Consider the following 144,179-nt stretch of genomic DNA (forward strand, 5'->3'; position numbering starts at 1 on the left):
TATTAACAAAGTAGATAGCAGTCACAAGAATCAGTATTTTGTGGTATTTGTAGTTTGAACTCCTTTGAAAAAGGGATGGAAGGGCCCTGGCTGCAGATATCAGAATTCAAAAACTTGTCTATGAAACAACAGTACAATTCTAACACAATACAATTCTAACACGATAAAGAGAAAAAAATGGGCAGAACCCCTGAAGCCAAATTTACAAGAATAATGCCCAAGATTTTTGAATCAATGACTAAACTGAGCTGTATGGTGATGGAGAGTTTCTATTATTGCCTATCTCTCCACTAGATGTTAGTCTAAGGAGAACAGATTCTATATTTTATATTTAATTTTCTAGCCTTCGGATCTAGTACAGTGCCTGGCACACAGTAAAAAGTAAATATATATTTGCTTCACAAATCAATGGAAACTTTCATAATACAAGGCTTGAGTGTTTGCAGTTTCCCCGGTTTTGAGATCTTAAATAATAAATACCCAGAAATGTTTCTTAATGATAAACATGACTCCAGAATTCAGCACTACTCACTCCAACTCAATGTGCTTAACTGTACTTTCTAGTATCAAAATGCACATACTTTGAGTATATTTTTGTAGATAATCTTTATTCTTTCTTTTTTTTAAAATTTATTGTTGACAGTGTTTCAGATGTTCCCCATTCTCCCTTAATACTATTCATGCTTATTTTACATAGCTGAGACCACACTGTATAATAATCTTGCATTAAATGTTCTTAATGCATTTAATTAAAAAAATTAGAAGAAAACATTTTTATTTAAGTATAGTTTGTGTACAATATTATACTAGAGCATGTTTTTAGAGGTCAATTAACAACTTACTTGACTCTCTCATCACTGATGTTTCTATCCCTCTCTCTCGCTCTCCCTTCTTCTCTCTGAAATCAATAAAGATATATTTTAAAAATATAAATAAATAAATAAATAAATAAATAAATAAATAAAAGCCCAGCTGGGCGTGGCTCAGCAGTTGAGCATTGATCTAGGATCCAGGAGATCGGGGTTTGATTTCCGGTCAGGGTACATGCCCAGGTTGCGGGCTGCAGCTGATCAATGACTCTCTCATCATTGATGTTTCTCTCTCTCTCCCTCCCTCCCCCTTCCTCTCTCTGAAATCAATAAAGATATATTAAATAAATAAATAAATAATAAATAAATAAATAAACAACTTACTAAGATATTATCAGATGATATCTGTCTTTAAGAAGTTTATAATACATTTTTCTTCTAGAGCTAATACTGCAATCACCTACCATGAAGGGAAGGAATCCAGTTGGCCCTGAAGATTGCAGTGTTCTTATATGTAAAATGAAGGAGCTAGCCCTGATGCTTGCTTGCTAAACACACCTAGAGCTCTAGATTTCTATAACTATAAACTTATATGCCTTATTTTGATCAAAGGAGTTTAAAGCATACTATACAATCCATATAAAATAAATACATGTTGCTTGAGTATTATATCAGTTTTTCTTTTATAAATTAAACTAAAGAATATATATGCTTCCTTTGGTGACAAACTCTTCTGCTATAACATGATCAGTTACCTATATTAAATCATCATTCATCTCTCCATGCAATAAATGACACATCCCTTCAAAAATTTACCTTGATCTGGCAAGTTTTCATTTTCCACAGACTTATCTGTGTATGCTCTATTGGTAGATGTGAACATTTTCAGAAGATTTTTTCCAATGACTGGCATCTGATGAACAAATATGTGTCACAAACTGTTTGAAGTGGTGTTCTTTAACTAATAGTTTTTTAAAATATTAAGTATCAATATTAATCTAAAGATATCACACAATTTATTTTTATAGCTCAGGCCTTTAATTCCCAAATAGAAGTACTGCAGTCACTGAGGGAGAGAGGCAGTGTAAGATACTATATTTAACAAAGGGTGAATAGCTTAAATAAGTTTGAGTGATTCTGTCATGAAGAAAAATTTTGGACACCTCTGGAAATTTTTCATGAAATGGAAAAAAGAAAGTTCACAAAAGTTAATCTATTGAAAAATAAACTAAATCTAGAACAAATGAATTTTAATGACTATTTTTCAAGCAGTGATTAATTTAGTAATTATGAATTCTATAATTAAAAGTATAATATGAAGAATACTGGACAGAAATAAAGAGAGCTGAATTCAAGTTTCAGCTCTGTTACAAAATAATGGGGTCCTTCATTGTGCTGTATTTCAGTTTTACGTGAAAATTAAGGGATAGCCTAGATGATTGCTCAATGTCTTGAAGTTGTGCTACTCTATAATTCCTCTAAATTTTTATGTCACTCTTATAAAAGTACTTGATAGCCTCTAATCCAAAATATCACATGGTACTCAAGAGATAATAGTTGTAATTCTTTCTAACAAGAACATAAATCTTTGACCCTATGGCCCTCAGACTAGTAAATCATGCATCCTAATCAATCTATATACCAGAATCACTTGTGTAGCATCATTAACCTTGAAGCTCTTATTCAATTGATCTGGTAGTGCACCTGAGCCTGTGTAGTTTGAACATCTCTCAGTGATTTTGATATATATTTCCATTTAAGAATCTCTGTTCCAAGTTGTTTTTGACAAAATGCTTCTTGAGTTTAGGTTGCAAAGAATTATGTCAACAATGAAAACAAATGCAACATTATAATTAATCTCAAAAAAGATAATTTATTTCTTAGCTATCTGTTGATAAACTCAGTATATCTTATTTGTCACTTCCACAGGATCAGAGCTTACAGATTTTAGATATTTGAACTTTATTTTTTGCTTTTTTAAAAAAATATATTTTTATTGATTTCAGAGAGAGAAAAGGAGAGGGAGAGAGAGACACAGAAACATCAATGGTGAGAGAGTCATTGATCAAGCCCACAACCTGGGCATGTGCCCTGACGGGGAATGGAACCTCGATCGCCTGGATCCTAGGTTGACGCTCAACCACTGAGCCACACCCTGCTGGGCTACTTTTTGCTTTGATAATAAAATATCAGGTAATAGAAACTCGGCATTAAAATGGAATATATATAAAGAAACAGAAACACACATACCTATTTTAAATTATGTATGCTTAAGTATAGTGCATAAGCACTTAAAGATAAGTAAATAATAAACTTTTAATCTCTGATATCCTTTGTTTGCTTCTCAAAATCCACTCCCACTCTTTTGACCTTTCTCCACCCTCTTCTCTGCTCCAGGAGACTAACCTGAATGAGTTGAAACACTCCTCATAGCTTCCAACCAATGGGTAGCCCTAGTAGGACATCATAGAAAAGAAGAATGAATTCAGTGTATTTTTGCTCCTGGATCACTCCCGGCAAGGCCATCTTCAGCTGGCTATGGCCCTTGATCCTCTTTAACTGGTAAACAGTTCATAGCACTCTTTCCTTTCAAGTTGTAGTGATATCTCTCTTTTATTATACCTTGAAAAATGGTAACAGCATTTATGCACCTGGCCCTCAGTTTACTGCACTACCCCTTCGGGCTTTTCTGCATTTATACTTTATAAATAGACCCTTGTAAGTAAGCCCTACTGGAATTATCTTATTTTGAGCATTTATTTTCTATTTGCTGGGATCCTGATGAATGCAGTCTTTTGTGCTAAATGTACCTTTGGCAATCTTTCATTGATACAAAATAAAGTGGAATGTATGGAAACTTGAACTGTGGTTTGTAAAAAAGAAAAACAAAACCCTAAAACTGCTAAAACAATATACCTAAGCAGTTGAGGAAGAGTGTGGTAAAAGTCATGTTGAAGTGGAGACAGTAGTGAACATAGAAAATGAATGTTGATCTGACCTACAATAGGGAAAAGAAACGAGAAGATGTGAGTTTTAAATAATACAAACAACAAGTCACAAGGCTGAAACTGGTAGTGTTTCGTTACATGATCCAGAGACACTTGATCTGTGATATTATATTCATCTGGACACAACTCATTAACAGAATAATATACTCAAGCTGGAAGAAGTTCATAGAGAAAGTAACACAATGATAAAAGGCCCTATAGGATTGACATGTGAGAAGAGATTAAAAATAGGAATTTGTCTCTCAGCCACTGTGGGTCAGTGGTTGAGCATCAACCTATGATTCAGGAGATCAAGGTTTGACTCCTGGTCAGGGCACATGCCCTGATTTGGGGCTTGATCCTCAGCAGGGGAGTGCAGGAAGCAGCTGATCAATGACTTTCTTTCATCATTGATGTTTCTATCTCTCTCTCTCCCTTCCTCTCTCTGAAATCAATAAAAATAATTTTTTTTAAAAATCACAAAAAAACACACACACCCACAAAAATAGGAATTTGTGAATTTCATCCAGATTATCCAGCTTTTCTTACAATCCTTTGTATTTCTGTTGGATTGGTTGTGACTTCACCACTTTCCTTTCTTCTATGTAACTTATTGTTTCAGGTCTTATATTTAGGTCTTTGATCAATTTTGACCTAATTTTTTTGTGTGTGCTGATAAATAGCAGTCTAGTTTCATTCTTTTGCATGTGGCTTTGCAATTTTCCCAGCACCACCTATTGAAGAACCTTTCTTTATTGTATTGTTTTCTCCTTTGTCATAAGTTATTTTCCCATATACATGTGGGTTATTTCTGGGTCCTCAGTTCTGTTCTATTGGTATATCTGTCTGCTTTTCTGTCAATACTATTCTGTTTTGTTTATTGTAGATTTTTAATATAATTTAATTTAATTTTTATTTTTTAAATTTATATTTATTGTTGAAAGTATTACAGATGTCCCCTTTTTTCCCTATTGATCCCCTACAGCCTTGATCCACGCCAACCCCAGGCCTTCACCATACCAATGTCTATGTCCATAGGTTATGTATATAAGCATATAAGCTCTTTGATTAATCTCTCCCCACCCACTCTACCACCCTTGCCTTCCCACTGAGATCCTCAGTCTGTTCCATGCTTCTATGTCTCTGGATTCATTTTGTTCATCAGTTTATTTTATTATATCCCACTTATGAGTGAAATCATGTGATACTTGTCTTTCTCTGACTGGTTTATTTCATTCAGTATAATACTCTCCAGTTCCATCCATGCTCTCCCAAAGGGTAAGAGATCCTTCTTTTGACAGCTGCATAGTACTCCATGGTGTAAATGTCACACAACTTTTTTACCCACTCATCTACTGATGGGCACTAGGGATGTTTTCAGATCTTAGCTATTATAAATTGAGCTGCTTTGAACATAAGGTTGCATAAGTCCTTTCTGATTGGTGTTTCGGGTTTCTTAAAATATAATCCTAAAAGTGGGATCACTGGGTAAATGGCAGTTCAATTTTTAATTTTTTAAGGAACCTCCAAACTGTTTTCCACAGTGGCTATACAAGTCTGTATTCCCACCAGCAGTGTACTAGGGTTCCCCTTTCTCCACATCCCAGCCAGCACTTGTCATTTGTTGATTTGTTGATGGTAGCCATTCTGACAAGTGTGAAGTGATACCTCACTGTGCTTTGAATTTGCATCTCTCTGGTGATTAGTGACTGAACATTTTTTCATATGTCTCTTGCCCATCTGTATGTCCTCTTTGAAGAAGTGTCTATTCAGGCACTTTTCCCAGTTTTTAATTGGGTTGTTTGTCTTCCTTTTGTTAAGTTGTATGAGTTCCTTATATATTTTGGAGATTAACCCTGTATCAGATGTGTCATTGGCAAATAGGCTCTCCCATACAGTGGGCTCTCTTTTTGATTTGTTGATGGTACTTTTGCTGTGCAGAAGCTTTTTAGTTTGATGTAGTCCCACTTGTTTATTTTTTCCTTGGTTTCTCTTACCCAAGGAGATGTATCAGCAAATATATTGCTATGAGAGATGTCTGAGATTTTGCTGCCTACTTTTTATTATAAGATTTTTATGGTTTCACATCCTACATTTAAGTCTTTTATACATTTTGAGGTTATTTTTGTGTATGGTGTAAGTTGGTAGTCTAGATTCATTTTTTTTTTGCATGTACCTGTCCTGTTTTTCTAACAGCATTTATGGAAGAGACTGTCTTTACTCCATTGTATGTTCTTGCCTCCTTTGTCAAATATTAATTGAGCATAATGGCTATGGGTTCTTGGTTCTGTTCCACAAATCTATATGTGTGTTTTTGTGCCAGTACCAGGGTATTTTGATTACAGTGGCTTTGTAGTATAACTTGATATCTTATGATCCCTCCAACTTTGTTATTCTTTCTCAAGATTGCCATTGCTATTTGGGATCTTTTGGGTTCCATATAAATTTTCAAAGTGTTTTATCTAGATCTGTGAAATATGCTGTTGATATTTTAATAGGTATTAAATTGAATTTATAGATTGCTTTGGGTAGTATGGACATTTTAAATATGTTAATTCTTTCAAACCATGAACAAGGTATATTCTTCCACTTGTTTATATCTTCCTCTATCTCTTTTTGTAATGTCCTCTGTAATTTTCAGAATGCAGGTGCTTTACCTCCTTTCTTAAGTTTATTCCTAAGTACCTTAATTTTTTTATTTCAATGGTAAATGTTACTGGTTTTTTAGTTTCCATTTCTGAGAGTACATTATTGGTATATAAAAATGCCACCAATTTCTGGGTGTTAATTTTGAATTCAGCTACCTTGCCTAATTCATTTATTAAATCTAATAGATGTTTCATGCAGTCTTTAGGATTTTTTATGTGAAATATCAACTCATCTGCAAATAATGACAGTGCTACTTCCTTATCTCCAATTTGGATGCTTTTATGTTTTCTTCTTGTCTAATTGCTCTGGGTAGGATTTACAGTACTATGTTAAATAAGAGTGGTGCAAGTGGACATGCCTATCTTGTTCCTGTTCTTCGGGAAAATGCTTTTAGTATTTGCCCATTGAGTATGATATTGGCTGTACGTTTGTCATACATGGCCTCTATTATGTTGAGGTATGTTCCCTCTATTCTCACTTTGCTGAGAGTTTTTATAAAACATAGGTGTAGGATTTTGTTGAATGCTTTTTCTGGGTCTATTGATATAATCATGTGATTTTTGTCTTTCAGTTGGTTATGAGATGTATCACATTTATTGATTTGTGAATATTGTACTAGCCTTGCCTCCCTGAAATAAATCCCACTTGGTCATGGTGTATGATCTTTTTTAATATATTGTTGGATCCAATTTGCTAAATTTATTGTGAATTTTAGCATCTATGTTCATCATGGATATTGGCCTGATATTCTTTCTTTGTAGTGTTTTTATCTGGTTTTGGAATTAGGCTAATGTTGGCCTTGTGAAAAGAGCTTGGAGGTGTTTCTTCCTCTTGAATTATTTGGAATACTTTGAGGATTGGTGTTAGTTCTTCTTTGAATATTTGGTAAAACTCCCCAGTGAAGTGGTCCAGACTAAGGTTTTTGTGTGCTGGGAGTTTTTCTATTACTGCTTCAACTTATCAGCAGTTTTCTGCCTATTTAGGTTTTCTGATTCTTTCTGATTGAGTTTTGGAAGGTTGTATTTGTTTAGGAATATGTCCATTTTGTCCAGATTGTCCAACTTTCTGGCTTATAGTTGTTTATAGTATTTTCTTACAATCCTTTGTATTTCTGTTAAGTCCGTTGTCACTTGAGCTCTTTCATTTCTGATTTTGTTTATTTGGGTTCTCTCTTTGTTTCTTGATGAGTCTGGCTAAGGGTTCATCAACCTTGTTTATCTTTTCAAAGAACCAGCTCTTCATTTCATTGATCTTTTGTATTATTTTTAGTCTCTATCATTTATTTCTTCATTGATCTTTATTATTTCTTTCCTTCTACTTACTCTGGGCTGTTCTTTTTTTGTTCTCTTCCTAAGTCTCTAAATTGTAGTGTTAGATTTTTTTAAAGTTTTCCCTTTTTTTTTTTTTTTTTTTTGAGCTAATACTGTAGTGCTATGTACTTCCCTCTCAGGACACCTTTCATTGTGTCCCATAGATTTAGGGTTGTTGTGTGTTCATTTTCATTTTTTTCCAGGAAGCTTTTGGTTTCTTCCTTGATCTCTTTTGGTAACCCATTCTTTGTTTAAAAACATGCTATTTAGCTTCCATGTGTTTGAAAAATTTTCAGTGTTTTTATTGTAGTTGATTTCTAATTTCATGCCATTGTGATCCAAGAAGATGCTTGACATGATTTCAGTCTTCTTGAACTTGTAGAGATTTGTTTTGTGCCCTAACATGTGGTCTACCTTTGAGAAGGTCCCATATGCACTTGAGAAGAATGTATTTTCTACAGCTTTGTGGTGAAATGTTCTGTAGATGTCAATTAAATCCATCTAGTGCATCATTTTGGGGCACTGTTTCCTTGTTGACTTTTTGTCTGGAAGATCTATACAGTGAAGTCAGTGGAGTGTTAAAGTCCCCTAGTATGACTGTATTGCTGTTGACCATTCCCTTAATTAGTGTTCTCCAGAGGTTTTTTTTAAACAAATTTAGGTTCTCCTACATCAGATGCATATGTTTATCAGGGTTATATCTTATAGTTTCATAGTTTCCATATCTTTTCTCATGTTGTTGAGCTCCTTATAATCAGTATTCTGAACTCTATATTAGATAGATTGCTTATCTCTATTTCACTTAGCTCTTAATCTGGAGAATTCTCTTGTTCTTTCATTTAGGTTTTATTTTGTCCCCCCATTTTGGCTGCCTATTTGGGTTTGCTTCTATTTGCTTGGTAGATCTGCTAGGACTCTCAGTCTTTTTTGAGGGTCTCTGGTGAAGGCCAATGTCAAATACTGTTTGTAACTGGCTTTGAGTACCCTGTTAGGAGCTATCAACAATCCATGGCTTGTGGTCCCTTCTGCTGGGGCTGGGTGCATTTGGACAGGACCAAGATGCACACCAAAGTCTACTTTCCCAAATCTTGGGTACAGAAGCAGATCAAGCAAAGAATCAAAGCATCCAGAGGTTCGCTTCTGCCTGCAGGCAGATTAGTCTTATTCTCTTAATAAGCTTAAGGCTATAGAAACTGCACAGATTAGGGCATAAATTTTTCCAGCAGGGTGAGGTAATTGATTCCCCCCCAGGAAAAGGCTGCATGGAAGGTAAATGTGTGCCTGAGAAAGATGTCCTCTGCTATATGGGGGAATGACTCAGCACAGGAATTCAGATGGCTGCCCTCTGAGCTCTATCACCAGAGCCTACGACCCTAAATTCTCCCCACACAACTCTAGTCCACTCTGCCCTCTCTCTGCTGGAGATCAAGATGAGTAGCTGCACATGAAACCTTGTGCATTGGCTTTTTAAGATGGTGCCTGCATTCCCAGCCCTCTCTCCCAGGCAGACAGAAACCCAGTTGCTTTTCACAGCCAGATGTTATGTGGGCACCTTTCTCAGATCTGGTGCTGTTTGTTGGGAAGCCCAGCCTGCTGTTTAGACCCCAGAGTCCTCAGTGGGAAACCCCCACAGTTGAGATAGACCTTCAGACCATCAGCTGCTGCCTGTCGGAGCCCAGCCAGCCTTATGCCTCTGCACTTCCTACCAGTATTTATGCGGTCTCCACTTTAGGTCCTTGATTATGAGGGTGCTCTCTAGCTAGCCTTAATTGCAGTTGAATATTCAGGATGGCTTTTCTATATTTTAGTTGTCATTCCAGTTTGGTCCTTGGAGAGTGTCAGTGTAGCTTCCACTCAATCTGCCTCCATCTTCTCTAGTATAATTTTAAAATAGGGAGTGTTATACCTCCAGCTTTGTTTTTTTGTGTGTATTTTTTCTCAGGATTGCTTTATGTATTTGGGATCCTTTTTGGTTTCATACAAATCTGATGGGTATTTTTGGTTTTAGTGTGTGTTTTTTTTAAATGTTATTGTTATTTTGATAGGGATTGCATTAAATTTGTATATTCCTTTGTGTAATGTAAGCATTTTAACTGTGTTGATTTTTACCACCCGTGACCTTATTTTTTTATTTCTTTGTGTCTTCTTCAATTTCTTTAATAATGTTCTTGTAGTTTAAGTTCATAGGTTCTTCACTTTCTTTGTTAAGTTTTTTCCTAGGTAGATTATTTTTTTTGTTGCAGTTGCAAAAGGAATTGTATTTTTTATTTATTTTCTGAAATTTTATTGTTAATATATAGGAATTCAATAAATTTTTACACATAGGTTTTGTATCATGCAATTTTACTCTATTGTTTCTAATTTTTTCTTCTTTTTTGGTGGAGTCTTTAGGATTTTCTGTATAAAGAATAATGTAATCTGAAAAAGGACAATTTTACCTGTTCCTTCAAATTTAGTTGCCTTTTATGTCTTTCTCTTGCCTTATTGTTTTGGCTTGGATTTCCAGTATTATGTTGAATAATAGGGGTGAGAGTGGGCATCTTTGTCTTGTTCCTTATCTTAGAAACAAAGCTTTCAGTCTTTCACCATTGAATATGATATTACTGGAGGGTTTATTATATCTAGGTACTTTTCTTCTGTACATTTTATTGAGAGTTCTAATAATAAATGGATGTTACATCTTATCAGATGCTTTTTCAGCATCTGTTGATAAGATCATATGAATTTTATCATTTCTGTTGTTGATGTGGTGTATTACATTGAGTATATTGAACCATTCTTGTGTCCCTGGAATGAACCCTCCTTTATCATGATGTATTATTTCTTTGATGTATGGTTGTATATGATTTGCTAGTGTTTTGTTTAGAACTTTTACATCTGTATTCATCAGAGATATTAGTTTGTAGTTTTCTTTTTTTGTTTTATCCTTGACAGGCTTCATGGTTATGTTGTCCTTATAAGTTTTTTTGCAAGGGATTGAGAAGGATAGGTATCAAATCTTCTTTGAATAATTGGTAGAATCCATTAGTGAAGCCATATGATCCTTGACATTTACTTTTTGGGAGGTCTTTGGTGTTCTCTCAATTTCCTCACTGTTGATTAATTTATTTAGATTTTCCATACCTTCATGATTCAGTCTAGAAAGATTATATATTTTTAAGAACTTGTCCATTTTTTAGGTTACTGAATGTGGTGGCATATTGTAAGTATTTCATGGTATTTTTGTATAATACTTTGGATTTTTATGATGTCCATTATAATTTTTCCTCTTTTATTTCTGATTGTTTATATTTAAGTGTTTCTCTTTTTTCCTTAGTGAGTCTAGCCAGAGGTTCAATTTTATTAATCTTTTCAAATTACTGACTCTTTGTTGTATTGATTTTTGTATTGCCTTTTTGTTCTCTATTTCTTTTAATTCTGCTGTAATTTTTATTATCTCCTTTCTTCTGTGATTTTGAGTTGCATTTGTTCTTCTTCTAGTTTTTTTAAGATGTAATGTTAGGTTGTTTATTTGAGATTTTTCTTGTTTATTGAGATAAGTCTGTAATGATGTAAATGTCTTTTATTACCACTTTTGCTGCATCCAAAAAAATTTTTGATATGTTGTATTGTCATTCTCATTTTTCTATGTATATTTTGACCTCTTCTTTTACTTCTTCTTTGACCCATTTGTTTTTTGGTAGCATGTTGCTTAATCTCCACCTATTTGTGGTTTTTCCCATATTCTTTTTGCAGTTTATTTCCAATATCAAAGCATTGTGGTCAGAGAATATGCTTAGTATGATTTCAATCTTCTTAAATTTGTTGAGGCTAGTTTTGTGTCTCAACATATGGTCTACCTTTAAGAATGTTCTATGCACACTAGAGAAAATGTATAATCTTGTGTTCTGGCATTAAAGTCTCTGTAAATATCAATTATCTCCATTTGGTCTAATGGTGTCATTTAAGGCGATTATTTACTTATTGATTTTCTGTTTGGATGATCTATAGCTGTCAAAAGAGTATTTAGGTCCCCTACTATGACTGTGTTTTTGTCAGTTTCTACCTTTAGTTCTGTGAGTAGTTGCTTTATATATTTTGGTGCTCCCTGATTTGCATATACATTGAAGTGTTATATCTTCTTTATACATTGTCCACTTTATCATTATAAAATATCCATCTTTGTCCCCTGTTTCTTGTTTATCTTGAAATTTATTTTGTTAGATATAAGTACTACTATACTTCCTTTTCTCTGGATGCCATTTGTCTTGAGAATTATATTATACACTTTCACTTTGTGTCTATATTTGTCCTTGTAGCTGAGAAGTGTCCCCTAAAGACAACATAAATTCAGGTCTTTATTTTTTTTATTCCATTCTGCTCCTCTGAGCCTTGTTATGGGTGAATTCAGTCCATTTACATTTGGGGTGATTACTGATGTGTGAGAATTTTCTGAAGCTATTTTATCTTTGGTTTTCTGGTAGCTCTGTGTCTCCATTGTCTCAATTTTCTTGTGTTTCTATCTGTTGTTTTTGATTGGTGGTACTCTATGATTTTTTTCCTCTTTTTTCTCTTATTTTTTTTTGTGTTAAGTGTCTCAGTTTTGGAATTTGGTGTGTGTGTGGTTACAATTAGGCCTATGCAAAAGAAAGTTACATATAGTCTCGGGAACCAAACCCACAATGAGATATGTGCCCTGACTGGGTATTGAACTCAGAGCCTTTTGGTCTGTGGGAAAATGGTCCAACTAACTGAGACACCTGGCCACAGCTACCCCTTCCACTTTTATTTTTGTTATCACACTCAGGGTTTGCATAACCAGTTAGCATGTCAGAGTTTCATTTGTTATTGAATTATCCATACAAATTGACCCACCAATAATGAACTGTCATAGACCACCACCTATGGAGTTGAAAAATAGCTAACAATCTGTCCATCCTGATCGTGTCCATTAATTATGGATTTTATGCTAGAAATTTAACAAGAATCATATTTAATTGTTGAGATTGCATGTTAACAATTAAGGAATATGACTAATCATGGCTCATGATCATTAAATATCCAAGATAAAGCCATTTCTACACCCATCTACCATTCTTGAACAGTTGATGTGATCACTACTCATTCTAGCTACTTAGATGAGGTAAGGCCTAAATAATTTTATATCCTTATTCATTGTTAATTTTGAAAAATTATTTCTTGATCCACTATTACATGCAATTCAGATTATCCAGTAAGTTGTAATGTATTTTTACAAAACTGTAATTTTAAAGAAACTATAATCTTGTGTACTATTATTATTATTATTTTTAATTATCACATCTCAAACATATGGTTTCTTTAGAGAATTTATTGGGATGACATTGGTTCAAAAAACCATACAGGTTTCAGTGTACAACTCAACAAAACATCATCTACATGCTGAATCATATGCCCATTGCCCCAGTCTCTTTCTATTCCCAGTTGCCCCAACTTTGTTCACCTCCACCTAGCACCCACCTCCCTTTCTCTCTGGCTAATACCATATTGTTGTTTGTGTCCATGTTGTTATATACATACATAACATATGTGTGTGTGTTTGATAATCATGCACTTTATTTCAACTGGCACCCCATCATAGCTGTCAGTCTATTCCATGTATCCATAATTCAGCTTCTATTTTGTTCCTCAATTTATTTTGTTCATTGGATTCCACATATAAGTGAGATTATACGCTATTTGTCTTTCTCCAAGTTACTTATTTAACTTAGCATAATAATCTTCAGGTCCATCCATGCTGTCACAAAAGGTAAGATTTCTTTCTTTTTTAAGGCTAGATAGTATTCCATTGTGTAAATGAACCACAGCTTTTTTTATCCCCTTATCTACTGATGGGCACTTGGGCTGCTTCCAGATCTTGGATATTGTAAATAATGTTGCAATAAACATGGGGGGTACATATATTCTTTTGAATGAGTGTTTGAGTTTTCTTCAGATATAGTTCCTGAAATGGTATCACTGGGCCATGAGGCAGTTTTATTTTTAATATTTTGAGGTAATTACATACCGTTTTTACAATGGCTTCACCAGTCTGCATTCCAACCAACAGTGCACTACTGTTCCTTTTTCTCCACATCCTCTCCAGCACTTGTGGTTGATTTATTGATGATAGCCATTCTTACAGGTGTGAGGTGGTAACTCATTGTGGTTTTCATTTGCATTTTTCTGATGATTAGTGACAATGAGCACTTTTTCATAAGTCTATTGGTCATCTGTATGTCCTCTTTGGAGAAGTGTTTATTAAGATCTTTTGCCCATTTTTAAAATGGGTTTTTTGTCTTCTTGGTGTTGAATAGTGTAAGTTCTTTATGTATTTTAGAAATTAGTCCCTTCTCAGATGTATCATTGGCAAATATGTTCTTATATACAGTGGGTTTTCATCATTTTGTTGATGCGTTATCCTGCTGTGCAAAAGCTTTTTAGTTTGACGGTCTTGTTTGTTTATTTTTTTCTTTGATTTTCTTGCCTGAAGTGTTATATTGGCAAAAACTTTCTTATGAGAAATATCTGAAATTTTACTGCCATAGTAATCAAACAGCTTGGTATTCATACAAAAACTTTGTATTTCTTTCTCAAGATTGCTGAGGTTACTCTGGGTCTTTTGGGATTCTATAAAAATTTTTGGAATATTTGTTCTAGATATGTGAGACATGCCATTGGAATTTCTTTAAATCTATAGGTTGCTTTGAGTAGTATGCACAACTTAATGATGTTAATTTTTCTATTCATGAACATGGTATATGCTTCCACTTATTTGTATCTTCTTCAATTTCTCCAGTATCATACTTTTCTGAGTAAGTTTTCTACCACCTTGGTTAAATGTATTCCTTGGTTCTTTCTTTCTTTCTTTCTTTCTTTCTTTCTTTCTTTCTTTCTTTCTTTCTTTCTTTCTTTCTTTCTTTTCTTTCTTTCTTTCTTTCTTTCTTTCTTTCTTTCTTTCTTTCTTTCTTTCTTTCTTTCTTTCTCTTTCTGCTCTTTCTTTCTTTCATTATTTATTTATTTATTTATTTATTATTTATTTATTCTTGCTGCAATAATAATTTTTTAAAAAGGTATGTCTTGATTTCAGAGAGAAGGAAGAGGGAGAGAGAGAGAGATAGAAACATCAATGATGAGAGAGTCATTGATTGGCTGTCTCTTGCATACTCCCAACTGGGGATTGAGCCTACAACCTGGGCATGTGCCATGACCAGGTATTAAACCTTGATCTCCTGGGTCATAGTTTGATGCTCCCCCACTGAGCCACATTGACCTTCAATGGGCTTTTTCTTAATTTCTCTTTCTGACAGCTTATTAGTCTATAAGAATGCCATTCATTTCTGAATATGAATTTTGTATCCTGCAACTTTACCAAAATCATTTATTAGTTCTAATACTTATTTTGTGGAGTCTTTAGGATTTTTTATATACAATATAACATCTTCTGCAAATAATGACAATTTTAATTCCTCCTTTTTAATTTGGATGCTTTTTATTTATTTTTCTTGTCTGATTGCTGTGACTACGACTTCCAATACTATGTTGAGTAAGAGTGATGAAAGCAGACATCCCTGTCTTATTCCCAATTTTAAGAAAAACACTTTTATTTTCTGCCATTTTAGTATGGTATTGGCTGTAGGTTTGTCATATATGGCCTTCATTATGTTGAGAGAAGATTCTGCATTACAACTTTGATGAGTGTTTTTATCATAAATGACATGCTGGATTTTGTCAAATGCTTTTCCTGCATGTATTGATATGATCATGTGATTTTTATTTTTCATTTTGTTTATGTGATTTATTACAATTATTGATTTGCATATATTGTACTAACCTTGCATCCTCAGAATAAATCCCACTTGATCATGATGTAAATATTTTTAATGTATTGCTGGATTTGGTTTGCTAATAGTTTGTTGAGGATTTTTACATTCATGTTTCTCAGGGATAATTTTCTTTCTTTATAGTGTCTCTATCTAGTTTTGGAATTAGGGTAATGCTAGCCTCATACAAAGAACTTGGAAGTTTATACTCCTTTGAAGTCTTTGGAATAGTTTCAGAAGTATTGGTGTTACTTCTTCTTTGAATGTTTGGTAAAATTTGCCTGTGAAACCATCTGGTCTAGGATTTCTGTTTTCTGAAAGAATTTTGATTACTGATTTAATTTCATTAGTTGTAATTGGTAAATTCAGGTTTTCTGATTCTTTCTGATTCAGTTTTGGGACATTGTATGTTTCTAAGAATTTGTTCACTTCACCCAGCTGTCCAATATTATGGCATACAGTTGTTCACAGTATATTCATACAATCCTTTGTATTTCTGTGATGTCAGTTGTTATTTTTCCACTTTCATTCTAATTTTATTTACTTTGCTCCTCCATTTTTTGTTATGAGTTTTGTTAAATGTTCATCAATCTTGTTTATCTTTTAAAAAAAACCAGCTTTTGGTTTCACTGATCTTTTTTATTGTTCTTTTAGTCTCTTTGTCATTTATTTATGCTGTAATCTTTATTATTTTCTTTCTTTGGCTTACTCTGGGCTTTGTTTGTTGTCTTATTCTAGTTCTTTTATTTGTGTGTTTAGATTGTTTATTTGATATTTTTCTTGCTCCATGGGGTAGACCTATAAAACTATAAACTTCTTGCCTTGGCTCATTTTGCTCAGTGGGTTAGAGCATCGGCGCTCAGACCAAAAGATTGTGCATTTAATTCCTAGCCAAGGGTATGTACCTCAGTTGCAGGTTCCCCAGTCTCCCATCCCAGTTGGGGAGCATGTGGGAAACAACCAATCAATGTGTCTCTATCACATTGATGTTTCTCTCTCTCTCTTCCTATTCTCTCTCTTCCACTCTCTCTGAAAATCAATGGAGAAAATGTCTTCAGTTGAGGATCAAAAATAAAAAAGCTATAAACTTCTCTCTCAAGATTTCTTTCTCTGTGTTCCATAGATTTTTGGGTTTTGTGTGTTCATTTTCTTTTGTGTCCTGGTAACTTTTAATTTCTTCATTGTTCTCATTTTTTAACAAATGTTATTTAGCCTAAATGTATTTTAATGTTTTTCAGTTATTTTATTGTTATTGGTTTCTAGTTTTATACCATTGTGGTCAGAAAAGATGCTTGATGTGATTTCAATCTTCTTATAAATTTAAGACTTATTTTGTGTCCTAATATGTGGTCTATCTTTGAGAATGTTACATGTGCATTGAGAAAATATACATTCTGCTGCTTTGGGATGAAATATTCTGTAAATATAAATTAAACCCATCCTATACATTGCCTTGTTGATATTTTGTCTGGAAGATCTATCTATTGATTTCAGTGGGGTGTTAAAATCTCCCCTATGACTGTATTGCTTTTGATCTCTCCCCAAATATCCACCAAAATTTTCTTTATATGTTTAGGTGCTCCTTTGTAGGGTGCATGTATGTTTACAAGGGTTATATTATCTTTGTGGATTGATCCCTTTAGTATTATGCAATGCCCTTCTTTATGTCTTGTTAGTTTTTGTTTTGAAGTCTATTTTGTCTGATATAAGTATTGTTACCTCAGCTTTCTTTTTAATTTCATTTGCATGAAATATTTTTTCCCATTCCTTCATTTTATGTCTGTCTCTATCTTTTGTTCTGAGGTAGGTCTCTTGTAGAGAGTGTATATATGGGTCATATTTTCTTATCCATTCAGCTACCCTGTGTCTTTTGTTTAGAGCATATTATCCATTTATATTTAAGGTTACTGTTGCTAGGTTATCATTTATTGCCATTTTATTCTTTATTTCTTTTCTATTTTTTTTTTTTTAAATAGGAAGCCACTGATGTTTTGAGCTTCAGTATTTTTTTTTAAACATATCTTTATTGATTTCAGAGAGAGGAAAAGAGGGGGGGAGAGAGAGATAGAAACATCAATGATGAGAGAGTCATTGATCGGCTGCTTAGCCTGCAACCCGGGCAAGCGCCCTGACTGGGAAGCAAACTCCAATCTCCTGGATCCTAGGTTGATGCTCAACCACTGAGCCACGCCTGGCTGGGCTTTATTTCTTTTCTTAAAAAAAATATGTCTTTATTGCTTTCAGAGAGAGAAAGGGAGAGGAAGAGAGAGATAGAAACATCAATGATGAGAGAGTCATCAGTGATCAGCTGCCTCCTGCACATCCCTGACTGGGGATCAAGCCACAACCCGGGCATATGCCCTAACCAGGAATTGAACCGAGATCTCCTGGATCCTATATCGATGCTCAACCACTGAGCCATCCCCAGCTGGGCTGCCAATTATTCTTTATACCCGAGTCTCTCTCTCTTGCTCTCTTTCTTTCTTTTTTCTTCTTCTTAAAGCAGGGCCTTTGCATTTCTGGCAATAGTGGTTTGGTGATAATGAACTCCTTTAGTTTTTTGGGGTTTTTTTGGTCTAGAAACCTTTTTGTTTGCTTCCAATTTTAAATAATAGCCATGCTGGATAGAGCAGTTTTATTTGCAGGTCCTTGTTTTTCATAATTTTGAATATTTCATGCCAGTCCTTTCTGGCTTGAAGTGTTTTTGTTGAGAAATCAGCTGACAGCCTTATGTGATCTTCCTGGTAGATACATACTTGTCCTTCTATTGCTGCTCTTAAGATTCTCTTTATTTGTAACATTGCTTACTGTAATTATGAGGTGTCTCTGTGTGCACCTCTTTGGGTTCATCCTAATTGAGAATCTCTGTGCTTCCTGAATGTATGTGACTTTTTTCTTCACTGAGTAAGGGAAATTTTCAGCCATTATTTTTTCAAAAAGGTTCTCAATCTTTTGCTCACTCTCTTCTCTATACCTCTATGATGCAAATATTGTTACACTTGATGTTGTCCTTGAGACCTTTCTCATTTGTAAAGATCTCTTCTTTTTATTTTTATTATTTATTTATTTATTATTTATTTATTTATAAATATGTCTTTATTGATTTCAGAGAGAAGAAGGGAGAAGGAGAGATAGATGAGATGATAATGAGAGAGAGTCATTGGTCGGCTGCCTCCTGCATGCCCCTACTGGGGATTGAGCCTGCAACCCTGGCAAGTGCCCCGACTAGGAATTGAACTGTGACTTCCTTGTTCATAGGTCAATTCTCAACCACTGAGCCACACCGGTCAAACTATCTCTTTTTTTATTGCTCAGATTGGGTGCTTACTGCTATCTTGCCCTCTAAATCATGGATTTTATCCTCTGTTTCACCTAACCTGCTGTAGATTCCTTCTAGTCTATTCATTTCATATATTGTATTCTTCATTTGTGACTGTTTTTTATGGTTTCTATGTAATATTTAGTGTAATATCATTTTGTTTAAGTTCTCATTGAGACTATATATTTTTTTGACTAAGGTACTTGAGCATTCTTATAACCATTGTTTTAAACTCTACATCTGGTATCTTGGCTGTTTCCATTTAATTTAATTCTCCTTCTGGACATTTCTCTTGTTCTTTCATTTGGGGCATATGTTTTTGTCTGCCCATTTTGTCTCTGTGTATTAGTTAGATCAGCTATAACTTCCAAACTTTTTATGTTGGTTTTATTATGTAAGTGTCTTGTTGGGCTCAGTGGCACAATTTTCCAGATAACCTGAGCTCCATGCAACAGAAATGTTTCTTTTGGGTTATGTGCACCCTCCTGTTGTAGTTGAGTCTTCAATGCTGCTGGCCCCTTTGTGGGTAAAGTTAACACCCCAGGGTGACTGACTATAAGGTTATATCTTGATCACTGTGTATGAGTCACTCTGCAGGGACTCCTCTTGAAGTGGAATTTTTCTCAACAGGATCTAGTGCTTGCTGGAATCCCCCTTTTGTTGTGCCACTTGTGTGGCTACTTGTGTTGAGCTCTGGTGTGTTCTGAAGTTCACCACTAGTTATGTTGTTTCTGGATCCATTTGGACAAGTTTCAGGTACAGGTTAATTTCAGGCATTGTGTTTAACTGGACTTGGGATACCTGTTTGGAGCTACCTAGCTATTCTCCCCTTGTGGTTACATCTATTTGGCTTTGGTGTGTATAGGAGGGTCAGCTTCCTCTACCTTAAATGTGGGGGCACTTTTATAAGAGGTACTAGGCTACCTGAGGTCAGCCTTCTCCTGTCAGTTACTTGGCCTCCCTCTGAGGTTGCCTGGTCTTCCTTCAGAGCCTTCTGAAGAAGGGCTGTAGAGTGGGCCAAGGCTGGTCTCCATGCATAGAGGCTTCCACAGTTCTTGAGTTTGGAAGTGCAGGATGATCAAGGTCAAGAGAATGGGCTAGTGGTTCGTCTATTAAGGCATTGCACAGTCAGGCATTCATTGAAGGGAAAATGGCCCTTATTCTAGAGTCACATCACTCAGTTTCTGCCAGAGTCTCTAACTTCAGCTTCCCCAGGAGCATACAATAGGTTCAGGTTGGGTTCAGCCAGCCATTTTCTCTGTAGGAACAAGCTCAGCAGGGCAGAGCAACCTGGGATGGGGAGGACAGATTTTAAAAATTTCCAGTTGGGGGTGGTGCTGGCTGAGCCTGCAGGAGGGGGTCAAGCACTTTGTTCCAGCCCCAGACAATAGCCTTTGAGGGACACACACTCCAAATGTCCTAGCCCCAAGCAGAACACCTTTCTCCCACTTAACTGAGCTAAGCAGGGAGTAGCCAATGGGACTTGGGAGGACAGATCCAAAGAGTCTCTTGTTTCGGGTGGTGCTGGAAAACCTGTAGGAAGACAGCAGGCACTTCTTCCTCTTCCCAGGATAGCAAGATATGAGCTCACAGGAGACGTAGAAATTGCACCATCAACAATTGCACCAGATCCTGCCTGTCTGATTACCAAACAAATGTCTCTCCAGTTGATACTCTTGTAAAGTCCTAGCACTGTGCAGTACTCTGATCTCTTTGCATAACTGAACTCAACAGGGCAGGCCCACAGAGTGGAAGAGTAGGTCAAGTGATTCAACTAGTAGAGGAGGGAGCAGAAGTGCCCTTGAGATGGGTAAGAATGATCCCATTTCCAAAGCTACACAGTTTAATTACTGTCTGAGTCTTTGCCAAGAGCTTCTCTAGAAAAAAAGCACCCCAAAGGTCCCTGTTTACTGCAACTAACAGACACCTTCGCAGGACCCGAGCATAGCAGAGTGGTGTCTCCAGTAGTTGGAGGGCCAGGCAGTGCACTTCACAGGCTGGTGCTGTAACAGAAGTGCTCAATCTTGGGAAGGTGGCATCTGGGTCTCTATAAGACCCACTTCTCTCCCAAGTGGACTGAATATCCACCTATTTTCACCACCAGTTGCTATGTGGGCTTCTCTTCTCAGTTCTGTTGCTCTGGATTGAGACCCTATACTCCTAGGGGGAGTTATTTTTGCAGCTGAGATATCCTCAGCCACTGCACATGGATGCGGGGCCATCCTTTTCTGTGTTTCTGTCCTTCTACCAGTTTCTATGTGGCTTCTTCTGTAAATCCCAGGTTATAATATTTTAGTTCAGCTAGCCTTCAGTTGGTTATTTAGGTTGATGGTTTTATAATTTAGCTTTAAATCCTGTTTGGGGCCAGGAGCAGGTGAGTGTTGCTTCCACCTACCCTGCAGCCATCTTTGACTCTCAAACATATTTAAATTTATTTCAGTTGAAGATAAATTGAAAAAATATTTTGCTCATGGCTAACATTTCAAACAGTACAGAAGAATTTAAGCTGAAATAAATAATTTTTTCCCGGTACAACTGTTAACTGTTGTGGTTAAAAATAACCACTGACTATAGTATCTTTGGTCTTTCCAGGAATTTTCTATGCACATATATGTACACATTTTTTTCCACTTATCTTGGTTATCTTTTATTTCAACACATAAAGTGCTACTTTAACCTTTTTAATTACTGTAAAGTATTCTATCATATAGATGTAGTATTATTTATTCAGTTACCTATTGATGGGTATTTCTAGAGTTAAAAAAAAAAAGTCTGTTATAAGCATATATCTACAATTATCTCTGTATACTTGTCCCATACTGATAAGTCAGATTTTTAGCTGGAGCATTCTGAGTCAAAGCATCTAAAATTTTTATAGGTTTTTACTCCGTTGCTGTCCCCAAAGTGGGTTTTAAATTAACACACACAAAAATGAGAATCTAAACAAGCTTTTCCCACTTTAAAACTCACATTGAACTCCAAGATGTGAGTAAGTTCTCTTTTTTGGGCATGAAATGTAAATTTGCCAAAGATGAACATTTTATTCTACAAAAATATTTTACTCCTGGGCAAGGCTTACCATTGCTTACTTATATTTTCAAGTCAATAACACATTACATATGTGTATTTTTCCATGGATTAACTTTTTAAAAAATTTACAAATGTTTAAAATAATGTATTTGACGAATTATTTGTTCTAGGCATTGACTCATGCTATTTCTTCCACTTGGAAAATCTTTCTCACTTCAGTCCTGCATGTTGATGTCTTATCTGCCCCTCATGGTTTAATTTAAATGATACCATCTTCATTTAAATCATGTTTCCTTTCTCAGTGCTCCCAGCACTTCTATTCAACTGTTTTATAGTTCACATTTTACATTATAAGTCACTTATAAATGGTAGCTATTATTATTATTAGGTACTGGATATTTTCAGTTCTCTAAATGTTCTTGTTCTCTTCTATTGCGCTTGCCTGCTCCAATGGATTGGTTTAGCTCAAACTACATATTTAGTATTGTGATACTACATTTATTTTCTTTTAAAATAAATGGGCCAGGATTTTATTTTCAAGAACAACTATATAAAACAACATTTTTATTCTTAAGTTTTAGATTTTTTAGCACAGCAAAGTGTCTCTAGAATTCAGCTGATAAACACATGCAACTTTAAAAACTAAGAGTTAAATTTGTAACATGGATGTCATTATATTAAAGGCCTTTGGAGGCAAGCTGGCATAGTTTACATACCAACGAACCTATTTATAGAGCTGACTCCTTCTTGTAATGTCAACTGTAATGTTATACTTGTTCAAGCACCCATGTCTCGCATATCAGCCTTACTAGTTGTTCAGTTCTCTTATTTGATATCAGAGAGCCCAATGGAGCCTTCTGAAGAACCTAGTCAGATTAGCAAAAATACCTTTTTAGAAGTTCCTAATTTATCTGATTCTCTTTCTGAAGATGAAGAAGTTAAAGCTACTTTTAAACCTGGTTTCTCCCCTCAACCTAGGAGACGAGGTTCTGATTCTTCTGAAGATATGTATCTCGACACTCCATCTTCAAGTACTAGAAGAGTTTCATTTGCTGACACCTTTGGATTTAATCTTGTATCTGTCAAAGAATTTGATTGTTGGGATTTACCAAATATTTTAACAAATTTCAACTTAAGAAAGGAGATTTTCCACCCAGAAGAATATGTTTTATCTCCACTATTTGACTTGCCTTCTTCAAAAGATCTTATGCAACAACTTCAAGAACAGAAAGCAATATTGGAGTCAGCTGAGTATCTTCCTGGATCTACAAGTGTAAAGGGCATTATTCGAGTTTTAAATATTTCTTTTGAGAAGTTAGTATATGTGAGAATGTCCTTAGATGACTGGAAGACACATTTTGACATTTTAGCAGAATATGTCCCAAATTCATGTGATGGTAAAACTGACCAGTTCTCCTTTAAGATTTCATTGGTTCCTCCTTATCAAAAAGATGGCAGGAAAGTTGAGTTTTGTATACGTTATGAAACTTCTGTTGGTACATTTTGGTCAAATAATAATGGCACAAATTATGTATTAGTCTGTCAAAAGAAAGAACAAGAACTGAAGCCTGTGAAATCTTGGGAAGAATTTCCTAACAGACAAATAAAAGGCTGCTTAAAGGTGAAATCAAGGTGAGAATATATCTTACATTCTTTACTCTTTAAAATCTTAAAGCTTTTTATGTCATTATTTCATGTGCTGTTAAGAGATAGCATTCTGTTTTAAAATATACAGCTTGTTATGTATAAAACAATGCTGTTAGGCCTTAACAAGGTAAATGTTATTTAAATAATTGCACTGTGTTATTTCTCCTGCAAATATAAGGAAAAAAATATGGTATAATGCAATGGTTGGAGGGGTAATGCAATGTGTATATAGCTTGTCTAATGAGATGTAAATTGCTAAAATTGAAATTATAGAATCCAGATTCTTAACATGTAAGCTTATTTATTTTGTCATTTAAAGTATATTTATTTTCAGCAGTTTTGAAATGTTTTCATCATATTTCAAAACATTTCTGAGCAACATAAAACTGCATTTCAATGTACCTAGTGCTCAGAAATTTTTAGACTTCCCCTAAAAGCTGCAACACATTTTTGTTTGGAGAGATACATGTCAAGTGAAATCATAAAAGCTATGGCTTTAATGATGAACTAAGAGCAAGACATAAGCATGTGAGTGATGTATGAATTACACATACAACATAATAACATAATTATAACCAAATACAACATGGAACACAAAGTAGTATAAGTTAGTAAAAGTAAATGGAGCAGAATTTTAAAAAATATTCAACTAGAAATAAAAATATTCAGCTTTATAGTTTAGAGATTTGGTATACAACTCCTCATTATTAACCTTGCTCTTCTGTTAACATGAAAAACAAACAAAAAATATTGACATTCAGATCTCTTTGGCTAATCTCCATTGCACTAGGCTAGTAATTAAAACATCCAGAAGGAGATAGATCTCTTCTGCTTCACAGTGTCCCAATGGGAATGTCCACAGTGCTCCACCAGCCACAGGCAAATGTTTGATTAGCTTCTGGGTTGTCCAAACTGTCTTTAGACCCAAAGCTTCTAGTAACTTCACCAGCAATAGTATAATATGATGAAAAGGGAACTGCATTAAGGATCAAGACACCCAGATTCTAAACAAAATTAAATAAGAACCTAAGATACGATATGGGGAATTTTTAACTTCTTTACACTTTAATGCTTTGATCTAAATGTGTAATTCTAATGCATTGATGAACTAAATATAAAATAGATGGAAACAATTAACCATACAAAATGTTTCTATTTTCATTATCCTTTAAAGTCATTTGAAATATTGGTTTACTCAACTTTGTGAATTATGCCAACTTTCTTAGTCCAAAAAAAAACTTTCTCAGATTTTAACTAATGTTATTAAGAGAGAAAATATAATCATAATCTCTATATGTGCTAAATTAATAACTTGGGTATTTATGAAATTACAACATGTTAGTTATACAGACAAAATAAGTTCAACACTATTTAACAAACTAATGTTTATTCATAATCATATATGTATTAAATCCTTTCCAAATGAGATCATCATCATGATATCTATAAAACATGCTGCAACTTGCTCCATATGTTAGAGGAAAGCAGAATTTAGAAAAAGCACAGTCTTATTATCACAGAGCTCATAAAAGAAGCAATGTTTGACTCAGGGATTTCCTGTAAATTAAAGATGCAGGTTTAAAATTACAAGGACTATATCCTGAACTATGATAAAATAGGGGATTCCTTTCATAAACCAAACTTTCATTTGATATTAAGAACAAAATGGGCAACTGATAGGCCTAACCTATCCCAACCACTATAATATTGGAACTTTTAATCTAAGATATGTATAACTAAATACAAGGTGGGGCAAAAGTAAATTTACAGTTGTTCATATGGAAAATAATAAAATAATTAATAAATAATAATACAAGAATAAACTCTATGTTTGGTGTACTAACAACTGTAAACTTACTTTTTGCCCTACCTTCTATGTATATATCCATAAACACATTTGTATTCAGAACAGTAATCACTGATTTCATAGCAGACACCATTCAGGTTTTTTATTTATTTATCTTTATCATTGAAAGTATTACAGATGTCCCCTTTTGTTCCCCATTGACCCCCTCCACCTCTCACCCACCACCTCCCGAGGCCAATATTGCTTTGGGGAAAAACCAAAGAGGAACTAAACCACAAAATAGTCTAAAGACCTGTAAAGTTTCCTAATGAGTAATAAAAATGGAAAAAATCCCTCTCCTTCAAAACTACAAATACATTTTCTGCCCGTCTATAACTTAAAAATCACCAGCATCATTCAAGCCACATTTTTAAAAAAAGCATTTGCCTCTGGAGGAGGCCTTTTGTGCTGAGTTTCTGTCCAACATTAAATTTTACATTTGATTTATATATCACTCAAAATGAAGTGTATAAAGAAATCCTGACAAATCCTTAGAGGAGAATGTTACATTATAAAATATTTATATTGCTTTTCCATGATATAATTTATATGCAATGGAGTTTCAAATATTCCCAGAACTCACACAAGAGAGCATTATGAAATTTCTAAATGAATATTACAAATGGATTTCATTGTGAAGAATTTGGTTAGAGAAAAATGCCATATCATGTTAATGCTATTTTATAAAACGTGTACTTGACTAAAATAAAAATAAACCAATACTTATTTGATAAATATTTATAGCCTCTAAAATATCCTCTTCCCCCTAAAAAGTTACAGAATCTAAATGGGCCTTTTCTTTTTTAGCATTCCCACACTTCCTATGCAGGTAAATTTGGAGGTACTTATTTCTGAAGATAGACAAGGGAAATGCATGTGAGTTTTAACTTCATACTTTCAAGTAGATTAATAATAGTGTACAAAATAAGTCAGAGTTAAAATGAAAATAAAGTGTCCCTGACGTAGAGAGTAACTTCTAACTTGAATTCCTGTTAATACCAAACTTAATTTGTTATCAGGGTCTTGGAGATTGTTTCTTCTGAGAGTGTCAATAATCCCTTCTAATAAGTTCAGAATGAGTTGTGGGAACCTGTTTAGTAAGGTTTCAGTTAAGTCAATCACCCTGGGCAATAACTTCTTTTCTATGGAGATATTTTTCAGATCAGAGATTGCCTATTTTCTTTGATGTAGTCACCTATTTTCTTTGATGCTTGTTAATCTATCTACTTTTAACAACAACAACACAAAAAAATCTAGAGGGAGAGGAAAATGGAGTTTGTAACTCATAGGTGACTGAGAGCAACCCAAAAGTATTTAATTGCACCAATAAGTCATGCATCATGAAATACTGATATATCATCACATATATGGCACAAAACTAAGCAGATTTCTGATCTACATCCCATGGACTTTATTACAAAGAAATAAATGGCACTGGTATAATTTGCATTAAATTTACACATATAAATAGGCTAAAAGTAGCATACAGAAGCAGTATAATAACCTCAAAGTTAAAATTATGGGCTTCAGAGTCAAACATATCTAGATTTGAGTCCAAGTTTCATTACATGCTAGTTGTGTGACCTTGAGCAATTTTAACTGTGTTTCCTCATTTCTTAATTAGGAATAATAATAGTAGTATCTCCTAAGAGTTTTTGAGATACATGAAATAATATATATAAACTTTTGACACAGTGTCTGGCACATAGTAAGTTATCAGTAAATATTAACTGCTGTAAAAAGACAAGGCTAAATCTAGCATTAGGTAGATCTGAAAAACCCCTAGAAGGGCTCAACCTGCCCAAAAGTTCCTTTCCTCTTTCTTTTCAGGGTTCCTAAATTTTCACCTGTCGAGAGCCATTTCCTTGTCTTTCTCAGGATTTCAATAAATACATAAAACTGAGTGCAGATTTTTCTGAGGTGTGTGTCACTTTATTTCTGGAACATCTTAAAGTTGAAAGAGATCTTAATGAATATTATTTCCATATTTAATAAGTAAAATAATGGAAGACCAGATCTGAAAGGTTAAAAAGCCATTAATTTTGCCATTAAAAAGACATGTGCAGCCCTAGCTGGTTTGGCTCAGTGGTTAGAGCATTGGCCCGTGGACTGAAGGGTCCCGGGTGCGATTCCAACCAAGGGCATGTACCTCAGTTGCAAGCTTCATCCACTGCTCCAGTTGGGGCACGTGAAGGAAGCAACCAATCAATGTGTCCCTTTCATATTGATGTTTCTGTCTGTCTGTCTCTTCCTTCTGCTCTCTCTGAAAAAGCAACGGAAAAAATATCATCAGGTGAGGATTAAAAAAAAAAAAAGGGACATGTGCATTAAACCCAGTAAATGTATACTTATTAGCTATGTGACCATGGACATATTACTTAATTTCTCAAAGCTTCAGTTTGCTCATCTGTAAATGCTGTGTTCAAAACTCATTTCACAAGTGTTTTAAGGGCATGTGTGTCAGGTACTGTATTGTAAGGCATCAGCATCCAACAGAGAAGCCTGGCTGGAAACATGATCCTATGAAAACAAGGAGAGGTCCCTAGGGAAAAGGCCTCTCAAGGGATGAAAGCAGAGAGGTGGAGAGAGAACACCAAAACCAAGCTCAGATTCTTTGGATATACAATGGTACTTATGGATAAAAAAATGAAATAAGAACCATTAATATTACATTTAGAGTTTTCTAGAATGTGTGATCTGTAACTGATCTTGTGTATTGGGTAAGAGAGTTACTTTTTCAGCATCTTTTTTTTTCTTCCACCAGCTGCTAAATGTATGTTCCCAATTCCTGGGTACACAGACTAACTTCATCTGGTTTAGTATCTTAGTAAGTGAAACCAGTTTATTATTTTAAATAAAGAAATGGCATGATATAGGTGTTGGATGGTATTTATAACTTGACCAGGTGAATACAAATAAATTCATGAAAAATTTTAATGCCAAAGGAGAAAATTGATCAGTGGTCTTTTTTTTTTTTTTTTTTTTTAACCAAGGAATAGAACTGAGCACATTCAAGAATGGGAAAGAGAAAAATACTTCCTAAGGCATGATTTTAAGATTACAGAGAGTTTATCTTTCAGGGTGGTAAAATCATTAAAATGAGACCAAGAAAAGCATTGGAAAAGTGGGGCATAAGATATGGTCATGTTGCATGTTCCAGTCAGTGCCGTTGAATTGTGAGACTTCCTTAATTTACACTTACAGTATAATCTGGGATCATGGAAATGTCCAAAGAGGTGTAAATAGTCCCATGAGGTCTTTAGGAATTAATGTATTCCATAGCTAACTTGCTTTGAGTCCACACTAATTGTGGAGGGACCTTTGTTTAGGCCATATGGAAACATAAAACACAGCTGCAAAGACCCCATCAAGAGGACTGTTTGGAAGCTGCCAGCTGGTTGCAACAAGAAGCCAAATAGCTTAGCGTTTCCTTGGATATCTACCAAGGTTTTGTGGTTTTCTGGTTTTGTGAAAATTCATACCATTTGGCCTAGACTTTCCTTAGAGTATTTTTGAACCATTTCTGAGAGATGAAGAAGAGGGTCTGTTCATTCAAGGTTTTCCTCAAGCTCTAACTGAAGAGAATCACTATGGATACCATGCCTCACATGGATAAGTGGATCCTCTGCGAGATCTCTGAACCTAACTTCCCTCCCAAAGCCCATCCACAACCTGTAGAAAATGGAGCAGGGCTCAAGAACTCTGAGCCAATAAAGCTCCAGACCAAAAAAAAAAAAAAAAGATTGTGAAGTGGGACGCTGTTTTTTACCATATTCCCATTCTGCTGACTGTGACTTCTCTTTGTTTCAAGTTTTTATCCCAACACTTTAACAGGAATAACGTAAGGGAAGTAACCTAAGGGGCATACACTTGAGGTAGGCCTAATTGTCCAGTGCCCTGTCAGACTTAAAAATCCTCTCTACTATGATACCTCACTTTGAAACTATGCTTGAAAAATAATATATATATGGATATATACACAGGTATGTGTGTATATATGTGTATGTCTATCTGTTTATATGGGTTCATACACAGACATATATCAAACAAACACACACACATAAAATTTCTCCTCTTTAAATGCAGATACCTCTAGGATGTCAGGGAGGTCAGGGGCTATCCCTCTCTTACACCCAATTAAGGTCAGTTGCACAAACAGGATTTGACTTTGAATTGAGACCATGGATTTGGATAATTTAAGAACAGAGAGCACATGAGGTTTCAGGCAGATTTGAGCACACAGTTATGGTAAAGGCTTTGTAGAAACCTGAGAACTCCGAGGGTGTGAGTGTGTGTGTGTGTGTGTGTGTGTGTGTGTGTGTATTTGAAGGGAAGGAGGACTCGAACTGAGACATAATGAAAATAGAACAGGCTTTAAAGTGGGGCAGATTTGGGCTTTCATTCTAACTAATGACTGTGTTAACTTGGATAAATTATAGTTTGTGTCCATTTTATTCAGGAGTAAAATAGGGATCATAATTGCTACTTGACAGAATTAATATAAGAAATACTTTAGCTAATATATATACATGCATTTCTCCCAGTTGCTGACACTTTGTAGATACTCAGAATGTCATAAGTGATAAATTCTACATTTTAAAAATCTTGTGTTGGTGAGTCATATGCCCAAAATTAATGGAAAAATGCTTGTTTTTCTCAATATCATTCCTGCTGCCAGGATCCAGGTTAATACAAATAGTTTCAAAATTAGCTATGTTATGGGTTCAATAAGGTTTTAGTCACTAACCAGGAAAACTAATCAATAGTTATGGCATTGCTTCTATGTGGAAAAAATATTTCCAAATTCTAGCAACTTCTGAGTTACAAAAGATTTTGAAACATCACCTGTTCATAAATTAGATACTAGGTACTTTTTAAAAAATTTGTTTTCATTTTCATTTAAATTTTATTTCATGAAAATTTAATTTTCACTTCATGAATGTTTAAGAAATGTTTTATGTTTATTGGTGATTTAAATATCATTTTCTATGAACTAATTGTTCATTTCTTCCAGTTTTTAAAAAAATTTATCTTTATTGTTGAAAGTATTGCAGATGTCCCCTTCTTTCTCCCATTGACCCCTCTACCCTGCTGCCCCCCCCCCCCCAGGCCTTCACCACGCTATTGTCTAAGTCCATAGGTTATACCTATATGCATACAAATTCTTTGGTTAATCTCTTCATGCCCCTCCCCCTTCCCTCCAAAATTCCATCCCCCTCTCCCTTCTCATCTGTCAAACAATAAAAAGTTCTCTTTATTTATGAGTCTGTTTCTGTTCTGCTTGTTAATTTTGTTTGTAGATTCAATTGTTGATGTATTTATTACCATTTTATTGCTCATATTTATTATCTTCTTTTTCAAGAAGACCCTTCAACATTTCATAAAATACTAGTTTGGTGGTGATGAACTCCTTTAGCTTTTACTTGTCTGGGAAGCTCTTTATATGCCCATCAATTCTAAATGATAGCTTCGCAGGATAGAGTAATCTTGGTTGTAGATCCATGCTTTTCATCACTTTGAATATTTCTTGCCACTCCCTTCTGGCTTGCAAAGTTTCTTTTGAGAAATCAACTGACAGTCTTATGGGAGCTCCCTTGTAGGTAACGAACTGTTTTTCTCTTACTACTTTTAAGATTCTCTCTTTATCTTTAATGTTAGACACATATGATGTGCCTTAGTCTGGCCTCTTTGGGTTAGTCTTGTTTGGAACTCTCTGCACTTACTGGATTTCTATGTCTGTTTCCTTCACCAAGTTAAGGAAGTTTTCTGTCATATTTTAAATAGGTTTTCAATTTCTTGCTCTGTCTCTTCTCCTTCCGGTACCCCCATGATATGAATGTTGGTATGCTTGAAGTTGTTCCAAAGGCTCCTTACACTTCCCTCATTTTTTGGATTATTTTTTCTTTTTGCTGTTCTGATTGTGTGTGTTTTGCTTTCTTATATTCCAAATTGATGGTTTGATTCTAGGCCTCACCTACTCTACTGTTGTTTCCCTTTAAATTATTTTTTAAGTTAGTGCATTTTTCATTTCTGACTGGTCCTCTTTTATGTTGTTGAGGTCTTCACTAAGTTATTTGAGCATCCTTATAACCAGTGTTTTGAATTCTGCATCTAGTAGATTTCTTATCTCCATTTTGTTTAGTTCTTTATCTGGAATTTTGTTCTGTTCTTTCATTTGGGACATGTTATTTTTCTCCTCATTTTGGCCACATCCCGGTGTTTGTTTCTATGTAATAGGTTGACCTGCTATATCTCCTAGGCTTGGTAGCATCGCCTAATGTAGTAGGCATCCTGTAGGGTCCAGTGACACAGCCTCTCTGATCACCCTAGCTGAGCATTCAAGGTGCACTCCCCATGTAGGCTGTATACCCTTCTGTTGTAATTGACTCTAGATTACTATTGGTATGTCAATGGGAGGGATTTAGTCAGGCTGATCATCTGCAAAGACAGGCTGTGACCACTGACCTCCAACGTCCAACTACTTTGGAGGATCAGCTGTGCGGGGGCCCACCACACAGAGCAAAGCTTACTTTAGCAGGGCTCTGGTACCCCCTGAGTCCACCCCTTGAGTGTGTCACTTGTGGGCGTGGTTGGGTGGTGGTGCTTGGACATGGTCTAAGGCCATCCACTGGGTGCACTGGCTCTGGGGCCTCCAGTGAGGTGCAGGCCAAGGCCAGCCACCACCTGTGTTCTACTCAGGACTACCAGGCATAAGCTACAAAGCAATCTGCATATGGCTGCTTCTTGTGCTCGGCTTGGATGTTCCTAGGCAAGGCCAAGCTATGAGCCAAGGCTGGCACTGCTAGTGCCAGGCCTGGGGCCAATTATGAGAGGTATATGGCTCACTGAGGCCAGATGCTGCTTGTTTGAGAGATTTTAGGAAAATTTGAAACCTGAGCCAAGACAGGCTATTCCTATGGTACAGCCACTGAAATAACTTGATTGAGCCTGAAAGTTGGGTGGGGCAGAGTCTTGGGGAATCACCAGGGTAGGGCAAACAGTGTGAACTAGGTTGATGGAGTCTCAGATAGGATGCCTGACTACTGGCTTTGTGGGGGAAGAACTCATCAAAGGAACAATAGCTTCTGCCGGCTCTTCTTTCTGGGAGAAAGCTGCCCTTCCAGCTCTCTCTCTGATGCCAAACAATTCTGTTCCTCCCCATATGTCTGTTGTGGCTTTCAACCTGCTGAGCTTGTGCAGGAGCTCAGAGGAAGTGAGTCTGAGTAGGCCCATGTGGGGTCTTTAAGAGGAACTACCTGAGACTCCAACAGCCTCAACCTCCTTCCTCAATTCACCCTGGTTTTTACAGCCAGAAGTAATGGGGACTTCTCTTCCTGGCACTGGAACTCTGAGCTGGGGGGCCCCATGTGGGACTGGGACCCACACTTCTCAGTGGGTACCTCCACAGCTGAGATTACCCTACTAATTTTTTTTTAATCCTTACCCGAGGATATTTTTTCCATTGCTTTTCAGAGAGAGTGAAAGGAAGGGAGAGAGAGAAACATCAATGTGTGGTTTCCTCCTGCAAGCACCCCAACCAGGGCTGGGATCAAGCCTGAAACTGAGGTATGTGCCCTTGGCTGGAATCAAACCCGGGACCCTTCAGTTCATGGGCTCATGCTCTAACCACTGAACCAAACCAGCCAGGGATACCTTCCTCATTTTTATCCACCACATGTGGGTTTGTGACCAACATTTCTGCACTTCTGCCCCTCCTACCAGACTTGATGTGACTTCTTTAATTTCATAGTTGTAGGGCTTCTATTCAGCTGGATTTCAGGAGTTCTGAATGATGGTTATTCTGTAGTTTAGTTGTACTTTTTATGTGGTTGTGGGAGGAGGTTAGTACTGCATTTTTACGTATGCTGCTACCTTGACTAGAAGTAAACACTTGGTACTTTTTAAAAGTAAACTAAAACATGTATTATTTTTAAAGTAGTTCTTCCTAAGGTGGTTCTTTTGGACTAAATAACTGAGTTGGCTGCATACAATTTCAAGTTATTATCCCAGTTTATCTATGAATAGAAGATAAAATTGAATTTTATATAAATCTTTTCCTCCAAGAAAATATATTATATACCATTGCATTTTGGCCATTCCTTTGTTTTAAAGCATTCTCTGTACCCCACTACTATATAAAAAACTAAAAGCTCCTCAAAACATCTCTCAAATTTTTTCACATTTTTATTCTGCTTCTCTAATAGCTTTACTTCATAACTGACATGGTAGTGTTAATAATTCGTTTTGAAACCTTCATCATAATGTCCTGATGTTCAAATATTGTATGACAAATAGGAATAAATCACTAAATTGTTCTGCATTGTTTGGTGAGAAAGATTAATTGTACATTAAACAAGCCTGTCTTATAAAATTTTACTATTCCCTCTCCCATTAAGTTACTCTGTGCGTTGTACAGGAGTGCTATTCAAATCACAACTAGAAACAGAACTTAACATTGTAAGATGATTGTCCTATATGAAGTTGTGGTTTTTAATTTTACTTATCTCTTTTGAAATTTGTGGTAGTCAAAAAGATAAAAATATTTGCCCAATTTATATGTATAAAGCATGCCAAATAGTTGATGCTTTTCCTAATTATGTGAAACAGATTTTAGAACCCATTTAACACATGGTATTCTGATTTGTTTAACAGAATTAAATCATGATACAAACATACCCTAATGACTCCAAATCTATAAGTAAAACTCCAAGTTGATTTTCATTCTTAAAAATTACTGTGGCGATCATGTGGTATTTGTCTTTCTCTACCTGGCTTATTTCACTTAGCATAATTTTCTCCTGATCCATCCATACCATCCCAAAGGGTACAAAATCCTTCTTCTTTATAACTCAATAATATTCCATGGTGTAAATGTCCCTCAGCTTTTTTACCCACTCATCTACTGCTAGGCACTTGGGCTGTTTCCAGATCTTAGTTAAACATGATAATCTGATGAACAAAATAGATTCAGTGACATAGAAGCGTGGAACAGATTGACGATTCTCAGAGGAAAGGTGAGGTTGCATGGGTGGAGAGAAATTAACCAAAGAATTTATATGCATATATGCATAATCCATGGACACAGACAATAGTGTGGTGGAGGCCTGGGGCAGGAAGCGGGTGCAGGGTCAAAGGGGTCAGTGAGGAAGAAAGAGGACATTTGTAATATTTTAAACAATTATTTTTTAAAAGTATGTAGTTCCTAGAAAAAAAATTACTGTGGATGTCTTCACACAATTACAAATCACATAGAATTGCTCAAGTCCATTTCAGCTTCATAAGCCACATGTAAAATGAAGCTGGGAAAAAATTCACAGTTTGTTAATATCTTCTTTTGAGAATTAATGTTTGTAAGTAATTTTATAATATATTGTTACAACTTAAATTTTTTGAGTATTTATCAATAGAAAAATTGCACATATTTTAAAAATCATATTCAGGTGTAGTAGAAAAAAATATAATCTTCACATATAATCTTAAGTAGGTGTATAAAACTATTGCATTTACTGTAAAGTTGTAATCATTGTTACCAATAATTTCTTAACGGTTTTCACTGAATTGTATTGTTATAGGAGATACCACCTAATTTTTTCCTTTGTTTTCAGGCAGAATAATTCTGAAAACTACTCAAGCCAAATGGTTATAAATTCTTTTCTTAACCATCTCTAGGAAGATAGTGTTCTTCAGTAATGCATTCTATAGGAAATTCTATGCATTTTATGCAGTCATTCATATTGTTCTATGCCTTTAATCTTGTCATTTGTTTACTCTGATTTTCATTTGAATTAAATGTTGGAATCCTATCATTATACTTTAAAATTTAGTGAAATGATATTATTTCTGTCACTGATTTTTTTAATGTCAAATAGCCCCAATAACTTTAGATTTTTTTTTTTCTTTGAGGTCCTAACTAGTAAACTAATAATATAGTTTGGAGTATTTTAATGGAGAATTGAGAAAAGAAAGAAACTCATCACCAGTTGAATTCTCTTAAGTGATTAATTATATCGCTAGTATAAGGACTGTGCTTTGCCAGCACTAATGTATCAAGGGGCAGCCCAATAGGTTAATAGCAGGCTAACTAAGGAGCTCTCCCTCTTTAGTTATTGGGCTAAGTATTATAGGTATTAATATTATTACTATACCCCCTATGGTAGTCAGAGAAGGAAAGGATATTTTTATTTATTTATTTTTTAAATTAAAGTATTTCAGAAGATCACTGTTTATAGCTCAACCAACCTAAAAAGATAGCTGTGTTGGAATTTTTGGAACCCTCTTAGACATATAAAATAATTAAAAATAATGGTTACACTAATTTCTATATATCTACTTTTAAATAAAATTTTACTCAGGATGTGACTGCATAAATAAGACACTGAAAAGAAACCTTGATCACATTTGTAAAAATCAAATGTAATACAGATTAACTGAAATTTAAATTTGTTATAAGTCTATCCTTTTGTAAAAAGGTTAATACTGTGTCTATAGGCAGAATTTATTGTATGTAATATATGTTAAATTTCTTGACTTGTGTATATGTGTAGAACTTTAACTAAGAACTATTTGTTCTGATTAATGAATATGTGAAAATCCAGTTGATAATTTATTTAGTAAGTTGAACATAGGTAGCAGTATACATTCAAAACATCTATATTTAAATTATCCTTGATGTGTTTCTTTAGTGGAAAAAATACACACATATGTATGCATGAGCTTTACTTAAAACTTGTGTGTATGCATGTGTGTGTAATAAATATACTAAAGATATTCTTCAGTTCATTTTTTTAGTATGTTACATTTTCTGTGTTAGTAATGTCATTCAAAACTAACTTTGGCAAACCAAGTTGTTTTCAGAAAATTCTAGTTATATGAACATACAAGGCATTTGCTTCCAAATCTCATAAAATTCATGTAGTTCAATAGGACCCCTGCTCCTATTGTTGATTTGTTAATATTTTGAGACTTGCTTTTACTCTTTCATTTCTTTATTATACTTCCTTTAAATTACCAGTGTTTCTAGCAATATTTTCCCATGAAGTAACTACACCTAGGGTACAAAAAAAAACACTTTTTCTTAAATGAAAGGACTGCTATTTGCCACCTTTGCATCTAGTGTAATTTATTTAATAGGTAACACAATTAACATTTAGCAAAAAACCCAATGTTTATCAGATATTTTTCTGTCTGGAAGGAAGAGTACTTTTGCTGTATTGCCCTCTATATCTGTTTAGTCAGAATGTTTACAACAGTAACATTTACAAAATAGTGGCCTTTTCCTGCACTTTTAAATACCTTATGTGTAGCCATCTTCCCAAATGGATTGCAAGTTCCTTGAGGTAAGAATGGTAGATTAGTTTAAGCATCATTCCCCACAGTGACCAACACAAGATTTTGCACATAAAAAGCTTTGAAAAAGTATTAAAGGCAACTGGTTTTCTCATTGATAAAGCTGATGCTTGGTAAAATACAAAAGTACTTTCTGAATTATCAGAGAATTAATTATGTTTATTATAGTTTTAATAATGAGTACTTTTATTGTATTCACAATCTTTAAAAATATGATGCCTTCTGAACATCTCCATCTAGATGTCCAGGTGTCAAATTAATTTCCCTAAAGTTTCAAAACAAAATTACATTACATTTCTCCTCCAATCTTAATTCTTCTTCCATTACTCTCTATATATTTTTAAAATCATAGTCATCATTCCTGTCATGCAAATAAGAACTTTAACATAACAACTGATTTCTCTTTTCCTAATGTCTTTTAATTTTACACCAATAATCTATTATATGGCTGTAGAGATAATAGGTGTTCATTTGATGAAAAATAAAAATTACTTAAAAATATATTATACAGGGGTGGGCAAAACTAGGTTTACAGTTGTGAGTATGTGAAGCCAGTTTATTCTTGTATTATTATTTATTAATTATTGTATTGTTTTTCATATAAACAACTGCAAACCTACTTTTGCCCACCCCTGTATATTGTAAGAACAACAGATAAAAGGGAATTTTGTTTCTGCAATAACCACATATTTGTTGTCTAAATTGACTCAAAATTAAATATAAAATTGAACATATTAACCGTGTTACATCTTGTAGACAGTCTAAATTTAGGTGTCACTTTCAGTTACCATGGTATCAATGAAGGATTAAATTGAGGAATAAATTAATATAATCTATTATAGGATACTCTCATGCTTTTCCTCATTTTTTATGCTTTCTAAGGAGATGATTGATTGAGTCACTACAATTTTACTTTTTAATAATGTCAGGTGCTCTTAACATCTCACAGGAAAGAAATATTCATCAGTCAGCTTTTGACATCCTTTATGTTATGGTCCAGATCAGTGGGACCAGAACCAGAAAAATTTAACCAACTGAGTAATAAAAGACCAAAGACAGATACTGTATGTCCACTGATCAGAACTGAGTCATTTAGTCATTGTTCTTGCCAGACCAAGATCAGAGCCAGAGCTCCTGTTAGTTCTGCTGCTAATGTGGTGCTCACAGATTCTGACACCAGTGTATCTGGACCTGGTTGTCCTGTCTGCTTTTTTTACTTTATTGATTTCCTTTTTACCTCTACCAGATTCTTCCTGTATACCTAACCATTATCAAGCTGTGTACCACTGTCATCTCTGTCCTTAGATTGCATTCTTGGTCTTACCTTACGTGAAACCTAACAAAACAAATAAAGGAGAGCAATGCAATGCATCTAAATGTTTAACCTTAAAACCTACAAAAGGGTAGTGTGAACAATCTGCAATATTCTACTAAGTACTATTTAAAAGCTTTTTATTTTGATATAATTTTAAATTTTAAAGAAAGCAACAGGAAAAATATGAAGACTTTCCATATTCTTGTATACAATGTTTTAAAATTATATAACAGTGATCTAGTTGGATTTATTCTTGTAGGCAAAATCTTTTACTTTTGAAAACTTAAAGCAGTGCTAACTTTCTAGTTTGAAATTAATTGCCTATTTTGTAGAATATAAAATATACTTTAAATGTTTTGTGACAATATCAACAAACTCAATTGGAAATAACACATATCAAACATATTATAATGCTTTTAAACCTTTTAAAATTATATTATTTTTATAACAAACATATTTTAGGAAAGAACATAAATAACTATATGTTTTATATGGTAAAGGTAATATACTCTGTCTATAATGTAGCTCTTATATTAGTTTCCATTAAGACTTTAACTATAATTTTCCTAGTATCTAAAAATGTTTATTGTACACAACCCAAAGTATACATGTATTGTTGAGGTAGGTAAAGCAAGGCATTTTCAAATAGTTATATTTCATTTTCTCAGAAAATAATCAAATTAGCCAAAAATTAATGTTTCATCGTTTACATTTGCTGTTTTTCAATTAACTTTCCATATATGGACTCATTCTCACTGGAAATGTTACTCATGAGTCTGAATTAAATATTTTCTGGGGAAAGCTTAGCTGTTGGCTTAGCAATCTATATAATTTTTGTACAATATCATGTACTTGTCTATGGTGAATTGTAACCTCTGAGGGAATTAATTTTTTGGAAACCATTTTCAAAATTATGTTGGCATGATATAACAGTCAATTTTATGTGTGTGTGTTTCCCTAATTCCCGGGGAATCCTTTGGCCACTTATAATAAATTTGGACCAATTTTCTTTCATTCTTCTAACATTGTATATATGAATCTGTAACATTTGTGAGAACTTGCCTGAAAAACCAGGTGAGACTTTCATCCCATGTATGGACTGTAACCTGTTAATACTTTAATTCTATGATATTTTACTTCTACATTGAGTTAGTTTGTTTTTTAATTAAAATCTTTTGAAACATACAAACTTAAAGAATGTATATTTCAATTATTTTATTATTATTTCCTAAGTGATATAACATTACCTTTCATTAGATCACTTTTATATGTTGCAATCAGCAAAGCCAGTCCCATTTCACATATGAAGAACTTTAGGCAAAAGGGATTTATTTGATCAAGTGCAGGACATATACAAGAGGAGAAGCTGAGTTTGTGAGTTAAGATCTCTAATTTCCTGTGGTTCAGAACAAAAGTGATTCAAAAAGCCAAATATTCATTAAAAAAATTATGGAGTTCTTATTTTATGTAGAACTCTTCTAGGTAGTTTTTGTTGTCAAGCATTAATTTGGTTAAGGGATAATATTTATATACATGAGATATTAGCAAGAAATACAGTATGTCCTAAATGGAATACCATATACTCAGAGGAAAAGATGGGAGTTAAAGAGCAATAGGCATTAGAGACATGATTGTACTACAGCTGCACTAATTAAAAACAGCATCAAAAGGACAAGATTTTTTTTTTTTTCCTCTTTTTGCTGATGTATACTCTGTGCTTAGAATGGTACCTGACACACAGTAGTGTTCAACACTATATATATATATAAATTAAGTAAACCATTGTATAATGATGATTCTGAAAGATATCAAATATAATCTTGCAGTGCCTTCACTTATTGCCAAATCAGGAAAAAAGAAGACCATAATAGATGTAGTTATTGTATCTTTATATAAAACATTCTCTTATATATGGTAACCTTCAAACACATTAAAATATCAGCATTACACACAAATATATTTAAACCATTAAATTGCACTCTACCTTTTTTCAGTGACTGTCACCTCATCTCTATTATTTTCACCTCAAGACTAATTGTTTCTTTTATGGGATCTAATCTGGTAGTGTCCTTGACAATATACTTTATATTGCTTACATTTGAAATAATTGGCCAATATACTACATAGTACACCTAGAAATATTTTATGAGTTCAAGCCACAAACATGATCATTTTCATAATGAGCAATATATTTATTAATGTAGAAATGATGAATATCTGTTACTTCAAACAGCACTAGGTTTTATTTCAGTTAAAAATAATAATAAAATTAAATTGACTGAAGTATGAGCATGAATCCTCATGATGAATTAATTGTTTTATAGATCAAAGAGTTGCAAAAGTACAATCCATATACAATTTACATTATTGCTGACCTTTTTGATTTTGTGTACCTTCTCCTCTCCACTTCTTATGGAATATCTTAATAGCAGAATATTTTTACCGAAGGACTTAATTTCACACTAACAGGCCTTCATATAATAAAAGCCGGCATAAAATATTAGTGTGACCAGGGTTTCTCAAACTTGATTGCACATAAGAAAGAGAAAATAGGTACCCATACCCAGATCCCACTACAAAGATTCTAATTTAATAGGTTTAGGGGAGGTTCCAGTAATAAATAAATAAACAAATAAACAAATATATATATATATATATATATTTATAAATATATATATACACATATATACATATATGCATATATATATATTTAAAAGCTTTCCAGGTGATTCAGCTGTGTACAAGGATTGAGAATGACTTGTATAAGTAAGAAATAAACACAGGTGTTCTGAGTTATAATTATTTTTGTAATTGAAAGTCATTTAGACTCAGTATACACAAAAATAATAATATTAAACAAAGGAAAATAAATGAATCTAAAAATAAACAACACTTTTGCAAATATAGCATGAGAAATTATTAGGTAATCATAGCAATATTAAGAACTGTGTGAAACTGAGATACAAAATGTAAGCTTTATAGGAAAAGCAGAAATAAGAGGAAGAAGAGCTGCCCAGAAGTCATGGAGTCTGCAAAAGTCTCTCACATAAGTGGTGAGGACACTGCATGTCCTGGGCAATCATTTAAACTTACAAAATGGAGTTTTTTAAGATGGTGGTGGATTAAGTGTAAGCTACACTGACACTCTCCCAGGACCAAACTGGAATTACAGCTAAAACAGAAAAACCATTCTGAATAATCAACTGAAGACTAACTAAAGAGCACCCTCATAACCAAAGAGGAAAAGTGGAGACTCCATAGAGACTGGTAAGAAGAGCAGAGGTACAAGAGTTGGCTGGGGTCCCAAAGGCAGAAACAGATGGTCTGGAGGGGTAGCTCAGCTGTAGGGGGTTCCCACTGAGAACTCTGGGGCCTAAATCTTAAGCTGGGTTTACCAATGAAGAGCACCAGAATTGAGAAAGGTGCCCACATAACATCTGGCTGTGAAAAGCAGCAGGGATTCTGTCAGCCAGAGAAAGATAGCTGGAAATGCAGACACCCTCTTAAAGAGCCAATGCACAAACTTGTGTGGGCAGTCACTCACCTTGGGCTAGGTGGAGGAAGGGGAGAGTGAACTAGAGTGGTATGAGGAGAATCCATAGTTGCAGGCTATGGAAATAGAGCTCAGAAGGCAACCAGCTGGATCCCTGTGAAGAGTCCTTCCCTCATACTGCAGAAGACATCTTTCTCAGACAGGCCTTTGCCAGCTAGGCAACTTTTGCCTGGGGAAGAAACAATTGTCCCACTTATTGGAAAACGTTTTACCCCACTCTGTACACTTTGCACTTTGTTGTGATCTATAGCCTGAGGCTCATTAAGAGAATCAGATTAATCACTCTGCAGGCAGAGACAGACCTCTGAGGGCTTTGAGTACATGCTTCTGGACCAGGCCGTGGAAAAGCAAAATTTGGTGTGCATCTTGATCCTGTCCAACTGCACCCACAGAGGAGACCTCAAGTTGTGGATTGTTGATAGCTCCAAACATGGTACTCAAGGTCAGTCATGAACAGTGACAGATATTGGCCTGCACCAGAGAACCTCCAAAAAGACTGAGAGTCCTAGTAGGCCTACCTAATACAAAGAAACAAACCCAAATAGGCAGTCAAAATAAGAGGACAGAAAAACAAGCCCCACATGAAAGAACAAGAAAATTCTGAGGAAGAAGAACTAAATGAAATGGAGATCAGCAATCTATCAGATATAAAATTCAGAATATTAATTGTAAGGATGCTGAGAAAAGATAAAGAAACTATGAAGGAAATCAAGAATGACATAGCAAAAGTAAAGAACACATTGGAAGTAATAAACAGCAGATTGGAGGAAGCTGAAGATAGGATCAGTGAGTTAGAAGACATGGTAAAAAAAAAGTCACTCAATCAGAGATCCAAAAAGAAAAAAACAGGGAGCTGTGGGACAACATTAAACATAAAAATAGTCACATTATAGGAGTGCCAGAAGAGGTGGAAAGTAAGCAATGGTTAGAGAACATGTTTGAAGAAATAATGGCAGAAAACTTCCTTAACATGGTCAAGGAAAAAGTCACACATCTTCAGGAGGCTCAGAAAGTCCCAAGCAAGAAAAATCCCAAAAGGCAAACACCCAGATACGTCATAATTAAAATGCCAAAAATTCAAGACAAAGAAAGAATCTTAAAGGCAGCAAGAGAAAAGCAATCTGTTACCTACAAAGGAGCTCCCATAAGGTTATCAGATGACTTATTATCAGAAACTACAGGCCAGAAGGAAATGGCATGAAGTATTCAAGGTAACGCAAAACAAGGACCTGAAACCAAGACTATTCTATCCAGCAAGGCAATCATTCAAAATAGATGGTGAAATAAAGAGCGTCCCAGATAAAAAAAAGAAGAAGAAAAAAAAAGGCTAAATGAGTTTATCACCACCAAACCAGCATTGCAGGAAATGTTAAAGGAACTGCTGTAATAAAAAGTAGAAATAGAAAGAGAGAGAAACATAGGCATACAGGATTAAAATGGCAATAGATAAGTATCTACCAAAAATAACATTAATGTAAATGGATTAAATGCCCTAATCAAAGGACATAGGGTAACTGAGTGGATAAAAAAACATGACCCAAATATATGCTTTCAACAAGCTACCCACCTGAGAACAAAAACCTCACACAGGATGAGAATGAAGGGATGGAAAAAGTTTTTCCATGAAAATGGAAAAGAAACAAAAGCTGGGGTAGGAATACTCATATCTGACAAAATAGACTTCAAAATGAAGTGTATAGTCTATAACTAGAGAAAGTTCACTACGTAATACTAAAAGGATTGATCCAAGAAGAATGTATAACCCTGACAAACATATATGCACCAAATATAGGCACTCTCAAGTATATTAAAAACTTCTGGAGGACTTTAAGGGAGACATTGACAGCAATACAGTCATAGTAGGGGACTTTAACACCCCTCTGATATCACTAGATAAGTCTTCCAGGCAAAAAAATCAATAAGGAAACAGTGACCCTACATGACACACTAGATCAGATGGATTTAATGGACATTTACAGGACATTCCGCCCCAAAGTTGTAGAGTATACATTCTTCTCAAGTGCACATGGGTTATTCTCAAAGATAGGCCACATGCTGGGACATAAAACAAGTCCCTATAAGTTCAAGAAGATTGAAATCACATCAAGCATCTTCTTGGATCACAATGATATGAAATTAGAAATCAACTATAATAAAAACACTAAAAAACATTCAAACACATAGAGGTTAAATAGCATGTTTTTAAACAATGAATGGGTTACCAAAGAGATCAAGGAAGAAATCAAAAACTTCCTGGAAACAAATGAAAATGAACACACAACAAACAACAAACAAAAATCTATGGGACACAATGAAAGCAGTCCTGAGAGGGAAGTCCATAGCACTACAGGCCTACCTCAAAAAACAAGAAAAATTCTAATAAACTACCTAATCCTAAAACTAAAAGACTTAGAAAGAGAACAACAAGAAAAACCCAGAGTCAGCAGAAGGAAGGAAATAATAAAGATCAGAGTGAAAATAAATGACATAGAGACTAAAAAAAATACAAAAGATCAGTGAAACCAAGAACTGATTCTTTGAGATGCTAAACAACTGAGATGAAACTTTAGCCAGACTCATCAAGAAACAGAGAGCACCCAAATAAATAGAACCAGTAACCAAAGCAGTGAAGTAACAACTGACACCACAGAAATACAAAGGATTGTAAGAAAATACTATGAACAACTATAAGCCAACAAGCTGGACAAAATGGACAAATTCCTAGAAAAATACAACCTACCAAAACTCAATCCAGAAAAATCAGAAAATTTGAATAGACTAGTAACTACTGATGAAGTTGAAGCAGTCATCGAAAACCTCCCAGTCCTCAAAATCCCTAGTCTGGATGCTTCACAGAGGAGTTTTACCAAACATTCAAAGATCAACTAACACCTATCCTCCTCAAACTATTCCAAAATTCAAGAGGAAGGAACACTTCCAAGCTCTTTTTACAAGGCCAACATTAGCCTAATTCCAAAACCAGATAAAGACACTACGAAGAAATAATTACAGGCCAATACTCCTGATTAATATAGATGCTAAAACCCTCAACAGAATATTAGCATATCAGAGCCTGCAATATATTAAAAAGATCATACACCATAACCAGGTGAGATTTATTTCAAGGATGCAAGGCAGATACAATATTTGCAAATCAATAAATGTAATACATCACATAACCAGACTGAAAGACAAAAATCACATGATTATATCAGTAGACTCAGGAAAAGCATTGGACAAAATTAAACAGCCATTTGATAAACACTTTCACCAAAGTGGGAATAGAAAGATCATACCTCACATAATAAAGGCCATATATGACAAACCTATAGCTAATATTCTCAATGGGCAAATACTAAAAGTGTTTCCCCTAAGAAGAGGAACAAGACAGGGGTATCCAGTTTCACCACTCTTATTAAACATAGTACTGGAAGTCTTAGCCACAATGATCAGACAATAAGAAAACATAAAAAGCATCCAAATTGAAAAGGAGGAAGTAAAACTATCATTATTTGCAGATGACATGATATTGTACATAGAAAAATCCTAAAGCCTCTATCAAAGTACTACTAGATTTGATAAATGAATTCTGCAAGGTAGCAGGATGCAAAATTAACACCCAGAAATTGGTCACATTTTTATACTCCAATAATAAACTCTCAGAAAGAGAAACTAAAAAACTATCTCGTTTACCACTGTAACCAAAAAATTAAAATACTTAGGAATAAACTTAATAAATGAGATAAAAGACCTCCTTTATTGGAAAACTACTGGACCTTGCAAAAACAGATAGAGGAAGATATAAACAAGTGGAGGCATACCGTGTATATGGATTGAAAGATTAACGTAATTAAAATGTCTGTACTACCCAAAGCAATCTATAAATTCAATGCAATCCCCATTAAAATACCAACAGCATATTTCACAGACCTAGAACAAATGTTTCAAAAGTTTATATAGAACCAAAAAAGACTCTGAATAGCCACAGCAATCTTGAGAAAGTTGAACAAAGTTGCAGGGATCACATTACCACATATCAAGTTATACTACAAAGCTCCTGTAATCAAAACAGCCTGGTACTGGCACAAGAACAGACATATAGATCAGTGGAACAGAACAGAGAAATCAGAAATTGACCCCTGCCATTATGCTCAATAAATATTTGACAAAGGAGGCAAGAACATACAATGGAGTGAAGAGAGTCTCTTCCATAAATGATGATGGGAAAATTGGGGAGGTACATGTAAAAAAATGAAACAAGACCACCAACTTACACCATATACAAAAATAAACTCAAAATGGATACAAGATTTAAATATAAGACATGAAACCATAAAAATCCTAGAAGAAAACATAGGCAGCAAAATCTCAGACATCTCTCATAGCAATATGTTTGCCAATACATCACCTAGGGCAAGAGAAACAAAGGAGAAAATAAACAAATGATACTATAAGAAAGTAAAAAGCTTCTGCACAACAAAAGAAACAGTCAATAAATCAAAAAGGGAACCCATTGTATGGGACAACATATTTGCCAATGACACATCTGATAAAGGGTTAATATCCAAAATATATAAGGAACTCATACAACTTAACAAAGGAAGACAAACAATCCAATTAAAAACTGGGCAAAGGACTTAAATAGACACTTCTCCAAAGAGGATATACAGATGGACAAGAGAGATTTAAAAAAATGCTAGAAGTCACTAATCATCAGAGAAATGCAAAATTAAAACCACAATGAAATGTCACCTCACACCTATCAGAATGGCTACCATAAACTAATCAAAAAATAACAAGTTCTGGCAAGAATGTGCAAAAAAGGGAACCCAAATACAATGCTCTGGGAATGCCAACTGATGCAGCCACTCTGGAAAACAGTATGGAGTTCTCTTAAAATATTAAAAATGGAACTGCCATTTGACCCAGTGATTTCACTTCTAGGAATATATCTTAAGAAACCCAAAGTACCAATCAGAAAGAATCTATGTACCCCTATGTTCATAGCAGTGCAATTGACAATAGCTAAGATCTGGGAACAGTCCAAGTGCCCATGAATAGATGAATGGATGAAACGCTGTGGTAAATTTACACAGTGGGATACTATGCAGCTGTAAAAAAGAAGGATCTCTCACCCTTTGGAACAGTGTGGATGGAACTGGAGAGTATTATGCTAATCAAAATAAGCCAGTCAGGGTAAGACAATTATCGCATGATCTCACTCATATGTGGAATATGATGAACAAAATAAATCCTGAGACATAGAAACATGGAACAGACTGAGGGATCTCAGAGGGAAGGCTGGGTTGGGGAGTGAGTGGGGAGGGATTAATCAAAGAACTTATATGCATAGTCCATGGGCACAGACAATAATATGGGGAAGTCCTGTGGGATGGAGGGGATCATTGGGGGGGGGGGGGAGTGAACATTTGTATTACTGTCAACAATAAAGGTAAATTAAAATGAAACAAAACAAATAAAAACCAATAAAAAAAAAACACAATGTAAGCTTTACAAATAAGTATTTATGAAAAATCTTTTGCTCCTGTGCTGACTTGAGGAAGAGGAAAAGAAGATATTAAATAGCATGGTAAAGTTAATTTCCATTTACATTGAAGTAAACCTGTAGAAAATACTTGTTTTTCTTTTTGAAAAATGTGTGTTTTACGATTCAGAAAATCAAACTTTTTAATAGAATCTTTAATCATATTACAGGATCTGACCATCCTACACTCTGTTCTCTCTTTATAATGCCATGTATATACACACTTGCTATTCTCTTCCCTGAGTTTGAGTTAGCACACATTATTTTCTTCTATAAGATTCCATGTTTCCCCAATCAGAAAAAGGGTGATAGTGATTTTAAACTTCTGATTTCTCTTTATCTTTCTTTAGATTGTAAACTTTTGAAGACACAGTTTGTTTAATCTTGGCTTGTTCTATGGTTTAATTTCTAGCATGATGCTTAATACATATTAAATATTTGTTGAATGAATTCACATTGAATTTTGTTCAACACTGTTCTGATTTAGTATAATGTCAAATAGAAGGTCTGTGTTCTCTTAAACTCATTGGTAGTATTGTTCTTCAGAGTGTTGAAAGTCTTATGCTGCCTTGTTAAAAGTGTGGCAGAGATGCCACCTTCTCCAATGTACCTGCATTTCAGCAGAATTTGGCTCTTGCACCTGACACCTTCAGAAATCCCAGTTTGTGGCTCAATTTCTTCAGTTATCTGCTTCTTGTCTTTTGGTACCTATCTGGTGCTCAACTTGTTCTTCCTCAGTACTGTATTGCTCTTGTACTAATCTGCAACCATAGACTATCTTAGTGAGCTCTTCTCACTTTATTTTCTTAAGATTTCCTAATAATGAGCTTTACTCTATTTAATCAAAGAACAAAAAGCCTTTAACTGGAAGGGCCATCTTGGCACTGATGAGCTCCTTCCTGCCCACTCTGTCTCTTCCAGTGGTAAGCTCCAGAGAAATTAAGATGGTGTTTGTACTGTAAGTTTCTTAAATTAGTTGGCCTGCTTTCTTGAGTATATATGTTCATTTGCATCATCTCTGACTATGCTTACACCAGTCTAGAACTTGAATGGATGTTTTCAAGCATTTAATATTGAAAATAACATGAGCCAGAATGTGAAAGTAATTAGCTGCTTGTGATAATTATATTAATAAAGATTATTTATGTTAAAATAATGTTGCTTCCTATTTAAAGAGTTTTTGTTAAATAAATCTAGGTAAAATCTTTCCAAGGTAGAAAAGACCTTAAAGCTAATTTTAAAATTGTATTAGTTGACATTATCCAAATTATAGCTTTGGCACTTTAGAAGACACAATCAAGAAAGTGAAAAGATAACCCATAGAATAGAAGAAATTTTCAAATCATATATCTGATAAGTGACATACCCAAATGAACTCTCACAACTTTATAATAAAAGACAAAGAACCCAATTTAAAAATGGGCAAAGAATTTGAATAGACTTTTCTCCAAAGAAGATATATTAATGAGTTATAAGCCTATTTAAAAGTATTCAACATAATTATTAGCTAAGAAAATGCAAATCAAAACCACAATATGGTTTCATTTCACACCCACTAGAATGACTGTAATTAATAAGACAGATAATAAGTGTTAGGGAGGATGTGGAAAAATTAAAATTATAGAATTACCTATGCAAGGGAAATGAAAACATCTGTCCACACAAATACATAAATGTTCACAGAAGCACTATCCACTGGAGTCAAAAGGTGGAAACAACTCAAATGCCTATCAACTAGTGAAAGAATAAATGAAGTCTGGAATACAATTCAACAATATGAAGGAAGTACTGATACATTGTGTAATATTAACTTGGAAAACATTATGCTCCTCAAAAAAGGTTAAACACAAGAGAACACCTATTGCATGATTCCCTTTATATGAAATGTCCAGAATAGGCAAATATATAAAGAAAAAAGGTTAGTGATTGCCTAGGACTGGGAGTGGGAATGAAGAATGACTCTGCTGGGCACAAGATGTCTTTTTGGGGTGCTGGGTATGTTTTAAAATTAGATTTTGGTGGAAAAATCTAATATATTATATATACTAAAAAATTATCGAAAAGTTAAGTATTCATATCAGTGTAACACAGTAAGTGAATTATACTAAAATGGGTAATTTGTGATTTATAAATTATACGTCAATAAAGCAGTTACCTTAAAAAATTATATTGCTGATTTTGTATGAGGATGCAAATATTTTATGATAAATAGATAAGATATAGACTTCTGTAGATCCACTGCAGAGTATAGGGTCCAGGTAGTTTATAAGTTGAGAAATAAGGGTCTGTTTTTCCTAAAATTTAGAAGAGAAATAGTAGTGAAGGATGATATTGTATTTTATTGTATTTTATTGTATTTTATTGTATTAAGCTAGAGTAGTAAAGTGACAAAAATAAATATAGGTAGCACATAAAGTTCCAGATAAAAAGTTGTCTTATAACATTTTACGTAAATGGTATGTAGATAAGCTTCAAAAGATATTTAAGTAACTTTCTATGAATTCTATAGCTAATTCTACTGTAAGAATAAGGAGTATAAGTTTGATACCTTTCTTCATAATATATTTATCCAAAGACTGACAACTTTTACTTCATAACATTTTTCTTATTATTTCAATAGGGAATGTGGATTTTAACTTCATCTTTTTGCATAAGTGCAAAATAACAACATAAAAATAGCTAGTACTTATTGATTACATGCTGTATGCCAGACAGAGTGCTTTGAATCCATTTCCTCATTTAATGTGTTACACTAATATGAATACTTAACTCTTCTTACTTTGGTTAATTGCACTTTTGGACCTTTCTTTGTTCTCCTTTTCTTTTCTCTACTCCACTACTCTTTTCCCACCCACCTTCAGTCCAAATTATTGCGCTGCTGGTCATACTATTCATCTCTCAGAGTCTCATTTCTTTTAAAAATGTACTTTGTTTGCAATGTTCTGCCCTTAGCTAAAAACCAACTTGACACTGGAAAAATAGATCATATTTTATGCTGAATTTTGACTGATTTAGCCAAAAATTTCAAGTGGTTTGTATATGTAAATTTTTCTTAAAAAAATATGGGCTGAAGGGGAAGAGTCTTTGATTTGAAGTGGTAGATTCCATCAGTACAGAACATTTTGTGAAGTAATATGTAACAGAAAATGAAGGAAAGAAAACATTTCACAAATGGTATGGATGAAGGGTGGCAAAAAAATGTGCAACACAAGCCCTGGCCTGTGTTTTTCAGTGATTAGAGCATCAACCCATGCACCAAAGGGTAGCAGATTCAATTCCCAGTCAAGGGCACATACCTGGGTTGCAGGTTCGATCCTTGACCTCAGTCAGGGAGAGGCAACCAATCGAAGTGTCTCTCTCATTTGATGTTTCTCTATCTTTCTCTCTCTCTCCCCCTCCCTTTCTCCCCTTTCATTCTCTCTAAAATTGAGTGGGAAAATGTCCTCAGGTGAGGATTGAAGGGAAGGCAAGGGAAGGGAAGGGAAGGGAAGAAGAAAAAGAAAAAGAAAGAAAGAAAAAGAAAGAAAGAAGGAAGGAAGGAAGGAAGGAAGGAAGGAAGGAAGGAAGGAGGGAGGGAGGGAGGGAGGGAGGGAGGGAGGGAGGGAGAGAGGGAGGAAGGAAGGAAGGAAGGAAGGAAGGAAGGAAGGAAGGAAGGAAGGAAGGAAGGAAGGAAGGAAGGAGAAAGAAAAAGAAAGAAAGAAAGAGAGAGAGAAAGAAAGAAAGAAAGAAAGAAAGAAAGAAAGAAAGAAAGAAAGAAAGAAAGAAAGAAAGAAAGAAAGAAAGAAAGAAAGAAAGAAAGAAAAAGAAAGGAGTGCAACAAAAAATGTGGAAATTTTTGAGGTATGCCTCAGTGACTTGTATTAATAATTTACATGTTAAGAAGTCCCTGTCTTCACATTAATGAATCCCTAACTAGTTTCTGACACAATAGACTAAACCTTCAAGTGGAGGAGTCATTATAGCTTATAATGTCAATGATTTGCAAATTAATGACTCTTGTATGCTCTCATCAACAGGTAGTCAAATAGGCCTCCATTGAGTTCTTTCTCATTTGCTTTTTAAATGTATCCTCTCTTCCATTCCTTTCATAATACTATTGTGAAGAATTGGCAAAAAGTTTCAGCAATATGATTTTAATGTGTGAGGTAAATTCAGGAAGCATTACATTAGAAATAATGCTTTAAGACATACTGTGCCTGCCTAGAAAACTTTTCAAATGCAGTTAAATACAAATCCAGTTTGATAATAGGGTTCTTATTTGGATTTTAACACAAACCATCCAACCCAATTTACCACATTTTTTTTTTACCCCTGGTATATCAATTTATGTTGTGATTAGCATAAGTAGAATAGTGAGTTTGAGAATTTGTTTGTAAAACTGAATTGTTTGAAATTGAAATGAATTCCAACAAATAGTATATCATAGACATTAAAGCTAAAAGTTAATAGCTGATAGTATAATATATTTAAAAATATAGAGGAGATGTAACAAAAAATACAGGTTTGGCTGACTGCTGCAATGAAAGTCAAACTCCTGAGACAAGTGTTGGTGAAAAAGGAAAGAAGTTTATTCAGGTGTTTCAGGACCTGGAAAAAATGGACTACTGTCTCAAAGACCATCTCTCCTTCCTGCTCAAGCCCAAGATTCTTATAGGAATAGGGAGGGGAGGGTTTTTTTTCTATCCAATTATCTTGTTAGCTTTTGGTGTTCTCGGGTCCTGTCCATTTATCTTTACAGTTTTTGAAATGCTTGATGTAAGAATCTCCCCCTGCCCAGCTGGGTGTGCCTCAGTGGTTGATCCAGGAAATCGGGGTTCGATCCCCAGTCAGGGGCATGCAGGAGGCAGCCGATCGGTGACTCTCTCATCATTGATGGTTCTATCTCTCTCTCTCCCTCTCCTTTCCTCTCTCTGAAATCAATAAAGATATTAAAAAAAAAAAAAAAAAAAAGAATCTCCCCCTGTGCCATCTTGTTCAATTGGGGAGACTCCCAGTGTTCCAACTGACTATAGCAGTAGGGGAGAAGGGCTTCAGGGCCTGACATCAGGATGCCTGGAGATGCTGCAGCTCTCAGACTACCTCCAGACATGGGACAGTCCCCTATACATTTGGGGAATTCAGTTGAAGTTCATGGGGCACCCTTGGATCCTGGTGCAGTCCCCATGAGACCCACCTCTCTGAAGTGGCCAGCCAGACCTACACTCTAACAGCTGCCTACAGTAACAATTCCCTTTTCAAAACTCTGGACCCTAGTAATCTTACAAGGATAAGTGGGTGGAGAATTCATCTTTTGTAGTTTCTTCCTGCTGTCATGGGGCATAGTCTTACCTATTCCCAGGCCCAGATATTCTTGCTATCTACTAAATGAAGAAGGGGGTCAAAAATAGGGGAAAGCCTTTACATAAAAGAGTAGGATTTCTATCTTCAGAAGGCAGCATAGGTGGTGTCAGAGGACCACAGTGCTGAACAAGTGAAGATGGTAGACTGTTTCATATTTCAAGTGGCAGTGTTGCAGATGAGCTTCCAAAGTAAGACCTATTGTGTAGACAAGCAATCATGTGTTTATTGAGGGCTCTGCCTAGTAGTGCAGGGGCAATTGTAATGAAATCAGAAACTGGAAAGACTAAAGGAACCCTGTGATCTAATCCTCAGCAAGGCTTTACGTGGCACACCCAACAGCAGGATAAGTTTGCTGAGGAAGCCACTGTCTGGCATATGCAGAATATAATAAAAAGTAACATTGTGACTTAACTAGGGAGGTGCTGTCACTTTCTGAATGAGGAATTTTAAATCTCAGAATTGCAGGTCCAGCTTTTCCTTGTGATATCAATAGCAGCAGCAAGATCTGTGTTCTCATCAGGCAGTGTCCACTTTATCCTTGTGTGGTGGATCCAAGGCTTGATTCATACGAGCTTTAGAGAAGAGTGTGGTGTCAGCAGGATGTTGTAGGAACCGATCCATTGCTCAGCTAACTGCTGTTCAGGACATTGAGTCTTCCAGATCCTTAGTAAGACTCATTCTCCCTGCTGGAACGGGTGTAAAGGTTCATCAGATGGATAGATAAACTTACAATGAGCAAATTTTTGCAAAGTTAGTAGTGTTTGTCCTAAATGTTGTACATATTGTTTGATTTTTAATTCATAATCTAAATCTAAAGGGGTGTTCCCAAAACAGAAACTTGGAAGGATCTCTCATAAACTACTTCAAAGGGATTTAATTTAACCCAGCTTCAAGGAGCTACCCTAATCCAGAACAAGGCAATAGAGAGTTTCTAGTCCCATTGCAAATGTGTTTCCCGACATATTTTGGGGGTTCATTTTCTCAGTCTTCCTAGTAGATTTGGGTCTCCAAGATGCATGTAGTTTTCATTTACTCTGTAGAGCCTGTACTATCTTCTGGGAGATTTCTGAAGTGAACAACATTCCATTGTTTCTTTGAATGCTGTAAAGAAGTTCAAACCTAGGGATTATTTTTTCAAGTAGAAATTTTGTTACTTCAGTTGCCTTCTCAGTTCTAGTAGGGTATGCCTCTACCCATCCAGTAAATGTGTCTTCAAAAACTAATAAAAATTTAAAATTTCCCACGGTTTTAGGCATTTGTGTAAAGTCAACTTACCAGTTCTCAAATAGGCATATCCTTTATATTGTACTCCCTTTCCTGTTGGGGCATGTTCTGTCTTAGGATTGTTACTGAGAAAACTATGTGTAAGTTTTTGATCCCCAAACTGGCATTCTAGAGGTTGAAGGAACACCTGTTTTTGTAATTGTCCAGTCGCTCCAGTAACTGACACCACAGCTGAACTTTTCTTGATAAGTTTACCATTTAGCACTGAGTATGTAGCTCCCATATCTATGAGGAAGTCAATTAGCTTGTTTCCCTCTGTGAATTATGCTGGCAGCTCCTGTGGGGAAATAGTAATAGGTTAGGAGGTGTCCAGGGGTACCTCGGTGCCTCCTAGTTCATCATGAAATTTGTCATTCCTTTATGACATATCTCAGTGAGGGTTTCTATCCTTTACATTTTTCTTTTTGAATTCCAGGCAGTCCTTTCTCTGATGGTCTTCCTCTTCAATAAGCACATTGATTGGGACTTAGTGAGTCCTTCCTTTTTCCTTCAGGCCCCATCTCTCCTGTTTTCCCCAGACCATTTCTGAGAAAACAATGGCTTGCTTAATTTCCTTGTTTCCAGGTATGGTAAATTTTAAAGGTATGTGTTAACTAGCTTTGAGGCATTTTTTCCCAGTGCCCTATCTAAACTATGGTGCTTCCTTCTTATATGCAGGACACTTTGCCCAATAAAAGTCACATTTACTTCCCTCGCCCATTTAGCTCAGTGGTTAGAGTGTCAGCCCAGACTGAAGGGTCCCTGGTTTGATTCCCAGTCACGGACATGTACCTCAGTTGCAGGCTGATTTCTTGCCCCAGCCAGAGGCAACCAATCTGTCTCTCTCACATTTATGTTTCCCTTTCGTCTCTTCTCTTCCTCCCTCCCTTCCACTCTCTAAAAATCAATGAGAAAATATCCTAGGGTGAGGATTGAAAAAAAGTCATGTTTACCATTTGGACATTTTCTGGTGTCTGTGGGTCAGCATTAGTGTGCTTTCAATAGGCCTTATACATCTTTTCTAAAAATTCAGAAGGATCTTTGTTTGCTTTCTTTTGAATAGCCTGTATCATATTCAGGGTCTTTTGTTTAGACACTTCTTTCTTCAGCCCTTCAAATATGTACCTTTTGTAATGTTTTAAGGAGGCTAGGCACTCACAGTTCAGACCCTTGTTGGGCTCTGTCAAGTGAATTTCCCCAGCTGGGCTGGGGGTCCCATTAGGATTCTCTGGATGGAGGCAATGAGCCTCTTCATTTGTGTTATTTATAACTAGCAACCTTTCTTGTATCATTAGTAGGATGTTAAGGAAAGCCTGTACATCTGCCCAGTTTGAATGGTGAATAGCAAAAATTGAGGTGATAAGATCTGCCACTCTCTGAAGATCCTTCCTATATGAGGGGTTGGGATTCTTCCATTTCAGTAAATCTGAAGTGAAAAATAAAGTATGGGCCCAATTGTAGCTGGTGGGCTGGCACTCCTGGTTTATTCCTCCTATAGGGTATTGTCTCAAAAGGATTTGTTCTGCTCTGGATAGAGATGCTCCCTGGCCAAACCGGGTGCATTGCCAGTTCTTTGAGGGGGAGATTTCATCATAAAGGGGTGGAAATGTCACCTCTCTAGGACCTATTTCAGGGGTATCTAGTAGAGGAAATCTTCCTGCTGCTAATCTTGGGCTCACTGGGTTCAGGGCATTAAAGAGACTCATTTCCTCATTTTTCTTTTTGTCCTGCGTCTTACTATCAGGGAGGGGTTTTGAAGACAATTCCCTTCTCTGTATCATTAGTTGCTTGCCTTTCTTAGCTGAATCCTTATTATGTAAAGAAATAAACACCTGGACATAGGGATTTCACTCCATTTTCCTGACTGTTGGCAAAACAATTCCAACTGTATGGTGGTGTAGTAATTTAGGAAATATTTAGGGGCCATTTTCCCCATAGTCTAAAATATACATAGGCCAAGCAATGTTATAATATAAGACCAATTCCTTCTTAGTCTTTGGATAATAGCTGTATCTGGACCAATCTGCTAAAATTTGGCCTACTGGGCTCCTTTCAGGAGTCAAAACAGAACAACCCCTGATTGTACAAAAGTACAATCCTCAAACCAGAATGACCTCAGGCAAAGTGGAGACATGTGAAGAAAACTTGGATTCATAATTTTATTATTCCAAACAAGTGCTTACAAGCAAGTCCTAGTGTCTTATCTCCTGCTAACCCATGGCAAGTGGTCGAAACCAGACTCAAATGGCATGAAACCCAAGTGGCACAAAGCCAAAGTGGCAGGGATAGAGGACCCTGGGTGTGTACTACAGTTTGACTTATCCATTCTTGAGTTCATCTGCTCTCAAGAAACTCATTTTCTTTCACCAGCCAAGTGTTCCAGGTGGCTGACACCTTGAGAATGAGTGCAGGGAAATTCCCTTAGAAAAGCTTTTAACAACTGCTGTGAAGTTACCACAATCCTGCTCTCGGGGTTGGCCTGCCACAGGCAGCTGGAATGCAGCCTAGGCCCTCTGGGACTTACTGAGGTCCACACTGTCCCAGCAGAGTCTACAAAAGGTGTAATCAAAAAAATGCAGGTTTGGCTGCCTGCTTCAACAAAAGCCAATCTTGTGAGACAGGTGATTGTTCAAAAGGAAAGAGGCTTACTCAGGTCCTATAGGACCTGATAGAATAATGGACTCCAGTACCAATGGCCACCTCCCCTTCCTGATCAACCCCATAGTTCTTATAGAGATAGAGAAAGGAAGGCTTTTTGGTATATCTCATTATCTTGCTAACTTTTGGCCCACTGGGGTCCCATCCATTCATCTTTCTAGCTATTGATGCCTTCAGGACCCTATTCATTCATCTTTCTACCTTTTTGCATGAAGGTGTCCTGTCCATTCATTTTTCTAGCTTTTGGCATGCTGGGGTGTAAGAACCTCCCCCTGCACCACCTTGGCCAATGGGGAAGACTCTCTGGCACTCTGACTGCCTGTCGATGGTAGCAAGAAGGTAGGGGCTGCAGAACATGCCATCAGGAAGCCTGGAGATACTGTAGCTTTCAGCCTACCTCTTGACTCTGGACAGGCACCCACACATCTGAAGGAGCCAGTTGGAGTCTGCCAGGTTCCTTGGATCATTGAGTTTGCATACTCTGCAGAGCCCTGGAGATGTTTGCCCCTCTGAAATAGCCAGTCAGGCCCAGTTCCAACTGCCTATGTTAACAGAGATACTAAACATATATTGATTGCATAGCAATAAAGAAATGATTCCAGGATTTAAAAAAAATTACTCCATAACTTTTAAATGTAACATTTAATTAGAAGTAGGCACAAGATGGCATAGAGTATTATAACATTTCTAACATGCTTTCACATGCTTTGAATTTTGTTGGCCTCAATTATTATATTTAAGATATATATGAAAACCTATGATCTTATAAGAAATACTGAAGAATTGTTCTTTCAGTATTTGTATTGAATTATATACTATTTCACTTGATTTACTCTTCAACTAAAGGGAGGAGTATTGATACATGCTTGGAATTCTTTGTCAAGAGACAGGAATGGAAAAAAAGAAAAAGAAAAAGTTAGAGACATTTGGTACTTTGTTTCTATTAAAAAAATAACAAAATGAACAACCACATGTAAACGTTACTCTGTTGAAAAACAATGGAGAGCACAGGTGCTCAGGTGAGTGACTGCAGGTTGATACTCTGGCCTCAAACCTAGACACCCTAAGTTGGGCAACAAATTCACCTTCTGAGAAGTGTCACTTCTGAATAATTTGATTTCCAAATATGTAAGTCTTATGCCACTTTGCATTCTCTCTCTCCCCTAAACCTTCCAAACATAACACTTCCAAACATATAATGGAGCTATCAATTTATATTTTAAATTATCTTTTTTTTTTTAAGAGGTTGACATTGGTTAATAAAGTTATATAGGTTTCAAGTGTATATTTCTATGGTACATGATTTGTATATTGCATTGTGTGCCCACCACCCAAAGTCAAATAATCTTCTATCACCACATTTTGACTGCCTTTATGCTTTACTACCCTTCTACACCCCTTCCCTCTGGGAACCACCACACTGTTTTCTGTGTCTCCGAGTTTCAGTTTTATATCCATATATGAATGAAATCATGGTTCTTGGCTTTTTCTGACTGAATTCTTTTGCTTAGCATGATATTCTCAAGGTCCATACATGTTGTCATAAATGGCTGTATTTCATCTTCTCTTATGGTTAAGTAGTATTCTATTGTATCACATCTTCTTTACCCGATCATTTATCAAAGGACACTTTGGTTGTTTGCATGTCTTGACCACCAAAAATAATGTTGCAATGGACATAAGGGTGCTTATATATTTACAAGTAAATGTTTTCTAGTGTTTTGAGTAAATACTCTGAAGACAAACTGAAGGGTCATATGGTGACTCTATTCGTAATGTATTGAGGAACCTCTATATTGTTTTTCATAGTGGCTGTACCAGTTTATATTCCCACCAGCAGTGAATGAGTGTTCCTTTTTCTCCACAAACTCTCCAACACTTCTTATTTCCTGTCTTGTTGATAATAGTCATTCTAACAGGTGTGAGGTGGTATCACATTGTAGTTTAAATTTGCATTTTCCTAATAGCTAGTGAAGTTGAACATCTTTTCATATATCTGTTGACCATTTGTATGTCGTGGGAGAAGTGTCTGTTCAGGTCCACTGCCCATTTTTTAATTAGATTGTTTGTTTTGTGTTGAGATGTATGAGCTGCAACTAGTGGGCTCAGTGATCATGATACTGTGATAATGACTTTTTACACAATGACAAACCAATACCATTGTAAAGAAATAATGGCTGAAATTTAGTATCATTGGAAAAAAATAGACATAGCAATATTCTGATAATTTTTAGAGATGGAGAGTGTAAAGCTCTTAGCAATCACTTTTCAGGAGAATTATGGAGAATAAGAATGTCAGAATTTTGAGTCAGCAAGACTCACAGATAGACAATCACTAGATTCTTGTCACCCACCTGCTCCATGGGTGACAACTATTTCCTTTAAAAAATCAGGTAAGAGATGTCAGAGGAATGGTGGCGTGTGAGATTTTCTTGTCCTCTCACCCTGAAACTTTAACAAGTTAATTAACTATAACTCAATAAAGGATTCCCTACTCAATATAAAAGCATATCTGAGAGACCCATGCATTGAAGCATCGAAAGGTTGGCAACTGGGAAAAACAGGGAGGCTAGAAGGGAGGAGATGTCAGATGGCCACAGATACAGCCCTGCAGCTATGAGTTGGCAGCCAACTTGGTCCCAAGCAGAGAAGAAGACTGTGGTAGCAGGTACTTCCATTGGCTGGGAGAGCAGAGAGTCTCAGTGGCTCTAGAGCAAGGCAAGTGTTACAAACAGCAGCTAAGCCAGCAGAGATGCCTTGACAGAGATGCCTTGGCAGAGGCATAGCATAGGGGTTATGCCACAGTTTTCCGCTGTCAAATGGTGGTGTTTCAGACAAAGAAATAGACCCACAGAGCCATACGGTCCCTTGGACTCTCAAAACTCACCTCCAACTGCCCTTTGAGTCAGGTTAAGGAGCACATTATCTACAAACAGAGCTATTGCAGTAGAATTGCTGTTTCCCTCTGTGATTGATCCCTAGATGGGATGTGTGTTGGCTACCTTATAGAGGTCTGGGTTGACATTATGGTGAGGGCAACACAAACACAACCCCCATACAACAGGGCTGTACTGTCTGATGGAAGCCAAGGTGGTCAGCTCTGGGATGTCACAGAGGTAAAAATTTTGTAATTCAGCACCACCTACCAGAAAATAGTAGAAAGACTTCTTCAGAGAAAGCTGCTAGAAAAAGGTCAACAATACATAGGTACTTAGAAAGGGGAGACCAGCAAATACCATGAATAAACATGGTAATGAGGAAGCACAGAAAAAAAAAAATGAAAAAAATCTCCAGAAATCCAGCTGGAACAAAAGAAATATATGATATATATGACAGAGAATTCAAGATTGCCATTCTGAAAATACTCAATGAGATGCAAGAAAATACACAGAGGCAATTCAATGCACTCAGAGAACAAATTAATGAACAAAATGAATACTTTATCAAAGAACCAATCAGACATCCTGGAAGTTAAGCACCAACTAAGAAAATTAGGAATAAACTATTGAGCATAAGACATGAAGCTAATCATATGGAGAAAAGAATTAGTGACATCAAAGATAGAAATCTAAAAATGATGCAGAAGGAAGAAGATAATACATAAACATAAAAAAGAAATGAAAGAGTTCTACAAGAACTATCTGAATTCATCAGAAAAGCAATATAAGTATAATAAGCATAACAGAAGAAGAAGAGATAGAGAAGAGAATGGAGAGCTTAGTCAAACAAAAAGTGAACAATAACTTTCTAAACTTATGGAAATAACTAGATCCTTGAATCCAAGAAGCAAACAGGACGCCTAGATACCTCAATACAAAGGGGCCCGCTCTAAGGCATATTGTATTAAAACTGTCAATAATTAATGACAAAGAAAAATTCTCAAAGCAGTCAGGGAAAAGAAGGAAGTGGCCTACAAAGGAAAACTCATCAGAATATTATCCAACTCATCAGCAGAAACTTTACAAGTCAGAAGAGAGTGGAACCAAATAGTCAAATAACTGAAAGAGACAAATTACCAGTCAAGAATAATATATCCAGAAAAATTATCTTTTAATTATGCAGGAGAAATAAAGACTTTCCCAGACATACAGAAGCTGTGGGATTTTTATCACAAGAAAATTTCTATTACAAGAAATACTCAAGGTAGTTATTCTACTTGAAACAAAGAGCATAAGGACATAACACTATGCATAAGATCACTAAAACACTTATAGCAATAACATGGATAATTTGTGACAAAAAAAAAAAAAGGCAGGGGGTAAAAGTATGAACAGGAATAGGAGGATGGATATCAGATGTATTCAAAAGTAAAAAAACCCACAAAACTATTGTTTATATGCAACTTAATCTTTCATAATATTAATGGTAACCACATACAAAACCCCCCAAATTAACACACATTGCTTAAAAAGGAAGAAATAAGTATGGAATGCCACAAAACAAAAACAAAAGATGGAAACAATGAAAAAAAAAAACAAAACACACAAATGGAGGCACAGAGCTACCAAAAACCAAAAAATAAAATGGCTATAGAAAATCCTTATATATCAATATATACCCTAAATGTAAATGGTCTGAACTCACCAATAAAGGGGCACAAAGTAGCAGAGTAGTAGTAACCCATCCACATGCTGCCTTCAAGAGACATATCTAAGCTACAAAGACAAAGGAAGATTCAAATAAAAGGGTGGAAAAAGATTCTCCAAGCAAATAACATCCACAGAAAAGCCAGAGTAGACATACTTTTTATGACAAAGTAGATCTCAAGATAATAAGAGACAAAGATGGACATTTTATAACGACAAAGGGAACACTATATCAAGAAAATATAACACTTCTTAATATATATGCACCCAGTCAGGGAGAATGGAAATATATAAAGCAACTATTCACAAACCTAAAAGGAGAAACAGATTAAAACAAAATCATAGTTGGGACCCTAATATCCATTTACAGTTTTAGATAGATCAGCCAAACAGAAAATCAATAAAGAAATATTGGTTTGGGTAGTATGAACATTTTAATGATATTAATCCTTCCAATCCATGAGCATGGTATATTCTTCCATTTGTTCATATCTTCCTCTAATTCTTTTTTCAGTGTCCTGTAGTTGTCCAAGTATAGGTCTTTTACATCCTTGGTTAAGTTTATTCCTAGGTATCTTATTTTTTTAGTTGCAATGGTAAATGGTATTTTTTTTTTTTTAGTTTCTCTTTCTAAGAGTTTATCATTGGTGTATAAAAATGCCATCAATTCTCAGATGTTGATTTTGTATCCAACTACCTTGCCAATATCATTTATCATACCTAATAGTACTTTGATGGAGACTTTAGGGCTTTCTATGAACAATATTATGTCATTTGCAAATAATGACAGTTTTATTTCCTCCTGTCTAATTTGGATACCTTTTATGTATTTTTCCTGTCTGATGGCTAGGACTTCCAGTACTATGTTGAATAAAAATGGTGAAAACAGACAACCCTGTCTTATCCCTGTTTTGAAAGGAAATGGTTTCAGTTTTTGCCCATTGAGTATGATGTTGGCTGTAGGTTTGTCATATATAGCCTTTATTATGTTGAAATATGATCCCTTTATTCCCATTTTGCTTAGAGTTTTTATCAAAAATGGGTACTGGATTTTGTCAAATGATTTTTCTACATTGATTGATATGATCATATAATTTTTGTCCTTCATTTTGTTTATGTGACATATCATATTTATTGATTTGTGAATATCATACCAGCTTTGAATCCTTGGCATAAGTCCCACCTGGTCATGGTTTATGACCTTTTTAAAATACTGCTGGATCTGGTTTGCTATTATTTTGTAGAGGATTTTACCATTAAAATGTCCACATTACCTAAAGCAATCTATATATTCAATGAAATTCTTATTAAAATACCAACAGCACATTTCACAGAGCAGGAACAAGTATTCCAAAAATTTATATGGAACCAAAAAAGACCCAAATAGTTGCAGCAATCTTGAGAGAGAGGAATAAAGTTGGAAGGATCACTTTATTAAATATCAAACTATACTACAAAGCCATTGTAATCGAAACAGCCTGGTATTGGTACAACAGACATATAGATCAATGGAACAGAACAGAGAACCCAGAAATAGGCCCACACCATTATGGTCAGTTAATATTTGACAAAGGAGGCAAGAGCATACAATGGAGTAAAGACAGTCTCTTAAATAAATGTTGTTAGGAAAATTATATCAGTACATGCAAAAAATGAAATGAGACCACCAACTTACTCCATACACAAGAATAAATTTAAAATGGATAAAAGACTTAAATGTAAGTCACAAAACCATAAAAATCCTGGAAGAAAACACAGGCTGTAAAGTCACAGACATCTGACATAGTGGAATTTTTTACTGATACATCTCCTAGGGCAAGAGAAACAAAGGAAAAAATAAACAAATGGGACTACATTAAACTAAAAAGTTCCTGCACAGCAAAAGAAATCAGCCTCAAAATACAAAGGAACCCCATGATATGGGAGAACATATTTACCAAGGATGTGTTTGATAAGGGATTAATTTGCAAAGTGTACAAAGAACTCATACAACTCAACAAGAGGAAGACAAACAGTCCAATTAAAAAATGGTCAAAGGACCTGAATAGACACTACTCCAAAGAGGACATACAAATGGCCAAGAGACTTATGAAAAAATGCTCAATGCTGCAAACCAACAGAGAGATGCCAATTAAAAACACAATGAGGTATCACTTCACACTTGTCAGAATGTGAATCAACAAATCAACAAATGACACATTCTGGCACAGATGTGGAGAAAAGGGAATGTGGTATACTCCTGGTGGGAATGCGGACTGGTGCACTGAGAAACAGTATGGAGGTTCCTCAATAATTAAAAATGGAGCTGCCGTTTGACCCAGTGATCCCACTTCTAGGAAAATAGTCTAAGAATCCTGAAATGCTAATAAAAAATATATGTATCCTTATGATCATAGTAGCACAATTTATAATAGCTAAGATCTGGAAACAGCCCAAGTGCCCATCAGTAGATGAGTGGATAAAAAGCTGTGAGACATTTACACCATGGAATAGTATGCAGATGTAAAGAAGAATATCCTACTCTTTTGGCCAGTATGAATGGACCTGGAGAATATTATGCTAAGCGAAATAAGCCAGGCAGAGAAAGACAAATATCACATTATCTCACTTATATGTGGAATCTAAATAACATAATAAACTGATGAACAAAATAAATTCAGTGACATAGCAGCATGGGACAGACTGATGAATCTCAGAGCGAAGTTGGGGGTGTGTGGGTCAGTGATGAGAGATTAACCAAAGAATTTTTTGCATATATGCATAACCCATGGACACAGGCAATAGTGTGCTGAAGGCCTGGGGCAAGGAGTAAGTGTGGGGTGGAAAGGGTCAATAAGAAAAAAGGGGACATCTGTAATATTTTCAACAATAAAGATAAATTTAAAAATGAAAAAAATATTAGCCTTAAATGACACACTAGACCAAATGGAGATAATTTACAGTTACAGAGCTTTTCATCCCAGAATATCAGATTATACATTCTTATCTACTGCACATGGAACATTCTCAAGGATAGTCCATATTTTGTGTCCCAAAACTAACCTAAATAAATTCAAAAGGATTGAAATTATGTCAAGCATATTCTCTGACCACATTGCCTTGAAAGTAGAAATCAACTGCAAAAAGCAAGTGAAAAAACCCACAAATACATGCAGATCAAATAACACACTACTATATATACACAATCTAAATAGACCCATACGCAGTGAGGAAATTATAATAACCATCAAAAACTTCCCCAAATATAAAACTCCAGGACCAGATGACTTCACCAGTGAATTTTACCAAACATTCAAAAAAGATTTAAAATTTATCCTTCTCAAACTCTTCCAAAAATTGATGAAAAGGTGATGCCTCCTAACACATTTTAGGAGTCCAACATAACCCTGATACCAAAACCTGGCAAGGATAAGACAAAACAGAAAACTATAGACCAATATATATGATGAATACAGATGCAAAAATCCTAAACAAAATACTAGCAAATCGCATACAAAAATTCATCAAAAAAATAATCACGATTAACTGAGGTTTATTCCAGGGGCACAAGGATGGTTAAACATATTCATATCAATAAGTGTAAACACCACATCAACAATAGAAATGATAAAATTCATATGATCTTATCAATAGACACAGAAAAATATTTGATAAGATACAACATTCATTTATGATTGAAACACTCATAGGGTATAGAATGAAAGTACCTCAACATAATAAAGGCCATATATGACAAACTCTCAGCCAATATTATACTCAATAGCAAAAAACTGAAAGTTTTTTCTCTAAAAGCAGGAACAAGACAAAGATGCCCACTTTCACCACTCTTATTCAACATAGTTCTGGGAGTCCTAACCACAGCAATAAGGCAAGAGAAAGAAATAAAAGGCATCCAAATTGGGAAAGAAGAAATAAGTGTCACTTTTTGCAGATGACACAGAAAACCTTAAGGACTTCATCAAAAACTATTAGAAACAATAAACAAATACAGTAAAGTCTCAGGATACAAAAATCAAAGTACAAAAATCTACTGCCTCCTTGTACAACAAAACTTCAGAAAAAGAAATTAAAAAAAAATTATTTTGCAATTGCAGTGAAAAGAATAAAATACCTAAGAATAAACTTAAAAAGGATGTGAAGACCTATATAGTAAAAACTATAAAACATTATTAAAAGAGACTGAGAAAGTCATAACAAAATGGAAAAATATCCCATGTTCATGGATTGAAAGACTCAACATAGTCAAAATGACCATACTACCCAAAGCAATATACAGATTTAATGCAATCCCCATCAAAATTCCAATGTCATTTTTTAAATAAATAGAACAAAACATCATCAGATTTGTATGGAACCACAAAAGACCCTGAATAACCAAAGCAATCCTGAGGAAAAAAGAATGAAGCCAGAGGTATCACACTATCTGACTTCAAATTACACTACAGAGCTATGATAATCAAACAGCATGGTATTGGCAGAAAAGCAAACACACAGATCAGTGGAACATAAATGAGAGCCCAGACATAAAACCACATGTATATGGGCAGAAAATTTTTGACAAAGGAGCCAGAAACACACAATGGAGTAATGGAAGCCTCTTCAATAAACAGTGCTGAGAAAACTGGAAAATCACATGCAGAAGAATGAAACTGGATTACAGTTTGTCCCCTTGTACAAACATTTATTCAAGATGGATAAAAGACCTAAATATAAGATCTGAAACAATAAATTACATAAAAGAAAACATAGGCACTAAAGTTATGAACCTTGGTCATAGAAAACATTTTATGAACTTGATTCCAAAGGCAAGGGAATTAAAGGCAAAAATAAGTGAATGGGACTATATCAAACTAAAAAGTTTCTGCACAGCAAGAGAAACAGACATTAAAACAAACAGGCAGCTAATCAAATGGGAGATATTTGCAAACAATATCTCTGAGTAAGGTTTAATATCCAAAATATATAAAGAACTCATAAAACTCATCACCAAACAAACAATAAATCTAATCAGAAAGTAGGTAGAGGATCTGAATAGACACCTCTCCCGAGAAGACATATGAACTGCCAATAGATACATGAAAAGATGTTCAATCTCACTAGCATATGGGAAATGAAAATCAAAACTACAATGAGATATCACTTCACACTTGTTAGAATGGCTACTATCTACAAAACAAATAATAATAAGTGCTAGAGTAATAAGTGTTCTCTAACACTGGTGGGAATGTAGACTGGTACAGCGACTATGGAAAACAGTCAGGCCATTCTTCAAAAAATTACAAATTGAGCTACCATCAGCAATCCCTCTCCTGAGTATATACCTGAAAAACTGGAAAACATGTATTTGCAAAGATATATGCACCCCTATGTTCATTGCAGCAATATTCATGGTGGCCAAGACATGGAAACAATCAAAGTGTCCTGCAATAGAGTATTGGATAAAGAAGAATGGAATACTACTCAGCCATAAGAAAACACAAAATACTGCCATTTGAGACAACATGGATGGACTTTGAGAATATTATGCTAAATGAAATAAGTCAGGCAGAAAGAGCTAAGGACCATATGATTTCACTCATATGGTGAGATATAAAGCTGAAATTTGTGGACAGCAATATGGTGTCTGCCTGAGGTAAGGTAGTGGTGGGGGTGAAGAGAGCCTAATACATGGTGACAAAAGATGAATTAACTTTGGATGGTGGGCACACAGTGCAATATTCAGATCTTTTAACATAGAAATCAACACCTGAAACCTATATGATCTTATTAACCAATGTCACCCTAATAAATTTAACGCAAAAAAAGAAATCAGGTAAAATAAAGACTTTAGGTCAATAAATTTAAGAATTTTTCTGAAATCTCTCCGATGTATATTTTTAATATTTTCCCAATATCAATCGCTTACAAACATTTATATTTCTCTCTCAATAGAATGTAATTGGTAGGCAGTGGCAGAGGAGTCCCTTGGGACAGGTTTACTTATAAGTCTTCTTCCACTTAAAAGTCATGAATTCTGCTTGGGATAGTTCATCCCCAAACAAGCTACAATTTTTTTGTTCACACTTTGACCCTCAAGATTCTACTTAATTATGTACTAGATTAAGTTAGTCCCTCTTGAGAAAATACATATATCTGCAAAATTATATGTGGTATCCAAATTCAAGCACAAAATTAAAATTTAAATAGTCTTCTCCCTAATTCCTGTGAGGTGAACATGAAAATAGCACCCACTACTTTGACATGACAAAATAGATTTGAATGGGCAATCCTTGATAGGAAACAAGAAGTTAGAAAATGAAACTTTGAGAAAAAAACTTATAAAAGAATTATTCAACAAGATTGTACTATTAAAATTTTCTGTATCAAGAAGGCATAATACCATCTTTTCCAGTACATTTTCAAGATCAAGTACAGAGATAATGAGCAATTTTCTAATTTAGAAATAGAAATATAAAAGATTCTTTAAAATATAGTATTTCCACTTCATGGAATATTAGAAAATGACAATAAAACCATTTGGCCACTAGCATAATGGTAATGTTCTTACATACTCAAATACTTGAACAGTTCACTAGTGTTTACTCAAGGGACTTATGGTAATTTTTAAAGTAATATATTAACTTGTATAATATGTATTATACAATATATTTGTTTATCCCAGTCAGTTGTAGGTATTGGTAATGTTCCACTAATTGAAAAGTTTTACCTGGACATAAGTAAAATAATGTGGAAATAAATCATTCCATAGTCTATATTATAAATAATGTAAGACTAGCTAGCAAGGTGTGCAGGTAAGATCTCTATCAATTTGAACTGATAATGCTGACCATAAAGTTTGAGAATTTATTTTGGACTGTATTGCAATTTTAATAGTTATTTCTATTGATTCTAGTATTTATATTTCTTTAGGGGGGGGAATTTAAGAAATTTTTTATTAAATATTTCAAAATTATATTTTTTGAATACTCCTATTAGTTATATAAATATAGAACCCTAAAACTGGAATAGAGAGAGAGTCCAGCATGAAGGTACTGTATTTGATATCCTTTATATAATCCAGAGTTTTATCTTTGAGGATAAAGAATGCGATACCCACAAAAGGTATATTCCTTATCATGTTAGTTTTAGTCTCCATATTCCACATCTAAGAAAAATATAAAGTCATTAAAAACTTTTTTTGAGATAATTTCTTGCTTCTTACAAACTCCTGTTAATACAGAAATGAAAACATTTGTTTTTCTTTCTGGTATTATCATCAACAAAGTAAATTTAATTCATCTTTTCATCCTAAATTACTTTTTTAAGGTTTTTTCCTTGGACACTTCTGCTCACACTTAAACATTTATCATTTTGTCTCTCTTCTGATAAAATATTTTTCTTCTGTTTTTAGTTTTATTCTTGATTAAGAGAAGACTATGGGTATTGTAACACTAAAGGGGAGATATTAAGTTCTACTAGTTGGTTTATTTTTTATGAACTTTTCTTTGCATTAAGTACAAGTTTCTACTTTCCTCCTTCCTCCAATTTATTAGTGGATATAAAATGTCAAGTACTAAAAGGAAATTTTTAGAGAAATATTACCATAAAATTATGAAAATAAATAGCACACAATATGTAATTATTTACCTTAGGAAAACCTTCTCAGTATTTCCATAAGTATCCATTTATCAATGCCAATGCTAGTATATTCATCTTAAAGGTCTTTAAAAAACAAACCTCCAATGAGGTACATATTATTTCTAATTTAAAAGTTCTCTATTCATTTATTTTCCTTTTTTTTTTTTCTTTAGGGGAGGAAGGTAGAGAAATTCAAATAAGACCACAAGCTTTGAACAAAAATGACAAGCAAAGTTCTTGAGGAGTTCAACGTTCATTTTTATTTTTTAGCTTTTTATCATAGAGTGAGAGGTGATACCCAAGAATTACAACTTTGGTTCCCTTTAGACAGTGCTGAATACTTTAATGCTGGGTGTTAAGAGGATACAAAGACAACATTCATCACTCACTTATTTTAAAAATACAATATTATATTAGTTGCAGATGTAGAACATAGTGATTAGACCTTTATATAATTTACCCGGTGATTGCCCTGATAAATCTAGTACCCATCTTACACTATACATAGTTATTACAATACTATTGGCTATATTCCCTATGCTGTACTTTACATCCCCATAACTATTTTGTACCTACTAATTTGTACTTCTTAATCCCTTCCCCTTTTTCACACATACCTCCAATCCCTCTGCCATCCGGCAGCTATCAAAATGTTCTCTGTATCTATGAGTTTGTTGCTATTTTGTGTATTTTGATTTTAGATCCCATAAATAAGTGTAAACATATGGTATTTATTTTTCTCTGTCTTCCTTACTGCACTCAACAGAACACCTTGTAGGTCCATCCATGTTGTTGCTAATGACAATATTTCATTCTTTTTTTAGGGCTGAGACATATTTGTTGTATATATGTACCCCTTCTTCTTTATACATTCACTTATGGTTGGACTTTTAGGATGCTTTCATATCTTGGCTAATTTAAACAATGTTGCAATGAACATATGAATATATATGTCTTTCCTAATTAGTGTTTTGAGTTTCCTCCTGTAAATACCCAGAAGTAGAATTGCTGGGTTCATCTTTGTCTCTTTTTATTGCCTTTGTTTTAAAGTCTATTTTGTATGGTATAAGTATTGCAACCCCAGCTTTTTTTGTTTGTTTCCATTTTCATAAAATATATTTTTCTATCCCTTTACTTTCAGTCTGTGTATGTCTTTCAATTTGAAGAGACTCTCTTGTAGACAGCATATGTAAGGGTCTTGTTTTATTATCCATTCAGCCACCGTACATCTTTTGATTGGAGCCTTTAATCCATTTGCATTTAAAGTAATTGTTGATAGAGATTTTGTTTGTTTGTTTGTTTGTTTAAATATATCTTTATTGATTTCTAAGAGAGGAAGGGAAAAAGAGAGAGAGAAACATCAGTGATGAGAGAGTCATTGATTAGCTACCTCCTACATGACCCCCACCGGGGATTGAGCCAGCAACCTGGGCACGTGCCCTGACCAGGCATCAAACCACAATCTCCTGGATCATAGGTTGATGCTTAACCACTGAGCCATGCCAGCTGGGTGATAGAGATGTTTTTATTGATATTTTATTATTCATATATTTGATCTTTTCTTCTTAAATAACTTTTCTTGTAATACTTGTTTCGTGGTGAGGAACTCTTGTAGTTTTTTGTGTGTTTTTTTTTCTGTGAAACTCTTTATTTTTTCATTCTAAATGATAGCTTCACTAGGTAGAGTAATCTTGTTTGTAAGTATTTGCTTATTATCACTTTGAATATTTTGTGCAAGTCCCTTCTGGCCTGCAAAGTTTTTTCTGATAAATTAGCTGACAGACTTATGGGAGCTTCCTTGTAGGTAGCTAACTGCTTTTCTCTTGCTGCTTTTAAGACTCTTTTTTTGTTTTTAAACTTTGGTGTTTTAATTATGATGTGTTTTGGTGTGGGCCTCTTTGGTTTCATCTTGTTTGGGAGCTTCTGCACTTTCTTGGCTTGTATGACTATTTCCTTTCCAAGATAAGAAAGTTTTCCTTCATTACTTTTCCAATAGGTTTTAAATCCTTTTCTTTCTTCCTTAATTCCTTTTTTTTTTTTTTTAAGTGATTTCACTCTTTTTTTTAAATATATCTTTATTGATTTCAGAGAGAGGAAAGGAGAGGGAGAGAGAGATAGAAACATCAATGATGAGAGAGTCATTGATAGAGCCCGCAACCCGGGCATGTGCCCTGGCTGGGAATCCAACCCCGATCGCCTGGATCCTAGGTCGATGCTCAACCGCTGAGCCACACCCGGCTGGGCGTTCCTTCCTTTCTTTCTTTCCTTCTTTTTTTCCTTGCTTTCTTTCTTTGACCATCGCTTCTGTCTGGGAGAAAGATGCCCTTCCATCCCCCACCCTGAAGCCAGACAATTAAATTCCACCCCATAAATCCCTGGTGTCTTTTGAATTGCTGCCTCAGTGCTGCATCTCAGAGTGAGTGAGTCCATTAGCAATGAGTCTGTCACAAGTAAGTCCATGTGAAGACTCTATAAGAGGAACCCCTGGGATTCCAATAGCCCTCTCTCTTATTCAGTCATAATCTCCACTGGTTTTTACAGCCAGAAGTTATGGGAACTTCTGTTTCTGGTACTGAAACCCTGGACTAGGGAGCTTGGTGTGGGTCTGGGATGCCTCAGGCCTCAGTGGGGACCTCCACATCTGAGATATCCCTCTCAATTTTTATCTTCCACAAGAAGTTGTGAGATCAGACCATTCTGCATCTCTGTTTCTCCTACCAGTCTCAACATGGCTTTTTCTATATATCCTTAGTTATAGGACTTCTGTTCAGCTAAGCTTCAGTCAGTTCTCAATGGTGGTTGTTCTGTAGTTTAGTTTTAATTTTGATGTGGTAGTGGGAGGAAGCTTAGAACAGTGTTTCCCTACTTCACTATCTTGACTGACAACTCCTTCAGTTTGTTCCTCTATATTAAGAGTTACACTTTTGTGACCTACAACTTTATCCTGACATTTACCCTGACTGGTTGTGTAACTCCATCACATCAGATAGATTGTTTGGAACAGGTCTCTGAGAACTGTCACTCATATTTTAAGAGTATTATGGGCTTTTAGCACAATGACATTACAGAGCCATTAAGAAAGTCATATCATTACTTATACCAAAATTACTCCTTTTTTAAATTTACTAAATATTTACAGTGTTAAAATTAACTGTAACTCTAAAAGCAGAAGTGCTACATACCCAGAAACTACAGTAATATTAACATACTTCCTAAATTCTGACACTGAATAAGTCAGTTGTGTAGTAACAGAAAGCTTAAATTAACATTCCTGTGCAAAATGCATTTAGAGAGGACACTTTAAATAAAAATTTAGTTTCACTAAAGATCTAGTGATTTTTCTTCAGAAGGTAGTTCTCTGACAATAACGACATATTAAAAAAGACTAAGCAGGTATGCTATTATGTGTTGTATATTTTACTCTTAAAAGAAGCTTGTGAATAAGAGATACATGAGAATGGAATAAACATTAAAAATATAGAAAATTACAAGTAAAAGTAGTAACATTGTAATTGGATACTGCAGTAACATAACACTAATAATCAGTGTGGTATTTATCACATGTCACTAATAAGGATAATTAACAGTTGTGATATAATAGTACCCTTATTAAATACTCCATATATTGAGAACTTGCTAAAAAAAATTGCCCTCTGTAAGAACTAAGCAATATTTTAAAGAAAAATGAGACATAGAAAGGTTAAGAACCTTGTCCATGGTCACATGACTAATAAGTGGCAAATAACAAGAAAGATTAGAGATGTGACACAATGACCAAGAAACTTGAATGTAATTTTAGCTTGACTACTAGTTAGCTTGTGTAACTGCTGCCATATTAACTAGGTTTTAGTTTCTTTCTCTATAATATGGTGGGATGGGACTATCCAAATATGAGGTCACTTACAGATCTGAGATCCTATGAATTGGAGGAATTTGACATAAAAAGTAAAATAAACTTTCTGTAAATTATATGAGGTTCAGAGGTAGAGTCTCTAAGACTCAATTTTTGAGTGATTAGCAGCTGACTTGGAAACAAAAATTATTTTTTGCTTATTAATTTATTTGATAGTTTGCAAATAATTTTCAATTTCTACCTCATCAATGTTTCATTAGTTCATTCTGTAAGGCACATAGACTGATTTAGTCTTTACTGTATTTGTTCTTTCCTGGGTATATATGTGATACATAAACAATTTTCTTTTGTGCATAAAGTCACAGGTGTCCTTACATATTGGAAGTGGCTTGCTAAAAGGTCTGAAAAATAGGCAAATCCTGCATCATTTTTCCAAGTCTTCTTAGAGTGTCTGCTTGTTGCCTTTTTATATGTGCAGTTAAACCCAAGTGTTTATAAACACTAGTGCACCTAGTACCCCTGAGTTTCAAAAAAAAAAAAAATGCAGATTCCCACTCCTCACTTTAGAGATGCTAATTCAATAGATCTGGTTTTGGGCTCCTGAAGTAGCATTTGTAACAAATACAAGGTGATTTTTACAGAAGAGGACTGTGAATCACATTTTAAGAGGCTCTGTTGGATTTAAGTCTGTGCTTCATGAGCCAGTTGACTACCAGTTGGTGCTCTGGCTTTTAAAATTTCCTTATTTCTAAATTGTATCTTGAATTACTTGACATGTTAAAAATAATTCTTTTTTACTGATAAAGCATTTGCACATGATGCCTAAAGCTTAGAATTGCTGTTCCCCTCTTCTCTAGCTAATGCCTTTATGTTGTTTTTTAATACACTTTTTTAAAAACTTATCTTTATTGTTGAAAGTATTACAGATGTCCCCTAATTTTTCTCCCCATTGATCCTCTCCACCCACATTCACTCAGACACACACCCTGACCCAGGCCTTCCCCATACTATTGCCTGTGTCCATGGGTTATGCATTTATGCTCATAAGTTCTCTGATTAATCTCTCCCCACTCACTCCTCCACCCCTACCTTCCCTCTGAGATTCCTCAGTCTGTTACATGCTTCTATGTCTCTGGATCTATTTTGTTCATCAGTTTATTTTGTTCATTATATTCCACATATGAGTGAGATCATGTGATATTTGTCTTTTTCTGAGTGGCTTATGTTACTTTTTGCTTAGATTTTAACTTAGAGTCCATGTCCTACTGGAACTCTTTCCTGCCCCACCCTGAACCTCACTAAGCACACATTTATTACATTATGCAATCACAGTCTTTTCTTATCCAAAAGCAGTAGTTCTAAGACTTCAGTGGATACCTGGAACCACAGATAGTACCAAATCCTACTATATACATGTTTTCTATTCATGTCTTTCACCCACAAATTTAATGTCTTTTTCAACTTAACTAAGCTTTTATCATCCACTATGATTATAACTTTTGATGTTTGAGATGCAAAGGAAAAACTATCCTGAATTCCTTTTTCCTTCTTCACAATTGCATGGATAGGAGATTCGTTCTTACTAAAGCTGTTAGCAAACTCAGTGTATGTGTTTTTTTATTCAGTATTAAGTTAAAAACTCTCTTTTATTCACTTAAAGGAAGCACTTTCTGCTTTCTCTTTGGCATGTCTGAATTTCCAGCATCACTATTCTTGCACTTTAGTGCTTTCGCTAAGTAAAATAAGGGTTACTTGAGCACAAGAACTACAATAGTGCGACTGTCTGTGATATCCGAGAAGGTTACTAAGTCACTAATGGGGGAGCATTTATGGTGTGGAAATACCAGACAAAGAGATGATTCACATCCTGGGCAGGATAGGGCAGGATGGCTGAAGATTTCATCACAATACTCAGAACTGTGTGCTATTTATAACTTATGAACCATTTACTTCTTGAGTTTTTCATTTAATTTTTTTAGATCTTGGTTGAACATGGGTAACTGAAACCCTGAAGAACAAAACTACAGATAATGGAAGATGACTGTATTGCTTTGTTCATTTATTTATTTATTATTTATTTTAAAATATATTTTGTTGATTTTGGAGAGAGAGAGAAACATCAATAAGAGAAACATTGATCAGTTGCCTCCTTCATGCACACCGACTGAGGATAGAACCCACAATCTGGGTATGTGTCCTAACCAGCAATCCAACCGATGACCTTTTGGTGCATAGGATGATGCTCAACCAACTGAGCCACTCTGTTCAGGGCCTGTATTGCTTTATTTAATTGTCCATCTTCGCCACTGGTTTGTGAGCACTTTGAGGGTGGGGACTCTGCCTTGTTTATTGTGGTGATCTAGTATAATATTTGGAAATTTTTAGGCACTCAATATATATTTGTTAAATGATGATTGATGAATGAATGAGTATGGATCACTATATATTTAAACAACTATTGCATTTTCATAATGACAACTACTGGCTGAAAACATTCACTACTTCATATATTCAACAAATATTTATTTAAGGCCATCATATAAATTTCAATATTATGTTCTATTTCTTTGAAGTGAGGTGAAATTTTCTTCAAATTGTAAAGATGGTACAACACTTTGTGCAATGATATTGTGAGAGGTAAAAGAAAAACAACAAAAACTGGGTATTTTTTTATTCAACAAGCACTTATTTTCATTTCCATTTGATCAAATGCTCATATCCCAAAGACCTTCATTAGAAGCCATCCTCTTTCCTTCACCCTTGTTTAACCTCTTGAATTCTCCATCTCAGGTAATGGGATTCTACCCTTAAATTCTCAAACCAAAAGCCCCTGCCTCATCCTTTATTTTTCCTTACTCATGCATATTGCCTAGATAGTAGCAAAGAATGTTACACACATATAGATGTAGTACAAAGTAGGAAAACTAGGTTTTCGGCCCAAAGGTCCAACTAAAGGGGAAGAATGATTCTCCCAACTGCCTAGGGAAGGGACAGTCTAAACAGCCAAGTCCAATGGGCTTAGTGCTCTGAGGCACACCATTATGTATATAAAGAGTTTGTAAATCTGGCCGCACATCAAAACCATCTTAGGAGATTCCCAGTACCATCACTCTCCATTCCCTCTCCCCATCTCCACGTGCAGGTCTATTAATTCAGAATTTATAGAGATAAGACCTGGTGCTTCTGATATGAAAGGTAACTTGTGGAACTATTATTATATTTAAAAGCTATAGAATTCATAGAGAAGGGAGGCCAAGGAAGCAGGGCTCCTGAACAAGTGAGATGCTTAAAGTTCCTTTATGAGCTTAATTTCTAGTTACTTAGAAATTCCTTTAGGTAGAATGCCTAAATCTAGCAAAGCAGGTAGATTACCACTTATAAGTTGGTTAAGAACTGCTTAGAATGGTATGGACCCAGGTGAACAGAATATAGCTGAGAAAGCATTTTATTTTTCCCCAGTGAAAGACCAGAATAAAAGTCAGGAACCTAGGTATAACTTACTGTCAGGAACCAGCCTGAAAGACCAACAAACCTGAGTTTTAGCGGTGGGAACAAAAGAGACAAAGTTATGGGATCAGGAGGACTTCCCTCTAATGAGGAGCAGCAGCAAATGGCTTCAATGCCTTTATTATATAGTAAGTAACAAACAAGTGATAATGCGGTGAGGGTGATACAAACTAGTTCCTTCAAGGCTGCATAAACACTCTTTCAGAGTAAACATTCTGCCTCCTCCATGAGCCCAGACCTTGGTAATATCTTTATCTTGGCTCCTCATAGGAACTTGACTTCAGACCCGACATGGACCATGTCCAGACATGTCATGAGCTCCCAACAATTTACTAGTCCACTGTTCAGCACATGTACTAGAGATTAAGGAGGAAGGTACTTTTTATGGGCATCTGAGAAGCAAACCACACAGCCCATAAGATATCAGAAACAAGACTTCAGATTAATTTACTGACTTATAGTGCAGGAGCCCCAGTTAACCACCAGACTTAATTCTCCCTTGCTAAGGTCTTAGAAGGGAAAATACTAGATTTCTAAAGCTCATGCATGGCACCAAGTTCAGACAAAGAGAGACATTTTTAAAATCTATTTATAAGAAACTGACCAACAAATCATACTGGTGCTGATACTGGCACAATGGATCAGAGGCTGTCTATCATTACTTGAGCCAAATTAAGCAGAGAGGGTTGAATCATGTATGAGTGTTTATTCCAATACTGCTGACAGTATGAAGAGAACTGTCGGTCACCCTGGAAATTATGTTCTGATTTCCCTCACCAGTTCGCTGATTATATTCAGGTTAGTGGATGGGGGAAAAAACCTAAAGTTATTGAGTTCCTAGGGTCTGCCTTCTTTCATTGTCCTTGCAAAGATCAGCCCTGGAGCACTGCAAAGATTAGCCCAGAACACTGTCTCCCTTCAGATAGGTTCTGTCCTTGATCTGAGCTCTGGGCTGCGTTATCTTCAGGGCCTGTTCACTTTCTTGTAACATGTCCTTCAGTTTCCCAGGGTCTATAAGAAAATCTCTCCTTTATAGTGAGTAGCTATTAAATAACTCTGATTCTATTTCTATTATGTGTCCTTCTGCCCTATCAATCCTACATCAAAAGTTGTAACTTAAATTTTATTCCTCTTCTCTTTCCTCATTGCTGTCACCTTTAATCCTCATCATTTTGTGCCTGAAATATTGCAGGAACCTCTTGACTAGTCTTCCTGTTATATTGTGGCTCATTCCCTCGAGGCTTTCTAAATCTACTTCCAAAGATTGGTCTGTAAGTGTAAATCTAACCATGTCTCTTTCCCATTTAACTCCTCACCCCCACTCCCCAAAACTGATTATAAAGTGTATAAAGAACTCAGCCCCACTTTGTGTGGCATGCTGAGATCTTTATACCTGGCTGGAACTACCTTTAGTTCTGTTCCTTGGCATTCTTATCCCAAAACACAGTCCAAAACTCTGAACTTCTCATTGTTCCTGATGTGTATCTCTTTCAGGGGGCATTCTTACCTTTAAATCTTTGTCCACTTGTTATTCTCTCTGATTAGAATTACCTTGCCATTCTTTTCTAATTGTGGAAGTTCTACTTTCCCTAAAATTTAACTCAGAATGTTGTTCTCCTTGTGAAAAATTCTCTGATTGCCCCCAAGGGAGTGCTCTCCTCATTTCTGTACTCTCTTTTTTACTAAGAGAATATCTATCATATCGCATTATTTATTATAATAGTTATCATTTACCATAACAATTGCCTACTGATGTGTTTTTCCATCGTTATATTATAGCTCCTTTGAGGTAAGAGGCTATAGAGTTTACATGTGTGATTTCCCAAGTGCTTATTACAATTTAAGGCACATAGTGGGTATTCAAGATATTTATTAGAAGAATAAATGACCCTTTTTATGATTAAAAAATCCAAGTGACTACTTATATGATTTAAGGTTCGCTGGAAATTAACTGTTTCTTCACAAAGTACATACTTTTTTTAAGTTTTTTGTTAAAATTGATATAATGTTGACATTATTGACTTTTTAATTTCTAAATTTATATTAGATTTTAAAATTTGGTTTAATTATTTGAATTATTTGGTTTAATTATTTAATTAATTAAAATTGGTGTCCTGAACTTTGGAAAGGGTGATATTTGAAGTTTTACAAGACATACAAAAATATGCATAATTTAATATATTTTATGGAACCTTTTCTGAAATTAAATTTTAATAAGAAAGGAAGAGAAGAACAATGTTATGATAATATCCTTTCCACTTCACAAGAGGTGGAAAGAAGGGAAAAGTAGAAAGGGTGCTGTGCATTTATTCAGCAACATTTGTTATGGCACTATTATGTGTCAGGCACTGTGTTAGCCCTTGGAATACAGGTAAAGAAACTCAAAAAGGACTCAGAAAACATAAAGTGAAGACTAGAAGCATTTAATAATACATTAATTTTATATCACAATTGTATATCAACCTGGGTCCTATTATCATCAACCATCAAGTTTATCTTTTGCCTCAAGTTTTCTAAAGTTGTTTTAATTATACTCTTTAGATGTAATTGGTCATATGATGAATATTTTGAATTTCAGAATGAGATTTTATTTATAACTATCTTTTAATCTACACCAGAGAGAAGCCAATTCATTTTAACTAATTATCTAAAACTAGAATTTAATGATTTAGATATTATAAATAATGTAATAAGCACCTTCAAAATGACCACTCAAAACAGTAATTGACTAACCATTTCCTTTCCTAACTTGTGTCCCCTAACTTGCCATACCTGATGAAACCATATCTTGAAAAATCAAGCTTTCTTGTTTATATAACTTTTTATTATATTCTATGTGTTCATAGGTACATATATTTAAATTATTTTAGGTATTTTTCATTTAGATAATAAAAGAACATCACCTGATGTTTGGAACAGTTCACTTAAAATATTTTGGTAACATTTATTTATATTGTTGTAGTTCTCTGTGGTTTATTATCATTGAGTGGTATACAATATTTGTTTTGTGATATAGCATAGTTTTATATCTACTCACTTGATAGGTATTTGGGTTGGTTCAAGTTTATGTTGTTGATAGCAATTTTTATCAATTAAGTGGCATAAAAGGGTGCTTCCTTAGGTCTTGATTTTTATTTCTCTGTTCCTTAATAATGTTGACCATCCCTTTATGTACTTATTCACTAAGTGTATTTTATCATCTGTGAAATGTTTACCCCTTTCCTCTGATTCTATTGAAGTCTATGTGTTTTCTTATTGATCTGTAGGAGTTCTTTAAATATTTTAATACTTATTTGTGTTGTCTTTGAGCAATGCAAGCATCTTCTCCCAGTTTGTAATTTATATTTTTTCATTATAAAGATATATTTTTTAAATTTATTTTTATTGTTGAAGTATTACAGATGTCCTTTTATTAATCCCTATTGCTCCCTTCCACTTGGTTCCCACCTCTACCCCAGGCCTTCACTGCACTATTGTCTGTGTCTATGGTTTATGCATATATGCATAAAAGTTCTTTGGTTAATCTGTTCCCCCTCCTTCCCTCTGAGATCTGTCAGTCTTTTCCAAGCTTCCATGTCTTTGGATATATTTTATTTGCCAGTTTATTTTGTTCATTAGATTACATATATGAGTGAGATTATGTGATACTTGTCTTTCTCTGACTGGCTTATTTTGCTTAGCATATACTTTCCAAGTCTTTCTGTGATGTCTCTAAAGGTAAGAGGTCTTTCTTTTTAATAACTGCATAGTATTCCATTGTGTAAATGTACCACACACCTCTTTAAATCACTCATCTACTTATGGGCATTTGGGCTGTTTCCAGATTCTAGCTTATTGTAAATTGTGCTGCTATGAACATAGCGATGCATATATTCTTTCTGGGTGGTGTTTCAGGATGCTCAATTAATATTTGACAAAGCAGACAAGAGCATACAATGGAGTAAAGACAGTCTTTTCAATAAATAGTGTTGGGAAAATTGGACAGGTACAAGCAAAAAAATGAAACTAGACCACCAACTTACACCATGCACAAGAATAAACTCAAAATGGATAAAATACTTAAATGTAAATAGTGAAACCATAAAAATACTAGAAGAAAATGTAGGCAGCACAATCACAGACATCTCTCATAGCAGAATTTTCACTGATACATCTCTTAGTGCAAGGGAAATAAAGGAAAAAATAAATGAGACTACATCAAAATTAAAAGCTTCTGTACAGCAAAAGAAATCATCATCAAAATGGAAAGGGAACCCACTGTATGGGAGAACATATTTGCTAATGATACATCCAATAAGTGATGAATTTCCAAAATATATAAGGAACTCACACAACTCAACAAAAGGAAGACAAACAAAGCAATTAAAAAATGAAAAGACCTATATAGACACTTCTCCAAAGATGATATACAAATGACCAAGAGACATACTTCACTCCTGCCAGAATGGCTACGATCAACAAATCAACAAATAACTACTGGCGAAGTTGTGGAGAAAAAGGAACCAAGTATACTGCTGATGGGAATGCAGGCTGGTGCAACCACTATGGAAAACACTGGAGTCCCTTCAAAAATTTAAAAATGGAACTGTTATTTGACCCTGTGATCCCACTTCCAAGAATATATCCTAAGAATTCTGAAACACCACCTGGAAAGAAGATATCTTTTAATGCACAAGTTTTAAATTTTGAGAAAGTTAAACTGACAATTCATTTTAAAATCTGAAAGATATTTACATATATTTTCTACTAACAATTTCAAGGTTTTTGACATTTAAGGTCATAATTGATCTTGAGCTGATTTTTTAAAAAATATATTTTATTGATTTCAGAGAGAGGAAGGGAGAGGGAGAGAGAGAGAGAAACATCAATGATGAGAGAGGGTCATTGATGGGCTGCCTCCTGCACACTACCTGCTGGAGATCCAGCCCACAACCCAGGCATGTGCACTGACTGGGAATCAAACCTCGATCTCCTAGATCATAGGTCGATGTTCAACCACTGCCACGTCAGCTGGGCTTGAGTTGATTTTTGAATATATGTTTTTCTAATTTCTTCTTTTCCTGTAAAAGTAGCATCTTCCCTATATCCATTTACTAAAATGTCCCTCATTTCCCTGTTGTCTGTCATACTGTTTGTCATATACCAAAATTTGATATGTGTGATCTGTCACTAAGTTTCTCAATCCTCATGTGTCTCTGTGTAACTGTCTTAACTAAATCTTCATAAAAATTCTTAAAATCAGGTACAGCAGATTCCTCCTTCCTGCTATTTCTTGGAAATATTCCAGCTATCTTTAGCCCCATACTTACTTACTTTAGAATAATATTTTCAAATTTAGTGAAAAACTCTACTGGAATTTTTATTAGAATATAATTGAAAGTAGATCAATTTGGGAGAGATTATCTTCGTAATACCTTTTTCCTATCTATGAACATGGTATATTTCTCAATTTTTCTAGGTCTAGATACAATTTTATTAGTTGGGAGTCTTACTACACATCTTCCATTAGTTTTTTTAATAGACATTTCATATTCTTAAATTTCATCTATTTCAGCTTTTCTTTCTTGTATTTATCACTGAATCTAATACTTCTCCTATATATATATATGTATTTACATGTTTTTATAAGACATCAGTATAATAAATACATAGTTTGGTACCTAATTATTTATTCCCAAAAGGAGTTAAGAGCAGGGCCTTTTCTTTTTTATTCAATCATTTTTTAAAAATTGAGATATTTTAGAGAATTGAGTTAAAAAAAAAAAGAATTTATAGCATTTTGGTTAGGCAAAACCAAAAGGCTTTAAATAACTATTATTTTTCTTCTACAAATGAATTTTTTTCTGAATTGTTATGGGAATAAAGTGGAAGCTGGAAAAATTAAGTAATGTTATGTATATGGAGAAGGAAAAGTGTGTCAGCTTGCAATAATATTCCACAAAAATGGGCCTTTACATAGTTATTAGTTTCATTAAACAATATAGATTTATAGATTATATAAATATCAATTTTGTAAATTCTACATTTTTCTAATTAAATTATTTTTATAGAAACATTATTTTCTTTCATGGACCCACTGGGAGCTACCAAATGTTTTAAGTTAAATTAAAATGAAGCATCATAAATTCAAATAATACTGAATTCCTTCCTTAGTTTGAATGAAAAAAATTGCAATTTTCTCATTATTTGTTGAAATAAGATTAGGCTTCCTGGGATTTGAATCAACATTGTCCATTGAAAAATGGACTTTATTACACACATTTATCAGCTATTACCAACTCTCTGGATTTCTTTTATTGCAGGTTCAGCTGAAACAGAACAAGAAAATCTGATAAATTGACTTGTGATATAACTACACAGAGTGGCCTTTTTCACTAAAGCTTTTGTTTGTTTATTTGTTTTGCTGAGTGTCATAGACAAATTTAAATTTAATGATTCCACAAAAACATCTACAAACAGATTACATTAGAAAGTAAAAGGTAGTTATCTTTCTCAATCAGTATGCAGAATACAATAGAAAAGGGAGTGTTCAATGAATCATTTTAAAGAAAGAAAATATATGTTTTTATATGAGCAATCTGAAGTCTTGATTATAAAATTTGCCTGTGGTAATACACACATAAAGTCTTTTAACTGAGTATAAATTTAGCTGCCTTTCAGTTTTTAGTAAGTTTGGGGATTTTTTTCTCCTTTTCTGGAAAGATCTAATGTTATATCAATCCGACTGAATTTTGATTAAGATAGAACACAAAAAATTAATAATTGGGATGTTAGAAGGCAATTTCCATGACCACAAATGAACTGTCAGTTCATAAAACTTTATCATTTAAACTAAGAGAAAAATGTTCTCACTTGCAAACATTAAATTCATGATTATGGAATAATCTACATTTACATTCATTTTTATTTTTGTTATATAACTTTTAATATGAGCAACATATTCTTCATTAGAAATATGGCATTGTGTATATTACTTTCAAATTTTTCTACAACTACTATATACATTTATATCATTCTGAGAGATCAATTTTACTTGAAAAATGTACAAAGTGAAAAATAATATGAAAGTTTATATAATATGTATTTGGCTTGATATTGGTTTAAAATCCTCCCTTTATAAAAATACTTAGAAGATATTTCCAAGAAAAATGCATAACTTTTTTTTTAAAATTTAACAGTAAAGAAGAATCATCAGTAACGTCATACGAGAAAAACTTTGAGAATTCAAAGATTACAGGTAATCTTATTTAATTTTTATACCAAATCTGTCACTTTTATTAAAGCTTACAATTATAACAATCTTACATGGGTACAATTATATTAACTTTTCAGATACTCATATCCCAATAATTGTTTGTTCTCATGAGGAGAAGGAAGACTTGGAAACTGGTATTCAAAATGTAAAAGATGTAAACAGGATCCATGATGAACATGATGAAAAAGAATTAAAGCTGAAGGTAAGTGCTCTGGTTGCCACATTATTAGAAAAGATGTATCCATTTATGCTTCAAATATGCTGCAATGCTGGCCTTTTGATAGCTTCAACTAATGTAATTTGCAAATGTGAAAGCACAGATTATTCTGTCCTTGCATCTCTAGCTTGGTCAAGGCACTTTGATTTCAGTATGCTGCTTCTACTTTCTGCAGTGGTAAATTAGTAACATTCACTTTATCCATTTACCAGCAGCTCTGAGTAATAGTTTGTAGGAATTACAGAAGAGGTAGCACTATTCTGATATGCATTTCTAATCTTTGTGTCAAGTGTAGACTTAGCATAAACTCATCTGTAAAATGAGAGGGCTGGATTAGATGATTGTTAGGGTTCTGTTCTGAACTACAAGTATTGCATTTAGCAACATCTTTTTTTCTTTCTTACATCATTATGAGAATCTCAATGTTCTATATTACTGGAAAGTATTCAATTACAAAATAAAGAGAAAATATCCTTTGCCATATTTTTAAACAGGAAGCAAGGGCAGTACTGTAAAATTTAGTATTAAATTTGTTATAAATTTCACACTTGGTGAACATTCAATCAATTTGGAATTTTGAGAGGATGTTTTAGATAGCATTTTTATTACAAAGGAAGAAATAGGAGAAATGAATCACGTAATGTAATTTATCTTTTACAGTGTTTGGTTGGAGCTCTTGTCATTAGAATACAGAGATTCATAATCATCTAAGATTAAAATTTACCTTCTCAAGTGTCAGGGCTGAAACAGAAAGGAAATAGATCTCATCTTTTTCCCCACACATTCTCCTTTTTTTATAGTGATATGGAAGCTGCATCACTAAAGTATGCAGTTTACTTTGCTCTAACTTTAAGAAGCTACAAAGTTGTCGCCCACTGTGAGAATTCTCAGCAGCTGAAAGTTAACATTCTTGTTTTTTTTTTCAAACAACAGTATATAATGAAAGGGCCCTAAAAAAAATCACATACTTCACCGATACATCTCATTACAATGAGCAGGCTCAAATATAAAAGTTTGTTTAGAAATTACTGAGATTGAATGTCCAATAAATGAACAGGGAGCTCTAATTTAGAAGCTAATTTGCTCCATGCTGACATTAATGCATAAAACAATGAAGTTCTATAATAGATGGAAATACAACCAAATCTGTGGAACCCACAGGCATTGGCTTAAAAGACAGCTGTGCAGTTGACAAGTAACATGAGCCTTATGTGAGAAGAAGGGGAAAATGTAAGATTTGCATATAATTATTGAGATCATGCAAATGTCAGTTATGAGGAGAAAAAAAACACACAGGCATCTCACTGTTAAACCCTGACAGTTGGCATCACTGAAGAGCTCAAATACATTTGAGTACCAGTTGGCAGAGGGTCATTAAAACAGAATTTGCAGAGACATTAACTCCTTCACTTTTCTTTGAGTGACGTTTTGCTATTAATAGTTTGGAGAGGCTTTGCAGAAAACATATTAATAAGAGAAACTGTAATAGGGGCATCTACAGCAAGTGTGAATGCAGCAAAGGGCACCCAGGGAGCTGCTCTCTAATTGATTAGCATGGAGCTATCAATGTGTATATCCTAAGCTAGGAGAAAGTGCAATGACAAGCAAGAATAGTTGAATAATACAATGTGATATTTGGGAAGAAGAATGATTAATTTTGGCCCCTTTTCTTATTAATATCTTTCCTAAGTCATAGCCTACAAGATTCCCTTAAAACACATAGCTTCCAGAATTTGTACTAAATCCACAAATGAAATGAACCAAGGAAGTCTACCAGATAATTAGTAGGCAAATTAATGAAAACTATCTTATTCATTTTGTATATTTAAAATCACTTGGTCATTATTTCTTGTTTTTATTCCTTAAGATAAATCAAGGCTTAATAAGAAGCACTGCTTCCAGAGATGAAAAGAATACATTTTCAACAGATCCAATCAATTTTCCAAATAAAGCTGAGGTGTTAGAGAAGAAACATATTCATGATGAAGAGTACACCGACTTGCTTAAAAAGACTTTGTCTCCAAGTTCATCAGCAGAAAGCTCCTTAAAGAGAGATTTTTATTGCAATGAAAAATATTTCTCAGGAAATGAGTGTAGTCATCAACCTTCAGAGGAAATTACTTCAGATATGAGAAAAATCAAGCCATCATTGGAAAATACTGGTAGTGATGAATTAGTGCAATTACATGTTAGCAACAAAGAAGTATTGGATGATGATGCTAATCCAGCTGAAAAGAGAAGCAGAGTACAAATATCTTGTTGCTCCTCAGATCAACTAATGAGAGATAACCTTACTAAAAAGGATGAGGGAGCAGCTATGAAAATTAAAATGAAAGATTGGGAATGTTTAAGAAGAGATTTCCATTCAGATTTCCATTTGGAAGAATCAATAGAAAAAGGAACTTCCAAGAAAGGTTATGGGAATGGTAAGAGTGAGGAGCAAAGAATACATCTAGGTGTTAACGAAGAACAAAGCAAAAATTTTCAATCAATCTTACATGACCAAGAGAAGATAAGCCTCTCTGAAATAAATGTGAAAGAGATTGGAGCTAGTAGCAGAGGGCTAACTGTTCTGCAGAGTAAAGACACAACTCCCAACCAGGCAATCAGAGCAGATTTGTTTCAATCACCAAGAAGAAACCTAAGATGGAATAAAGCTGTGTTAACAACCAAAGAGCTTGATCTCTCGACTAGTAAAGGCACTACTTCAGGAGAGACACCTGGTCAAGTTTGTTCACCCAGAAATGGAAATATTTTGAGGAATGATCACCTTTTCCAAGTTGAAGAAGAAAATTTAGGTAGTATTAATCCTGAATATCTGAATAAGAACAAACAGCAAAAACAACTATGGAATTTTCTGGAAAGTCAGGGAAAAGCAAGAGAGAGTAAAACAAATACAGTCCAGCAGATCAAAGAACATGCAGATTGTGAAGACATGTGGGAAAGAAGAGATAATACAAGGAGTTTTACTGCTACTCCTACAGAAAAATTGTTTACCTGCCAAGAAACAGTGAGCTATGAACCATCTTCTCTAGCTGATCATGATATTACTGAAAAAGTAGAAGCAGGTACAGCTTATATAATTAAGACAATATCAGAAAGTACTCTAGAAAGCATGTGTGCCAGAGAAAAAGCAATGATTGCTCAGCTACCTCAAGAGACAGCACAAAGTGGCAGGCCCATTGAAGTAAAGGAAACAGCGTTTGATCCACATCAAGGGAGAAATGATGATTCACATTATACCTTTTGTCAAGGAGATACAGTAGGTGTAATCTATGATAATGATTTTGAAAAACAATCACATTTAGGTATCTATAAAGCACATGTAGATGAAATTGAGAGTGAAGAAACCATATCTAAGTACAATCCTGCGAAGACACATGACAGGAAGAAACTTGGCACTGGAAATATAACATCTGTAGAAGAACCCTTATGGGTCATTAGAAGCAATCAAAAAACAGCCTCAAAACTGAATTTGCATTTGGGAATGTTACCAAAAGACAAAAAAATATTTCCAGAAAATAGAGATCATGGGCAGGTCCAAGAATTATCAAAGGAAATGGATATAGGTGCCATTATTCATTCTGCTTTAAACTCAGACACTAATAAAGTGTCTGAGAATGGCTCTCATGTTTCCAATCACCATGCTAAAACTTCAGTGTCATCTCATGAACAGGCAATTGCTGTAGATAATACAGTTACTACCATGTCTCTCCAATCAGAATATAATTGTAATCCAGCAAGTGAAATCCAGGGTATTGAGAAATACCTACATCCTGGGGATACAACTGAAGAAGTTTCCAAAAGTTCAGGAATAGTGAGATCAGTTAGTAGAAGAGAAAGACATATAGGTCAGATTTTTCAGCAAGGAGAAAGCAATGTGAAAAAGTGTTTAGGGCCAACAATTTTAATCACTGAAGCTGTTGAAAACATAGAAAAAGCATGGCATAAAAATGAAGGATTACTAAACTCTGGACAATCACCATGTTTTTCAGGTGACAAGGAATCTGAGAGCTCTGCTTCTGCTAATCTCCCTGCCCATGAAAGTCAAGCTCAAAGCAATGAATCTCTGCTTTTGAAATACACCAACTCAAAAATACCTTATTTCCTTTTGTTTCTGATATTTCTTGTAACCATCTACCAGTATGACTTAATGATCGGCTTGGCATTCTATCTTTTTTCATTGTACTGGCTATCTTGGAAAGGGGGTAGACAAAAAGAGTCTGTCAGAAAGAAGTAGCCTCAGCACTATTATTATCCTCTCTTCAAAGATAAACTATTTAGCCCTAAACATTGTGGTTGGTGAAAAAGACTATTCATTGTTCAGAGAGCCAGTGCAGTTTTTCCTCTTAAAGGATCATTTAAAAAGGAATGCGTATGAAGTTTGCTTCTTCATATAAGTAATTATTCTATATAGGACCATTATGTTTGGATCATTAAATATCTATATGAATATGAGATCTGAAGCACGTCAAGTTGAAATTAAATACAGCTGTTGCTCCTTAGCAGGCTATGAAGCTGCAATGCTTCACGTCTCTTCACTACTTCAAGTGCCACTTCTTGCATTCATTACTTTTGCAATAAAAATTCATTTTTTCCCCCCCAAGAATATTTTTCCCTCTATGGTTTTAAAAAATGGATAAAACATGGACAACGGCAGAAGACTTTTATTGTTTTTTCAGAATTGACCATTTACATTTTCCACTGTATCATTTATTATCACATTTTGATAGATCAAATCTTTCAATTTAAGATTTTTAAGAATGTACATGTACATTAAAATATGTACACTTAAATTGAAGAAACACGTTACTTACTTAAATAATACTTTATACACACACACATACCTTTCACCTCCTTTATACCTACAAAGTCAGGGCATTCATAAGCCAAACCTGAGAAAAACTGAAACAATTTGGGGACAAACTTCAATTCTATAAAATGTTGTGGGTGGCCTGTTTTCAAGCAGTTTTCTCTAATAAAGGGAGACTGTGTAACATAGTTGAACAATTTCAATGTCAACTATTATTCAGAGTTGAAAATTTAAAAGTTCTACAAGCATTACTTTACAATGAATTTGTACCTATAAAGCTTTAAATAATATTAATAATTTTAAAATACTTCCAAATGAACTATTATTCTATTTGTATAGAACTAGTATTTTTTGTTCTCAAACAAATTTTTAATCTCACTATGAGACAATGAATTATTTCTCAAGGTGAATTTAGATAACAAACAACTAATCATTGGTGATATTTATTATATAATTATCAAGTTGTTGGATAATAACTCAACATTTAAACTAGGAAAATAGATATGGAAATCTACTGAGGGAGAAATGAATATACAGTATAGCAGTGATTTTGGCTGTTATTATCTATGTCTAAGTCTGTGAAATAGTGGAACTAGTCATTTTAGTCATGCATAAGAGTAATGCAAAGATTTTTATACAATTGATTTAAACAAGCATTTGCTGAATGACTACTATATAAAAAAAACCCTGTGCTCTGTTCTATGGCAGAGCACTCTCTTTGTTGCCCTGAAAGTCTAGTCCTCAGAGAGGAAGCATAGGTATGTAGTTTGACACTTTTGACTTGGCCAAGAGTATCTAAAAGAGTTACATTGAGGGCGCACACTTAGGTGATTTTTTTTCCATAAGAACTTTTTTCATAGAGCATATAGCATTGATCTTAAGAGAGAAAAAAGTTGCTTATTTACCTGTAAGGGTAAATCCAGTGAATAAAACTTGCATATATCATTCCACATGTCTAAGAAACATGCATTTATGGAAAGACAAAATTAGAGTGAAGCATTTTAACTGACTTTCATATGTTAGTAAATCATTTCCATAATTTTTGGTTAGGTACACAACTATTTCCAAATCCCCTAATTGCATCTTGTCTCAAGTCCCACTGAAATTGAATGCTTAACTATAACTTTTTAGTTGAATAAATACAAACATCTTGAAGTAGAACTTAGGGCAAATATTTGATTGAGAAAGCACATTTTTGTTAAATACAAGTAGAATACCTACAATATTATCTCTAAAATTGTTGTCCTCATAACCTTGTTGACAAATCTAAATTATAACGGCATTAAGGTTAATATTTCTTCAGTTCTTAATAGCTTGGCTTTTTCATTCTATCATTAAGAGTTTCAGTCAAAATACCATCTCTTATTACTGCAAAAAACACATTACTTCATGAACACAGGTGCATGGGCTGTAATTATTCTTTTATACATAAAAGAATGTAACTTCTTTTATTTCACTTTTGCTAACATAAACTTATTAAACATTCTCATGCATATTTGTAATATGACAAAGGATTTAAATATTCAATTTTGCATTTTTCTGCATGCAATAAAGAAAAAATTAGTGATTTAACTGACTTTCCAAACATTACTTGTGAAGCATATGAAATCATCATAAGAACTTATAAAACCATTGCTAGGTGGAGAGATAGATTGTTATAACAAGTTTTGGTCCCATCACTATGTTGAACAAGAAAAGTAGATCTGCCCAGTTGGAGTGGCTCAGCAGTTGAGCATTGACCCATGATCCAGAAGATAGTGGTTCGATTCCCAGTCAGGGCACATGTCCAGGTTAAGGGCTTGATCCCCAGCAAGGGTTGTGCAAGAGGCAGCCGATCAATGACTCTTTTTCTTTTCTTCTCTCTGAAATCAATAAAGATATAATTTTTAAAAAAAAAAAAGTAGAAAGAACTGGCAAAGCCTGTGTTACTCAAGATTTGATTGTTAACCATCATGGCAAGGATGATCTCTGCAAACATATCTGCCTTCATCATGTCTTCCCAAGTATTAGTTAAGAGCCAAAAGAAGGTGTGGCATGAGAATAAGCTAAGGGAAATGCACTGCACACCGGCTTCACATAATGGGTAAGAAACGTGATGTATAAAACCATCACCTTTTATCTTGCTGGGCTTCTGACTATTAGAAACAAAATTCTAAAAATTAATTGGCAAGTCTAGGAAGTGTAGGTAGTAAAATCATCTTAAAAATTCACATCCCACCCTAGCCGGTTTGGCTCAGTGGTTAGAACATCTTCCTGTGGACTGAAAGGTCCTGGGTTTGATTCTAGCCAAAGGCATGTACCTTGGTTGCAGGCTAGATCCCTGGCCCTGGTTGGGGACTGTGCAGGAGGCAACCAATCAATGTGTCTCTCTCACATCGACATTTCTCTTTCTGTCCCTTCCACTCTCTTTGAAAAGCAATGGAAAAAATATCCTTGGGTGAGGATTAAAAAAAAAAAAAAATTCACATCTGTATAGCTGTAAAAAAGAAGGATCTCTTACCTTTGAAAAAGCATGGAGGGACTTAGAGAGTATAATGGTAAGCAAAATAAGCCAGTCAGAGAAAGACAAGTATCACCTGATCTAATTTATGTGTGGAATCTAATGAATAAAACAAACTGAACAACAAAATACATCCAGACACATGGAAGAATGGAACACACTGATGAATCTCAGACTGAAGGGGGCAGAGGCTGGGAAGAGATTAACCAAAGAACTTATATGCATAACACACAGACACAGACAAAATTGTAGTGAAGGCCTGGGGGGGGGGGGCGGTGCAGGGTGGAAGGGATCAATTGTGGGGAAAGTAAAGGACATCTGTAATACTTTCAGCAATAAAGATAAATTTAAAGAAGTAAAAATATGTATCAGAAAAAAAAGAAGGAAAAATGTTCACATCTTTTTAAGCCAAATATATTTTCAATGTAAGAAGAAATGAGTCATTGATATGACATTCATTCCTCAACATTAAAGAACATTGTATTAATGCAATTGTGTTTCCCTGCTGAGTGCCAATATTTTTATAGTGAATAACTTCAAAAAATATATGTATTCTGTTATAATTTTGTGAGAGAAACAGGGTTATTTTTTATTTGTCATCTTAAACCAGTCTGCTGGCTAACTGGAAAATTTTAAAATATACACACCAAATTTAGGGAAATAAAAGACTTTATTTTTCCCAATAACATTTATTTTATGTTCTGAATCATTTCTTTTAGTCATGAATATTATTTTGTATCACCAGGCTTGTTGTCTTCATTTGGCTCACTTTTTGCACATACATAAATCAAAACTGAAAACAACGCAAAAAAAACAAAAACCAAAAAACTAGCAGGAGAACCAATACAGATGCAAGCAGGAGGGCTATTATCTCTAAGGCCAATTCATCTACTGATTTCTGTTATCAGGATCTCTGACCTTTTTTCAAATTTTTATTGAGTGAATATAGAAATTGAATTATGCAATAAGGCCTATCTTTGGTTATTAAATTCTGTCTTAGCCAATTCTTGTAGAACTAAAGAATAAAATCTACTCTAATTTTGCAGCAAGGCACAAAAGAAATACTACAGGCCATGTTCTTCCAGCATCTCCACAATTGTACACCCATATGAAGAAAACAGCTAAAAAAGTTTATTTATTCAATTAAATTAATTATTTCTTCTATTTTCAGAAACAATTTATAATAATTTATAGCAATATAATTTAGTTTTTATCTTTTAAAAATAGATTTTCTCATTAATCCAATGTTTCCATAACTTTACTGAAACTCATTAAAACAGCAAATTAATTTTTCACTAGATTTTCAGCCTAACTTTGAATGATCACATTTTGCAAGAAATGTCATTATTGTAGTGTATTAAGAACTTGTTAAACAACTCTTTAAAAATTCAGGATTTTTATTTTGTATCATTTCTATATTTGTTAAATGCATACATATCACCTTCATTATTCAAATATAAAACCATATGTTATGTGGAAATTTACAGAAAAATTTTCTAAGTCTTTTTTCTAATATAGCCAATTCTTTATATTCATGATAAAGAGGGGAATGAGGAAATCAATAATGGATTACAGAGAAATTATTTTTATTTGGCTAAGAGGACTATAAGATATGATTCTGCAAACATATTTCAATGCCTTATTGAGTTACTGGTCTTGGTTGGAATCAGTGCATCAGCTTTGCCTTTCATATCATCCTACTTGCACCATTCGCTGCTATTTCCACTGCTCTCTGCTTCAAGTCTTCTGTCAGTCAAGCCAGTCACATTGTTCCTAGAATATGCTCATCTGATTTCTCTGTGACTGCTCATGTGCCCCCTCTGTCTAGAGGTCACTTTCAGTTGTCTTTACCCCTTTCTCCTTATCTAGCACTGCACATTTTCTGTGTACAGCTCAAGTCTGCATGTTTTTGAAATCTCCTACTATTTCACACTGTGGTAGGATCACACTGTTTTCAGATCTCTTAGGACACTGATTTTCTTACTTACATTGGGCATTTGACTAACTGGACTGCCTCCTTGTTCAGGACAAGGACAATGGTTTCTTCTTCCCTTTTATACCTCACAAGTCCTAGTTTGTTTTGTAGGAATCCTTAGTCAACATTTGTGACTAGAACTGAATTACAGTGCTGTCTCCTTCCTATCCTGTTTCTGAAATATGGACAGGATACTCTGAGGCCTGATTTTAGAATGAATAAACAATCAAAACAAAGCTAGGATGTTTTAGTAAACTACCAAAGACAAGGTAGAAAGATGCAAAGAGAATATGGAGACAAAACATAGTAGTACGGTGGGTTTGGGATGTGGAAAGAGAGAGACAATTCTTTCTCTCCATTACTCTTTTTTTTTTATACTCAGTAAATTTATTTATTTTTTTAAATATTACAAATGTCCCTTTTTCTCCTCAATGGCCCATTCCACCCTGTCTCACCCCCCCTCCCCAGTCTACTCTTAACAATTAAATTGATTTTCTATATTTATTAGTGTTTCCTAGCACATAAAACATTCTCTTCATTTGATTTCATAGGAAGTAATATTCATATTGTACATGAAAAGAATAATAATACATATTTTTATTGACTGGCTAGTGTGATAATTAATAGAACAAGACATGTTTTCAGATAAAGTAGCCCAGTAGCTTAAAAATCAACAAACATCACAAGGTATAAAGTGTAAGAAATTCAATCTTCCCACCTGCTGCTCTGCCCTTTGAAAATGGCTGACCTCTCAATTTCACACCTGTTCTGTAGGTCAACTTTTAGGGTAAACAAATAGAACAACTAGCAAAAATAGTCAGCGTTTTTTTTAATGTTTTTTTTTTTTTTTGTAATATTTTTTTATTGATTTCAGAGAGAGGAAGGGAGAGGGAGAGAGAGATAGAAACATCAATGATGAGAGAGGGTCATTGATCTGCTGCCTCTTGCACACCCCCTGCTGGGGATCAAGCCCATAACCTGGGCATATGTCTTTGATCTCCTGGATCATAGGTCAATGATCAACTGCTGAGCCAGGCCAGCTGGGCAGTCAGTGTTTTTTTAAAAAGAAAGCATTTGCTTGATTAACATATAAGAGTATGTACATACACAAACACACACACATCTGCACACAGGCTCATACATACTTGCACATAAACACAGACACAATATTCCAACATCTGATAACAGTAACAGCAGTGAACATAGTTAACCAAAACAATATGTAGTGATATATATAATATGTAAGAAGTTTATCCTTTATTTGAAGAAACTCAGTCTATCATATTTAGATATGAAATTAAAATAACATAAAGATATGCTTATTTTTTAGTGAGAGTCAAAAGGAAAGCAGTATATGGCCTGGAAATGTAGTAGCATGTCATATAACAGCTTAAGAGTACCAGCAATTGGTCTCTTAAGACTTAAATAAAAGCCAGATACATGTCTACTATATTATATAAGTCATCAGTATTTTGCATCAGTTGACTTGGCTCTGAGTGGAAACATTTAGAATTTACTAAAGACACACTCTGTATAACATGATATTAAACAGCAGAGAGATGGTACTTAAAAACCACTATAAGAAGTTAGAAATTCTCTTTCTAAACACTTAAAATACACATAATTTACTTTTAACAGTTCTATGTAGGGTGTTTTTAATATACAGTTTATACAATATTTTAATATGAATCATTTATGATAATATTACACATTTAAGTCATTTTTATACATAGACTCTAAATATGATATAGATATTTTATTTCTAAACATTAAGTTATCTTCCCAATTAATTTAAAACTTTGGAAAATGCAATTGTCATTTGTTATGATGCACATAAACTTTCCCCATGTTTAAGTGAAACAGTTCTGCATTAAAGAAAAGATAATCTAGCCCATCCGGGCATGGCTCAGTGGTTGAGCGTCGACCTAGGATCCAGGCGATCAGGGTTCGATTCCCGGTCAGGGCACATTCCCTGGTTGCGGGCTCTATCAATGACTCTCTCATCACTGACGTTTCTATCTCTCTCTCTCCCTCTCCTTTCCTCTCTCTAAGATCAATAAAGATTTATTTTTTTAAAAAAGAAAGAAAAGATAATCTAGTCCTACCTTCAGAGATATGTGAAAATATTTTAAATATATATCTCCTCTGAAAGTTGGATAGGAAGAGAGGAAGTAAGAGATCATAAATGTCCTCCATATTTATTTTGCAGTCTTTAATAATATTTGGACACAGGCATATAGGTTTCAACTTAAGTCAGTTGTCTTCTCTCATGCAAATTCTTTGACTTAACCTGATCTAATTCCTATCCTTAAATTAGCATTTCATTTAGGAGCATATATTGATTTTTTATCACATGAATAAGCAAGGAACCCAGTTGTAGTCGAATCTTTGAGTATAACATCTACATCTGTATCTCTATTGATCTGTGCATGTGAGGTCAATCTTTAATAATAATAGTAGTTATAATTGTTATAATTATTATTATAACAAGACTGTAGCAGATTCTTTTGTGTTTCTAAAATTGGGCACTGTTTTAAGCTCTTTATGTGAATCAACTCATTTAAGTTTTACAACTCCATGAATGAAGTACTATTACTTTCCATTTTACAGATAAAAACAGATATAGAGAAAGGCTAGTTTTCTCAAGGTCACACAGACAGTAAGTGGCAAAATCTAGATTCAGACTCCAGGAGACTTTCTCCAGAGGTGATCTTCTTAACCATTGTACCATGCTGTTTCTTCAATAAGATATGCCAAGTTATCTTATGGATTGTACAATAATATATTAGCATGCTTCATGGAACTATATTAATATATAAGTACATTATATGTAATGCACCATATCTTTTGCACAGATAACCCTATCTTTATTAATGCACTTATAAGAAGAAAGTTTCTAAAAATACCCTGCTCTTTCAATTTACTCATATAACCTCAATTCAAAAAATACACATTTATTCATTTCCAGACCACAAGCAATGTTCTAGTCACAGAAGGTGAAGACATACAATTTTATGTGATTGGTATAGTGCTTATTTATCCTTGCTGTCTCAGTGTAATTATTAATAGCACTCCTTTTACTTTCAAAAGTAATATGATTTGGATAAAAAATGATAAGGTGAGCCTAAAATCCAAGAAAATATCCTAGCCCGTAGGTATAAATCACTCTGTGTCACATGAATAAAAGAGGCAGCTTTCAATATGAATGTCACCTACAATTCACAGACAGAATTATTGTCCTTGGGGTTACAAAACATAATACAGATAATACAGATATACCAGCCCTTGGCTGGCCTAGGCCCTTGGTAGAGTAAAGCAACATTTTTGCAGAGTCAGTAATACTGAGGGCAATGATAAAAACAAACAAAAACAACCCCAAACAAACCACAGCCAGTAAGGACGTTTCATAAATACACTGGCCAAAATCCATTAGAAAGAAGTCATCTGCATTACTGATGCCAGTTAATTATATCACTGTGAAACCAGATACTATAGCCTATAGCTTATTCAGACGGTTCAGGACATGATAATTCCATCATCCAGGATAGACAAAGTGGAAAAAGATAGAAGAAACTTTTGCAAAAGTTATTGAGGCCACTGTGTAACTCAAAATTATAGTTACTGGAAGCCATATTATGAGTATACATTCAGCTAATCATCTTTAAGAAGAAAAATAATTTTTGGAAAGAAACTAGATCATATTACTGGCATTTAACAATCATGAAGTAAGTCAGTATTATTTCAATAGCAATAATAAGCTAACATATAAACAAATTGTCCAAGATATTCAGTAAGAGACAAGGACATTTTAAGGCAGAACCAGTGTCACTCCATCTAATTTTGGCCTTTGCAATACCTGTACATTTGGCCTCACTTCTTACAGGTGTGCAGTGCTGAGACTGTGAGTGACATTGGAAGTGCATTGCCTTCATTTCTACTTAAGGAAAACATTCATTGGAAACTTATCCAAAGAATGGCATAATTTAAGACTGTAGAACATATTTATGCTAAATAAATGGCAAAAGGCTAGGTTTGCTGCCCTAAAAAAGCCTTTATAGCTCTGTCTCTGCTGATTTCAAGCCAACCTTACCACACAAGACATAGAGAAACAGTTTCTGAATACTGTCTTTCTATAGCTACACTTTGCTCATTTATAAAGAATATCAGTGGCATCAGTTTCATATCTCTATAAGCTGTTCTGTCATTGAAGGTGTAGAGGCTGAGATATTTTATGAAGTTGAGCATTATCCTACTTGATTGCTAAGGCCAAGGAAAATTTGATAAGCCAATCTGTATTGCTGAAAGCTCTTTGATTGAAATAACCAAAATCCCTCAAAGTAGTTTAAACAAGGAAAAAAAGATATCATAAGGAAATGTGCCATTCCAAGGCTGGAAGTGAAAATAGGCATCTCTAGGGAGAGAAGCTAGGACATGAAAAGCCATTGGAAATGGAATTTTTCTTGGCTTTCATGTTTTCCCGTCTTTTTAAATTTTTTCTGTGTTCACTTCCTTGTTTTGTTTTTGTCGGTGGAAAATGTCTTCAACATACGGTTCCTAAAATAGAATTCTCCAATGATATTCTTATATCTTGATTATATATACCCAAGAGTTAACTGGTTAGCATGATCTGGATCTCAGTTTTAAACTCCTAGAAGAGAGAAATTTATAGGTTCTGCCCGGCCGGGCGTGGCTCAGCAGTTGAGCCTCGATCTAGGATCCAGGAGATTGGGGTTCGATTCCCTGTCAGGGCACTTGCCCGGGTTGCGGGCTCGATCCCCAGTCAGGGGCATGCAGGAGGCAGCCGATCAATGACTCTCATCATTGATGTTTCTATCTCCTCCCTCTCCTTTCCTCTCTCTGAAATCAATAAAGATATATTTTTAAAAATCTTAAAAAAAAAAAGAAATTTATAGGTTCAGTATTAATAAGATACACATTATTCAGATGCAATTAATAATATATATATATATTCAGATGCAACCCATTATCTTCCAGTAGCTGGAGGCAAAGAATTTGCTGTTTTCTCATACGGAATGTGATAGAGGACTCGCATTAAAGGAAATGTTTCCAGGTTCTCAAAGAGTAGGTGGGTACAGGGGATTTATAATATGTATCTATAATGTGCCAATTCTCAAATTGTTATGGGTATGTTTGTCTCTCTCTCTCTCTCTCTCTCTCTCTCTCTCTCTCTTTTTATAGATCTACATGGCTTTAATTTGTATATATTTATAGTAGACCTTGATATTGGTAGGGCTGTTACCGGGAAACCCTAGTGGGGCTCAGGCAGCCTGTCACTGTATCAAATTCAACAGAGGCAGGGTTGAATCATATAAGGCATTTATTAAGAAGGTTGGCTAACCAAGAAGACAGGAAGCATACAAGCATCCAAAACCTGTCTTAAGGATTGGCCTGAGGGATAGGATTATATGGGGCAAACTGAGGCTAGAAATAGAATGCAGCTACCTGCAGTCCTAGAAGTCATTCTTTTCATCTTGGTCGCCTGGGATGTCTTGATAAGATGATATCTTGACTCATTGTTAGGTCAGACAGGCAATGCATCTTGGTCTCGATAAGGTGATATCTTAACCCACTGTTCACAGCTGCGCCAACTCCTTAATTGCTTCAGCCCGTGATCAGGGAGAGTGCGGGGTGCAAAGGCCTAGGAGAAAGAACCTTAAGGGGAAAAAACTTAAATCCCTGCTTACGTATGTGTTTTATAATTTTATAAGTAATATAATTATATTTCAGGTTAATTCAGGTGCTCAATCTTTGGAAATTATAAGTGCCTTTATCAGGGCAAGTTCTTTTACCTTGTTTTTTAAATTCTGTAACTATTGGCCCTTTGCTCTTCCATATGAATTGTAGGATCAGCTTCTCAAGTTTTATGAAAAACTTGATTTGTATTGGAATTTAACTGAACGTGTACAATAATTTGAGGAGAATTGATGTTTAAAAAAATATTTAGACACACAAAAAATAGGCCACATACATAAAAATAAAAACTAGTTAAAGTGAAATACATTAATATAGTCTTGATCTATGTAACTGAGAATTTTAACATTAGAAAAATTTGAAAGGAATAGGATTGGTAGAGAAAAGGAGTGATTCAGAGAAAAAGCAAATTAAAACCACAATATCAGAATGGCTATCATCAATAAATCAAAAAAAAAAAATTAGTCTTTCCATCAATGAGAACAATATATTTCTTATTTATTTTTTGTTCCCTCAAATATAATTTATAATATTATCTATGAATACATTGCACATTTACTAATAGATTTATTCCTAGGTACTTTATGAATTTTGTTACTATTAATAAAACAGTTTTTTGTATAATATTTTATTTGGGGAAATTATTGATATATTGTAATACTTGACTTTTATGTCATTTATTCAATTTCTTTGGAGAACTTTCTCATTGGTTCTACTAGTTATTAGTTTGATATTTGGGTAATTATGCCAATAGTGTTATAAAAACATTATTTATTTTTATGTATTTCATTATGCAAATTGGTGAACTCTTTCATTATTATAACTATATAATTTATAGTATTTTAATCCAGTTACTTCTACTTTTTTCCCTTGGCTTCTGAGGTAAATTTGTATAACTCATTTATTTTAATCCTTCCTCCTAAAGAAAAAAAGTCACTTAATACTGTAAAAAACTAATATTTTAACTGTACTCAATTGGTGTTAGTAATTATCTATATCTCAAAACATATGTCATATATTTTAAATTTTTATTCACTTCTATTTTTTTTAATATATTTTATTGTTGAGAGTATTAGAGATGTCCCCCATTTTCTCCCCTTTTCCCCTCTCCACTTATCTCCCACCACACCCCAGGCCTTCCCCTGTCTATTGTCTGTGTCCATGGGCTATGCTTATAAGTTCTTTGGTTAATCTCTTCCTACACTTCTCTTTGCCTTCCCTCTGAGATCTGTCAGTCTGTTTCATGCTTCCATGTCTGTGGTCCTATCTTGTTCCTCAGTTTATTCTGTTCCTTAGATTCCACATATAAGTGAGATCACGTGATATTTGTCTTTCTCTGACTGGCTTATCTCGCTTAAGATAATATTCTCAGGTCCATCTATGCTGTCAAAGTAAGAGATCCTTCTTTTTTACAGCTGCATAGTGTTCTATGGTGTAAATGTCCCACAGCATTTTTATTCACTCAAATACTGATGGGAACTTGGGCTGTTTCCAGATTTTAACTATTGTAAATAATGCTGCTATGAACATAGGGGTGCATATATTCTTTCTGATTGGTGTTTAAGGGTTCTTAGGATATATTCCTAGGAGTGAGATCACTGGGTCAAATGGAAGTTCAATTTTTAATTTTTTGAGGAACCTCCATACTGTTTTCCATAGTGGCAGCACTAGTCTGCATTCCCTCTAACAGTGACTAGTGTTCCCTTTTCTCCAGGTCCTTGCCAACACTTGTTTTTGTTGTTGTTGTTGTTGTTTTAATTTTATTTTTGTTTAAAAACTTGTTGTTCTTGATTTGTTGATGGTAGCCATTCTGACAGGTGTGAGGTGATATCTCATTATAGTTTTAATTTGTATCTCTCTGATGATTAGTGACCTTGAGCATTTTTTTCATATGCGTCTTGGCCATTTGTATGTCATCTTTGGAGAAGTGTCTATGCAGGTACTCTGCCCACTTTTTAATTGGATTGTTTGTCTTCCTTTCATTGAGTTGTATGAGTACTTGATATATTTTAGAGATTAACCCCTTATCAGATGTATAATTGGCAAATATATTCTCCCATACGGTAGATTCCCTTTTCATTTTGTTGATGGGTTCTTCTGCTGTGCAGAAGCTTCTTATTTTGATGTAACCTAATTTGTTTATTTTCTTCTTTATTTCTCTTACCCTAGGAGATGTATGAGCAAAAATTTTGCTAAGTGAGATGTCTGAGATTTTACTGCCTATATTTCCTTCTAAGATTTTTATGGTTTTGAGTCTTTCATTTAAGTCTTTTATCCATTTTGAGTTTATCCTTGTGTATGGTGTGAGTTGGTGGTCCAGTTTCATCTTTTTGCATGTGCCTGTCCAGTTTCCCCAGCACCATTTGTTGAAGAAACTGTTTTTATTCCATCCTATATCCTTGCTTTCTTTGCCAAATATTAATTGACTATATTGGTGTGACTCAATTTCTGGAGTCTCTGTTCTATTCCATTAGCCTATATGCATGTTCTTGTTCCATTAGCCTATATGCATGTTCTTGTTCCATTAGCCTATATGCATGTCATTGTTTTTATTACAATGGTTTTGTACTATAGTTTGATATCTGGTATTGTGATCCCTCTACTTTGTTCTTCCTTCTCAAGATGGCTACAGCTATCTAGGGTCATTTTTGGTTTTATACAAATTTTTGGAGTATTTATTCTAGCTCTGTGAAGTATTCTGTTGGTATTTTAATAGGGATTGCATTGAATCTATAGATTGCTTTGGATATTTTTGGGATGTTATTTCTTCCAATCCATAAACATAGTACATTTCTCTTTGTTTATATCTTTCTCTATTTCTTTTTTCAATGTCCTATACTTTTTCAAGTACAGGTCTTTTACTTCCTTGGTTTTCTTCCAAGGTACCTTATTTTTTTTGCTGCTATGGCAAATGGAATTATTTTCTTAGTTTCCTCTTTCTGAGAGTTCATTATTGATGTACAAAAATGCTATCTATTTCTGGATATTGATTTTGTATCCTGCTACTTTGTCAAATTCATTTATAAGTCTAGTAGTTTCCTGATGAACTCCTTAGGGTTTTCTATGTACAATATAATGTCAGGTGCAAATAATGATAATTTTTCTTCCTCATTTCCAATTTCGATGCCTTTTTTCTTTTCTTCTGGTCTGATCATTCTGGGTAGGACTTCCAGAACTATGTTGAATAAGAGTGGTAAAAGTGGACACCCCTGTCTTGTTCCTGTTCTTATGGGAAAGGCTTTAGCTTTTGCCCATTAAGTATGATGCTGATGGTACATTTTTCATAAATGGCCTTTATTATATTGAGGTATGATCCCTCTATTCATACTTTGCTGAGAGGTTTTATCAAAAATGGGTGTTGGATTTTGTCCAATGATTTTTCTGCATCTATTGATATGATTTTTATATTTCATTTTGTTTAAATGATGTATCACCTATATTGATTTGCAAATATTGTACCAGCCTTGCATTCCTGAAATAAATCCCCCTTGGTCATGGTGTATAATCTTTTTAATATATTGCTGGATCTGATTTGCTAATATTGTGTTGAGAATTTTTAGCATCTATGTTCATCAGAGATTGGCCTGTAATTTTCTTTCTTTGTAGTATCTTTATCTGGTATTGGAGTTGGGATAATGTTGGCCTCATAAACAGAGCTTGGAAGTGTTCCTTCATCTTGAATTTTTATGGAATAGCTTGAGGAGAATAAGTGTTTGTTTTTTGACTGTTTGATAAAACTCCCCTGTGAAGACATCCAGGCCAGGGCTTTTGTTTGCTGGGAGTTTTTGCATTACTGCTTTAATTTCATTAGTAGTTGGCCTATTCAGGTTTTCTGATTCTCTGAAAAATTGTATGTCTCTATGAATTTGTCCATTTTGCCCTGGTTGTCTAGTAAGTTGGCTTATATTTGCTTTCACAATTCTTTGTATTTATGTGGTTTCCGTTGTCATATCATCTCTTTCATTTCTGATTTTATTTATTTGGGTTCTCTCTTCATTTCTTGATGAGTCTGGCTAAAGGTTCATTGATCTTGTTTATTTTTTCAAAGAATAAGCTCTTGCATTCATTGGTCTTTTGTATTGTTTTTTTTTTATCTCTATATCATTTATTTATGCTCTGATCTTTATTGTTTCCTTCCTTCTACATCCTCTGGGATTTTTTTGCTGTTCTCTTTCTTCCTTTAGTTGGAGGGTTAGATAGTTTATTAGAAGTCTTTCTCATTTTTTGAGGTAAGCCTGCAGTGCTAAGAACTCCTCTCTCAGGACTGCTTTCACTATGCCCCATAGATTTGGGGTCGCTGTGTGTTTATTTTTATTTGTTTTCAGGAAGTTTTTTATTTCCTGCTTAATCTCATTGGTAATCCACTCATTGTTTAATAACATGCTATTTAGCTTTCAGGTATTTGAGTGGTTTTGATTTTATTTATTGTGATTGATTTCTAATTTCATTCCACTGTGATCCAAAAAGATGCTCATTGTGGTATCAATCTTCTTGAATTTGTATCAACTTGTTTTGTGTCCTAACATATAGTCTACCTTTGATAATGTTCCATATGTGCTTGAGAAAAATGTATATCCTGCAGCATTGTGGTGAAATGTTCTGAATATATCAGTTAGACCCATCTAATCTAGTGTATAATTTAAGGCCGCTGTGTTCTTGTTGATTTTTTTTCTTGAAAAACTATCCAGTGGTGTCAGTGGGGTGTTAAAGTCCTGTATATAACTGTGTTGCTGTCAATCTCTCCCTTAAAATCCATTAAGAGTTTTTAAAATATATTTGGGTGTTCCTGTATTGGGTGCATACTTGTTTAAAGGGGTTATATTTTGTTGCTCGATTGATCCCTTTAGTATTATGTAGTGGCCTTCTTTGTCTCTTGCTATGGATTTTGCTTTGAAGACTATTTTGTCAGATATGAGTATTGCTACTGCAGCTCTCTTTTCATTTCCATTTGCATTGAATATTTTTTCTATTCCTTTACTTTCAGTCTGTGTGAGTCTTTTGTTCTGAGGTGGGTCTCTTGTAGACAGTCTATAAATGGGTCATGTTTTCTTATCCATTCAGTTACCCTGTGTCTTTTTATTGGAGCACTTAATCCATTTACATTTATGGTTATTATTGATAGGTACCTATTTATTACCATTTTTATTTTCTTTATGCTTATAATCCTGTCTCTCTCCTTTTCTTCTTCTTCTTAAAACAGTCTTGCAACATTTCTTGCAAAGCTATTTTGGTGGTAATGTACTCCTTTAGCCTTTTTTTTGTCTGAAAAACATTTTATTTCACCTTTAATATTAAATTATAGCCTTGCTGGATAAAGTAGTGTTGTATTCAGGCCCTTGTTTTTCATTACATTAAATACTCCATGCCACTCCTTCTGGAGAGTGTCTATTGAGAAATCAGCTGACATTTTAATGAGAACTCCCTTGTAGGTAATTTTCTGTTTTTCTCTTGCTGTCTTTAAGGTTCCTTGTATTTAATGTTTACCATTTTAGTTATGATGTGTCTAGGTGTGGGCCTCTTTTGGTTCATTTTTTTTAAAATATTTTTTTATCTTTATTGTTGAGACCATTACAGATATTATTCTTTTAACCCCAATGCTCGCCTCCACCCCACATCCATCCCACCCCCAGACCCTTCCCACACCAATTTCCATGTCCACGGCCATGCCCATAAACACACAATTTCCCTGATTAATCTCTCCCCACCCACACGCACCTCCCCGCCTTCCCTCTGAAATTCCTCAGTTTATTCCAAGCTTCTATGTCTCTAGATCCACTTAGTTCATCAATTTTTGTTTATTATATTCCACATATAAGTGAGATCATTTGGTACTTGTCATTCTCTGACTGGCTTATTTCACTTAGCATAATACTTTCTAGTTCCCTCCATGCTGTGCTAAAGGCTAAAAGGTTCTTCTTCTTTACAGCTGCATAGTATTCAATGGTGTAAATGTGCCACAGCTTTTTTATCCACTCATCTACTGATGGGCACTTGGACTGATTCCAAATCTTAGCTATTGTAAATTGCACTGCTATCAACATAAGGGTGCATAAGATCTTTGCGACTGGTGTTTGGGGTTTCTTAGAATATATTCCTAGAAGTGGGATCACTGGGTCAATTTTTAATCTTGAGGAAACTGCATACTGCTTTCCATAGTGGCTGCAACAGTCTGCATTCCCACCAGCAGTGTACTTTTCTCCACACCCTAGCCAGCACTTTTAGTTTGTTGACTTGCTGATGGTAGCCATTCTGACAGGTAGGAAGTGATACTTCATCGTGGTTTTAATTTGCATCTCTCTGTTGATTTGTGACGGTGAGAATTTTTTCATATGTTTCTTAGCCATTTGTATGTCCTCTTTGGAGTAGTGTCTATTTAGGCCCTTTGCCCATTTTTTAATTGGATTGTTTCTCTACCTTTTGTTAAGTTGTATAAGTTCCTTATATATTTTGGATATCAACCCCCTATCTGATGTGTCATTGGCAAATATGTTCTCCCATACAGTGGGCTCTCTTTTCATTTTGTTGATGGTTTCTTTTGCTGTGCAGAAAATTTTTATTTTGATTCAGTTCCATTTGTTTATTTTCTCCTTAGTTTCTCTTGCCCTAGGAGATGTATTAGCAAACATATTGCTATGAGAGATGTCTGAGATTTTACTGCCTATGTTTTCTTCTAGGATTTTTATGGTTTCATTCCTTATATTTAAGTCTTTTATCCATTTTGAATTTACTTTTGTGTATGGTGTAAGTTGGTGGTCATTTCATTTTTTTGCATGTATCTGTCCAATTTTTCTAACAGCATTTATTGAAAAGACTGTCCATTGTATGTTCTTGCCTCCTTTATCAAATATTAATTACCCATAATGGCATGGGTCAATTTCTGGGTTCTCTGTTCTGTTCCACTGATCGATATGTCTGTTCTTGTCCCAATACCAGGCTATTTTGATTACACTGGCTTTGTAGTAGAACTTGATATCTGGTATTGTTATCCCTCCAACTTTATTCTTCTTTCTCAGTATTGCCATGGTTATTTTGGGTGTTTTTTGGTTCCAGATAAATTTTTGAAGTGTTTTTTCTAGATCTATGAAATATGCTGCTGGTATTTTAATAGGGATTGCATTGAATTTATAGATAGCTTTGGGTAATATGGACATTTTAATGATGTTAATTCTCCCAATCCATGAACATGGTATATTTTCCCATTTGTTTATATCTTCTTCTATTTCTTTTTTCAGTGTCCTGTAGTTTTCCAAGTACAGCTCTTTTATATCTTTGGTTAAGTTTATTCCTAGGTATCTTATTTTTGTAGTTGCAATGGTAAATGGTATTGTTTTTTAGTTTCTGTTTCTGAGAGTTTATTATTGGTGTATAAAAATGCCATCAATTTCTGGGTGTTAATTTTGTATCCTGCTACTTTGCTGAATTCATTTATTAAATCTGGTAGTTTTTTGATGCAGTCTTTAGGACTCTCTATGTACAATATCATGGCAGCTGCAAATAATGACAGTTTTGTTTTCTCCTTTCCAATATGGATGCCTTTTATGCTTTCTTCTTGCCTGATCGCTGTGTCTAGGACTTCCAGACCTATGTTGAATAAGAGTGGTGAAAGTGGACACACTTATTTTGTTCCTGTTCTTAGGGGAAGTGGTTTTAGTTTTTACCCCTTGAGTGTGATGTTGGCAGTAGGTTTGTCACATATGGCCTTTATTATGTTGAGGTATGATCCCTCTATTCCCACTTTGCTGAGAGCTTTTAGCAAAAATGGGTGTTGGTTTTTATCAAATGATTTTTCTGCATCTATTGATATGATCATGTGATTTTTGTCTTTCAGTTTGTTTATGTAATGTGTCATGTTTATTGATTTGTGAATACTGTACCAACCTTGCATCACTGGAATAAATCCCAGTAGGTCATGGTGTATGATCTTTCTAATATACTGCTGGATCTGATTTGCAAATATTTTGTTGAGGATTTTAGCATCTATGTTCATCAGGGATATTGGCCTATAATTCTTTCTTTGTAGTGTCTTTATCTGGTTTTGGAATTAGGCTAATGCTGGCCTCATAAAAAGAGTTTGGAAGTGTTCCTTTCTCTTGGATTTTTTGAAATAGTTTGAGGAGGATAGGTGTTAATTCTTCTTCAAATATTTGGTAAAATTCCCCTGTGAAGCCATCCATGCCAAGACTTTTATGTGCTTGGGGCCCTTTGATTATTGCTTCAACTTCATCACCAGTTATCGGCCTATTTAGACTTTTTGACTCTTCCTGATTGAGTTTTGAAAAGTCGCATTTTTTTTAGGAATTTCTTCATTTCATTTAGGTTGTCCAGCTTGGTGGCATATAGTTGTTCATAGTATTCTCTTATAGTCCTTTGTATTTCTGTTGGTTCAGTTGTTGTTTCACCTCTTTTGTCTCTGATTTTGTTTATTTGGGTCTCTTTTGTTTATTTGTCTCTCTTTGTATCTTGCTGAGTCTGGTTAGAGGTTCATCAATCTTGTTTATCTTTTCAAAGAGCCAGCTCTTGGTTTCATTGATCTTTTGTATTGTTTTTTAAGTCTCTATGTCATTTATTTCTGCTCTAATCTTTATTATTTCTTTCCTTCTACTTTGGGCTTTTCTTGTTGTTCCCTTTTTAAGTTTTTAAGTTGTAGGGTTAAAGAGTCTATTAGAAATTTTTCTTGCTTTTTGAGGTAGGCTTGTAGTGCTATGAACTTCCCTCTCTGGACTGCTTTCATTGTGTCCCATAGATTTGGAGTTTTTGTGTGTCATTTTCATTTGTTTCGCAGGAAGGTTTTTATTTCTTTCTTAATCTCTTTGGTAACCCATTCATTGTTTAAAAACATGCTTTTCAGCCTCCATGTGTTTAAATGTCTTTTAGTGTTTTTATTGTAGTTGATTTCTAATTTCATGCCATCGTTATCTGAGAAGATGCTTGATATGATTTCAGTCTTCTTGAACTTATAGAGACTTGTTTTGCATCCTAACATGTGGTCTATCTTTGAGAATGTCCATATGCACTTGAGAAGAATGCATATTCTGCAGCTTTGGAGTAGAATGTTCTGTAAATGTCAATTAAATCCATATGATCTAATGTGTCATTTAGGGTCATTGTTTCCTTGTTAATTATTTGTCTGGAAGACCTATCTAGTGAAGTCAGTGGGGTGTTAAAATCCACGAATATGACTGTATTGCTGTCAATCTCTCCCTTAAAGTCCTCTAGAAGTTTTTTATAAATTTAGGTGCTCCTATATTGGGTACATATATGTTTATCAAGGTTATATCTTTGTGCTGAATTGATCCCTTTAGTATTATGTAAAGACCTTTCTTGTCTCTCGTTATGGTCTTCATTTTGAAGTCTATTTTGTCTGATATGAGTATTACTACCCCAGCTTTTTTTCCATTTGTATGAAAAATTTTTTTCCAACACTACTCTCATCCTGTATGAGTCTTTTGTTATGAGGTGGGTCTCTTGTAGACAGCATACATTTTGTCATGTTTTCTTATCCATTCAGCCACCCCATATATCTTTTTATTGGGGCATTTAATCCAGTTACATTTAAGGTTATTATTGAAAGATACTTATCCACTGACATTTTGTTTCTTTATATCTGTTTCTCATTCTGTTTATTTCTACTTATAATTATAGCAGTCCCTTTAACATTTCCTGTAATGCTGGTTTTGTAGTGATAAACTCTTTCAACCTTTTTTTTTTCTGGGAAGCTCTTTATATCACCATCCAGTTTGATTGATAATCTTGCTGGCTAGAGTAGTCTTGGTTTCAGATCCTTCTTTTGCATTACCTTGAATACTTCATGCCATTCCCTTCTGGCCTGTAGAGTTTCTGATGAAAGTCAGATGACAGCCTTATGGGAACTCCTTTGTAGGTAACAGATTGCTTTTTTCTAGCTTCCTTTAACATTCTCTTTTGTCTTGGATGTTTGATATTTTAATTATGAAGTGTCTGGGAGCAGGCTTCTTTGGGTTCTTCTTGCTTGGAACTCTCTGAGCCTCCGGAACCCATGTGCTTTTTTCCTTAACCAGGTTAGGGAAGTTTTCTGCCATTATTTCATCAAATAGGTTCTCTAACCCCTGCTTACTTTCAACCTCCTCTGGCACTCCTATAATACAAATATTGTTACGTTTCAAGTTGTCCCACAGCTCCCTTAGACTGACCTCCTATTTTTTAATTGTTTTTTGTTTTTGGATCTCTGATTGAATGATTTTTTCTACCTGTCTTCTAATTCACTTGTCTGATCCTCAGGTTCTTCTAACCTGTTTTTTATTCCTTCCAATGTATTCTTTATTTCTGCTGTGTCATTCTTCATTTCTGACTGGTCATTTTTCATAATTTCCAAATCTTGTTTCATGCTGTTGAGCATTCTTAAGATCAGTATTCTGAACTCTATATCTTAAAGATTGCTTATCTCTGTTTCATTTGGCTTTTTTTCTGGAGACTTCTCTTGTTCTTTCATTTGGGGCTTGTTTTTTGGTCTACCCATTTTGGCTAAGTGTTAGGTAGATCTTCTAGAATTCTCAGTCTTTTTGAGGGTTTCCAGTACAGGCCAATGTCAGACGCAGTTTGTGACTGACCCTGAGTACACCGTTTGAGGCTATTAACAACCCCAGGCTTCAGGTCTCCACTCCTGGGGCTGGATGTGTTTGGACAGGACTGAGATGCACATCAAAGTCTGCTTTTCTAAGACCTGGGTCCCAAAACAGATCAGGTAAAGACTCAAAGCACCCTGAGGTCTGCCTCAGTGTGCAGGCTTGTTAATCTGATTTTCTTAATAAGCCTCAGGTTGTAGAAGCTCCACTGGGTGGCGTGGCTGGTTGTTATCGGTCTCTTAACAAGCCTCAGGCTGGAGAAACTCCCCTGGGCAGAGCAAGAGGCTCTCCAGCAGAGTGGGGCAATTGCTTCCCCCTCAGGCAAAAGCTGAAAGTTCACCTCTCAAGAAAGATGTCCCCACAGTCTGGGGGAATGACTCTCCCCAGACTCTCCCCACACAGCTCCAGGCCACTCCACTCTCCTTCCACCAGAGCACAAGGTGAGTGGCTGCACACAAAACATTGTATGTTGTCTCTTTAAGAGGGTGCCTGCAGTTACAGCTGCTTCTCCCTGGCAGACAGAAAGCTGGCTGCTTTTCACAGCCAGATATTTGTGGGCACCTTTCTTATTTCTGGTGCTCTTGGCTGGGAAGCCCAACCTGAGATTTATGTCCCAGAGTCCTCAGTGGGAACACTCCACAGCTGAGATATCCCTCTGGACCTTCAGCTGCTGCCTGTGGGAGCCCAGCCAGCCCTCTCACATCCTCACATCCTACCAATGAATTTGCAGTCTCCACTTTTCCTCTTTAGTTATAAGGGTGCTCTCCAGCTAGTCTTCAGTTGAATTTCAGGATGATTTTCAGGATGGTTTTTCTATGTTTTAGTTGTAAAGACAGATTGGTCCCAGGTAAGGGTCAGTGTAGCTTCCACTCAGTATGCTGCCATCTTGGATCTTTTTTTTTTTTTTTTTGGATCAAAAAATGTTTATTTTGAATGTTTAATTTAAAAAAATCATACCTATGCGGTGAACTACAGAAAATCAGACACAACTGCATAGAAACCCTACCAAGAGGTGGAGAAGCAGAGGCTGTGGACACATCCTAAAAAGGAAATTTGCTGACGTCCCAACACCACACTTTCCAGGCTCCCTGGAGACAAGCTGTGTCTAGGTGCGGTCCTCTTTTGGTTCATCTTATTGAGACTTTCTGTGCCTTGTGAACATGTGTGACATTTCCCTTCACCAGGTTAGGGAAGTTTTCTGTCATTATTTCTTGAAAAAGTTTCTCTGTTCCTTGCTCACTTTCTTCTCTTTCTGAAATCCCTATGCTGTGTATGTTCACTTCTATTTCTTATTTACCATTGTAATTATTGTAACTTAACATATGAATTATTTAAAGGGGCATTTAATTATTTTATGATCTCTTATTATTGGTGTCAAATTACATTAGACTATTGTTATAAAATATGGCTTATAGCCAATTATTTGAAATGTGATAACATTTTGTGATTAACTATAGTATCAATTTGATTATTATTCCATGCACACATATTATTTTTGGGGGCATATAATTCTGTATATATTTATTAGGTCAAGCTTTCTAAGTTTTTTACTCAAAGCCATATTCTAACTACTATGCAGTCAGCTTCAATTATCATTATCCTAAATCTCCTACTGATATTTAGGAGCTATTCATTTCTTCTTGTAATTTTGCCAGTTTAGCTTTAAATATTTCAAGACTCTTAGTTCTTATTTGCAAATAAACCCATTATTATTACCAATTCTTAGTAATATTCTTCTTTATTATTGTAATGTTATTCTTATTAATATATTTGCCTTAAATTCAATGACATCTGATGTTAATGTTTCTTCACTAGCTTTCTTATGGTTAGTATCTATATAAAGTTCTCCATCCAGCAACTTATTGTTATATTTTTAAAATCCAATTTGTGATCTGTCTTTTAATAGGTAAATCTGAACCATTTGCAGTATTTTCTTTAGCCAATATTTGGACTTATTTTTACCATGTTATTTTGAGGTTTACTTTATATTTTTCTATCTCTTTTTTCTCTATATTGCATTCCTAATAAATTCCTTGAATTATCTTTCTAATAAGATACCAATTCTCTCTTTTACTTTATTTTTCTAATTTTAATAACCATGATTTTTATTTAAAGTTATAAAATTTGTTCATTTTGTAACTGACCATTTTCATTCTTTCTTCTTTTTAAAAAAATAATTCCTTGCCATTTAAAAAATAAGAGTTATTCTTCCATTTATGAATTTTAGTATCTTAAATGTAGATAAAGCCTTTATTTGAATATTTTATAAAATTTATGTAGTTTGGATTGAATGTGCTAATTCTTGATTTGTTTAGCTGTATTTGACATTTTATTTCTTCATGTGTTTTAGAATTTGATTTAACAGTGTTCCACATTTTATATTGCTTTGCTTTATTGCATTTTGCAGATATTGCATTTTCAACACCAAACTAATGTCACTGGAAAGGGACCAGCCTGGAGTTGGTCTGCTTTGAACTGGATTGTAGTGTGTGGGTTCTTGACTTCATGCAGGAAGGATTTCACAACACAAGTCAAGGTGATTTTGAACATATTGTTATTAAAGATGGGGATAGTGAAACAAAGGAAGGGTTTAGGGTAGAAAAAGCAATAGGAGAGAGCCTAGTCTGGGCTGCTTGGCTCTCCAGAAACATTATAGGAAAGAAATGAGCAATTCTGGGCTGCATGAATTCACTGAAAAGCAAAAGTCACAGTGACAGAAGTGAGCCAAAGTAAGGCTGCTTTTATGTCAATGGAAAGTCAGAGATAAAGAGGACTTTGGAGACAAGTTCAGGGGGGTAAGCTGGGACAAACTCCTGCTGCCTACTACTCCCCTGGTTGCAAGCCTCCTAGGGACCTGTAGAGTTCGGGAGAAAGTTCAGCCTTAAAAAGAAAATGTATGGGTGTACTCCAAAAAGAGCCTCTGATGGTACTGTCTTGAGGGTTTTTTTTCCATTTCCTTTTTATTAAGTTTACATGTGAAATTTTTAATAGTATATTTTCAAGAATTGTTACCCCAGAGTGAAGGTCTGCACAGTAGGCAAATGGTGTACTTCAGATCAATACATCTATTGTCTCACAGTCTGGACTGGAGAGATTCAAGCAGGGAGTGAATTCATTTTACAAAGACAAATTTGGTTCTGCAGACACAACATATCAACTACAGAAAGCTCTCTGATGAAGGTAATGTAAATCTTCTTTGGTCTATTAAATGGCCCACATATACTTTTTTTTTCCCAGTGAAGATGATTTTTCTGGGCTATTCCTTTTTATTTAGATATATGGTTTTCATCTTTTAAAGTATAAATCTTTCCCTGTATTAAAGAATCCTTAGAGTAAATTTGAGATAAGTAAGCATTGTTGCAACTTTTGAAGACTGATAATTTTTTTTGTAAAAATATATCTTTATTGATTTCAGAGAGAGGAAAGGAGAGGGAGAGAGAGATAGAAACATCAATGATGAGAGAGTCATTGATCGAGCCCGCAACCCAGGTATGTGCCCTGCCAGGGAATCGAACCCCGATCGCCTGCATCTCAGGTCGACATTCAACTGCTGAGCCACGCCTGCAGTATTAAAATTTAAAGTATTAAAATTATTATCTTCATTGAGGTGACAGGTCAGTGACAAATTTCTGAGGTGCAAAGACATTACTTTCTTGGTTACCTAGTAAATTTTGAGGTTTGGTTCCATGAGTTACAAGGAGAACAGACTCAATTTTAATTTCTGTAGGCTTTTTTAAAGCTCTTGCATGTCATTTTCTAGTGATCTTTGTTGCTACCCAAACTTCAATAAAAAGGAAAATAAATGTTTTTTTCTTTAATATTTTTTTAAGGTTCTTGTGAAAGATATGATGCGTAATGTAGCCTAAGCTTATCTATTTCTTATTAAGGCAATAGATTAAACTGATGGTATTAGATATATACCTCTCCTTAACAAGAAAAGTATCTTTATTCCTTATCCAATTCAGTGAGATATAAAGGAGACTTGAATAAAGATGATTCTTATACAATTAAGGAGTGAGGGTCAAGAGGAGGATGCATATTTTTACTTGTAAAAAATCTTAAATGCATGAGACTTTTTTTAACAGTCATTTGCACTTTCCTTCTTATCTGTAATTCCTATCTGTGTGCTAACATATAAAGTAATGTAGAGAACTAGCTCCTTTTTCCAAAAATCTTCACAATGCAGTCTTGGGTGCTCTTATTTCTCTTCTGCTGGCAGGAATCTTAGGGGAGGTCTCAGGGGAAGGTTTCAGTAAAATATTCATCAGCTTTCTAGGTGTGTTCTTTAATATGTTAATGTACCAAAATGACTGTATAGAGGAACCAGGGACATTTTCCAGTTATCTTTGCCTCTATCTTGGATTTGCTTGGTTTTAATTGGGCTTTTGGTTATTTATTTCCCTATCTTTATCTGTCCTTGTGTTTGGCTGGCACTGATGGCACTAATTGGGTATCTGTTATCTGTCTCCCTGACCAGGGTGATTTAAGCTATTACTCTTTGCTAATGGAGAAGAGGTATAAACCGTTTGCTCTCAAGAGTCCTTAGGGAAGATACCATCTTGCAATTTACTAGCTGGCTATAAATTGCTTGAATTATTTGGCCCCATTTGTCTAACTATCTGTCTCAGTTTCCCTTTTCACACTTCAAAAATTCTCCTAACATCTAACTATCCTGCCTCAGTAAAACCATCCACCAGCAAAAAGATCACAACTTGCAAATGGTTAGCATTTTTAAGAAATAAAGTATTTTTTAATTAAAATGTATACTTTTTAAAAGAAATAATGCTATTGTATACAATAGACTACAGAATAGTATAAACATAACTTTTATATGCACTGGGGACTCAAAAAAATCATGTGACTTGCTTTACTGTGATATTTACTTTATTGTGGTGGTCTGGAACTGAATCCACAATATCTCCTATGTATGCTGGTATTTGGTATTTGATTTCTTCATGTGTTTTAGAATTTTTGTTTATAAGTTCATTCTCTTTCTCTGAGTTTGTTTTTCTCTATCTCAATCTTGTTTTGTGATCTTCACCTGGCTTCTTGATTCTCACATGCAGAACCTGATCATATCATCCAATGTGGGGCTTCTATACTATTAGGATAATAGGAATATTGCAGATTCTGTCAATTGCAAAATCAATTGTTTGTTTTTGTGCTATTCTTAACAGAGAAGCTGTATCTGAAGGTATATATATTCTCCTTAGACCTAGAGAAAATGTGTGTGTGTGTGTGTGTGTGTGTGTTAAATTTACAGTCTAGGTTTTATTTTGTATTTTTTCATGAGAAGTGAAGCCCCACTCCAATCCTTGGTTTCAAATTGTAAACAAGCTTTCTCTCACATTATCAAATGTTGTTTTTAGTTATCCCAGTATGGTATGTGTCATGTCCTAAGAAATGGCAGGAGTGAAGTTAGGTGGGACAATTTGAGTCCTGCATGTTAGATAAAAAATGTATTAAAAGGAGAAGGAATATATTATGTGTATTGGCTGGCTCTGTTTTAAAATTGTGTATTTAGTGCAGTTTACTCCAAAAAAAATGCTTTGTTTAGAAAGCTTAATTGATCAATGCCAATTTTAACAATAGCAAGATATATTGGTTAAATATCTTGTCTCTTCATTCTCTTTGATATGTGCTAATAGTATCGTAAAATTAAAAGAGCCCGGCCAGGCATGGCTCAGTGGTTGATCCAGAAGATCGAGGTTCGATTCCCAGTCGGGGCACATGCCTGGGTTGAGGGCTCTATCTCCAATGACTCTCTCATCATTGGTGTTTCTATCTCTCCCTCTCCTTTCCTCTATCTCAAATCAATAAAGATATATATATTTTTTAATTTATATATATATATATATACATATATATATATATAAATTTAAAAGAATTAAAAAGAATTTAGAACTTAGATCATACAGAAATACTATGTGAAATTAATTTCTCATTTATGATGTATTCATAAGTTACACTATCCCACACCCTTTTATGGAATTCAACACATGTAAAGCTTATGTTTGAAAATCATCTTCAAAAATTAGGAAGTGATCTATTTATTATTAGAGGTTCTTAGGCATTTGATAAAATGATTGTTTCATTTTTATTCAAGGATTCCCTGGGGCTTGAAGAATATCTTTAAATGACTTTTGGAATCAAGTCCCTTGTCATGAAATCCAGAAACATGCATTTGAAAGAGTTGATATTATTTTTCTCATATTCCTCACATTTGTAGCAGCAGGGAAACAAAATAATTTGTACAAGAAAACACAGTTCCATTGAGAAATATACAAGAAATTGAGCTATTAGATTTATAGACTTTTTCTTTTCCACTTTCATTTTATATCTCACTCTCCCCTTTTTCCTTCCTAATCTTTGCCATTTTGACTATCTTACTGTTACCTTTAGATCGTATCATGCAGTAGAAAATAAAAATTATGTGTGTGTGTATTATTTCTGCTATAATCCTATTAAAATGTGAAATAATACCTAATATTATATAGCTTATTCCCATTAAATAACTAGAGAAAAATGATGAAAAATTATTTTAGTGATAAAAACCACATTAGCCAATGATTGGTTTTATGTTCCAGTTTTGGAATGAATGACCAAAATACAGCAACATCAAAAAACCTCATTGTAACACCTTCTTTAGTTATTTGTGTCACTGTCTTGAGCCACATCATGGAATATGGCTGACCTAACAAGCTATCAAGTCCTGATAGTTGTTAAATTCCCTTTATCTTATTCAGGGAAAATGGCTGGTATATATTTACATTTTATTATAGGAAACTCCATCTATATGAAATACCTCATCAAAAGCATGCCTTAATATAACCTGGAAAATTGAATACGGTTTCTCATATACAAAAAAAATTCCCATAAGGAAACGACTGAAATAAATTGGGATTTTACTAGCATATCTAGTGAACACTTCATCTTTTGTTTGTTAACACTACCTGGAGATCTTGAGAAAATTTTTTTTTCTTTGAATTTATAAATTAGAATTCTGCTGTAGTTGTGCCCAACTATATGATTTTATATTCCCACTCAGGTCTTTCAAAGTATACTGCTTACTACAGGAAAATTTTTTATATGTTTAGGCAAGTCAGTGGAAAGATTAGATTCAAAGCACAAAAAGTTAGACAATTTTTTGTTATCACGAGGAAAAGTTCATCATTCATTATAGTTATTTCCCATGTCATTACTAACTATATGACCATAAGTATTTCCAAAAGTTAACAGATGTTAACTACTGTTAACTACTGTTTACAATTAGTAATGTACAAAACTGAAAGAATACTCCTGGTGGCACTGGAAATGATTTCCCAAAGGAGTTATTTTATGGGCAGGTCCTTAAACTAGAACAGGATTTTGATAGGAGGTGAGAAAGTAAGAAAAGTATTACCCAAAAGGGTTGAATTCATTTAACCCAACAAATACTTAAACTATAATAGAGTTAATGCCTAATCAGCACTGCTATGTGCTAGGCATTACTCTAAATTTTTAACATGAATGATCTATTTAAAAACCCACTATTAATATTTTTATTTTATAGGTGAAACCCTGAGGCACAGAGAGATCACTCAGCTATTAAGTGGTAGAATTCAGTCCAAAGCAAATGACTTGATAGCCCATACTGATAAAAACATGGATCTTGGAGTCTACAGCTTAGTTTCAAATCCTGACTCCCTCTACAGCACTGATAAGTAACCAATGATGTTAACTATTTTAATTATGTTTATTATTATTACTAATAAATTGCTTTGTGATTGTTTATTCTCTGTGGCTATGTGTAAGTTATTCAATGTACTGCAGAAGATAGAAATATAGTAAGTAGAAGGTCTCAGTCCACAGTGAACTTTGTTTTTTAGAAATAATAGATCTATACCTCAGAAATATAATAGGCTAACTATAGAAGAGATTAATTTTAACTGAAAAACATTAAGAAAGAGATCATAGGTGGTTTCTGAGTAGAACATTGGATGAATAAACTTGCAGTTGAAGAGACAAGAGGGAAGCCATTATGGGGTGAAAGGTCAGTGTGCACAAAGGCATGTTGTTTTAAAAACATTCAGAATGTGTTTGAAGAATAGCTTGCCTTGTATTTAGTTTGCATGAAGGGAAAGAAGGTAAGTGAGAGAAAAGAAAGGAAAGCAACCTTAAGTTGAGATTTCGTGGAACCTAGAAGATAAGATCTTTTTGGTAACAGGGCACAGAATGGAGGAAAGGAGGGCAGAGATATTACTAACATGCATGAAAACAAATTCAGGCATGCTGCCATAGTTCAGTTTGTGAAGGACAAAAGGGGTTTCTATGGAAAGTAACTTCACAGGGTGATCCGAACATAAATTCCTTACTGGGCAGTACACAGTGGGTATACGTATAACTTCTTTACTAAAAGGCTTATCTTTGCCTTAAGCAAGCCCTACCCATTGTCTCTGTGCATCTAGATTAATACACCTCTGAAATGTCCCTTTCATTCCCTCCTTCTAATACCTGACCACCCTTTCAGATCCTTCAAGTTAGCACATAATTGTAACTAAACCGTAATCTACTCTCCATGTGACCACCTCCAAGAGAGCACATAATTTTAACTATCCTACAACCCAAGCCATTCCCCATTACTTTTTTCTACCTTTGAGTAATCTTCCATATGTTCCCTTCTTTTTTTTTTTTTAATTAATTAATTTTTTTTAATATATCTTTATTGATTTCAGAGAGAGGAAAGGAGAGGGAGAGAGAGAGATAGAAACATCAATGATGAGAGAGTCATCAATCAGCTGCCTCCTGCACACCCCTGACTGGGGATCAAGCCCGCAACCCGGGCATGTGCCCTGACAGGGAATCGAACCCCGATTGCCTGGATCCTAGGTCGGCACTCAACCACTGAGCCACGCCCGGGCGGGCCATATGTTCCCTTCTTAATTTCAAATGCATAAAAGAAACTGAACTCTTACTCCCTGAAGCATTTATCTCATTCTTTTGAGATCTTGCTTCCATGTATATCCTCTGTTTGCCCAAATACATTTTTATAAAAATTCTTTTCATATTTAGACATTCTCACATAGACAAATTCTATCTTCATAGTTCTAACAGCACACTCTATCATTAATTTCTTTTTAATGTATCTTTATTGTTCAAAGTATTACAGATGTCCTTTTTTGTACGTTGACCTCCTCCGCTCCACTCCTGCTCCCCTAGGCCTTAATTTTGTGTATGTTACTGGACAAGCCATTTACTATTTTCATCCTGTTCCTCATTTGACCAAATAAGGGAGTTAAATTTGTAAGTATATGATCATCAGCTTCTAGAAGACATGAACTCTCTGTGCTTGACTTTGTGCTTAAATACTTTCACTAATAATGTTTGCACATGATTGTGGTAAATTATTATTTTTATTTAATTACAGCCATTTGTTTCATACTACATGATCATTATTTTTACTTCATTTGCACTTCTCAACTAACTGTAAATTAATTGAAAGATCACTTTTTATATTTATATCTGAAGAAAGATTAGTATATCATATGGGCCCAAAATAACATTCACTTATTAAACTGATTAACAGCAATCTTAAGTTCTATGCTTTGATTATGGTCCTTTTCCAATGAGTTGAAAGTTTTAGCAGCTTTTTTGGACAAGTTTGATTGTAAAGTTAAAATGGTGATTTGTTTTATGATCGCTACTTTGTAAAATAAAAATACATTAATTTTTATTGTGTGTATTTTTGTATTTTACCTCCACAAAAAAGTGAAAGAGAATGTTTTTTCTTCAAAATACATAGAGTAAGAGACAAAGATTATTTTACAAAGATATAATACAAAGATTATTTTAATACTGTGAAAGTTTAAATATGTTATATATTCCAAGAAGGGAGAGCTGATCTCAGGTAAATGACTTCTATTTGGGAACCTTTGCTGTGACTTTTACATTATATTTTCACATTGCTTTTTGGACTACAGTAAAACAGATATGCCTTGATACTTGAAGCCTGAATGTCCCCTACATACTTTAAGTTGCTACAGCAAACAAAGACCAGTTGCTACAGCAAACAAAGACCTGTTGGTCTGAGAAGCCACTAGAAGAAAATCTTAAAATTAATTATGGTTCTCCTGCTGAGAGTTTCTTTAAGAGCTACTTTCCAATTTCTGTCAAACATTTGCAGTTCTAGTACAAAAACTTTTATTTTTTTTCAGAATTAATTCATTTGCATTTCAACTTCAAGATAGTGTGAAACACAATGAAAGTTATGAAGAAATTTCCAAAGAATTAAAAAATTAACTCTAAAAACCTTATTTTACTTTTGCAAAACCTAATGGGCCCAGTCCCAACAATCACAGTTACACAATTATCATATGGATTTAGGATGATCTCAGTGCCGATTTGAACTTTGAAGACAAAAAATTAAGTTCTTAATAATAAATTCTCTGGCCTTGGCCAGTGTGGCTCAGTTGGTTGGGTGTTGTCCCTTGCACTGAAAGTTCCTGGTTTGATTCTCAGTCAGGGCACATGTCCAGGTTGTTGGCTAGATCCCTGGTGGGGGTCGTGCAGGAAGCAGTCAATTGATGTTTAGCTCTCACATCTGTGTTTCTGTGTCTCTCTCCCTCTCTTTTCCTCTCTCTCTCTAAAAATAAAAATAAAAAAATCAATAAAAATCTTAAAACAACAAAACCTCTCTGAATCGATAAATGGCAGCAATGAATTCCGAGTACTGTTATGTGACCAACGAGGCCAATGTGTAATTGGCAGTGGATGATACATTCTTCCCAGTTACATCGAGACCTTTCAACATTTAAGGTATCTTCCTGGCTGTCATTTTTGTTGTAGATAAGAAAGTGGATTGGGTTTAGTCCAATTTGCCTCTAGCCTCCATATCTTAATATTTGTTCAAAGAAAAGAATCAAAGTTAACAATAAGTCTAATCAGGCCATTCTCACCAATTAAAAAATTAATTATTTAAAAATCAACATTTGATACTCAGGTAAATACTATATATATAAGAATTAGTTATATGAATATAAAAATTAAATTTGCACTAGATTGTAAAATGCTAAGGTTTATTGCCACCATGTTAACTAAGATCATTCATAGAAGTCATCTCTTGTAGCCTCTATTATATTAACAACCTGAATGAATGAAGGCTACTATTTAGATATACTAATATATATAATAAAATGTGTAAAGTTAGTTCCATTAACTAAGTTTACATAATGCATTTTTCTTATGACAACCATACCTTTTATGACATTCAAGGATGTATTATTTTAATAAATTTTAAATAAATGACTCACTTCTTTTTTGTTCATTGTCATTTGACTGAACCCCACAGTTATATCCAATAAGATGCAAGTTAAAAATGAAATTTCTGTCAACTATTTTCCACTAGCAAACATAGTGATTCAACTTCCAAATAAAAACATATCAACATGAAATTTTCCCAAGGGTATATTCTAAGTCATAATCTTTATGTTAATCAATTCCTTACTGAGTAGTAAATCATTATTCCTGTAATATATTACCTTTCAGCATGTAATTATGCATCAAAACCTGAACAGAAAAAAATTGCCCTGTGACACCAGTGACCTCTATAGATAACATAAAAGGAAAAAGTACACTAATTGGATGAAGATAAGTAATATTATTAACATATTATTAAAAAAAAAAAAAAGATGAGTAAGTGGCAGTAAGCGGTGAAGCTGGAAACAGGACCCAAAGCCTCTGCTCCTGAGCATTATAGTACAAGGAATAAGTAATATTTAGCAAAGAGTCACAAAACCAATATGTACACTTCAGTTCTGAACTTAATGGCATATATTTAATGACCACTCATTTATTTAATATATATGGATTGTTTACTTAATATATCATTATGCATTGGGTCTTAAAGAAGTACAAAAAATAGCAAACAATTAGCATAAGGAATTTTTAAAAAGAACAATGTATCACATGAATGGTTTAAACAAATGCAGTTTTGATAGGCTGATGGTAATAAAGAGAGTAACCACCAGTTCAAACGTTTCATATATATAATGCAGTCCAGAGCACCTATGAGTGGTATGAGTAATTTTTATAGCTCCACTTTTTTTTTTTATGATTTCTTATATTTTTCAGAAAGGATACTGAGTTGCCTTTTTATTGTATTTATTTTTAACATCCATATGAATTTTATTTATTTATTTTTAATTTACCTTTATTGTTGAAAATATTACAAATACCCCCTTTCCCCCCCCCCATTAATCCCCTCCACCCCACATCCACCCCACCCCCAGGCCTTCCCCATACCAATGTCTGTGTCCATAGGTTATGTATAAAAGCATGTAAATTCTTTGATTAATCTCTCCCACCCACTTCCTGACCTCCACCTTCCCTTTGAGATCCCTCAGTCTGTTCCATGCTTCTATGACTCTGGAACTATTTTGTTCATCAGTTTATTTTGTTCACTATATCCAACATATGAGTGAGATCATGTGGTACTTGTATTTCTCTGACTGACTTATTTCACTTAGCATAATACTCTCCAGGTCCATCCATACTAAGAGATCTTTCTTTTTTTACAGCTGCATAGTATTCCATGGTGGAAATGTACCACAGCTTTTAACAACCCAAGTGCCCATCAGTAGTGAGTTACCTTTTTAAATTTGTGCTCTGGACTTGTGGTAATAAGTTTATTTTTGTCTTTTTATGTTCTCAATTAACCCGTATAAAATGTGAGGCACAAACAGCAGAATGATGATTTTTGTTACTTTTAGAATATAATGATGGAGTAGCGTGGTCAAATATTATATTTAAAAGAGCTGTCAATATACTCTTAAAATCAATGTTGTCACTAAAAAAAACTTAACAAAAAGCAAAAATAAAAGAACATCCAATGCCTTAGTATTTTTTTTTAATTTCTGTCATATAGTAGTAAGAAGATCACCAAAAACAAAAATAATATTAAAATGTAGCAAGAGTTCACAGGGAGGTAAAATATTAAGTGCCTATTCATTTCTTTTTATTATTTATTTATTATTTATTTACTATTTATTTATTTACTTATATTTATTTATTTATTTTGTTCATTTTCACCTGAGGATATTTTTTCCATTGATTTTTTTTAGAGCGTGGAAGGGAGGGAGGAGAGAGAGAAACATTGATGTGAGAGAGACATTGATTGGTTGATCTCCTGCACGCACCCTGACTGGGGCGGGATGAACCTGCAAACCAAGTACATGCCCTTGACAGGGAAATGAACCTACAACCCTTCTGCGAGAGGGCCAACACTCTAGGTACTGAGCCACACCAGCCAGGGTGTCTATTCATTTATTCCATAAATAGTTAATGAAGACCTAATATGTGCCAGGCAATGAGACATACATTGGGTTTATTGTCAACAAAACACATATTCTCTGCATTCACAGAGCTTACAGTCTAGAGGTGGAACTAGTAATAACAGGTAAATAAATAAATAATGAAGAGTGTTAAGTGTTCTTAAGGAAATGAACAGTGCAGGAGGTTAGAGAAAGACATGGGGGGAATCTATTCAAATAGACTAAGCAAGGAAGGCATCCACAAGAAGTATTCCAAATATAAGCTGAGGCCTGTAAATAGAAGGGGCAGCCATGAATATGCACAGAGAACAGCGTGAATTTAGGAGCCAGGGAGGAAAAGAAACTACTCATGTTGAGAAGCTAGCTGCAGAGGCCAGCGTGGTGGCGTGGAGTGTGGTGGACAAGACAAAGGAATTGAGTGTAGACCAGGCAGCATCTTATGAACCATGATAGGGAATTTGAACCTCACATAATATGTAATGGGTTCCAGATGGTAACTAATAGGGCTTTCTCACGCTGCTACGTTATAATAAATCGTAGATGGAGATAATTAGAATGGGAGATAGGAAAGGAGAATGTTATAATAGATAAAAGCTAAGTATTACCACTAGAACAAAGTCAATTATTTCCTCAGGTTTCTGTAAATGGACCAGGTCTAGGGGGATATTGTCTTTAAAATATAAAGTTGTCATAGTAATGCTAAAATGAAAGGTTTGTGTAGATTGAATTGAATTCGATATTGGTTTTTACCAGGTAGACAAATACATTATCATATTTTAATGGCTTCAATTGCTGACTCTGTACTTTACAATTAAGTGAAATAAAATTATATCACTATTAATTTTTAAAAAGGTAGAATTTTTTATCAGTCTTTAAAATGAATGGTAGAGAAAAAAATCTAAATGGTAAAGTAAGGTTGATGTTTTCCTTACAACCAAGTATAAAGCAGTGATAGATAAGGTAGTTTGTACATAATGCCAAAACAGCTGTTCAAGTCAGTGAGGAAAAATTAGTCAAGCCAGTTATTTGGCTTAAGGGAGAATTCAGAAGGGTGGATTTTCTGCATTTAACACTATATAAGAAGGGATTGGCCTCATGTAACTACAATTACTTTATTCACTTATATGTAAAATGGATAGAAAAATGCCAACATAATAGGATTTTAGGGAGAGATGTATGGAAAGCTTCATGCTCAAAGCCTGGCAGGTGGTAGGCATTTAGTTTATAACCAGAGTTGCAGGCCCATCTAAAGAGAATTTGAATCACAGCTAGAATTAGGGATTTAAGGAAGCTATGCTAAATCATTAGCAGTTAGTTGGTAAACAGAATAATTTGGGGTTATCTTTTTTAATTCCACCAAACAAATTATAAACTAAGAAATTGTTCTTCAAACATGGTTTCTATAGTTTTCCAATTATAACAAAGTGAGAAGAATGCTGCAATTAGATTGAGAAAGTAAGACTGTTGTGAAATTCAAACATAACATTAAGTACCCTTATAATTATGTTCCTTGCTAAGATGGACTCCTTACATGTAAATATATCATCCCAGACATATTAGGTTTAGGAAAAAAGCAATTGAGAATTATATGGAATTCATTTTGCCCTTCAAAAAAATATATTAAAGTATTAACCCTTAGTACTTCAGAATGTAAATTTATTTGGAAATATAGTCTTTTCAGATATAATTACTTAATTTAAGATGAGATCCTACTGATGTAGAATTAACCCTTAATACAATATAACTGGTGTCTTTTTAAGAAGAGGAGAACACAAAGACAGAGACACTCAGAAAACAACAGAGGCAGAAATTGGAATGATGTGTCTACAAACCAAGGAACGCCAAGGATGGCTGGCAAACACCAGCAGTTAGAAGAAACAAGAAAGGATTCTCCCTTACAAATTTCAGTGGCAGGATGGCCCTGCTGACACCTTGATTTCAGACTTTTAGCCCCCAGAACTGTAAAACAGTAAATTTCTGTTGTTTTAAGATATTTAGTTTGAGGTACATTGTTAAGGTAGCCCTAGGAAACTAATACAAGGGTATAGCCACATGGAGACCTAGTCTTTAATCTACAGGGTTTGTTTTTTTACCTCATCAAAACAAGAGAAGCCAACGACCAAATGGAATGAGAGAATACCAATAGCATTTCATCATTAACCTTAATTTTGTCTGGCCAACAGCATGCCTTAGGAAAAACTAAACTAGACTAAAAAACAAGCAGATAAACACTTCCTACATTAATTGTATCTTCTCTTCTGAGACACCTGTGTCTCATTTAAGTGACAAAGAAATTGTTTTCACTGCCAGGCCTCCAGAACCTCCACAGCTGTAGAGAATTAAGGTATATTCCATTGACTTTGTGCACCTTTAGCAAAAGTGCCATTGTGGTTGAACACCAGAAATCTCTTGTTGGCGATGATATATGAGACTAAAAGAACACAATGTACAATTAGGTCAACATCAAAATTTTTAAATTTATTTTTATTGTTGAAAGTATTACAGATATTCCCTTTTTATGCTCCATTGATTCCCTCCACCCTGCATACACCCCCACCACCCCAGGCCTTCTCCACACTATTGTTTGTGTCCATGGGTTGTGCATATATTCATATAAGTTCTTTGATTAATCACTCTTCACACACTCCCCCACACCAGCTTTCCTTTTGAGATTCTGTGTCTCTGGAGCTACTTTGTTCATCAGTTTATTTTGTTTATTAGATTCCATATATGAGTGAGATCATGTGATACTTGTCTTTCTCTGACTGGCTTATTTCACTTAGCATAATACTCTTCAGGTCCTTCCACACTGTTGCAAAGGGCAAGAGATCCTTCTTTTTTACAGCTGCATAGTATTCCATTGTGTTAATGTACCACAGATTTTTTTTATCCACTCATCTATTGATGGGCACTTGGGCTGTTTCCAGATCTTAGCTATTGTAAATTGCACTGCCATGAACACAGGGGTGTAAAGATTCTTTCTAATTGGTGTTTCAGGTTTCTTTGGATATATTCCTAGAAGTGAGATCACTGGGTCAAATGGCAATTACATATTTAATTTTTAAAGGAAACTCCATGTTGTTTTCCATAGCAGCTGCACCAGTCTGGATTCCCACCAGCAGTGTACTAAGGTTCCCTTTTCTTCACATGCTTGCCAACACTTGTCATCTGTTGATTTATTGATGGTAGCTATTCTGACAGGTGTGAGGTGATATTTCATTGTGGTTTTAATTTGCATCTCTCTGATGATTAGTGGCTTTGAACATTTTTTCATATGTCTGTTGGATATCTGTAGGATCCAAATAAATAAAGTGAAAAATGAAGTAGATGAAGTAACAGCTGACACCACAGAAATAAAAAGGATTGTAAGAAAATACTATGAACAACTATATGCCAACAAGCTGGACAATGTGGATAAAGTGGACAAATGCCTAGAAAAATACAATCTTCCAAAACTGAGTTAGGAAGAATCAGAGAACCTGAATGGGCCACTATCAATTGATAAAATTGAACGAGTAGTAGAAAAACTCCCAGCAAACAAAAGCCCTGGACCAGACAGCTTCACAGGAGAGTTTTACCAAGTATTCAAAGAAGAAATAATGCCTATCCTCCTCAAACTATTCCAAAAAATCTAAGAGGAACACTTCCAAGCTCTTTTTATGAGGTCAGCATTATCCTAATTCCAAAACCATAAAAAGACACTACAAAGAAATAGAATTACAGGCCAACATCCCATAGATGCTAAAATCCTCAACAAAAAGCATGAACAGTTTTTAATAAAAAATAAAAATAAAATAACACAATCTGATGTGTTTCAGACCCAGGTATATAAAATTTAGCTTACAGTGCTACAAGTCAGGAAAATCTTGTTTTTAAGGCTGTAAATTGCATATAACTTTGTGAATATATTCATATTCATGATATTAAAATAGCTTATGTGCACCTAAAATTCTAGATTATAAAAATAGCCTCTGGCTAAAAACTAGATACTTTCTCTCTGTGTGACCATTATAGTTTTCTGTGTCTTCTCTTTCCTGCATAGTCTTATTTGCCATCAGTCTTAATCCATTTTCAAAAACATATTAAGGCAGAAAGTGAAATGAGTTATGCAACTCTACTCTCTATCATTCACTTCCCTATGCCTCTGTCAAAATCAATAAGTACACATTCAAAGGAAGGAAGCTAAGCAACTCAATCCTCCTGCTCAATGCTTCCAAAATATGGATGGTTTATTAGGTAGCCTCTGAAAACTGCAATACAAAATGTATTTCTTGACCACTGTTACAGACCCAGGAATACCAGCATAGAGCATGGGGAAAGGGACTTACCAATTACACTGCTGTATGTGTGTTCTGTGATTCATCCACTCACAGCATTTTCCAAAATAGTATTTTTTCTTCATGCAGGATATAGGTTGCCTTTGTTTTAGAAACTTTTGCAAGCTTGATGTCTCCTCATTTAAATCTGTCCTTAACATAAACAACATCCTGGAAATTTCCACGACACATAAAAAGAAAGTGCTTCAGACTCAAAAGAGTGAATAGTCATTACTGACTGGTATAGAGTGAATAGTGAAGGGGAGATGCTGTGTAGAAACTCCTTCAGCAATTCATTTAAGGAATGAGGATAGCAACACCATAGAAATTCACATGTAATATTAGGGGTTAAAGGAAACCAAACAAATACATACTTTGAAAGGATCTATATGCTTTGGTTTCTCACTCTCCATGTTAGAAGTGTGATATCTTGGGTTTATTCTCCTAATTCTTTTGTCACATCCAGTTTGGATGATTTTATTGTTATTCTTCATAGATTTTCTAACTCTAAAGGAGTGATGTGAAAAATAACATCAGACCCAGTAACCTCTACTTTATTTAATTGTATTATTTTAGTCTGACTTGGTTAAAAGTCATTATAGCTTCTGTTTATTATTTCAAAATACCATTAATATTTACTATGTGATTAATTTTCATGTAAATTTTCTTTTAGATAGCTTTGATTTAGAGTAATGTATGCATTAGGGAGAAAACATCATATAATTATTTACTCAATTATTTACTCAGGGAGAAGAAAATTAAAGTGAGCCTATCTCATGAGGTTCAAGACTGACAGAAGCAGCTGAAAACCTTTTGTCTGGAAAGCAAGAAAATGATCCTAAGAACTAAGCACAATATACTTCTCATCTTGTCAAAACCAATGAAGGAGCTTAATATGTACAAAATGTAAAAATCTCTATGCTCTTACATAACTAATTAACCTGGAAATTTATCTGACTTGAAAAGTAAATTGAAAATAAAAGTTGTAATTGTAAATGCAACATTTTTGTAGATAAAAATAATCCTATTGGAGTTTTAAGAAGTAGGATTTTTCTGTTTCATACTTTCAAATATTTATTCCAGGGTATTAACTTACTGATAAACTATACCAAAGAGATAACTTATCAGTTAGACAGTATAAAGTATCAAAACTTGAGGGATAATGAAAAAGTAGCCATCACTTTCTAAGCACTTACGGTAGTCCAAGAACAATGCTAAGCTCTTTATTTAAAAATGTCCATCTAGCCCAGCCAGCATGGCTCAGTGGTTGATCCAAGAAGTCGTGGTTCAAATTCCCAGTCAGGGGACATGCCTGTGTTTCAGGCTTGATCCCCAGTTGGGGGGAGGAGGGTGCAGGGGGCAGCTGAGCAATGACTCTATCTCATCATTGATGTTTCTATTTATCTCTCCCTCTTCCTGAATGCAATAAAGATATATTGTTTTAAAACTTGTCCCTCTAATCCTTACAATAAACCTATGAACTTAATAGTATTATTCCATTTAATAGATGATGTATCTGAAAATCATAGAGGTTAACTAACTTGCCCAAGATCACATAACTGAAAAGTGGTAGAGTTGGGGTCACATGCAGATTTGTCTATCCTAAAGTAGGTGTTTTGTCTCTTGTGCTCAAGCAGCTGTTCTGAACAGATATTATAGATGATGCTTTCCCTCATCCATTCTCCTATAGAGTTACATATCTGTTTTTAGTTAAATCAATGAATATTTACATAATTATGCCTGCAAACGTTGTACTTTTGATGCTGGACACAATGAGTCCTAGGTTACCTGTCACTACTTCAGCCAAATTAAGCAGAGACAGGGTTGAATCATATATTAGAGTTTATTCTAATAATGCTGTTGGTATGGGGAGAACAGTCTATCACAGATGGAAATTCTTCTCTGCCTCCCCTCACCAGTTGGCTGATTAAATACAGGCAAGGGAGAAGACAACTTGACACAGCGGAAAGTGAAACAGGGAAAGGGGAGGGGAGGGTCTGCAGTATGGGCTTCAAGAGCTCAAACTCTGATAACAAGATGGCTAATCTTCTATAGTGTTACAAACAGCTCACCCTGTTCCAGGGACAGGAGAATGGTCACTGTTCCTGAGGCAAACTCCTGGAGGGGATCAGGATCCAGGCACAGCAACCAAGTCAAAGCATGCCCTGTCCTTAGTCTGCTTTTAAAATGTATTTCTTTTTATAAGCCTGTTTTTCTTGCAACACATTGTCCAGTTTCCCAGGGCCTATAAGAAAACCTCTTATCTATAATTAGTAGGTGAATAATTATTAAACAACTGTGGCTCTGTTCTTATTACGTGCTATTAACCACTGTCATTCCCCAAAGCCAAGTTTTTCAATTTGATTTCTTTGTATGTATTGTTTTATCTTTTGCTTTTCATGGTGTTTCTTCTTGCATTTCTATTTTCTTACTTTTTTTCTGCCTTTGTCATGTATACTTTTAAAAAACTTTATATTATATCAGAAATTATATCAAATGATACTTTCCCTAAAAATTTATTTTCAGTTTTCCTGCTTCAGTTGGGACTAGCTGATTTCCAGGCTTCTTGCCCAGCAGTTATCCTGGAAGTTCCTTTTGCTGTTCTCCTGGGCTACATCCACTGCTTCTAGGTCCTATTCCTCTTTCTTTTTTGATTTCCACTTGATTTTTCATGTCACTGAAGCTACTTCTTAATGTTTGGTGTAAGAGAAGTAAAATTTCTGAGATTTTACATGTGTGGACATTTCTAAATCATAATCTTTGCATAAAATAATAAAGTAATTACTAGGCCATCACATTGAAATATATATGTAATAATTGTTTTCCCCAGCTCCTTTCCCTTTATCAGTTCAACTAAATTATGGGCAAAGTACAAGAGGAATTGTTATAACCTTTTTAAGATCACAGATATGATTTGGAAATTTTTTATTAGCAATCTTAAGATTCAAATTTTAATTGATATCAAAGCTTTTTAATTAAAATACATTCTCTCTAGAAATGCTTGTATACATTTAAGTATAAATATGTATTTCTATATATGCACCTGCAAAACAAATCCTTAACTTAAAACTAATTTGTACTTGAAAATAGTTGCTTCTGACTCTTTCTCCCCATTAGTTCCCTCTCCCCAGTACCACTGCCAAGAGAATTAGAATAGAAAAAATTTTAGACCCTTTTAAAAAAATGTTCAGAAGGTAAGAAAGTAAAGGAACTTTGAAAAGCCTTTTTAATTCATTTAGAATGGCTAATCCTGGGGACACCTGTATATGTAGTGATCCCAAGTCACCTTATTATAATTCAGGTTACTTTATTAATGCTATGATATATTATAGATTAAAAATTCATTTGGGTTGATATTATCTTTTAAAAATATCAGCTTTTCTTATAGAGTTTAATAAGTGGTATCAGTTTACCATGCTTTAAAGTGAATTATCCCGCACCTTCACCCCCTTGATGTTTCTCTAACACCTAGGTAAGATTATTGGCTTTGGGGCAAAGAAAGTAAAGATAATCTTACTGAATGGTAGAGTAGGCTGAAGGCAGTGCCAAAGCATCCAAAATATGTGTCAAGCTAAGGTAGCTCCTGCATCAGTATCAGGAGGTGAAATTTGTCAGGTAAACCCAAAGTAACTAGTTGACATTCTAATAGGGTGATTGGTAGTTGGGACAGCTGCTCCAACACAATAGGATCACAGACAGTGGCCAGAGGTAAACATGAGGTAAACTGGCTGCAGTAAGAGACTGAACTACAGCCCTTGCTAAGTCTGGGGCATTTCCATATATTCCAGTGGCCTCCTATGGCAGTTAAAATAAAACCAAACTCTTTACCAGGATCTATAAGGCTCTACAGAATCTGTCATTTGTTTATTTATTCAACCTCATCTCCTCTTACTACTTTCTTCTCTGCTCACTAAATTTCAGCCACATTGGCATTCTACCTATTCCTTGTACATGCTAAAGTTGTTTCTGCTTTAAGCCTTCACACTCTGTCTTTCCTCTGACAGTAATGTCAAATTCCAGATCATCTGGTGTCTTTTTCATATCATTCATGGTCCAGTTCAGATGGCACATCTTCAAAAAGGCCTTCCAATTTAAAATAGAAACTCTCCATTTTCACCAGCTGCCCTTCCTGCATTCTATATCTTTTCACTTTGTTTATCTTACCAATACTTATCACTTTCTGAAATTATCTTGTTTATTTGTGTCTTGTTGCCTGACTTTGCCCTGAGTCTATAGATGCTTAAAAGCAGAGACTTTGTCTTGTTAACTTTGTGTCCTCGATTGATAAAACCATGCCTGGCATTAGGTAGGTATCCAATAAATGTATGTTGAATAAATAACTAAATTAATGAATTGCAAAGATAATGGCATAGGAAATAAGACAGAACCTCACTCAGCCTGTTGGTCTGAAAGAGTGGAAGCAGTAGAAGATTGGAAAAGCTATAATGTAGTAAACAACATGATCAGGATGGGATAAAAGCTCAAATTTCCTATTCTGCATATGGAAAAGTTACTTATTCTTGTAAAAAAAAAAAAGTTAATTTCTCATCTGTAAAATAAAGATAACTTTGGTATGTCCAATTTAAAATTTTAGTTAAGTCAGATAATGAATATATAAATGTATGCATGAAGAGTAAGGTACATAGACTCAGGAAGATGGTGACACTATGAGAAGGAGCAGAGAGCCCGTGCTCCCAGCCACAGACTCGATTTACTCCTAAAACACTACATAGCCACCTTGGGAAAACCAGAGAAACATACCTGAGTGTACATAGTGCGAGTAGGGAGCACTGAAGAAACATCACAGAGTCCGGTAAGGGAGGGAAGGCATAGAAAGAGGGAGTCCCCCCTGAAGCCTGTGCTGGGCTCTGAGCCCCAAGGATTGGAGGCTGCAAAGTTCCCTCCCCTCAGGAGTGTGAACTAGCATTCAAAAGTGGGACTCTCATATCCAGAGCTGAGGAGAGGGGAAGGAGTGCCCTACATGGAGAGCAGAGGGACCCAGGAAAATGGTGTGCCCCTGAGGAGGGGATGGTGCCTTCCTAGTGAAACAAAGCTTCTAATGGCAGATGCAACCTGCATCTAATGCTCAGGATGCTGACCATAGGGAAGGCTGTCCTGAACCGTGTGGCACCCAAGTAGTAAGGGACCAAATGTCTGTACTGAGCAGCTGTACACAGGGACCCTCTGCCTCCCTGCAAGGCATTGTGTTGAGCCCCAGAAAGCAATTAATTTGTGTGGCTTAGGGAAGGGGAGGAGAGTCCTCCCACCCTGAGTTTCCAGTGCAGAGAGTCTGGGATTTTGGACCAGCCCTGAGGGTCACCGTGGTGGCGCAGGGAGCTGCCCCAGCTTTGCTGAGATCAGCGGGGCAGGGAGTTGCATGGAGCTTACTTTGGGTCCCCTCCCAGAGGGGTTCTTGGCACACAGACAGTGGGATTTTGCAGGGCGGACTCTACCTCTGAGTTGCTTTTTGTGTTTTTGAGTTCTGATCACTGAACTGGCTCCCACTTTCCCAGCATGCACTGGGCAGACAGACCAGTTGAAGCTGGGATAGGTGTCTGCATAGTAGACTGTTTGAGGGGTGGGCCTGGTATGACCAGCCAACCAGATCTGGGAAGGGAGGAGTGGACCACACCTGCCTCTCCTGCAACGTGGGAGCAACACCCCCAATAGGAAAGGGCCTGGTCCAGCTCACTGAGGCAACAGACACACCCACAGGGCACAGTCTTTAGGGGGAAGGGAGAACAGCTGACAGGAGGATATTACAAGAATAAGACTCTAAGGGACTGTTGTTTGGGAACTGGAGGAAAAGCTGAAAACCACCCCTGGGAACTGGGCAGGCAAAGGGCTCACTGAAATGGTTTTTAATCAAACCCACTGAGCCCAGGCTGCTGAAATGGCCCATACAGAAAAGGCAAGAGGCTGAAATCAATCTGAAGCTGCAGCAGGCGAGTGCATGGGAAGCTAGAATTGAAAAATAGAGTGGAGACTGAGGAGCTGGCTGTGGAGCAGAGACTAACTCCCTCACAGGGAGTGTATGACAGCCAGACTTCTAAGTAAGGGGAGTGATACCCTGAGCTACACTAGTCAGCCTGAACCCTAAAGACTCTACAGAAGACTCTGGAATAAGGCCAGGCAACTATAAAGTTATAAAATAGCTGAAAAGAGGAAGTGGTCCACCGAGAGCTTCAGATCAACCATCTACCTAAGGACACCAGAGCCAAACCTAGACAGCTCCCCACATTGACTGATACACAAGTACCTCCCAAGAGAACATAAGTCAGCATACAAAACAGTGAGTTGCAGACAACATAGGCTGCCCAAAAGAAACTCACCGCATTGACTTTTTTTTCCTGTTTTGTTTTGTTTTTTCTTTCTGTGTTTGTTTGTGTTTGTTTTTCTCTTTTTCCCTAAGGAAGAAGGAAAAAAGGGGGGGGGGGATTATTTTGAAGTCCATTTTGTTGGAAATAAGTATTGTTACTTCAGCTTTCTTTTCCTTACCATTTGAGTGGAATATTTTATTCTATCCCTTTACTTTTAGCTTGTGTGATTCTTTTGGTCTCAGATAGGTCTCTTGTAGACAGCATATATTTGTGACCTGTTTTCTTATCCATTCAGCTACTTTGTCTTTTGATTGAACCATTTATTCCTTTTATATTTATGGTTATTATTGATATGAACTTAATGCCCTTTTTTTTTTCTTTATGGTAATGCACCTTTCTCTCTATTCCTTCTTTTTCTTAGAGCAGTCCTTTTAGCATTTCTTGCAATTCTGGTTCATAGTAGCACAGTTTACAATAGCTAAGATCTGGAAACAGCCCAAGTGCCCATCAGTAGATGAGTGGATAAAAAAGCTGTGGGACATATACACCATGGAATACTACACAGCTGTAAAGAACAAGGCTCTCGTACACTTTGGGACAGTATGGATGGACCTGGAGAAAATTATGTTACTTGAAATAAGCCAGGCAGAGAAAGAAAACATCACATGATCTCTCTTATATGTGGAATCTAAAGAACTTAATAAACAGATGAACACAATAGATTCAATGACATGGAAGCATAGATGAGACTGATGAATGTCAGAGGGATGTAGGAGGGCAGGTGGGTAGAGGGGAGGAGAATAACTAAAGAATTTATATGCATATATGCACGACCCAAGGACATGGACAATGGTGGGGAGAGGGACTGGGGAGGGGGATGGGACAAGGTGAAACTGGTCATTGGGGAGAAAAAAGGACATTTGTAATATTTTGAACAAAAATAAAATAAATAGATATAAATAAATAAATAAATAAATAAATAAATAAATAATGAATAAATAAATAAATAAAGGCAGTAAATAGAAAGAAAATTATTTTTAAAAAAATGTAATTGATGGAGTAGAGAGAGAAGGAACAGGAGGAAGGGGCAGACCCTTTCTTCCAGTATCTGAAGGAGAGCAGGGGCCTAAATTCAATAAGCACCAATTAACAAACACAGATGGACTAATCCCGCTGAACAATCTCCCAGCTAACCTTCCAGTACTTTCCCCACAAGCTCACCCCAGTGCTTAAAAACTCTCCCACCTTTTATTTTTCCAAAGTAGAGTTCAGTCTCTCTTCTACATTGCAATAGTGATGTTACCTGTTAAAATAGTCTTAAATAAAGCCTTCTTTGTCTGTTTAGCTCTTTCAAGGGAAATTTTTCTTTGATAGTTCCCATCATGTGTCATTGTCCTCCCTTTAGTTCCTGCAGCTCTATGTCACAGAAGGAACCAATTTGTTCATTTCCTTTACTAAAGTATGTATCAAACTTTACAGAGAGAAAATAAACTTCTTGAAAACTCTTAGTCCTCTGGAAACATCTTTTTTATTTAAAATATTTACCACAAAAGAGAACTTTTATAACTGGTAATTTTATTGTGAAAAACTTGACCTTGCAATTGTGTGCCTTTCTCCTTCCAAGTTTTTCAGAGATCCTGAGAAACCAGTTTGAGAAACTGCTAAAACCTTGAACAATTATATCCCTGGTAAGAGAACTATTTTTATGCAAAATATGTGATAATAGTGTACATTGACTTTTGTTTTAACATTTTATTTTAAAAGAACAATACTTTTAAGAATCAAATAAGTGGACTGGGAGAATCACTGACCCACAAAGGCACCTTTCTATTAAAGAATCCTGACCTTTTACATGTAACTCTATAATTTAGAATTTCCTTGATTTATTTTTTTATCTACTCTCTGTTGTGCATGTTTATTTAGAGCCCTATAATTTTGTCCTCTAAGTGAACACACTTGGCCATCATTGCAAAAGGTCAATAAGTCTCTCTGCTCATCTTTAGAAAAGCCTGTTTTTATATCAAATGCCCATGATATGTAATAACTGGCAGATGACAGTCTGGGATTATTATATACTGCTTAAACAAATGAGTTGTCCAGCCCTAGCTGGTTTGGCTCAGTAATTAGAGTATAGGCATGCAGACTTAAGGGTCCAGAGTTCAATTCTGGCCAAGGGCACATATGTCAGTTGTAGACTCGATCCCTGGGCCCGGTCGGCCCAGTCTATGTATTTCTTCCTCTCTCTCTCTGAAAAGCAATGGGAAAATATCTCTTGTGAGAATTAAAAAGAAAAAAAAATGAGTTGTCCATATAGCACTGTCCCAAGGATTCATGGTTTTCAGGTGAGAGCATTTACTTGACTACTAAGGAAAAACTACTAAGAAGTTAGTTTTGCTTATTACAAAAGTTTTTAAAAGCTGCTTTTTCAGTTGATGCTTTCTTTTAAAATTTTTATGGTTTCACAACTTATATTTAAGTATTTTATTCATTTTGAGTTTATTCTTGTTAATGGTGTAAGTTACTGGTTTAGTTTCATTTTTTTGCATGTACCTGTCAATTTGCCCAACACAATTTATTGAAGACACTATCTTTACTTCATTGTATGTTCTTGCCTCCTTTGTCAAATATTAAGTGTAATGGCTTGGATCAATTTCTGGGTTCTCTGTTCTGTTCCATTGGTCTATATGTTTGGTCTTGTGCCAGTACCAGCTTGTTTTATTTACAATGGCCTTTTAGTATAATATGATATCCAGTAATGTGATTCTTCCTACTTTCTTCTTCTATCTCAAGATTGCTGTGGATATTTGGGATCTTTTTTGGTTCTATATAAATTTCTGAAGTATGTGTGTGAGATCTGTGAAATATGTTCTTGGTATGTTAATAGAGATTGCTTTGAATCTATAGATTGCTTTGGGTAGTATGGACATTTTAATGATGTTAATTCTTCCAATCCATGAACACAGTATATTCTTCTATTTGTTTGTATATTTTTCTATTTCTATTTTCAATGTTCTGTAGTTTTCCAAGCACAGCTCTTTTACCTTTGTGATTATTTCCAAAGTATCTTATTGTTTTGGTTGCAATTGTAAGTGGAATTATATTTATTATTTCTCTTTTTGAGAGTCCATTATTAGTGTATAAAAATGTCCTAGAGGAGCCCGGCCGGGCGTGGCTCAGTGGTTGAGCGTTGACCTAGGATCCAGGCGATTGGGGTTCGATTCCCGGTCAGGGCACATGCCTGGGTTGCGGGCTGTAGCCGATCAATGACTCTCTCATCATTGATGTTTCTATCTCTCTCTCTCCCTCTCCTTTCCTCTCTCTGAAATCAATAAAGATATATTTAAAAAAAAAAATGTCCTAGAGGAGAGAGGGAATATTGCAGCACTGTGAGAAGTAGCAGAGTGCCCCTACTCCCAGCCACAGACTCAATTTACTCCTAAAATACTATATTGCCAGCTTGGAAAAACCAGAGAAACATACCTGAGTGGAACATATTGCAAGTAGGTAACACTGAAGAAACATCATAGAGTCCAAATTTGTGTTCTCCCTTCACTCTCACAGTTCTATATTCACTTGGGTTGTTTTCATTGTGATTGTAAAGATATTTCATAAGATGTCCCTTGTTTTCTGGAAGTTTATTTATGTAATGCCCTGCCTTGCTAGCACCCGTACAACAGCTTAAATGATGAGGTTGGGGATAAGACACACAGTTAGCCAACCTCAGAGGAGAGTCCTCCCAAGGATGGGTCAACAACAATCTAGACCAAACCACAATAGGAGAACCCAAAGAATTTACAAAAGGGACACCCACAAAAGTGAAACGTTTAGAGCAAAGAGCTCAGAAGTAGAAGGAAAACACACCTCTGGGCTCCACTGGATTCACAATACAAAATCCCATCCCACAAGACTGGGCAACAGGAACTATATCTAATATATAGATACAAACACTAAGAGGCACAAAATTAGGGAGAAAAAGAAAGAACCCCTAAATTAAAGAAAAAGAAAAAAATCACCAGAAAAAGACTTTGATGAGATGGAGTTAAGCAAGGATCAGAAACAGAGTTCAGAGCATAGATTATAAAAATGTTCCAGGAAATTAATGAGAAAAACAAGGGATTAGATGATAAAATCAAGGAACTTGGTGAAAACATAAAAAAAGAGATACATAACATAAAAAAAAAAAAAAAAAAATCAGACAGAAATAAAAAATGCTGTATCTGATATCAAGAATGCACTGGAAAGTATCAAAATCAGGCTCAATAAAGCAGCAGATAGAATAAGTGACTTAGAAGACAAGGTAGAAAAAATTAATTAGAGCAGCAAAATGGAAAAACACTTAAAAAGCATGAGGACAGTCTAAGGGAGCTTTGGGACAAAATGAAGTGAAACAACATTTGCATTATAGGAGTGCTAGAGGGGAGGAAAGAGAGCAAAAGATAGAGAACTTGGTGGAGGAAATAATGACAGAAAACTTTTCTATGCTGGTAATGGAGAAAGCCACACAAGTTCAGGAAGCACAGAGGGTTCCAAACCAGAGAGATCCACTATAAGACACATCATAATTAAAATGGCAAATCTCAAGGACATAGAGAAAATGTCAGGGGCTGCAAGAGAGAGACAAGCAGTGACCTACCTACAAGGGAACCCCCATAAGGCTGAAATCGAATCTCTCAACAGAAACTCTTCAGGCCAGAAGGGAGTGGCAAGAAGTTCTCAAAGTAATGAAAAGCAAGAACATGCAACCAAGATTGCTTTATCCAGCAAGGCTATTATTAAAAACTGAAGGTGAAATAAAGAACTTCCCAGACAAAAAAAAAAGGCTGAAGGAGTTTAGTGCTAGGAAACCAGCACTGCAAGAAATGCTAAAAGGACTGCTTTAAGAAAAAGAAGGAATAATGAGAGAAAGGTACATCAGCATAAAAGGGAAAAATGGCAATAAATAAGTATATATCAATAGTAACCTTAAATGTAAAAGGAATAAATTGTCTAATTAATAAACAAGAGTAGCGGAATGGATAAGAAAACAGGACCCAAATATATGCGGTCTACAAGAGACCCACCTGAGACCAGAATACTCACACAAGCTAAAATTGAAGGGATGGAATAAAATATTCCATGCAAATGAAAAGGAAAAAATAACTGGGGTAGTAATACTTATTTCTGACAAAATAGACTTCAAAATAAAGACCATAACAAGAGACAAAGGTGGTCACTACATAATACTAAAGGGATCAATCCAACAGGAGGAAATAAACATTTATGCACCCAATATAGGAGCACCTAAATATATAAAAAATTTCTTGAGAGATTAACAGCAACACAATCATAGTGGGGGACTTTAACACCCCATTGTCAGCACTGCAAAGAACATCAAGACCAAAAAACAAAAAAAAAACACAGGGAAACACAGACCTTAAATGATTCAGTAGACCTAATGTATGTAATTGATATTTACAGAAAATTTCATCCCAAAGCAGCAGAATACACATTCTTCTCAAGTGCACATGGAACATTCTCAAAAATAGACCACATGTTAAGACACAGGGCAAGTCTCTATAAATTCAAGAAGATTGGAATCATATCGAGCATCTTCTCAGATCACAATGCCATGAAACTAGAAATCAACCCCTATAAAAAAATTGAAAAACATTCAAGCACATGGAAGCTAAATAGTATGCTATTGAACAATGAATGGGTTATAGATAAGATCAAAAAGAAATAAAACACTTCATGGAAATAATAAAAATGAGCAGACAACAACCAAAATCTATAGGACACAGCAAAAGCAGTCCTGAGAAGAAAATTCATAGCATTGCAGGCCTATCTCAAAAAAACAAGAAAAAGATCTAATGAACCATTTAACACAACAACTAAAAGAACTAGAATGAGAAGAGCAAAAAAACCCCAAGGAAGTAGAGGGAAGGAAATAATAAAGATCAGAGCAGAAATTAATGATATAGAAACTGAAAAAAACAATACAAAAAAATCAATGAAACAAAGAGCTGGTTCTTTGAAGAGATAAATAAGATTGATGCACCATTAACCAGACTCACCAAGAAGCAGAGAGGACCCAAATAAATAAAATAAGAAATGAAAGAGGAGATATAATAAACAACCCAACAGAAATAAAAAGGATGGGCCTGGAGAATATTATGCTGAGCGAAATAAGCCAGGCATAGAAAGACAAACATCACACGATCTCACTTATATGTGGAATCTAAAGAATATAATAAACTGATGAACAGAATAGATTCAATGACATGGAAGCATGGATCAGACAGACCAATGTTAGAGGGATGGAGGAGGGTGGGTGGGTAAAGGGGGAAAGATTAACCAAAGAATTTATATGCTTATATGCACAACCCAAGGACACGGACAATGATGTGGAGAGGAACTGAGAAGGGGGAGAGGGGATGGGTAGAATGGATCATTGAGGAGAAAAAGGGACATCTGTAATATTTTAAACAAAAATAAACAACAACAATACAAAAGAGTCATAGATTTCTGTATGTTAATTTTATATCCTACTACTTTGCCAACTTCATTTATTAGATCTAATAGATTTTTTTGGTGGAGTCTTTAGCCAATACATCTCTAGGGTAAAGAAAACAAAGGAGAAAATAAACCCATATATGGTGGCTAAATAGCTTGTTATTAAACAATGAATGGGTTACCAATGAGATCAAGGAAGAAATCAAGCACTTCATAGAAAAAAATGAAACTGGACAGACAACAACCTAAAATCTATGAGACACAGTGAAAGCAATCCTGAGATGAAAGTTCATAGCAGTACAGGCATACCTCAAGAAAGAAGAAAATCTCTACTAAATCATATAACACAACAACTAAAAGAACTAGAACGAGAACTGCAATAAAAGCCCCAAGGAAGTAGAAGGAAGGAAATAATAAAGAGCAGAGCAAAAACTAATGACGTAGAGACTAAAACAATAATACAAAGAATCAATGAAACCAAGAGCTGGTTCTTTGAAAAGATAAATAAGATTGATGACACCATTAGCCAGACTCACCAAGAAACAAAGAGTGAGGATCCAAATAAATAAAATCAGAAATGAAAGTGGTAATATAACAACCAACCAGAAAGAAATACAAAGGACTCTAAGAAAATACTATGAGCAACTATATGACAACAAACTGGACAACATGGATGAAATAGATAAATTCCTAGAAGCATAAAATCTTCCAAAGGTGAATCAGGATGAGGCAGAAACCTGAATAGGCCAATAACAACTAATGAAATTGAAGCAGTAATCAAAAAACTCCCAGCAAACAAAAGCCTAGGACCAGATGGATTTACAGGAAAGTTTTACCAAACATTCAAAGAAGAAGTAACACCTATTCTCCTCCAACTATTTCAGAAAATTCAAGAGGAGGAAAAACTCCTAAACTCTTTTTTATGAGGCCAGCATCATCCTAATCCCAAAACAAGATAAAGACACTAAAAGAAAGAAAATTACAGGCCAATATCCTTGATGAACATAGTTGCTAAAACCCTCACTAAAATACTAGCAAACCAGATCCAGCAATACATGAAAAAGATTATACACCACGATAAAGTGGGATTTATTCCAGGGATGCAAGGCTGTTACAACATCCGCAAATAAATGTGATACATCACATAAACAAAATGAAGGACAAAAATTATTTGATCATATGAATAGATGCAGGAAAAGCATTCATCAAAATCCAACACCCATTTTTGAATAAAAACTCTCAGCTAAGTGAGAATAGAGGGATCATACTTCAACATAATAAAGGCCATATATGGCAAACCTACAGCCAACATCATACTCAATGGGCAAAAACTAAAACCATTTCCCTTAAAAACACGAACAAGTCAGGGATGTCCGCTTTCACCACTATTATTCAACATAGTATTCAAATTCTTTGCCACAGCCACCAGAGAGAAAGAAAACAGAAAAGGTATCCAAATTGGAAAAGGAGTACAACTCATTATTTGCAGATGGCATGATATTGTACATAGAAAACCCTAAATACTCCACCAAAAAACTATTAGATTTAATAAATGAACTCAGCGAGTTAGCAGTATACAAAATTAACACCCAGAAATCGATGGCATTTTTATATACCAATAATGAACCCTCAGAAAAAGAAACTTAAAAAAACGATACCATTTACCATTGCTGCTAACAAAATAAGATACCTAGGAATAAATTTAACCAATAATGTAAAAGACCTATGCTTGGAAATCTACAGGACACTGAAAAAAGAAATAGAGGAAGATATAAACCAATGGAAGAATATACCATGTTCATGGATTGGAAGAATTAATATCATTAAAATGTCCATACTACCCAAAGCAATTTATAAATTCAATGCAATTCCTATTAAAATACCAACAGCATATTTCAAAGACCTAGAACAATCATTTCAAAAATTTATATGTATCCATAAGACAATGAATAGCAGTAACCATCTTGATAAAGAAGAACAGAGTGGGAGGGATCACTTTACCAGGCTGTAATCAAAACAGCCTGGTATTGGTACAACAACAGACATATAGACCAATGCAACAGAACAGAGACCCAGAAATATAACCATGCAATTATCCTTAGTTAGTATATGATAAAGAAGGCAAGAGCATACAATGGAGTAAAGACAGTCTCTTCAGTAAATGGTGCTGGGAAAATTGGACAGCTACATGCAAAAAAATGAAACTAGACCACCAACTTTCACCATACACAAAAATAAACTCAAAATGGATAAAATAGTTAGATGTAAGTCACAAAACCATAAAAATCCTGGCAGAAAATAAGGCAGTAAAGTCACAGACATCTCACATAAAAGAATTTTCACTGATTCATCGCCTAGGGCAACAGAAAAAAAAGAAAAAATAAACAACTGGGACTATATCAAGCTGAAAAGCCTCTGCACAACAAAAGAAAACAGCCTCAAAACACACAGGAACCCCACAGTATGGGAGAATATATTTGCCAAGGATGAATCTGATAAAGGGATAATTTCCAAAGTGTACAAAGAACTCACAAAACTCAACAAGAGGAAGACAAACAATCCAATTTAAAAATGGGCAAAGGACCTAAATGGACACTTTTCTAAAGAGGACATACAAATGGCCAAGAGACATATGGAAAAATGCTCACCGTCGCTAATCATTAGAGAGATGCAAATTAAAACCACAATGAGATATTACTTCACATCTGTCAGAATGGCTACCATCAACAAATTACACAATGTTGGCGAGGATGTGGAGAAAGGGGAACCCTAGTACACTGCTGGGAGGAATGCAGACTGGTGCAGCCACTATGGAAAACAGTATGGAGGTTCCTCAAAAAATTAAAAGTGAAACTGCCTTTTGACCCAGTGATCTCACTTCTAGGAATATATCCTAAGAATCCTGAAACATTCATCAGAAAGAATATATGCACCCCTATGTTCATAACAGCACAATTTACAATAACTAAGATCTGGAAACAGCCCAAGTGCCCATCTGTAGATGAGTGGATAAAAAGACTGTGGCACATTTACATCGTGGAATACTACGCAGCTGTAAAGAAGAAGAATCTCGTACCCTTTTGGACAGTATGGATGGACTTGGAGAACATTATACTAAGTGAAATAAGCCAGGCAGAGAAAGACAAACATCACATGATCTCACTTATATGTGGAATCTAAAGAACTTAATAAACCAATGAACAGAATAGATTCAATGACAGGGAAGCATGGATCAGTCTGACAAATCTCAGTGGGTAGGTGGAGGGGGAGAGATTAACCAAGGAATTTATATGCATCTATGCATTACCCAAGGACCCAGACAATGCTATGGTGAGGGACTGGGGAGGGGTTGGGACTGGGTGGAATGGGTCAATGGGGAGAAAAAACGGCATCTGTGATATTTTGAACAATTAAAAATAAAATCAGGTAAAAATATTAAAAATAGAACTGCCACTTGACCCTGTGATCCCACTTCTATAAATATACCCAAAGAATCCTGAAACATCAATGAGGAAGAATATATGCACCCCTATATTCATAACAGTACTATTTACAATATCTAAGCTCTGGAAACAGCTGGAGTGCCCATCAGTAGATGGTCAGTAGATGAGTGGATAAAAAAGCTGTGATACATTTACATAATGGAACACTATGCAGCTTTAAAAAAGAAGGATCTCTTACCCTTTGAGACAGCATGGAGTGAGCTGGTGGGTGTTATGTTAAGTGAAATAAGCCAGTCAGAGAAAGACAAATATCACATTACCTTACTTATATATGGAATCTAATGAACAAAATAAACTGATGAACAAAATAAATCCAGAGACATAGAAGCATGGAAGAGACTGACAAATCTCAGAGGGAAATGAGTAGGAAGGATGGAGGGAAGAGATTAACCAAAGAACATATATGCATATATGCATGACCCTTAAACACAGACAATAGTGTCAGGAAGTCCTGGAGGGGGCGGGTGCAGGGTGGAGGGAGTCAATGGGGACACCTATAATACTTTCAACAATAAAAATAAATTTAAAAATTAATTAATGAATTAAATAAAATAAACAAAAATAAATAAATAAATAAATAAATAATAAATAAATAAAAGCCTGCTTTTTCAAAATGTGCCATTGATATTTTAATTAGTACTAACTTTTATTAATAAGCAATTTTGTGTTTTTTTCTTGCTTTTCAATAATATATAAATACTATATTTAAAAATTTATTAAGATGTAACATATCATAGAAATACATAAAACAAATGATCAAAATTAAATTTCTAATTTTTCTTTCCTCCCTCAGATTTATTTATGTTCATTCCTATACAAAATAAGTTACTCTTACAGGTCCTGAACAAACCAATAGAGGTGGATATTTAGTATTTGCTAGCTACTGTTAAAAACTTATAATTAAAAAACTAAAATATAACACATTCACTTTATGTTTACAATATTTATATTTATAAAAGTTTGAAAGTTAAATAATATAAATTCTCCCAAGACAAGAAACATCAGTGAGAGCAGGATTTGCCAATGGGAAAGCTTCTGAGCTTTTCCCCGTGGAATTAACTACTTTCATTCTGGACCATGGCCATTCCCCTCATCTGTGTTCCACGTGCCAGATGTAGAAATGTCCATTGGTTTGGGTGTAATTGCCACTTTATCTAAAAGTTGGAGT

At 34.9% G+C, this 144,179-nt stretch overlaps 1 protein-coding gene across 1 annotated transcript; it reads left to right on the forward strand.

Moving 5' to 3' along the window:
* The first annotated feature begins 22,726 nt into the window (after window positions 1-22,726).
* PPP1R3A (protein phosphatase 1 regulatory subunit 3A) lies at window positions 22,727-91,470 on the forward strand. Its single transcript, XM_081147921.1, has 4 exons — window positions 22,727-23,556; window positions 83,179-83,237; window positions 83,333-83,457; window positions 85,340-91,470. The coding sequence occupies exons 1-4, from the start codon at window positions 22,772-22,774 to the stop codon at window positions 87,710-87,712; spliced, it is 3,342 nt and encodes a 1,113-aa protein (XP_081004047.1). The 5' UTR covers window positions 22,727-22,771; the 3' UTR covers window positions 87,713-91,470.
* The last annotated feature ends 52,709 nt before the right edge of the window (window positions 91,471-144,179 follow it).

The sequence above is a fragment of the Miniopterus schreibersii genome (assembly GCF_964146895.1).
Source record: "Miniopterus schreibersii genome assembly, chromosome: 9".
In the NCBI taxonomy this organism is placed as follows: domain Eukaryota; kingdom Metazoa; phylum Chordata; class Mammalia; order Chiroptera; family Miniopteridae; genus Miniopterus; species Miniopterus schreibersii.

Excerpts from the sequence above, each read along its gene's own strand:
- PPP1R3A (XM_081147921.1), top strand. The coding sequence starts at position 22,772 with ATGGAGCCTTCTGAAGAACCTAGTCAGATTAGCAAAAATACCTTTTTA. Across the intron at positions 83,238-83,332 it reads TGAGAATTCAAAGATTACAG|ATACTCATATCCCAATAATT; the intron begins GTAATCTTATTT and ends TTAACTTTTCAG. Across the intron at positions 83,458-85,339 it reads AAAAAGAATTAAAGCTGAAG|ATAAATCAAGGCTTAATAAG; the intron begins GTAAGTGCTCTG and ends TTATTCCTTAAG.